Source organism: Spinacia oleracea, chromosome 4, assembly GCF_020520425.1.
Source record: "Spinacia oleracea cultivar Varoflay chromosome 4, BTI_SOV_V1, whole genome shotgun sequence".
Lineage (NCBI taxonomy): Eukaryota > Viridiplantae > Streptophyta > Magnoliopsida > Caryophyllales > Amaranthaceae > Spinacia > Spinacia oleracea.
The window spans coordinates 176,009,107-176,152,395 of NC_079490.1; the positions used below are offsets into that span (position 1 = coordinate 176,009,107).

The 143,289-nt window shown below is 38.3% G+C and overlaps 10 protein-coding genes and 1 pseudogene across 17 annotated transcripts; 5 read left to right on the top strand and 6 right to left on the bottom strand.

The window, feature by feature from the left end:
• Positions 1–15,602: 15,602 nt before the first annotated feature.
• Positions 15,603–17,048, top strand: LOC110800173 (aquaporin PIP-type). The gene is made up of 3 exons (XM_022005461.2): positions 15,603–15,975; positions 16,157–16,593; positions 16,693–17,048. The coding sequence occupies exons 1-3, from the start codon at positions 15,687–15,689 to the stop codon at positions 16,810–16,812; spliced, it is 846 nt and encodes a 281-aa protein (XP_021861153.1). The 5' UTR covers positions 15,603–15,686; the 3' UTR covers positions 16,813–17,048.
• Positions 17,049–25,425: 8,377 nt separating this feature from the next.
• Positions 25,426–35,768, bottom strand: LOC110800174 (uncharacterized). Of its 3 annotated transcripts, none has more exons than XM_022005463.2 (7): positions 35,460–35,768; positions 35,099–35,242; positions 28,397–28,596; positions 28,052–28,292; positions 27,292–27,428; positions 26,967–27,195; positions 25,426–25,788 (listed from the first exon to the last, which is right to left on the bottom strand). In XM_022005463.2, the coding sequence occupies exons 2-6, from the start codon at positions 35,220–35,222 to the stop codon at positions 26,968–26,970; spliced, it is 930 nt and encodes a 309-aa protein (XP_021861155.1). In that variant the 5' UTR covers positions 35,223–35,242; positions 35,460–35,768; the 3' UTR covers positions 25,426–25,788; position 26,967. The 3 variants fall into 3 exon arrangements, with proteins under 3 accessions (XP_021861155.1, XP_021861157.1, XP_021861154.1); XM_022005465.2 differs by having other exon boundaries at positions 25,426–25,785; positions 35,460–35,706; XM_022005462.2 differs by lacking the exon at positions 25,426–25,788 and adding an exon at positions 26,023–26,737 and having other exon boundaries at positions 35,460–35,706.
• Positions 35,769–38,248: 2,480 nt separating this feature from the next.
• On the top strand, positions 38,249–41,899 carry LOC110800183 (transcription factor ABORTED MICROSPORES). Of its 2 annotated transcripts, none has more exons than XM_022005475.2 (9): positions 38,249–38,957; positions 39,160–39,265; positions 39,381–39,551; positions 39,638–39,716; positions 39,840–39,908; positions 39,987–40,640; positions 40,718–41,032; positions 41,108–41,284; positions 41,358–41,899. In XM_022005475.2, the coding sequence occupies exons 2-9, from the start codon at positions 39,165–39,167 to the stop codon at positions 41,607–41,609; spliced, it is 1,818 nt and encodes a 605-aa protein (XP_021861167.2). In that variant the 5' UTR covers positions 38,249–38,957; positions 39,160–39,164; the 3' UTR covers positions 41,610–41,899. The 2 variants fall into 2 exon arrangements, with proteins under 2 accessions (XP_021861167.2, XP_021861169.2); XM_022005477.2 differs by having other exon boundaries at positions 39,173–39,265.
• Positions 41,900–50,517: 8,618 nt separating this feature from the next.
• On the top strand, positions 50,518–51,298 carry LOC110800177 (uncharacterized). Its single transcript, XM_022005467.2, has one exon. It carries the CDS (start codon positions 50,671–50,673, stop codon positions 51,091–51,093), a length of 423 nt encoding a protein of 140 aa, XP_021861159.1. The 5' UTR covers positions 50,518–50,670; the 3' UTR covers positions 51,094–51,298.
• Positions 51,299–53,288: 1,990 nt separating this feature from the next.
• On the bottom strand, positions 53,289–60,876 carry LOC110800181 (probable ubiquitin-conjugating enzyme E2 23). Of its 2 annotated transcripts, none has more exons than XM_056843008.1 (9): positions 60,642–60,876; positions 58,098–60,089; positions 57,794–57,931; positions 55,910–56,395; positions 55,506–55,575; positions 55,284–55,423; positions 54,842–55,153; positions 53,947–54,248; positions 53,289–53,772 (listed from the first exon to the last, which is right to left on the bottom strand). In XM_056843008.1, the coding sequence occupies exons 2-8, from the start codon at positions 60,087–60,089 to the stop codon at positions 53,994–53,996; spliced, it is 3,393 nt and encodes a 1,130-aa protein (XP_056698986.1). In that variant the 5' UTR covers positions 60,642–60,876; the 3' UTR covers positions 53,289–53,772; positions 53,947–53,993. The 2 variants fall into 2 exon arrangements, with proteins under 2 accessions (XP_056698986.1, XP_056698985.1); XM_056843007.1 differs by having other exon boundaries at positions 53,289–53,832.
• A 1,529-nt stretch (positions 60,877–62,405) lies between these two features.
• LOC110800178 (splicing factor U2af large subunit B-like) lies at positions 62,406–71,792 on the bottom strand. Of its 2 annotated transcripts, XM_022005468.2 has the most exons (14): positions 71,633–71,792; positions 71,182–71,294; positions 70,293–70,567; positions 67,262–67,363; positions 65,511–65,572; positions 64,725–64,804; positions 64,572–64,619; positions 64,421–64,480; positions 63,943–64,003; positions 63,742–63,854; positions 63,179–63,625; positions 62,952–63,087; positions 62,792–62,859; positions 62,406–62,700 (listed from the first exon to the last, which is right to left on the bottom strand). In XM_022005468.2, exons 2-14 carry the CDS (start codon positions 71,278–71,280, stop codon positions 62,563–62,565), a joined length of 1,689 nt encoding a protein of 562 aa, XP_021861160.1. In that variant the 5' UTR covers positions 71,281–71,294; positions 71,633–71,792; the 3' UTR covers positions 62,406–62,562. The 2 variants fall into 2 exon arrangements, with proteins under 2 accessions (XP_021861160.1, XP_021861161.1); XM_022005469.2 differs by lacking the exons at positions 65,511–65,572; positions 67,262–67,363; positions 70,293–70,567; positions 71,182–71,294; positions 71,633–71,792 and adding an exon at positions 65,049–65,169.
• Positions 71,793–72,112: 320 nt separating this feature from the next.
• LOC110800179 (uncharacterized) lies at positions 72,113–101,613 on the top strand. Of its 2 annotated transcripts, none has more exons than XM_022005471.2 (6): positions 72,113–73,014; positions 92,789–92,876; positions 93,016–93,112; positions 100,265–100,343; positions 100,459–100,540; positions 101,170–101,613. In XM_022005471.2, exons 1-6 carry the CDS (start codon positions 72,815–72,817, stop codon positions 101,311–101,313), a joined length of 690 nt encoding a protein of 229 aa, XP_021861163.2. In that variant the 5' UTR covers positions 72,113–72,814; the 3' UTR covers positions 101,314–101,613. The 2 variants fall into 2 exon arrangements, with proteins under 2 accessions (XP_021861163.2, XP_021861164.2); XM_022005472.2 differs by having other exon boundaries at positions 72,123–73,014; positions 101,173–101,613.
• Positions 101,614–101,639: 26 nt separating this feature from the next.
• On the bottom strand, positions 101,640–117,002 carry LOC110800175 (monooxygenase 2-like; annotated as a pseudogene).
• Positions 117,003–129,873: 12,871 nt separating this feature from the next.
• On the bottom strand, positions 129,874–132,090 carry LOC110780143 (monooxygenase 2). Its single transcript, XM_021984566.2, has 6 exons — positions 131,670–132,090; positions 131,438–131,584; positions 131,272–131,340; positions 131,019–131,184; positions 130,696–130,924; positions 129,874–130,600 (listed from the first exon to the last, which is right to left on the bottom strand). Exons 1-6 carry the CDS (start codon positions 131,741–131,743, stop codon positions 130,065–130,067), a joined length of 1,221 nt encoding a protein of 406 aa, XP_021840258.1. The 5' UTR covers positions 131,744–132,090; the 3' UTR covers positions 129,874–130,064.
• A 626-nt stretch (positions 132,091–132,716) lies between these two features.
• Positions 132,717–133,577, top strand: LOC130472197 (uncharacterized). The gene has a single exon (XM_056842696.1). It carries the CDS (start codon positions 132,717–132,719, stop codon positions 133,575–133,577), a length of 861 nt encoding a protein of 286 aa, XP_056698674.1.
• A 3,906-nt stretch (positions 133,578–137,483) lies between these two features.
• Positions 137,484–140,579, bottom strand: LOC110777390 (monooxygenase 2-like). 2 transcript variants are annotated; one of them, XM_021981992.2, is made up of 6 exons: positions 140,162–140,576; positions 139,926–140,072; positions 139,576–139,626; positions 138,488–138,653; positions 138,173–138,401; positions 137,484–138,084 (listed from the first exon to the last, which is right to left on the bottom strand). In XM_021981992.2, the coding sequence occupies exons 1-6, from the start codon at positions 140,224–140,226 to the stop codon at positions 137,546–137,548; spliced, it is 1,197 nt and encodes a 398-aa protein (XP_021837684.2). In that variant the 5' UTR covers positions 140,227–140,576; the 3' UTR covers positions 137,484–137,545. The 2 variants fall into 2 exon arrangements, with proteins under 2 accessions (XP_021837684.2, XP_021837685.2); XM_021981993.2 differs by lacking the exon at positions 139,576–139,626 and having other exon boundaries at positions 140,162–140,579.
• Between the last annotated feature and the right edge of the window lie 2,710 nt (positions 140,580–143,289).

Consider the following 143,289-nt stretch of genomic DNA (forward strand, 5'->3'; position numbering starts at 1 on the left):
ATGATTTTTTATTTTGTACCCGACCTCTCGAGACGCGGATTGGGAGGGGTGGGTAGGCGTTAAGTGATCAAATAATGAGGTAAATAAGTACTAAGTGGTATGACTACCGGAGGAATGGTGAATGAGATAACTTAATGCTTGACAGGGGTGAAAATAATTTGTCCATGTACCATTATTTGTTTTAATATTTTTTAATAAATAAGACACTAATAGGGGCAATAATAATTTATCCGTCATTATTTTAATTAGGAGAATATCTATAAGCACTATTTTAATGATAATTATCTACCAGATTTTCATATAAATTTATATTTATATTATAAGCCGTGAATTGCACGGATACTATACTACACAGTACAAAGCACGAATAATAATTATCGTTAAACGTAGTGTTAGGATCTTCAACCGTTAAGGCATAGGAGCTTGGGAGAGAGTAGAGATACAATTTATTATTGTGCTTGATAATGATTATAAACGATTAACAATATTTTTATTTTTGTATGGAAATTTACATAGATTTCATGGTAGTGAGTAGTGGGAGTTTGCAGAATTGCAATAACTCAATAAGGGATGAGGGAGAAGAGAAAAGAGACGGTAAAGATTTACCCAGTTAAACAAAAAAGTGAATAAATAAATTGAGTAATTTTATGATGTGGACTAATGGTATTAAGTTGTACACAGTGGGATAAAAGAGTGGGATAGAGAATCGAACACGTAAAGTATTTGATGTTTTTTATTTTTTTAAGTTAAATTATTTATATTAAAGGAGATGACAATCAATGAATGACATTTGTCATCACCACATTGATTTTCTTATCTTTTTGTATAATATATAGATTATAAGATAATCAAATAAAATAACGACACTTGTCATCACTATGTAATCAGATTTGTACATAGTTTGAGGAAAAAATAACATATAAGAATGTTTAAAAATGTAAATCTTGATAAGTTATATTTTTACGGTATATTTTTAGGATGTTTATTTTATCAACAGAATCTAAAGATTTATAATGGCAATCAATAATATTTTCTTTGGGCATATTTTTCCTTAAATAAAACAAATAAATTTTGACTAATATTTTTAATTATTTTTTTAATATATTAAAAGAGAGGCTAATCAATGAGTGACATTTGTCATCACCACATTGATTTCCTCTCTTTTAGTATAATATATAGATTTTATGGTGAAAGGATAATTTTTTTTAAGAACATCGTAAGTTTAAAAAGTGGGTAAACCTTTTATTTAGAAATTCGTATAAAATCAGATTTGAAATTTCAGTAAATGCCAAATAATTATATTCTCCAAAATGATATTGTTGAATGCATGAATACAATATAAGCAAATCTAATCACATGCACAAATATATGTTTATATTAAAGACGAAATTAAAAATACAACCCCAATAAAATAGAAATCATGTGTATAAAGATATCAAAAGATTTGGCGGCATATTCAAACAAATTATTCTCTAGCCCAAACCCATAAAGTTAAATGAAAATTATGGTGGGCCAAAATTGTGGGTAAAGTAGGGCAGGTAAGCCCTACTGGTTAGCCATTAACATTTTCAACTTTGATTAGGCTTCTAGCTCGCTCTATGCCCACCTTTTCTTCAGATCCTCACAAATATATGACCGTTACCGGCCAAGAAAGGCCATATCATGTTCTCTACAACGGTTGGAAAAGCTGTCGATATAACTTTAAAAGGTCTTGCGCGTATGAGGTGTAAATTTATTGTACACCAAGATAACTTTTACCCAATTTTTTGTAACTTTAACTTAGTTTTGATTAACTTTTATATTAATAAAAAAAAGTTGATAGATAAACATTTTAAAGAGTTTAATGATAAATTTTATACGTTATTAGTGATTTTGAAAAATTAAGTTTTATTAAAATGAAAAAGTTTATCACTAATAAATAGATAACTTTTACATATATAAGCTTAACTTTTAAGCATTTTGAGTTAACTTTTACTCCGGTGTACAATATTTATTGTACAACCTTTGTAATTAAGAATTTGTGTAACTCTGACTGTTTCATAGTACTTTAATCAATGGATAAAGTTACGGAGTAATACGGACACGATACAAATAAGGAACTATGGTAACTTAAAGAATTGACTTATGTCATTTTACTCGTAACAATTAACTCAAAGAAATTATATTTAAGAGCCGAGAAGGGTAATCTCGAGTCTTAAATACAACTAATTGAGCTAACTGATTTCTATGTAAATGAATTTTTTTTTGGTTCTACTACGAGGAGTTCCCACCGCCTTAGGCGAGGTAATCTCCCGTGGGAGTTTGCATGGGTACCTCGATGGACAGCATCCCTTCCAGTTGAGTTTGTAAATGAATATGCTTATATAAATAAGCTATGTATTTCTAGAGTTTTAGTTGTCATATTACTCTTGTGCACATACTCCGTATTATTAATTGCTGGGTCGGAACTCCACACGGGTTAACCCGTTTGAGTTAGCAGGCTAGACTTTTTGAGAGTGGGGGGATGGTAAATGTAACCCTCCATCAAAGTGCCACGAGTGGGGATTGAACCCCTGACCTTCTTCGTTGAAAGGTCAATTTTTTTTTATTAGGTCAAGGCATTGTTGGATAAGTATTTGAAATCATATTACAAAATGATACGTCGTAAATCTTACTCCATACTACGTATGCAGTATGTACTCCGTAGTAAACAAAACTGAATTCAGTTATATTTTGGTTAGTCACCCATGCATATGAGTACCAACCGCACGCTATGGAGTAATTGATATTCTAACTAGGGGTGTAAGTGGATTGAGAAAAGTCTAAAGTCCAATCCAGTCCAGTCCAAATTTATCGGACTGGATCGAACTTGAAAATTTTTGGATCGGACTCGGACTCAAATTATCAAGTCCAATTATTTTTGGACTGGATTTGGACTCAGCTTTTTGGAGTCCAAAAATCCAATTAAGTCCAATGTTTTAAAATCTTATTTATAGATAAACATGTAATTTAAAAACTATTGTGAAATATGTGATTTTTGGGCCTTTATTTACTACTCCCTCCGTCCAATATTTATAGTTCCATTTGACCAAAAATACGATTTTAAGAAAAATGGAATATAGTACATGGAAAAGAGGAATATAGTACATGGGTAGGGTTTTCAATGCATTTTTAATTAATATAGTACATGAGAAAGTGGAGACCTTAATAGCCAAAATTAGAAAAAGGACTATTATTTTGGGACGCCCGATTTGAAAAACATGACTATAATTTTGGGACGGAGGGAGTATGTGCAACAAAAAACAACCAAAAATTACACTCCATATAAACCCCATAACCCAATAATATTCTATTATCCTCTCTCTCTTTCGCTTTCTCTTGTCGGCCGTGAACTGTAATGGTCGATTATTAAGCTTTAATACATTTTACAATTTTGTTTTTTTAAATAACTAGGACCTTTTTGGCTAATTATTTAGATGTGTAAGACATATGTGATTTGCAATTATATTTATTGCTTAATGGCTATTTATTTTCCCTTTATGGAAGACTGACTTGTAGTTATAGGTGTTAAAACATTTCATACCCAATATTTAATACTCGTATACTTTATTTTATGTGTCAAAAAAGTTACCCGCTAACATTATTATTTGTCTTAAGCTCGAACCATTTGAGTTAACTTCTTTTCAAATTTAATTTTAAATAAATAAAAAATATCGGATCAGATTGGATTGGATTCGGACTCAAGAATTTTTTTATGGATCGGATTGGATCGGACTCAAAAAAAGCTTGGATCGGACTCGGACTCAAATATCCAAGTCCAAAAAAATTTGGATTGGATTTGGACTTGGCAAAGTCCAATCCAGTCCATCCAATTTACACCCCCAATTCTAAGTGTATAACGCAAAAACAAAGCAAGATGATTTGTCTTTGTTGTTGAGTTTATAATACGTAGTATATACTCCCTCCGTCCCGGAATACTCGATCCGGTTTGACCGGCACAGAGTTTAAGGAACTTGAATTGACTTATTTAATTTAATAGGTAGTAGTTGATAATGGGGTATTATTTTAATATAGTTAGTGGGAGATGGGTTAAGAGGTGTGGAGTGAGAAATAATATAATATTGTTAGAATATTTCCATTTTTAGAAACAGGTCAAGTATTAAGGGACGGCCCGATAAGGAAAACAGGTCAAGTATTCCGGGACGGAGGGAGTACTATGTAATACTTGTACAGTTGTATTAACCAACATAAGTTGGTGGAGTTGGTGGGGAACTCACCTTGTGACTTGTAGGTCTCAAGTTTGAGCCCCATCAACTGCGAAATCCTTGGGAGACTATGTAATACTTGTACAGTTGTATTAACCAACATAAGTTGGTGGAGTTGGTGGGGAACTCACCTTGTGACTTGTAGGTCTCAAGTTCGAGCTCCATCAACTGCGAAATCCTTGGGAGTGGCTCAAGCGATGACCTGCGGAACTGAGCTGGTTAACCTGTGCTAGGTGCTGGTTCAGTTAGGGTCCCTTCTTCTTACCTATTAAAAAAAAAAAAAAACTTGTACAGTTGTATTCCCTCTGTTTCATAGATATTTCAGTTTATAATTTTGACACTATTCACAATCTACTACCTATTAAACGAGACAAAATTTGAGTGATTTCAATATAAATTTAGTTAATAATGATAGACTATATATGTATATTTAGTTATTGTGTAATTAATTTGTTAATTACTAGTTTAGCCTTGCTAACCCTAGCGTAGCCTTGATTGTAAATATTTTCACAAGCAATGAAATACACACGGATGAGTTCCTACACGGTTTGTTGCAATGCTTTCACTGAGTACAAGGACCTTATGGACGAAGAGGTGGGTTCACCCCTCATTTCTTTGCATCTGAAGAAGAGAACTTTTTGCTGCATTCGACCTTTCATACAAGGACCTTAATGAAGCTTTCAACTGATCTTTCATACAAGTACATTTTTTTGCATCTGACCTTTCGTACAAGGACCTTATGCAAAAAACAAAGATTAAATTTAAAATTAGAAAATACTCCCTCCGTCCCAGATTAGTTGTTACACTTTCCTTTTTCGTCTGTCCCAGATTAGTTGTTACACTTCTAAATTAGGAATGACCCCACAATTATTATATTGTCTCTCTCTTCCCACTAATTTTTTTTGTCCCACACACTCTCTCATTCAATTAGAAAAAATACCCCATTAACTCCTATCACATCTACTTTTTCAATAAAATAACAATTGATAACCAAACAACCACTTATCATCTAAAACTTTGTGCAAAGGTAAGTGTAACAACTAATATGGGACGGAGGGAGTACAAACCTCATCCAATTTTGCGACGTCGTATGAACCCGCCGGTCCGATTACATCAACTGGTTAAGTCCAGTTTATACCACCAAAATCTCCCATGTTTTTATTTTTCTTTCTGAATTTCCCCCTGAAATCAAATCAACACAACAAATTCTCTCTCCTAATTTTTTTTTAAATACCACCAAAATTTGCTAATGATGATGATGAATCCGACTGTTTATCTCTCCAACGGACAATGGCAACAAAGAAGAGCATCTTTTTTTACTGAAATGGGCCGCCCAAAAATGGCGGCACTAAGCCATGGTGGGCCGCCCGGTAATGGCGGCAGCCACCATGGGTCAGCCGCCCAAGATCTGTGGCTGAGCCATGTGGCTGCCGCCATTACCGGGCGGCCCACCATGCTCGGTGCCTCCATTTTTGGATGGCGACCTCTTTAAAAAAATGTTTATAATTTCAATTATTATTATTATTATTATTATTATTATTATTATTATGGCATAAAGTTTTATAAGGATAAAACCGTCTTTTCATGTAAAAAACCCGGGCGATTTTAGCATACGCGGACGTCGAATAACGATATGGAGTATTTGAGATAAATTTCTTTGTTGCATTTGAATAAACTGCAAAGGCAGCCCCAATTATAAATAAGAGACGAGAGATTCGAACTTGTGACTTGATATAGATGGTTATGGATTAACACTAGATCAATACTACTCCGTATCATTGCTTAGTAACTACTCTGTACTGTTTAATAATTTTCACGATATCTTATGTCATTAGACTGACAGTTTTAGCAAGTTTATTGCTGGTGCATGCTATATTTTTGTCGTATGTTCCAAATTGCGGGTTGTATTTGAGCTACTTCGCCTTGGGAAGAGCTTTTCCTAACGATTCTTTTCTGGAGATCGCATGTTTTTCTTTGTAAAGCTTGTTCATATTTTTAGAAAATTAATTGTAAAAATAGACATGCAACAAAGTTACAAAAGCCAAAAGGGAGATAAAAGAAGAATTATAAAAGTGGGTAAATGACAAAATAGCCCATAATTAACACTCCTATTAGCAAACTTTATTAAAAAACAAATCACTAGAAGCTACATAAGCATCGATCATACTGTTTAGGCTGCAATTATTGTTCCCTAAGCAAAAAAAAAAATCAACATAAAATAAAGTTATAAGATTCTTTATTTGTCTGGCCTTGTTGATTTGGTTATCTAGACACATTTTCTTAATTATTCCAAGATCGATGAAATTCTCTGCAATTTTCTGCATTCACAATTATCTAAATAAGAAGCCACTATTCTCAATAGTGAGTGAGAAAAATAATTAATTGTTCCATACAACTTCAACGGTTTGTTACGTGTAACTAGCGTGGTGCTCGAGCGATGTCTTAGGTTGCTATCTTGCATAATAAATGTTTATTACCAATTGACTGTTGGTTCAGTGGTGATTGAGGCTGAACTTGGTAGGGAGGACCTGTGTTCGATCCCCCGCAACAACAATTGGGAGGGGAATGGAACCTATCCACTCAGAACTCGCCCCGAATCCGGATTAGCCCTAAGGGTGAACCGGATGGTACACCAAAAAAAAAAAAAAAAATGTTTATTCGATTTTTTTTAAAAAAAAAAATAACTTACGTAAGAAAATTATTTTTATGTATTGCAATTCGCAAATGTGAAAAATATATTCAAAAATCACAAAATTAAAGTTGCTAGTTATTTCTTTAACAAAATTTAAAGTGTTTTATATAAATATTGCATCTTGATAAGAGTAATAAAATTAATCACTCATCTTTTAAGTTAAGTATATTTATAAGTAATAAAATACAACAAATACTTGACTAAGTTGGTAAGACTTACTCCCTCCATTCATTTTTTATTTTCCTGTTTCTATTAATGTCGTTCCTAAATGATCTTCATGTTTCTATTTTTACATAAATTTCTCCATCATTCCTTATTTAATTAATTCACATTTCCCCATTCACCCACCCAATCCCACTTTTATGATTTTTTATTACTTTAAACAAAATATCTTCTCTCTCCTTCATTTCTTTATTACTTTCATTTATTTATTTATTACTTTCTCTTACACCCAATCATTACAAGATTTCATTTTCTTATTTTCCACCCCAAACTCCAAATAGGAAGATCATTTAGGAATGGAGGGAGTAGTATTTATATACTTGTTGGTCACATGTTCGAATCTTTGTATTAACCTATTTTTGTTGTTAGTGCGATTTTTTCCCGCCAAAAACCAGTTTCCCAAAAAAAATTATCTGTTTTTTTTTTTAATAAACTATTTTGTATGGAAACAAAATTTAGTTTATAAACTATGGCAATAATAGATACGACGTAATAGTAATTATTCTAAATTGGTAATATTTTAGTCAAATCGCTATATTAATAATGGAAAATATATCACTCAATATTTTGGTCAAATTACTATATTAGCATTTTAAATATGCACATTAGATGAATAAATTTAAACGAGTATGTTAAAAATGTTATAACTATGGAGTAGTTTGGGAGATAATCCGTTAAATAATTTGTGAAAAAAATTATCAAAATCCGTGCATGCACGGGATCTAATCTAGTATATATATGTATAGCGTTTATAACAAAGTATATGTGCCACTTGTCATCCTTTTTTAGCACTAGAACCATGTCACGTCACATATTTAGCAAGTATCATTATATTAACTTTTAATATATATTACTAGTCTTATATGCACGCGATGCGTGCGAACAAAAAAAGGAAATTTGATCCCCTAAAGCAAACATAATGTAATGTTACCTGGAAGTTTATCAAAAACCAATTCAAACAACTTATAAAAAATGTTACAAAAGAAGTACATCAAAGTTGGTCTTTTTTTTTTACAGTAAAACTCTATTATATGATAAATAGTACATCAAGGTTACATTTTAAAGCTAATATCATCGAATGCATACTGCATGCCAAATTTCAGAGTTTGTGCTTCTGCCATATCAGCCAGCCTATTAGCGAGCTTGCGGAGCGCAGGAGATATTTGTACGTCACCCACACCATCCCTAACCACCATACTCAGTCCACACGCTCCCTCCTTGATAGCAGGGTATGTGTTGAGCTTAAACCCAAACTCAAGAGCCACCAGCAATGGACCTGACGATAGACTCGTATCAAATACCTGATCTGAAACCCAAACTCTTTCCCTTGATCCGAATTGACCCAAACTGACCACAATCAACGTGTCTAATAACAATTATTTTATCATAAAAAAACTCATTGACAACAGATTCGCATGTGAAATGATCCAAATCAGGCCAATGTGACTCCAAAATATACTCAAACAATTTTTCAGAAGTTGACCTGACACAAACCCGGTCCAAACGACCCCGCTAAATTCCCTACTCCTTTTAGTCCAAGCGGCAATCACTCACAAAACAGGAGAATGTTCGATCTTTGAAAGAGAAGAAAAATAAAAACAAAGACAAATTAATACATGAGATAAGCATACCTGACATTAGCTCACTTGTTGGAAACATGGTCTCCACTCTCCAGCATTGCCTCCCTTTCTGTGATTTCGAGAGTCACTTATTCCAGTCTCTTCAACAAAGATCCTAGCAGCTTCATTCCCATCATTCTTGTTTTGAGAGACCAGCCAAAGGTTTTATTGTATCTAGCCCGTATATCTTCCCGAACTTCTCCATAGAACTTCTCAGTATCTGCAATAACATGACATAAAAAGCAATTTAGTTTTTCTTCCTAGATCTATATCAGAATTCTCTAGCGCAGCAACATCCATTGACCATGTTACATTAACAGCTTATACCCGGTCCAAACGACCCGCTAAATTCCATACTCCTTTTAGTCCAAGCGGCAATCACTCACAAAACCTTTACAACCCATGATGTACCTATGAATCCAAGTATCTAAACCCGTAAAAACAAAAAGAAACATCTAAAATCTAAATTTTCATACAGTCATACCATAAGAAATAAAGTTAACCAACACAAACCAGCTTACTCACTCAACCACCTTTGATTAATTTAATTAATTCTTGGCAAAATTAAAATCAAACTAATTTAATTAATTAAAAAAACTCCAAATTCAGCAGCTGTGCTAATAGTTAGTAGTAGGAGAACTGTGTTAAATCCCTTAGCTTTGTCCTTCTAGCATACTGCAAGTTTCACATTCCTTTTTCTGGTCACCATATACATGCACAATTGAGGTGAAGAGTGAACGCGTGTTTGTAACTCCATATTATGCCTATCATTATCTTAGCTCACCGTCCGAATATTACTGGAGAATTGAGACAACTACTTTAAGATGGCCTCTATAGTAAGATATGAGGGGTAGACTTCCTCGCGATCAGACTTCTCAAATAGCATCTGTACTCGTACTTATTATTTGTAAAGCTATTCAGTTTCAAAACTGCAATTTGAGATAAATAAAAACTGCAATTTGAAATAGAACTAAAATTAAAATTAAAATTAAAATCAAAACTGCATAATTACTCCATGTTTGGCGAAAATAAGAGCTCATAGTTATTCATTAAATTCCAAAATTTGCATTGAGTCACCCAATGGTGCAAAACCTTCGCTTAACTAAAACGAACTAATTCTAATTGAATTCGAGGACACATAATTACAATTACCCATGAATTTCCTAAATTTGAACAAAAAATTGAGTCACCCGTTTGTACGAAACCTTCACTTGACTAAAATCCAGTAAAATTCCACACGAATTTAAACAAATAAATTCACGATAACTTCAATTATCCCACATTAGGCAAATTCCCATCACTCAATAATCAAATTATTGCAGAACCCAGATCAGATTAACTCCATTTTTAACGAAAATAAGAACAATCAATAAAAAACGACGACATTGAAAGATGAAGCGGGTAACTTACGGACGGATTTGCAGGATCAGAAGGGCGGAGTTGGCTGAAGTTGTGAGGGTCGTGTGAAGGCCAGTCGCCGAACATGGAGTCTATTAACTAATGAATCAACACTAATCCGACGAACTCAGCAACAAAGGAATCGTAATAGTTATTCACTGAATCACTGTTGACATAAATTTGCTGAGCACTTGGATTGATTATCTCATTTTCACTTTTTTGCATTTGCTGAGCACTTGGATCTGATCTGATTGTATCTTAATGCTCCATTTGCTGAGCTCTTTTCCAATGCTCTCTTGAGTTTAACCTGGTGTGAGCTGAGAACCAGAGAGAAGTTATCAGAAAGCTGCTATATCAATTAACCTAGCTCTAAACATTCGAAATAATCTAATTACCAACATAAAACAATTAAACAGTAACTACAACAAACAGTAACTAAAACAAACAGACGTGGTTCACCATTTCGACCTTCAAATATTTCTACAAAATTCAGACGAACGCATTTGTCATAAACTTACACCAGATTATGATTACTGATCAAAAACACCAAAACAAACATGCCCAGATTCAATTTCAACGTAAAATGCTAAAAAGATCAACGAAAAATGCAGACAGAACATAGAATCTGACTCACAGGAAAATAAACAAAGAATCATATAAAGCATCAAAACAACAAATATTCCCAGAAATCAATCGATCTAGATAATAACTATTGCAAACAACATTGTGTAATTTTTACAGCTCGATCGATAATTTTTACAGCCATGTATTGGAGTGCTATTTAAACCAAAATCAATACCAATATCTAGCCTTATATTGGAGTACTATTCAATTTTTTGTTTTTGATCAAAGAAAGTACTATTTCAACCAAAATACCAACCAACTGTCAAATCCCATAACAAAAAAATTCCCAAATTGGTAAAATTAAATTAGTAAAAACAAATTGGTAAAATTAAATCAAATGTAACTCACCGCGATTGTTGCTGCTGTTATTGTTGCTGTTTTTGTCGGAAACTCGCCTTCCCCGTCATCCCTCCGCCGGTCCCTGCACCACCTCCGCCGTATAACACATCTCCGGAAAACTCGATCAAAGACCTACAATCTTCGATGTAGAAAAGCTCTTTATCTGATAGGTCGAATGAAACACCTGAAACATCAAGAATGAGAAAATTTAGTGACGGGAAACGTCAAATTAGGGTTTTGAAATCGGGATTTTTGGAGAGAGAAATTACCCTTAGTAATCAAGTGCATTTAATCAAGAATTCCATTTCCTTGAATTATTGATAGGACCAAAATTGTGTGACAAAGACATACTCATGCTCACCATAAAAAACACCAAAAAAAAAACTATGTATATCTTCAAAACTACACTTGATAATTTGAAAACTCCAAATAAAATTTAAAATTTCTAAAATTAATAATAATTGAAACTCGCTTACAAAAGTAAAGTGAATAAAGAAACGAAGGTCACATTGCAAAGTTGCCAACCCATTCTTCAACATTTTGAAATTAAAAGTTTATATCTTTACTTGTTCTTAGCTTATCTTGACCATCATATGTTGCAGTGCATATCAGAGGAAAATTTAACCAAAATGCGTCAAATGCAAAGGACCTAAAACCCTAAAAATAAGTTTAACCAAAGAGGGGGGGAAATACCTGAAGATTGTGAATCTTGATGTAGTTCCAAGTCGCTGAGGGTGGGAGAGACCAAAATACCTCTATTATTGTTACCAGAAGCAGCGGAAAAAGGAGGCTTCGTTCTTTTTGCAGCACCAGTAGCGGTCGTTGACGCGGTGGTGAAGGAATTGCTGCCGCCAATAGAGCTCTGCATTTCCCTCCGATTGACCTCAGAGTCGCCATTGATGAGGGACGACGGCGAGGAAGTGTAGCCCTAGAAAAACGAAGGTGAGAGGAGAGAGAAAAGTGAGAGGGGGGGAAAGAGGCTCAACTCTCCTCAGCAAAAGCACCGAGAAACGAAAGTGAGAGGAGAGAGAAAAGTGAGAGGAGAGAGAGGCGGATGAGAGGAGAGAGATGTCCAATAAACGAAATCTAACCCTAAAAACAAAGGCTCGGCGAGGCCCGATAAACAACAAATCAGGGTATTTTCGTCATTTAGTTTGGGGACACGAAAAGTTAATTTACCTATTTAACCTCAGCTCTTGGCTTATATAATAGAGATGCATTCAAAAGTATATAAATAAGACACCACTATGTCAAGTACTTTTAAAAAAAAGAAAATTAATTTATACAACGTGTATTAGAATAATATATTGAAACAAATCTAAATAATTCACTTTCCTTAATACTAAGTACTTAGTATAAATTAAAAAAAAAAATTAAAGGTAAATATACATGTGAATAGTGTAAAATTGTAGAGGAAGTCATTTTCCTTTTTCCTAACTTGTACTCCGTACTAAGTATTACGGAGTAGAAAATATGAACTTCTTTGGAATTTTTTACTCCAAACCCAAAAAAGTACCGTTTACACAATTACACGAATTGAAAGTAACTAACCCTACATGACCAACCATACATGCCCATAAAGTGTGTGATTTTGATTAAGACTAGTTAAGATCACTAATTTAGATTATGTTAAACTATTCAAATTCCAAACTCTTTGGTACGTTATACGGAGTATAAAAATTGGATTTCCCCTTATCATAGAGTAATTTACTTTAATTGTAAATCAAACTAGGATAACCTTTATTTTTTTAGTAGAATAACTAAGAGAAAAACGGATCACATCCCATACGGCCACACACTTATTTTGAACTGAAATAAACAAATTTGTATGTTAAATATCTGAAACTGGTATTATCTAAACTTATTTGAGTTTAACTAAACTTATTTATTTAGTCTGAAATAAATCAAAATAATTCAAACGAAACAAAATCTGTCTTTATGTGGTTAAACCCCGCGGACGGTGGGAGTAATTTAGCCACCGTTGAAGGCTTTTCCTTTTCATAACACACGTACATTCAAACAATGTCGAATGTCAATGGATTGATTAGTAACATTGTCTTGTACGTGCTCTTGTGAGTCTTGTCTACAAGACTACAACGTCTACATTTATAATTACGTACAAGGAGTGGTTAGGAAACCCAGTAAGAGTTTTTATTTTTCACGTACTTGTAGTTTAATGCTTCTTCTGTTTCAAAATACTTGTAATAATTCGAGTGATATATTTTTTGACCGTAAATACATGTAATTATACATTACAAAAAAATATTTCGTATTAAAAAATTACATTTGTAAAATATACAGGAAACTAATCTAACAACATATTAAATATATTAATATGCTCAAAGTTAATGTATGAATAATTCGAAAGTGAAACTGTTACAAGTTTTCAATAACGGAAAAAACATAGTACTACCTCCATTCAAAATGATTTTTACACTTTTCGTTTTAGTCTGTTTCATAATGTTTTTTACACTTTATTTTATTTTATTTTTGGACATAAAAATTTACTATCTTTCTCTTCTTATCCTATAACATTTACAATTTCTTACTCACTTTCTCTTACCAAATAAGTGTCATATTTGGATGAATGCGCGAGGATTAAGAAAAATTAGAAGTGTGTAAGAAAAACAATGATCAAGAGTTTTGTTTTTGTTTTTGAAAGGATAAATTAGATGATTGTTTATTGATAAAGTACAACTAAAAGTGGATGTGAAAATGAAAAAGTGGAAAACGTGTGAATATGTAAGAAAAATCAATCATGGTTTATGGAAAATTAAAAGAAGTGTATGTCCAAAAACAGAAATATGACACTTATTAGGGAACGCTATTTATGAAAATAACCCTTATTTAGAAACGAAGTGACTATTTTATTCATTTTTTCTTACACCACCCATATTTTTACATACTTTTCTTACTTTATCCATATTTTATTATATTTAATCAATTTTTTTACTTTTATTTAAATATTTATGTAAATAGTAGGCGTAACATTTACAAGAAGGGCTCCATTTACCAGAAGTATCTCAGAGTTATCAGCCGAACACAAGAAGGCAAGGTCCATATCCTAACAAATAACAACAGTACATGTGTAATGTAACAACAAAAACCTACAGCATTACCATTAATAATTGAATTAGTATAAATAAATGAAGCTTAAGCTTAAGCTTAAGTAGAAAACAGGAAAACAAGGAAAGTGACAATATAGAGGGAAATGACATTGCCGATTAGCCGTTGGAAGGCGAGGACGGTGTGGGAGTCGTATTTGCTGGATGCCAGGCTAAGCTTAAACCCCACCACTTACCGAACTTGTGATCAGAATTGAGAATTGAGAATTGAGAATTGAGAATTGAGAATTGAGAATTGATGATTAGCCCGCACATGGTCGCGTTGTCTTCTTGGTCCCACCTCATCTCTCTTTTTATTTTATTCTATTCTTACATTTTTATTTATTTTGTGGGGATTGCTCTCTAACTTTACACTACTCCGTATGTATGTGTAGTCGTTACCTACTTAGCTGTTTTTTTTGGATATCACTGATTAAGTGATTAGTATTTTCAAATGCTAATTTTGTACCACAGAGTTTTAATCAATTACTTCATGATTGAATCAATTACTCTAAACGCAAAGACTAAAATATAGCACTCCATTTAATTATGTTGTATCAATCAATTACTTGATGGATGAATTAATTACTTTATATATGAAGACAAAAATATAACGTCCCATTTAATTAGTTGTATAGTATTTGACATACCTAACATCAAGTATTTAACATTGTATTGTTAATTGATAGTCTAAGCTACCCCTCACAAGAGGTTTATTCTGTATCTTATACTCCCTCCGTCTCTTAATACTCGACTCGGTTTGACCGGCACAGAGTTTAAAGGACTTGAATTGACTTATTAGTTTAATAGATAGTAGAGTATTATTTTAATGTAGTTAGTGGGAAATGTAAACGGGTAGAGTAAGGGTTGAATTTTTTATTATTTTTTGTATGTAGTAGGGGGTATGTGGGTTAATAAGGGGAAGTGAGAAATAATATAATATTGTTAAGTATTTTCATTTTTAGAAACAGGTCAAGTATTAAGGGACGACCCGATAAAAAAAAACAGGTCAAGTATTAAGGGACGGAGGGAGTATAATTGCGGAGTATAAATAAGATTTTATTATACAGGAGTATATTCTGTGCCTCAACTGTTTTTTTTTTTTCACGTTATAATGAGTATTAAAAAACCAGCATCACTTACCATTTTCATAAAACATAAAGTGAAGAGTAATCTCATAACCTTAATCATCCTACAATGTAACAATACCCACATACAAAAGAAATAAAAAAAAATACAAATACTTACATTCCTTGCATTAATTAAATAATACGGAGTAATACCAAGGCTTATCCATAATTATTCTAGTACCATCTTTATTTTTCTATCCCCATCCTCTTTATAAACCCTCCCCACCACTCACTTCTCCACTACTACTATCACCACCATCTCAAAAACTAGAGAGAGAAACAAAACAGAGGAGAGAGAAAAAACCAGAGGAAAAATGTCTAAGGAAGTAAGTGAAGAAGCACAAGCTCACCAACATGGAAAGGACTACGTAGATCCACCACCAGCACCATTCTTTGACTTAGGGGAGCTCAAATTGTGGTCTTTCTGGAGAGCTGCTATTGCTGAGTTTATTGCGACGCTTTTGTTTCTATACATAACCGTCGCCACTGTCATTGGTCACTCCAAGGAAACTGTTGTTTGTGGTTCTGTTGGCCTTCTTGGTATTGCTTGGGCTTTTGGTGGCATGATCTTTGTCCTTGTTTACTGCACCGCCGGTATCTCTGGTCAGTCTTTTTTCCATCTTACCCCCCTTCTTATGTGCTTCTTTTAGATTATGAACTTAATTTATGTGTTGTCTACTATAAAATCCAAAAGGGTTTTGTTGTGGGTAAGAGTTCATTTCACCATAAACATCTGATCTTAAAAAAGAAATTGTACTGAATATTGAATATGTTGCAAAAACAGGAGGGCACATCAACCCAGCAGTGACTTTCGGACTATTCCTAGCAAGGAAGGTGTCCTTACTAAGGGCACTAGTCTACATGATAGCCCAATGTTTAGGAGCCATATGTGGTGTAGGACTAGTGAAGGCCTTCATGAAGGGTCCTTACAACCAATTTGGTGGTGGGGCTAACTCTGTTGCTCTTGGATACAACAAAGGTACTGCCTTAGGAGCTGAGATTATCGGCACCTTTGTTCTTGTGTACACCGTCTTCTCTGCTACTGACCCTAAGAGGAGCGCACGTGACTCTCACGTGCCTATCTTGGCCCCACTTCCCATTGGTTTTGCTGTGTTCATGGTTCACTTGGCCACTATTCCCATCACTGGCACTGGTATCAACCCTGCTAGAAGCTTTGGCGCTGCTGTTATCTTCAACAGCAACAAGGTTTGGGATGACCAAGTAAGTTTTCTTTTCTTATATTTGATTAATTTAGGAACCGATGGACTATCTATAATACGAGTTACTAAATCAGGATGTTTAAATTTGTGGAATGTGCAGTGGATATTCTGGGTCGGACCATTCATTGGAGCAGCAGTAGCAGCAGCATACCACCAATATGTATTGAGGGCAGCAGCAATTAAGGCGTTGGGATCCTTCAGAAGCAACCCTACCAATTAATTAAGGAAGACTCTACTGTTTAATCAGAAATTAATGGAAGAAGGGAAAAAAATTGATTTGTTTTTTTGTGTGCAGTATTACCAACTATGAAGAGATTATTCAGTGTTTCTCATCTCTTGTTCTTTTGTAATTCTTGGGTATGTGAAGTAAATTATTGAGTTAAGTTAGCATCAATGGACAATGGTGTATTATTGTTGGTTCATCGAGTATTATGATTAGTGACCATTTCATTTGAATGCAGAATGCTGGTGGGCCCGATATTTATTTCCATCAAGCTAAAATCACGGGATACCCTCATTATTGAAAGGGCCGTCTAATAATAACAGTAATGATAACAATAATGCATCTGTTGAGGAATAATTGTCGTTATATGGTTGATTAATTTAAGATTAATGTTAATGATGTCAAGTTATTAAAGTTGTCACGAGTTACTCCGGTGGATATTTTTTTTTTTTTTGTTATAGGGAGGGAGAGTCATATGTTAATGTTGATACTGATAGAAGATGAAAGTCGATCTCAGATTTCGGGTATTATCAACTATACATTTACTATTTGGGAATTGGGATATTGCAAGGGTCTTGTGTTGTACTCCGTACTAGTAACACTAGGTTTGGCTAATGGTTCTCAATCTTCATGAGCCACACCAAGGCTTAGTTGGTTCTTGCATGGGTAACTTAGTATTACTAAGTACAAATTGTGCTAAGATAATGTGTATAGAGTAGTTTTTATTTCAATTCTCGCCTAAATTAGTTCAGGCAACATAAAAAGCAATTAGAATCTTAATAGTGGGTTTTGATTTGGTTTTAATATAAGTCGCAACTTCAAAACACATCAAAAAATAGTTTCTGACACAATACATGACTTAAACCAATGAGGCCTTGACCTAGTGTCGCAATGATTATGATCGATGTGCACGCTATGTCTTTAGTTCGACCTCTCACCACCATTTATACTCCGTAATTTGTATTGTCCTTGTAGCACTTTTGCACCCAAAAAATAAAATAATATACTTCCTCCATTTTTTTTAATTGCACCATCTTTGATTTCACGCTTGCCAATGCACTATTTTAACCACTAATATCTCTCATTATACATTTTAAAAAATTATAAAAATTTGATGATTTGAAAGTATATTTCGAGACGAATCTAACAAGATCCCACATGAATATATTTTTCTTTCAATATAAATCACAAAAAATAACTACTTCCTCCATTTTTTAATAATTGCACCATCTTGGTTTTAGCACTATTCCCATATTCTTATATAGTTATTTTTTGTGATTTATATGTAAGGAAATATATATTTATGTGGGATCTTGTTAGATTCGTCTCGAAATATACTTTCAAATTATCAATTTTTTATAATTTTTTAAAATGTATAATGAGAGATATTAGTGGTTAAAATAGTGCATTGGCAAGCGTGAAATACCAGATGGTGCAATTAAAAAAAATGGAGGAAGTATATAAGAATATGTGAATAGTGCTAAAACCAAGATGGTGCAATTATTAAAAAATGGAGGAAGTATCACGCAATAACAGCACCTACCACGGGTTTATTTCCATGCCATATCATCCTATTACAAACCTTGATTGTAATGATTTTTTTTCCAATAATCGGTAAAATCTCTGCAAAGGTTTTACTCCGTACATGTAAGGCCCATTATCATTCAACTTATTTTAAAACAAAACAAAAAAATATGAAAATTGATATGTTTTGCACACATGACACAGACAAACTACTTACTTTTAGTAATATTTAGTTACATATATTTTCGTAATGTTAATTCTTATTTACAAATGGTGTCCAATAAATATTGTAGCATAGAGTAAAAGTTAATTTAAAAAGCTTAAAAATTAACCCGATAGATGTAAAAGTTTTTTTTTTTTTTAATAAATGTTTTCATTTTAATAAAAAGAAATTCATTATAAAAGTGTGCCAAATTCATTACGAGTACTCCAATTCAAACATTTATTTCGACAAAACACAAGGAGCACCAAATGAAGCAAAATAGTGATAGGTCCAAAATGGGGTGTGTTGTCAAATCACATGGAAAACCACACCCAGCTAACCCATTTCCTTCTGTACGTAGAATTTACTCATTGAGTAAGTGGCCACGCAACTTAAGGCCACCTGTCAGATAATCATTGGGTAATGCCAGAATTTACCCGTTATCTCAAATAGCGGACACGTGTCGGTCTAGTACAGGGCTTATCAACAACTGTTTAAACCAGACAATCAGTGGTGGTTTGAAGAGGGAAAAAGCTGATGAAATTTGGCCACTTTTGACTAAAAGCCAAACAAAACCAAGGGAGTCACTTAAAAAACGGATATGAAATGCAATGCTAAAATGTTAACCTAAAATTCAATTATTGTTGTTTTATTTTTGGGGGTTAAAAAGTCCAAAGGAAATACTTCCTACGTTTTTTTTTAAATGACACAATTATTTATGCACGTTTGTCAATGTACGATTTTAAACATTAATATCTCTAATTGTGGATCGGAAAAAATTATAAAAAGTTGATATTTAAATAATATTTACTGATACAAATCTAATAATACCCCACACGACTATGTTTTTTCTTAGGTATAAACCACAAAAGGAAGTCAAAGGTGTTTGTGTGAATAGTGTCTAAAATCCCATTATGTCATACGGAGTATAAATGAGAACAGAGGAAGTACGAAATACTCCGCATAAATTACTCCATACAAATACTATAACCTGTCATGAGATTACCCACGAAAATTGAATTTGGATTTAATTTAGTATACTGTATACAGGATCTCAATTTTAATGAAAGTATTGGGTAAAACATTTAGAGGAGAGTTCACATGGGATGTGCCAAGTTGGGACCAAATTCAATGATTCGTTTACTACTGTATATCAAATGTTCGTATCATCATCATTTGAGCAAGGTAGGGTTTTCTAAGTACACAATTTCTGCTCTTCTCTTCTGCAGTTCTATGGAAAATCGGTGCAAATTTGTATTTATAGATTAAAAGCTTGTTTGCTTGCTGGGCATAAATTGTGTCAATGAGATTGAATTTGTATGTAAACTTTTAAGGAAAATAAATATTTATTTTCATGGTAATTATAGTTCACTTAAAATTCTCTTTTTTCATAAATTTTAATTACCATCCTTACCATTGGGGAGTGGTATTGGGTGGGAGTGCAAATTTATTAAGAAAAATAGAATTTTGAGTGAACTATATTTGAGATAAGTTTCATTACCATGGACATTATGATTTTATTTTACTTGTCAAATACGAAGTACTTCGTAACAATTAAATTTATTCTCATTCCCACCATTAATTATCGGCTACCAAATGCGCACTAAGAGAACTATCCGGCATACAAAACACTTACTCCGTCCTTTCTTTAATTTTAATTTACTTTGGCTATTGACATTATTATTTAATTACTTTGACTTTTGACACTATTAACTTTGATTTACTTTTTATATTTTTTTGATGTACAAATCACACAGTTAAAGATGAATGTAGCGTTAGATACTTTATGGTTGAATGTAAACGTGGGCCTTGAGCATTGAAATAATAATACAACCAAAGCTTATAAAAAAAAAAACAAGATACTTTATGGTTAGATGAAACATCAAAGTTGCTAGAACTAGAATATCTCAAACCTAGTGGTCTTGTACTTCCATATTAAGTAAAATTTGAGTAAAGATAATTTCAAGTGGAATTCATTGTTGTTACTCCACTCAATATGAACCACATCAAGTAAATTTACTGTTAAAAATAGGAAAAATTACATTTAATAATCCAACCTTTTGACGATTTTCCGTTAATAATCCAACCTTTCGATTAATATCTAATAATCCAACATTTGCACCCCATTAACTTTTATTGCTCCTAACCGGTCATCAACCCACTATAGCAGGTAATATGAACACGTGTCATGCATACATTCGCTATAATTTATTAAAAAATTAATTACTTTTTTTCCTTCATTTTTTCTGACTTTTCTTTCTTTCTTCTTCCTTCCTCCTTCACTCATGCCTGTAATTTTTGTTATAGTGAGAGTCAGAGTTAGCCCTCCTCCCCACTCACTCTCTCTCTCTCTACACCACCACCATATAAAACCACCGCCTTCCTCTGCTCTTCCACAGTTCCACCACCTCCCTCCACTACCGCCACGCTCATCTCCTTTCTCCTTTCCTCCACCCCGTAACTCACCGTTCACTTTCTCCTCTCACTATCACTTACGCACCCCGCAATTCCTCGCCATTTGCCCTACATCATTGGCTGCTTCGTCCATAAACTAAATTCAGTGAAGCATCCATAAAAAGGAGATCGAGAGGAGGGAGAGAAAGAGGAGATTGAGGGGAGCACCCATCCTTACCACCGCGACTCCACTGTCGCCTAACCTATTGTTTCCCTCAAAACCTTTCGAATTCCACCATCTGAATCCATACGACCTTTACCCATAAACACAAAGCTAATTAAAACACTCAGTAGCCAATAACCGTAACACAAACTCACGCACATTACCTATTTTCACTCTCCTATGATCCACCGCAACACCAGTACACCACCTTGACTCCACCACCTTTGCACCACCCTATCAGCGTGCCTCCAACCACCCAATTAAACCCCGCCCCTTTTGGTCCAACCCATCTCATCTCGCGCAAGCCCATGCCATTTAATTTTCTACTCCTCCTTTGTTTCGTGCCTCACCAAGTACGGGTTTTGAAAGTTGAAACTCATTACCGATTTACTGTAGACATAAATTAAAATATCAACATTTACTTCCTTTTCATGGATTTTAAAAAAAATAAAAATAAAAATAAAATAAAAACGTGACCTTTTTAGCCGGTCTCCCGTCAGTTAGGATCAATAAAAGTTAATGGGGTGTAAAGGTTGGATTATTAGACATTAATCAAAAGGTTGGATTATTAACGGAAAATCGTCAAAAGGTTGGATTATTAAAAGTAATTTTTCCTTAAAAATAATGTTACCATCATTCAAGGGCATCAACCCTAAAAGTGTACAACTCATGTTAAAAGTGACCTACAACTACAAACAAATTCTAGTGACTTCCATTAGAAATGACTAAATGAGCCCTTAACCCTTGTCCTTGTCCTTGTCCATATCATAAGGGTATATCAATATCGTGCTTTAAGAAAAACAAAGGTGGAAAACTGCAAATTCCAACTTGCAAAACACCATCTTTGTTCATAGCAAGAAATGGGCAGAGATAGTAAAAAGGACCAATGTGAAGATTGAAACTTGAAAGAAGTGGGACCCACCCGTCTTTCTTTAGGTCCACAAAAAACTTGGGCCCCACCCATATTCTTTTAGAGTGGTCCAAAATGAAATTAGGTCCTTATCTCTAACCCTCCAGTATAGAGAAAGTTATTGCAATCTTTAGTAAAGTGTCCTTTACCTTTTTTTACCCAACCAGATTTATTTTTTACAGTTACAGAGTGACATATATCACGTGCTGTACATGAGTCATCAAGGTGGGACCCACGTGCATAGGGTGCTCTTTTCAGCTTTCAAAGAGTTAGGTCAACAGTGAAGAGCATAGGCCAATGGTAAACTTTAATGAGGCCTCGAGAAGAGAAGAAGCAAAACTGAGGTAGAGGTAGTCAACAAAGTTAGTTTGTGACTTTCTCTGTGCTCTCTCTAACGGCCAAATATTCTAACCAAAAGGGTTGTGGTGAAAAGATGGACTGGAACAAGATCAAGTCATAAAAGAAATATATTAAGATTTGGTAGTTATGAGTTGGATTTACCTATTTGTTCTTTGTAATTGAACGTATGATGGTGAGGGATATTGATTTTCATATTTCAAAAGTTGATTTTGGAACTTTTATCATGAAAGCACAAATTTACGTGTTCTACTCATAACGATTAAGGAGTACTAAAATCAATTCCTATTTCCTTAAAGTGTATACCACCCCGTATACAAAAGCTTATACTACTCTGTGTCACAATACATGCAACATTTCTCATTTGAGCACTATCTATCATCAATTTTGACAATATTTATTTTTCCATTTTGTAAGGAAAAAACATAGTCAAGCTAGATATTGTTAAGTTCGTATCAATTTGAAGATTTCAAATATCAAATTTTTATAGTTTTTATTTACACACAATTAGAGATATTAATGTAAAAAGAAACGTGTTGGAATACGTGAACAAAGAAATGTTGCATGCATTGTGAAACGGGGTAGTATAAAACGGTTTTATATACTTCGTACTCCGTATAAGATTAACTTTTTACCTATCATTACTTTTTAATCGAATAATTAAACATTGTGATCAATTAGTTATCTTCTTTAATGCTGACATAAACAGTCTTACGCGTATAGAGGTCTCATAGGAGACCTACTTATACCTGTATTAAACATGTAATTGAGAGACAACTTATGTCCAACGGAGCATTCTAAACTTTTCAAAATAAGGACTAGATATTGATCATACTCTTTGTGTATCGCTATATGACGGCGGCGACATTAAAATCGCCTGCGCTTCTCCGGCAGCCCCCTATTTTTCCGGCAAGCCTCCAGCAGGAGGCATCTTCTTCCATCACCATATTTTTCCTGCGAGCCTCTTGCCATCTTCCCTTCTCCTTCACCACTATCTTCCTGTCATCACCATCACCGTTACCATCTCCCTTCAACCTTCACCTTCACCTTCCCCTCAACCTTAAGCGTCCTACCATCTTCGACGACTTAATGAGAAAAAAATAATCAAACACACAGTCCCACATAGATTTTGCGCCACGACCACAAAACTGCGGCACAAATTTCGCTCCTCAGCCACGGAACTGCCTCACAGATTTTTTGCTGCGGCCACAGAATTGCCGCACAAATTTTTCGCTGCGGCCACAGAACTGCCGCAGATCTTGTGCTACTTTGACGTGGCCACACGCAAAAACCGTGCGATACAGTTTCAATTATTTTTTTTGAAAAACTTAAGCTCTGCCGCTGCTTTGCTTCGTCGCTCTGTGTGTGCTGTTCAGATATTGGCTGCCATGTGCTGATGTGTTATGCTTCGCGTATTCTTCTCCTTTTGTGTCGTTGCTTCAATGTCGCTGCTCCTATGCTATGTGCCTTCTCCCTTGCTTACAAAAGAGACCAGACCAGAGACGCCGGAAATACAGAGCACAACACACCCTCGCCGGAACTACCTAATGAAGACCTAACAGACCTCGCCGGTTTTTTTTGGGAGGGGTGCGTTTTTTAGGAGGGTTTTTTTTGGCCGGTGGGTCGAGGGTGATGGTTGGAGATTGGCCGAAAAATCAGAGAGGCAGGTGAAGTGGGACGAGTTGATTTTTTATAAAGGGCAAAAACATCATTTCATACTAAATACGCAGGTGTTTTTAGCTAATGTAGATATCGATTAAAAATCCCCTATTTTTTTATCCAAAAAAAGATAATTGACCTTAACCTTATTTCAGGCCGTCCCAAATTAACATACACTAGTACGAAGTAATTTTTAAATTTTGCCTTTACAAGAAATCAATCCCTCCCACTTCGTACTTTCATTTCTTAAAAAGATGAATAGAGGATAAGTTTGACTAGTACAAATGTTACCACGGACGACAGAGTCATTTATTCCTTGGTCCTAGAATTATATTCGAGACCTCTACTCTTGATTTTTTTTTTTTTTTTGTTTAATAAGGAGAGAAAAACCAAGTTAAATCCTTTGAAAGGGCCAACCTAAAGCATCCTTACGGATGATGAGGGCTCTACTCTTGATGAATGGTTAATACTTCTTCTTGTTTCATTTTGTAATACCGCGTAGAATATTTTTGAATTGAAAATAGATGAGATTAATCTCTATTTCTTTTAATTAATTTCATATCTTAAGATATCACACATGAATTAGTAAATTATTTCCAAATAAACCACCCCATTTCCCCGCTTCATACATTAATAAACAATTGATCTAAGAAATGGGATCATCCATTCCTTTTCCAGAAAATAGAGAGGATCCTGACCCCATTCCTTCATACTCAATTCACCTTGACAGATCATTTGGATATTGGAATTATGACCTTTAATTTAATGATAGTCAATTATACCAAGACTGAGTGCGAGGGACTAATGGGCATAATCATTCTCTCCATTATTCATAGAAATTCATTTTAAGTATGTGTAACTCAACTCGTCACAAATGTAGAGTAGACAACACTTCTTAATTAGGGAGTAATATTAAAAGAAAAACCTCTTTAACTCAGAAAATAATCCCTATATAATCCCTACATCGATAGGTGACATCAAAGACGTACTTAGAATAGAGAAAATCATATACTCCATACGTAGCTAAAGGGTAAAGAGAGTTGAACAAAAAGGTTAATAAAAGGGTGAAAATGATGGTTATCTTGAGAGATTAATTACTAATCACTCCACAAAGGCTCTCAAGAGTAAATAAGGAGAATAGTTCAAGGCAGTCAAACCCGGCTTTGGTCTCAGTTATCTTTGCCTTGAAGCACCACATCACAGTCCACAGATCCTACCACATTATTTAAGGCCTGTCCGTCTACCACCCCCTAAAGCAATTTTGTGCCTATGAAATGATATGCCCAAGGTTTTGCCTAAAAGTGTAAAACATCCAACTACAATCTAACAAAGTTTGAAGGATACTAATGGCACAGATAATCGTAATCCATACTCATAATCTTTCATAAAACAAGTGAGATATGATCGGCTCCTTAGGACTGGAAGGATTCTTTTTTCTTTGTATAATAGTACTTCCATCGTAACAACGATATACCTAAAGTGGATGACAACCTCAAGGGGAAAATGGGGATCTTGATTCTGATATACATGCAAACAGATTAGAAATATTCTTTCATATAGGCTAGTACCAGCAGAAAAGCCAAAGTCACAGAATGCTGGTCCCCTTGTGAAGATTCTTCCTACTGAGGCTCTTCCAAAGAGAAGTCCATCGCCTTGTCCACAATCAAATTTGTCCAATATGCTGGCCACCAAAAGAAAAACCTGCTGAAAAGCCATAGCCATAGCCATAGCCATAGCCATATAACCCATAAGCATCAGACCAAAAGAGATAACTATCTCCATTGTTGAGGCCACAACTTTTCATTAACTCACACTATGACCTAATTTTTTTTGTTGGATGGGTACTGGGATTTTGGGTCTCTCCCACCAACATTGAATTTGACCCAAGTTTTAACTCCAAGCTATTTGCAAGATATTAAAGAAATAAGAAACAGGCACTATAACAAAAAATGAAATTTGCTTTTCCGCCTAATGTTCATCAGATATTTTGCATACAGGGTGGATCATACTTGACTGGTGATAGATCATCTACTTCACAGTTTTGCATTAAGGATGCTAATTTCAGATTAGGATTGAACCATATCGTCCATATGCTGATTAACTAAGACCTTCAGTCTTAATAGCAAAAAATATCATTTGCCATTAACTTACCTCTTCCAAACCAATGACATGTTTGTACTCAGGCTTATACCAGAAAGGCAGAAAGAATTTCACTTTACATAGAAAAAAAGAGGCAAGCAGCAAAAAAACATGGAGATAATTGTAACAACGTCAACCTTACACCTGCTCAACTTACCGAACCAATCTTACACCCCTCTCCTCAACCCATCAGTTTCATCCTCTCTAGTCTCTTCCCCCAGCCATAAGTTCAGGGAATCAGGGTACTCCTGAATATTCAATCTCTAATGAAAATTGACTCGTAAAGAAAATTTATTTTTTGGGCAAAATCTGTGTCATGATATTTGAGCAATGACAATGTACAGTCTTGAACTCTTGACAGTTAAGCTCAACCAGTTGATAAATCCTATCAAGGATAATAACTGAAAACTGGTTTTCTTAACTTTTCTCTCCCGTTCTTCTTTTCCCCTTCTTATTTTGATGTTGGTGTTCTGTGTGCGTGCATGTGGACTCATAGGATAATCTTTATATTCATCTGGACAATTTCAGGACAAGGAATATTATCCAACATTTACACAATAACGAAAATTTCAATAGAATAAAAGATAGTCCGTCAATCAAGATACACAGAACATAAATTATAGAGATAACACAACTCAATTTCGAAGAGCAAGATAACCACAAGTGGATCAGCAGTTCAAACATTGATATGAAAAGAGTAAACAGCAGCTGAAAGATGGTTTGAGCATCAATTGCTAGTTTACCTTAGTCAGGTAATGCAGTTCCCCTTTCCAGATTGTTTTTGATCTCCAATGTATATTTCCCAAATGCCCGTTCAATTTTCTTGTTGAAGTGCTCATTACGGTCATTGATGGAGTCAACATCCTTCTCTTCGCGGAATTTCCTCCTCCTACTAAATGAGCTACGCTTCTCATCTCTATCCTTTAGCTCCTTGACCATTCTATCAATCTTGTCTTGAGACGTCTTTGGATCCTGTATAACCAAGCAAAGAAGCAAATGTCATAAAAGAGAATAAAAACTTTCTTTAATCATTGAGGACCACCATAATTGTAACACGGCTATACATACCTTCCCATATTGGAGGCTTGAAGCCTCTCGATAAAACTCAGGGTCCTCTGCCTTCAACTTGTTGTATTCTTCAAGGTTAACTTCTATATTTTTCGTGCGCTTCTTGTATCCATTGTACAATGATTTTTGATTAAAAACTGCACCAGTAGCCATGTATCAGATGAAAATGTCAAATAGGCTCCTATCACTAGCATTTATTCAACAATCCAAGCACTCTACCAAGAAGTCAATGCATCTGGACTATCCCCAAGCTCCGTTTTTTAAAATATAACAACAGCAGAGGAATAGCCAATTCACTATTGCACCTTATATTAACAAGCAAAGGTAACTTCAGAAAACCCTTAGAAAGATGCAAACAAATATTCAGATCCAAAGTTCACAATATAACCTACTATTTGAGAAAGCATCCAACTCTCAAAAGCATGCTCAAATATCAATTTTGTTGAAATAACACCATGAAAGGCAGTCATTTTTCTATCTACTACTACATACTATCCCCTCAAAAAAAAGAAAAAAAAATATATACTACGTACTATTAATGTATCTTCATTCTCTGAATTACAATCACTTGGAAACCAAGTACTTTGAATTCCTATGAGATTTAGCTGGATATTCAAAGAAAAATAAAGATGAGAAATATAAGGTGAAACATACAAAAGATGATGCATGGAAACTACTTTTTTCCCTGGATGCCATCAGTTCTAAGGAACTTAATCCCTACACATTGGACATAAGCTAAAAATACTGGAATAGGACTTACCATCCCACCCAAATGGAGCTGGATCTTTCTCCCATTTCTTATATTTAAGCTCAGCTGCATCCTGTGTATCCAGCATGTATGCTTTTGTCATATCCAAACCATTAGCTTCCAGAAGTCTGCCAACTTTTTTCTTCCTTTCTTCAAGCCATTTTTCTTTGGACACTCCCCTAGACTCAGTAGGAGCTTCCATCCTTTTCTTCTCTGCCACCATAGCTGTTTGATTGGCTTTTCTGGCTTCATTCTGAAAGAAAGAGATAATAATCAACACTCATGGAAGATAAGTATGATCAACGTATGTAAAGACTTTGAACAGGCACTCAAACTTCAGGCCTTCAACACACTCACCATCTTAAGTCTTAATTCAAACAACTTCTTCTGTCTCCCTGTAAGATTAGACAAATCGACTTCCGTAGTAGCTTCTTCAGGATGGTCATCAGCACTTTCTTCATCTTTGTGTAATCCTACTTCTTCCTTGTATGATTCTTTGATTTCATCAGGAGCAGCTGTATCAACCTTGGGTTGGCTCTTACCAACTCCTGTAACTTCTGAGAACATTCAGTAGCACACCAGAAACATCAGTCATCACCACAAGATGCAATCCTCACCACCCACTTTCTTTAAAAAGGATCGACAGGAACAGTAAATGTATAATTTCAAAAGTACCTATATTTAAATTAGCAACAACACATGCATTTAATGGAGAGGGGAGTAACGGAGAGAAAATGGGCAGGAATGGCGTGTTACAAATGCTATTGATTTTACTTAGTAGGTAATACTTAATACAGAGCATGATAATTTAGGCAGCGATGTGTGATATACCTACGTCAGTACGCCTCAAGCCGTCAAGATACCTAAATAATTCAGAAGTGAAAATATACAATTCAAATGTTTGTTAATTCACTTTCAGCAACTACATCAAGATTCCAGATTCACCACATTAATATGCTAGAACATAAGGCTCAAACTGGCATCTCAGTGGTTGATAGAGTAACATGGAAACCATCGTCCTTAACCATTCTCTACAATTTATTTTACAAGTATTTCCAAGTGCTTGGACTTGTTGTGAAACTTCTTGCAATGTCTTATTTATAGTCAACCAACAAATGGAATGCAACGTAAAGCACCAGCACGTGATCATTTTAGTTTTTAGTAAATAAGAGCTCAAATAAGTGCTACAGTTTCAATGCTAAAGTTGGCATGCTCATTGCAGTCCTAATAGAGAGCTGTTGATCTTGGATTATGCATCAGTTAGGGGGCGTTTGGTTCGAACGGGGTAAAGGGAATGAAATCAACAAAGGGAAAGAGGGGGAAAGGAAAGATAATCCCTTTGACTTGGTAGGTTGTTTTGGTGGGATTTTTATTCCCTTGAATCCCTTCACGTCTCTCTCCTTCTCCCTCATTCCTCCCCTTCTCTCTCTTTCGCCGCCGCCGCCCAATTGCTACCGCTGCCCAACGCCCAATTGCTACCCCACCCAATTTCGCATCTCTCACCGCCGCCCAGTATTTACTATCCCGCCCATTTCGCCGCTGCCAACAACTCACCATTTCGTCGCCATTGTTTCTTATTCTCTTTCTTCTAGATGTTCACCACCACTATGAAAGTCAAATTTGAGGTTTTAAAGGTCAAATTCGACTATCTAGAGTTTCCATGGTCGAATTTGACCATATAAAATCATGATTAAGGGATGGTGGTATTTTTTTGGGGGTGAGGGGTGGTGGGTCAGGTGGTTGGGAGGGAGGGGGCGACGACGGGTTGTTGGAGTTGGTTTTCGGAGGTGGTGGTGGTGATCTCAAAGGTGGTGGTGGTGGTCTCGGAGGTGGTGGTGGTGGTCTCGGAGGTGGTGGTGGTCGAGTGGTTGGGAGGGCAGCGACCACGGGTTGGTTGGGTTGGACAACAGGTGATGTATTTGGTAACCCGGGGAAAGGGTATACAAAACCCTTTTGGGGGGATCAATGTAGAGGAGTTTGGGGGAATGGGGAGGGTAAAGGGAATGATTGAAATGGTGTTACAAACAACAACAAAGGGAAGAATCCTGCTCACTCCCTTTCCCTTTCCTAAAGACCCCCAACCAACGGCCCCTTAAGAGTGGGGGATAAGACTACTTTTCATTCAATTTTAGTCTCCTAAAGTTGAGACTTCGCACCAACATATCTACAACAGTTACATTCATAAAATTTAAAATGCATGACACCATTTCCACAACTTCTAGAGCACTTCTGCAACCTCTCCATTAAATTGCAAAATACTACTCAAGAAAAGAAAAAACAACGGCTCAATTTTTGACCTGGCTTTATGTAGCACTGCAGAAATATTTGATATCACATGTCACGTGTTAGAATCCAACATTCCTTTACTTGTATTTCTCCTTTCTATTGCTTTCTAGGATTTTTCTAATAGTTTTCTAGGCTTTAGGGAGAATTATTATATTACTGTAATTCCAGTGTTCACTGGCAAGTTTTAGCTAATTCAAAATAAACCTCTATGAGGGGTATGAACCAATACCTCTCATCAGAAGTTGTCTTTGCTTAATTCATGTGTTGTTGCTAGCCTTTATAGATATTGTGCTGTCGCATGCTTTTAAGCTTTCTAAGACCCAACAAAGTCTCCCTCCAAAACAGATACACTCTCGTCGACGGTCCCGCTTGTGCCTGCTGTGCGCACACAAGCGCCCCGTTCGACCCTCGACCCTTGCTCTTGTCGCCAATAGGCAAGAGTGCCCATTCTAAAGCAGACACCCGCTCGTGCCCTGAGCCTTGAGATTCACTTTCCGCACAAGGCTTGCGCCCTTGCCGCCCTATAGGCAAGAGCGCGCCGCACGGTTCCGGTGTCAAAACATTCGGACCGTGACATCACGGCTCAAACTTCAATTCCATAGTACATCCACAAGGTATCTATTATACAGGAATTATTGTTGGAGAGAAACTGAAAACTACACTGAAGGAAGTCTCTAGAGATTTTGTAGTAACAATTCATAACCTACCGCAACTAAAAAGGGCTCCATTTGAGTGAAACTTAACATTTAGAAAGACAACGAGCTAAGAAGCACGGGGACGGCTGTACACTGCCGTTTCCCGTACCGGGGACGGGTACGGGTCGGGTACGGGACGGGTACGCCATGGATACGTCCCCAAAACGAATCCTGGATCTGGGTACGTGGGCTGAATATGGGTACGGGTGGGTACGGGGTGGGTACGCGGGTGGGTACGTATTTGGACAAAACCTACGTACCCAGCAGCCCTTAATACCCAAATTCGAAATTTAGGGTTTATTTCAACTTTCTCTCACCTGTTACTCTGTTAGAGTCGAGTCTTCGACTCTTCTTCTTCACTTCTTGCGACTCGCCGCCGTTGTTCTTCCTCTCCACCAGTCCAGGCGGTGCGCCGGCCACTGCTGGTGCGAAGCCGGAAGCTCGAAGCCTCGAACTCCAAGTCTTCTACTCTTCTTCTTGCGATTTCGGCTAGCCTTGTGAACACGACGACGACGAGGGAGGAAGCGCGATCCATCGCCGCCGCCGTGACCGCCGTCTCTCTCGACTCTCGCCGCCGCCAGGTGACTAGGTGTCTAGGTGAGTCCCTTCTCTTTTTCTTTTTTTTTTCTTTTTTTTATTTCTCTGTTTATTTTGCGTGACTTTTTGAGTTTGTGTTTGAAACTTGGAATGGGAATTGAGATTTGAGAATACTGATTTATCATTTATGTTTTTGTTCTTTTTTTAGTTTGTTTATTTAGTTTGTTTATTTTTATTCTTCAATTCATTTTTTTATGGACTTTTTTTTTGTAATTATTATTTTCGTTTTTAAAATAATTAAATGTCATTTGATTTTGTGATAAATTGATGTTAATTAGTTGAATGAATTAATTAGGTAACTTAATGTTTAAAATCTTAATTAATTAGTTGAGTGTTGAATTGTTGAATGGTGGAATAGTTGTGTTGAATGAATTTGTTTATTTTTCATTTGATTAGGACCAATATGGATTCATCTCAATCTCAACAACAAAGTACTAATATTGGTAGTAGCACGGGTAGTGGGTCAATTGGTGGGGAATCATTGTCTAGTGAGGGTTCTCCTCCATTGTGGAGGTTTGTAACAAGAATTGAAAAACAAGGGGCGGTTGGTGGAACATGGAAATATCGATGTAATTTTTGTAATGAAAACCGAACATCTAGTTATTCAAGAGTTAGGGCCCATTTGCTTCAAATTAAGGGTCAAGGCATTACATGTTGTAAGAAAGTGTCTCGTGCTGATAAACTTGAAATGCAAAAACTTGATGATGAATTTGAGAATAAGAAACTTGATTCGGGCCCTAGAGAAGTTCCTTTGCCTAGTGAATCTCTTTCTCATTTGGACTCCGATGCTATGTTCAAGAAAAGGAAGTCTGAAAAATCACCAATTACTAGATGTTTTGGTATTGAAACTAGGGATCAATTGGATCAAGAGATTGCAAGGATGTTTTACACAGGAGGGTTGCCATTTAATCTTGCTAGGAATCCACACTATATGAGGTCCTATACTTTTGCTGCCACTCATAATATAGCAGGTTACAAACCTCCTGGTTACAATAAGCTTAGAACTACATTACTTGTGCAAGAAAAAGCTAATGTAGAGAACCTAATGATTCCACTAAAGTCAACTTGGAGAGAAAAAGGGGTGACAATTGTGACTGATGGATGGAGTGATCCAACAAGAAAACCTCTCATTAATTTCATGGCTACTTCTGGTAATGGTCCAATATTTCTTAAAGCTGTGAATTGTTTTGGTGAAATAAAAGATAAATATTTCATTGCTAATCTCATGAAAGAAGTTATTCAAGAAGTGGGTCATCAAAATGTAGTGCAAGTCATAACTGATAATGCAGCAAATTGCAAAGGGGCTGGGGAGCTAATTGAGAGTGAGTTTCCTCACATTTATTGGACACCATGTGTTGTTCATACCCTTAATCTTGCTTTGAAGAATATTTGTGCGGCAAGGAATGTGAGTAACAATTCTGAAACTTATGAAGAATGTAGTTGGATCACTGATATCCATGGGGATGCAATGGTAATTAAAAATTTCATCATGAACCACAATATGAGATTGGCTATCTTCCAAAAGTTTTCTCCTCTTAAGTTGCTTTCCGTGGCCGATACTCGCTTTGCCTCCATTATTGTGATGCTTAAGAGATTTAAGCTTATTAAACGAGGTCTTCAAGCCATGGTTATAAGTGATGAGTGGACTTCTTATAGAGAAGAAGACATGGGGAAGGCAAACTTTGTGAAAGACAAGATTGTGAATGATGATTGGTGGGACAAACTAGCTTACATTGTTGATTTCACAAAGCCTATCTATGACATGATTAGGCTTTGTGACACCGATAAACCATGCCTTCACTTAGTGTATGAGATGTGGGATTCTATGATTGAACAAGTGAAGCTTGAGATTTACAAGAAAGAAGGTCGTCCCACTTCGGAGTTTAGTCCCTTTTATCATGTGGTTTATGAAATCTTGGTAGCTCGTTGGGCAAAAAGCAACACTCCTCTCCATTGTCTAGCTCACTCCTTGAACCCGAGGTATATATTCTATTATTATTTGACATTTTCTTTATCTTATTATACTTATACACAAATCTATAACTCTTTTTTTTAAAAAAAATATTGAAGGTTCTATAGTGATGAATGGCTACTTGGTGATCAATCTAGAATTGCTCCTCATAGAGATGGTGAAGTATCTCGAGAGAGAATGAAGTGCTTTCGTAGATTATTTGCACTTAATGATGATGTTGGTAAAGTGATGGAAGAATATGCTCAATTCTCTATGAAGAGTGGACCTTTTGAGGATTTAACTTGTATCTCAAGGATGCATTCTATGGATCCTAAGAGTTGGTGGGCAAACTTTGGAGCTCAAACTCCTCTCCTCCAATCTTTGGCATTTAAAGTGCTTGGGCAACCTACTTCATCATCTTGTAGTGAACGAAATTGGAGTACATATGCCTTCATTCACTCACTTAGGAGGAACAAGCTAAATCCAAGTCGTGCCCAAGATTTGGTTTTCATTCACAACAATCTTCGCCTTTTATCAAGGAATTCCGAAGAATATGCGGAGCTTTATACAAAGATGTGGGATGTTGGTGGAGATGCATTTGATTCCTTGGAGGATGTTGGGTTTCTAGAGTTTGCGGAACTCTCACTAGATGAGCCGGATTTAGAAAATGTGTTGCTCGTTGAAGATTGATGTGCTTTGTCTAAGTTTTATCTACTATAAGACATTAAATTTAGTTATTGTGTTTTTGTTATTTTGAACTTTGAACTATTTATTGTGTTTTTGGAATTTTGAACTATTTATGTATGGATGTTTAATTTAGCTAAATTCTTGATTTTTTTTTTTTTTTGCCGAATCCATGCCGTACCCGTTTTTTGTATTTTTGATTTTGCCGTTTTCCGTCCCCGTACCCGTCCCCGTATCCGTCCCCGTACCCGTCCCCGTATCCGTCCCCGTACCCGTATCGGTGCAACCTAGTAGCTAACTACTCGAGAACACTTTTCATGCTCTGCATAATTCCACCATTAACACTTTTCGTTTACGTGAGTGTTTTTTCACAAGATTGTAGCTTTATTTTCAACCTAAACAGAACATGATCTCACAGTTGTTGCTATCCTCCTCCATACGAGGCAGTAGATTAACAGTAACAAAATCATATAAGTCAAATGTTATATTATAGAAACTCAAATGTTCAAGGCAATGCATCCAGGCTTTTCTTCTCAAAGAGTACCAATCTATGGATTATTCAGAAGATAAAAGCTTTATGTACTAATTAACCAAACTAAAATTTGGCCAGTAATCTTATGGGTTGCTTGGAATTGCAACATATACAATATGACAGCAGGAATCACATATGTGGAATTCGTTTAGCAACTATGTTCTCTTTTACTCTCATCCTTTCTCCATATGATCCTTCTATATAAAATTTGGCAATGTATTCTATCCAAGAACCATAGATTAATGGAAAGCTATAACCTAAAACATTGATTTGAGGGAAAATGCAAATTGATAAGCAACGAAAAGAAATAACACCTTTGTTGGTTTCGGCAAACCGAGCTTTGGCTTCAGCAATCTTCCTGAAGCAGTACTCAACGCATTCATGGTAGGGATTTGATGCATTTATGCAATCTGGGTGAACTCCTCTATCCGCATCCATAACTTTATCTCCCTTTCTAACTAAAAATCACAAATCCCAAATAATTTAGGGTTTATACAGTCTATGAATAAAAAGAATAACTACTACCCCGTAATTAGCACCTAATTTCAATTTTGAGGTCGTAAAAAACACAAATTGAGAAAAAAATGCTAGATTTTATCAAACTAATTGATCATACAAAAAGATAATTGAAGTAGAAATCTACAAATCACTGGACAAAGGAAGCGAGAATAGTACCAGATTATTGATGATTGAAGTTTCTGTGATCCGTAAATCAAGAGAATCAAAGGAGCTCTCGTTCACCCTTTCGGAATTTGGAGCTGAGCTAACAGGGAAAACGGGGGGAAATTAGCCCTAGAATTGTAATGAATGCTGGCGAGTGGTGGATGTTCTTCTGGCTAACGGGGGAGTGGTAGAGTATGAATTGGTTTCGGATCAAACCCTTTTTTGATTCCTATCCGACACGGCTGAACCTGTCCCGTTAGGCTAAAGCTTTCAGTTTGCCAAATCCGTGTTTGGGTCAAATATAGTAGACAGGGTTATCTCTATTTGGCAAAGGAAAAAGGGAGGACATAGTGTCCATGTACGGAGTAAAAAGCGCAGAAGTATCCTACTTAAATTACTAATTAAATTGCATTTATTAAATGTTCTCGTTTCTTTATTCTTTAAATGATTTAAATAATGACACAAATTTAAATTAGTATCTGGGTCTGGGTGATGTCTCCGTTTATCATATAAATAACAGTTAATTTTCAGATTTGTTTAAATTCTTAAAGTGTTGATTTTTAATGGTTTTAAGCTAGGATTTTAAACGATTAATTGGAATTATTATTTTAATGATTACCGATTAATTTTTAATTAATTCAAACGTTTTAAAACTAAATAAAGTTGCTGGAAATTTAATGAACATATATAATAATTAAGTTTCATTATTTTAATGATAGGATGAGATTTCTGACTTAGAGGATTGAATCACAAAGTGACCCCTTTACTTAGATTCAAGGTATGTACAAGTCTAGGGTGACCAACTTAAATCCATGTGAATACATGTTATGATTATATGTTGTGATTCATGTTTACTTGGATTATTGGATTCATGTTTGAGTATGTGAGAAAGCATGTTATATTGGTTATGTTTGTTGAATTGAAGTGAACAAGCATGTTAGATTGGTTATGTTGTTGGATTTAAATAACAAGCATGTTGTCCAAGTATGTTTATGCATGTATGGTTTTATTTGCATGCTAGAAATGATTTATGCTATTGTTAAGGTCTAGCATTTTATGAGCCAAGTCTATTCGTGCCTCGTTGAACTATTTAGTAACCGCACGTACCTCGTACGTGGAGGGTATACAATTTCAGTAACCACATATGGAGGGTATGCTCATGTTAGTAACCACATATGTAGGGTATACATTTTTGAGTCAAGGTGAATTGAATTAGGAATTTTCGTGCCTTGCGCACAACCCGCATGTTAACTGGCATGTCGGGGACTCAACACTTTGTTGAGTGGGAACCCTGGAGTAATTTCATTTGAGTGTTGTATTGATCACAAGTCCTTATGATTTTGAAAGAAGCATTGTTGATTGTACATTCGTTAAATGCCTTACTTGGTTGTGTCTTAACTCCTTTGTGAATAAAATATTAATAAACGTAAAGTGCAATATGAATAAGCTTTAAAACTCTTGGAACGTATATACCTTAAGTATTAACTATGGGAGGAGTGGAGGAGTACTTTACCAAGGGGCTTGCACTCCTATGAATGATGCAAGACATTGTTTCATTTCTTTTATACGCTAGAATTCCGGTATGGCCCAACATGGTTACTTTATTCCGTAATGGATATTTATTTTGGTGGTTGGTGGACTCCCAACACCTGTCCAATGGACATTTCTTTTCAAGGCTCGTTCGATGCTTATTCTAATTAATCTATGAGTCAAGAGTCGTGTATTGAGTCGAGTCTTGTCTTTATGATTAAATGTATATCAGTTGGCTTTTGCATATGGTTTAATTTATTATTATTGTTGGAATGAAACATGTTAGTTTTAGGATTTCATTCTAGCTTGTTGTACTCAGCTTTCGCTGATTACATGCTTTGTGTTTTGGTTATGGACTTTGCCTTAATGACCCTATGATGATCTATCATTTGCACTTGCATTGTTGGGGAGTAGAATATTAATAAACAGGTTTTAGAGGTGAGTTGCAGGATAAGTAATCTTTCAAGGGTTGGTTGAGAGAGTTTATTTTACTTGCAATGTTTATACTCTATTTATTTTATTCAGCCTAGACTATAATGTTTTCAAATTAGTTAATGGATTTTGATTTAAAGTATTTTGGTTTGGGCCGTTGTGGTTCCAACTTGTATGGAGGTCATTAACTATTATTTAATGTTTTAAAGTTAGTTATTTCCACTGCGTAATTCTGGTACTAGCCTTAGTCGTTATCATGGTGGCGGTAATACTTTGATAATTCCTTATTTTAAGTAGGAAAATATTTTTATAAAAGCAAGGAATTATTAGGGTGTTACGAAATGGTATTTGCAGAGCTCTAGCTGCTTTGCATTAAATAATAGTGCAAAGTGGTAATTCCTTAAGCTACAATTCAAAAAGCTACTTAATAGAATTAATACTATTTGAGTGATTTTGCGGAACTTTATGATATTTAAAAAATTTATTCGATTTTTCAAAATAATGATTTGATTAAAACATAACTGGTTATATATTTATTCAAAACACTTATTCTAAGACACTAATTAACAAATGCTTGCATTGAAGATACATTTTTTTTTCTTGGTGTAGAGGGAAGCTCAAAGTGCAAGGCGATAATTAAAGGTGTAGATGAGATTCGATATTAGGTCTTGGGTACCAATCTAATTGACATCCACACAATTTTAGTTTCTTAAGATCATTGTTTGAGTACATCATCTTCAATGTCGTATTCATTAATTAACTCTTAGGCTCCATTCTATTCAACTTATTTTGTCTGAACCAAAGTTATCTGAACTTATCTCAACAAAAAAAAACTTAACCACTCATGTCAACCTCAATGGATTATTTTTTACTTATTTTGTCAAGTATTAAAATAATTTAGTGTGAGACAGTTTCCAAAAAGATAGTCTCTATTATATACATGTCATATAATAACGCGCTCTTTTCTCTTTAATTCATTTGATGCTAAGTAGTTGAGGTAATTTGGAAGGGATAAAAACAAACATTTAATTAAATGAATGAAAAAACTTAGGCAGTTACGCCATCTTAGGTCATGCAAATCGTACTCCCATCATTACAGCATTACTTATCTTTCTTTAAATTATTAATTATTAATTAAATAATATAATAGTTACATTTCATCCCAATTTAATTACAACAAAATTAAGTCCTACAATTCCCTCTAATTAACCTCCTTTAATTTCAACTTATAAATATATGCTGCTTCCTAGTTTCACGCCTGTACTACACTTCACCTACCAAGTTAACAGAAAACACCCTAACTAGCTTCATTGCTAATCCTTACCTGTATAAATACTCTCTTCTAAAAATGATGAATTTCTTTCATTTCTTTTAATTCTTGGGAGATGAAGGATGAAGGATGATGTGGGAAAATGTCAGAAAACTCGAGTCAAGCTTAGTAAGCTTATTGCATGGATCTTTGCATCCATATAATTTGTTGGTTTAATTTGTTGAACAAGATAAGTCATCACCTAAGGAGAAAAGGAGTGTACTAGTTTCTTTTTTCAGGTAATTTTCTAAAACTATTTCCTCTGTTTTATTTTTCCTTACACATCAATTATAAGGTGACATAAGCTAGGAAGCTATATGAAGTCACTTTCCTAGGAGAATTTTGTTAGGGTGTAAAACTTACATTTTAACGCGATTTCTGATGATAGATTGTATCTGTTTCGAAAGCTAATATTGACATATTGTATGTAACATGATGAAGAGAACATGTGCAGTATGTCAAGCAGCCCTATGGAGAGTCTAAGGCAACTGGTGAACTCCAAAACTTGGGACTACTGTGTCCTCTGGAAATTGAGTGAAGATCAAAGGTACTTAATTGATTAATCTTTTGAAAACATACTACTGTATTTCTTTTATATTTATAGAATAGTTAATTTCTCCAACTTTATGATCAAATGTGTGTATATGTTTGAATGTTTACAGGTTCCTAGAGTGTATGGACTGTTGTTGTGGTGGAAGTGAGAGCAGCATGGAAAATGGTAATACTGTCGGTGAGGAGTTTCTGTTTCCTTGCAGAGATATGATGTTTCAGCACCCAAGAACTACGAGTTGTCAATTACTTGCTCAATTGCCTTCATCTCATCCCTTGGATGGGTACATAATGCACCTTTCTTTTTCATTTGTGTTTTCGCCGTATTACTGTACTTATTCATCATCTGATAACTTGGTTTGCTACACAGGATTAATATGGAGATTCTTATATCGAATCAGCCCAAATGGCTAAACTTCTCTAATGTCTCTGATTTAAACATAAACCAAGTATGTCGTGCTCTAGCTACTTAATTACTTCATATATACACCCTAGAATGCTGCTTAATGTCAATCATTACTACATCAATTAACAAAACTGAACATCTACTGTACTTTATCTGGTACCAACAGGTAACTATTGGTACAAAACTTCTAATCCCAATTCCTGGAGGACTGGCTGAACTATTTGCTGCTAAACAAGTAGTTACTGATTACCTTCTTTTATTATCTTCTTTAAACAACAATATGTCTGTAACTCGATTATTGTGAATTTTGAAGATAAATGAAGATCAGAATGTGATAGACTATGTTATGACTCAATGCACTACCTTGATGGACCAAAACAGCACAAGCAACGCGGGATCCAGCTTCGCAATGAACATTAACATGATCAACGAGCTCCAATCGAATCCCACATTAAGTGATCAAAACAATGCTAATCAGATTAGAGATGAGTGTATCAACATCAACAATGAATCATCTCAGTCTTCAATGAATTTCTTACAACAATTTAACTACGTTTCTGAGACGAACAAGATGTCTAGGAATAATGATTATATCGAGGGAGGAAATGACTCATTTCAAGCTGAGAATGGGTTTGAAGATATAATAAACAATGCTGCTAACAGTATGCATAATTTACATGTTTTGGACCATTCAGCAAATGATGATCATCATCATCAACAACAACAACAACAACAACAGCAGCAGCAGGTAGATGACAAGGGACCAATGCCGCCAAAGCATGAGATGAGCCGAGCTGACTCTATCTCAGATAGTGATCCTCTTGATGATGATGATGATCCAAAGTATCATCGAAGAAAGCCTACAAAAGGCCCCCAATCTAAGAACCTCATGGCTGAAAGGAAGCGAAGGAAGAAGCTTAATGAGAGGCTTTACCATCTTCGCTCTTTAGTCCCTAACATTTCTAAGGTATAACTCCATGCATCTTTATGCATGTTTCAAGATATATATCATTTCTTTGAACTGAATCCATGTAAAACTTACAGTTGGACAGAGCTTCTATACTTGGGGATGCAATCAAGTATGTGCAAGAGTTGCAGAAGGAAGAAAAAGACCTCCAATACGAGCTTGCTAGGAATTCTGACGATGAAGAGCACAACAACGACTTGAATATTGATTATCACCAACATCACCAAATGAATATCTCACCAGAAATTCAGAATGCACAGGGGACAAGGTTCGGGCCAGAGTTTGATCACGAAAAGACTAGAAACGGGTTTCAGTTGGGAGGAGGAACACCTGAGAGCCTTAAAAGAAGCCATGATATCGAAAGTGCTAATGACAAAGCACAACAAATGGAGGTAACTTTTTACATAAAGTACGTTTGTAATAGTTATGAATCTTGTTAGAATATAATTTATTGTTGAAAAATGCAGGTTCAAGTTGAGGTTGCTCAGCTAGAGGGAAATGATTTCTTTGTGAAGGTGTTTGGGGAGCAGAAGAGAGGTGGGTTTGTGAGACTAATGGAGGCTTTAAACTGTCTTGGGTTGGAGATAATCAATGTGAATATGACCAGTTGCATCAGCCTTGTTTCCTATGTTTTCATCGTAAAGGTAATTAACATCTTCCCACTTTCTTAATTATAAGGATAATTTCCTGACTAGTATATAATTTTGTCCCTGATAGATGAGGGACAGTGAAAATGTACAAGCAGAATACTTAAGGGACTCGTTGCTAGAGGCAACACGTAATCAAGCAGGATTTTGGTCTGAGATGGCAAAAGCATCATCAGAAAATGGAAGTGGAGTCGATCATCGACAGCAGAATCAGAATCAGAATCAGAATCAGAATCAGAACCACCATTACGGGCTGCAGCAACACATTCACAACCATCATATAGGTCCTTTCCACAACCACTTTCACCACATCAGCAACTAAAATAAAAGAGTGCTTTTCTCATAAGCAAAATTAATAAATACTCAAGCAGCTTATTTCCCTTCCTTTAATGAACTTCTCCTGGTATACTATCAACTATCAAGTCCTGATTTTAGTTTTTCCCTTTTTTTTTTTTTTTTTTTTTTACTGTTGAATAAATTAAAGATGTAAAACAACAGCTAGGGCTTACAATGATCAGCCATAGCCTGCCTTTAATTTTTTTTTTGTTCCCTCTGTTTTTAGGAAGTACTCCGTATATTACAAAAAAATTCGTCCTATTTGGGCAACGATCATACCACTTTTACCTGATTCGCTAGTATGAGACTGAATACGGGTACACAATTCGCTACCTAATTTGCTAAATTAGACCAAAATTGTACCATTTTCATGTTATAATTCGTTTATTTGGTTCGCGATTCGTGGGGTGATTAAAGAATTAAGTAACACTGGATCATACAAAGGCTAACGTTCGTAGTTGCCAAGACAATCACAATCTTAATTAGTTGGTAGGATAATTAATTTGGCTACTCAATACTTGCCTTTGCGATGAATATGGAAAAATCACCTATACACAGTAAATATAGTTGAAATTCACTTATAACCCTGTCGAGAATAATTTAAGCATAAAATAATTCATATGTTTTGACTAGTGAGTTCGAGAAGACTAAGTCATATTCCGTACTACGCAGTAATTTTCAGGGTCAAGGAACAGCTGAATAAAGTAAATCAAGTGGAAAGAACAGTTCAACATTAGCCAAAAAAACTAAGTCAATCATTAATTTTGAGCAAAAAGTCAAACACTGTTGACCCTAAAGTTTTGATGATGACAAAACAAACTCCTAACAATTGGTTAAGTTATGTTGCATAATAGGTTCCGAGATCCTTAGAGGGATAATGCTAAGTTAAGGAGATCCTGAGTTGGATAAACTAAGCAACGTGGAATATAAACAAGTAATTGATCCATGTCAGACACTACATTGAAGAAATAATCATTAAGCAAGGCGAGATCCTTAGGCGAGTTCCTAAGGCGAGATCCTCATATATTATGTGGATCCTCGGCGTTCCAGAGAAGGAACAAATTGGGAAGTCTTCGAGTGAAGCTTCTAAAGGTGTAACATGAAGACTACAACATATGAGTTTATGTTTTAGGATTTATGTAAGTATTTAATAAAGTTTATAAGTAATTTGGTATGAAAGGGACATAGTATTTTGGTACGTTTTAAATGAAATATGTTAACTGTAATTATAAAAGAGTTTTAACTTGGAAAATCTTTTTAATAAATAAAATGTATTTAATTAATAAATGAAACATAGGATTCTGATTTACTCTCCTTGTTTCTCAAGTAAAAGTTTTTCCACGTTCCTTGAAACTCTCCCCACGTATTTCTGTTCAACGTACATTTAGTGTTTTGATTTGGTCTCCCTTGTTTCTCTCCAACTATGCCCATGTTACTGAGCAGTAACTGTTAGTGGGTGGTTGAGGGAAACATGGGTACCAAACCCTAAGTAAAATTCTCCTATAAAAGGAGAAGAGTTTTAGCTTTTCAAAACACACAACTGATCTTTGCAAAATATATTTTAAGAGCTTAAACGTTTTAAAAGAGAATCAGTTTTCAAAAGAGTGTCCCTTGAGTTCCTTATTACTTTGAGCTTTATTACGTACTAGAATCTATCTATCAAATTGTATTTTGGGTTTAAGGGTTGAGTGATCCTTAATTGACTTAGAGTTAAGTCAAAGAGAAACAGAGCGACTTAGAGTTAAGTCAAATAGAAAAGGAGCGACTTAGAGTTAAGTCAGAGAGAGAAAGAGGAGCACAGTAATCAAAGGGGATTGCTGTGGGGAACTCGAGTTAAAGAGTGTATTTGTAATAGAGTTATTGCATTAATACAAAAGAGTAGTGAGGTTCTTCTTGATTAGGGTCAAGAAGGTTCCTCCATTTTATATCTTTCTTCACTCATTATTCTCAGTCTCTTTATTGTTTAAATTCCGCAAGAAACTTACCCAAGTTCCCAAGAAACAATTCACCCCCCTCTTGTCAAGTGTTCCTACTTAACTATCAAACACCATTACAAGAGTTTCCCCAACCAAAAAATTAAAATAAATCCAAGTCAAATCAATCTACAAATTATTGTATTTCACCCTTAAAATTTTCTGGAACAATAAAATTATAAAAATGAATCAAAGAAACATGGAAAAAATCCAAACAGCAAGAAGGTAAAACCCTGAATTGATGTGCTTGTTACCACTGGAAGGATCATTTAGAGTCGAATTGGATGTTCGGTTAAGAGAAGTTGTTGTAACATTAATGCCAAATTTCATCCCCAATCGACAATGTTCGCGCACGGTGCATATAAACCAATATTGCTTGGCCTCATTGAGTTGTACATGATCATCACCACTACTATACATTGCATTCACTCCAGTACTATTATCACATGATCGAAATGTTGCACTTGTTACGTCTAATACATTATGTGATCCTCTTGTGTAACTAAACTCTGCAAAACCAACCACACCTTTTACTTACTCCCGCGTCTATCTAGAATTAATAGTCACATACAAGTATATACATATACAGATACTAGTTGTATTTCATCATTGGAATAGTCACACTAGCATCTTTAGTGGTTGACTTTTTGTGATGAATGAGATTAGCAAAAGCAATAAATTTTCTAATAAAAATGATTAGCATGGAAAATTAAGATGAAAAGTGTCAAATATTGTGTAATCTCGTATCATTCTCATTAATAACACACGTATATATAGTACAACCCAGTTACCTAAACCCTAGGTACACATTAAGTAACTTACCATAGTTAGGACTCTACAGAATATTCACAGAATAATATCTAATATCTTAACATATCTTAACATCCCCCCTCAAGGTGGAGCATGTAGATCTCGAATGCCCATCTTGTTCAAAAAAAACTCGAATTGCGCCTTCCCCAACGCTTTGGTGAAGATATCTGCTAACTGAACCTTCGTCGACACGTACGACGGACTAATGATCCCTTCCTTGATTGCATCTCGAATGAAATGACAATCTGACTCGATGTGTTTTGTCCTTTCATGGAACACCGGATTCTGTGCAATATGCAACGCAGACTGACTGTCGCAATACATCCTCATGCCTTGGTCGTGTGTCACCCCCAAGTCGCGTAGTAGTTGTTTCAACCACTTCAACTCACACGTCAGAGCTGCCATCGATCGATATTCTGCCTCAGCAGACGACCGAGAAACAGTATGCTGTTTCTTGGTCTTCCAAGAAACTGGCGACATACCAAGTGACACAAACCATCCAGTCACCGACCGACGCGTCATTGGACACCCTGCCCAATCCGAGTCGCACCACCCCTCCAACTGCAACGACTGTCCGACCGAAGTAGTATACCTTGACCCGGACACTTCTTCAAATATCTCACTACTCGCAAAGCTGCTTCCCAATGTGCCTCCTTTGGTGCTTGCATAAATTGAGATAGGACATGTACAGAGTAGGCAACGTCTGGTCGCGTGACAGCCAAATAAACCAGACGTCCGATCAGACGCCTATACTGCTCACCGTCCAACAGGTCTGGCCCGTCTGCCAATGCCAACCTATGATTCTGTTCCATGGGAAAGTCCACAGGCTTTGCTCCCAACAATCCGGCCTCTGAGATGATGTCGAGGGCATATTTTCTCTGACATACATAGAACCCTTGACTACTTCGTGCCACCTCTAACCCAAGGAAGTACTTCAGAGCCCCGAGGTCTTTCATTTTAAAACACTCCTTCAAGTATGCCTTAAAACTCTCAAGCGCACACTTGTTATTTCCTGCGATAATCATGTCGTCCACATAAATGAGCACACTCAGCTGCAACGTACCTTTAGACAGAGTAAAGAGCGAATAATCGGACAGCGACTGTCGAAATCCATAGTGCGTCAATGCCGTCGACAACTTCTGGAACCAACATCTAGGTGCTTGTTTCAACCCATACAACGACTTTCTCATTCGACACACTTTGTCAAAGTGATTCTTCTGGAATCCAGGAGGAATCTTCATATAGATCTCTTCCTCCAAGTCACCGTGCAAGAACGCATTGTGGACGTCCATCTGATGCACGTCCCACTGTTTGACAGCTGCGACAGCTAGGAAAGTTCGAACTGTCGCCATCTTCGCGACGGGAGCAAATGTCTCATTATAATCCAACCCTTCCTCCTGATGATTCCCTAAACATACCAATCGAGCCTTCAGTCTCAACAAATTCCCATCCTCATCACGCTTCTCAGTATACACCCATTTACTCCCCAGTGCTTTCTTCCCTTCCGGTAAATCTTCCAACGTCCATGTCCCCTGTTCCTCCAACGCGTCGATTTCAGCAGCCATTGCCTGACGCCACCCCTCATGCTGCATCGCTTGTTTAAAACTCTTAGGAACTTGCCCTTCTTGCAATGCTGCTATATAATGCCTGTGCTTTGACGAAAAACGCTCATAATTAACAAAATATGTGATAGGATAAGGAGTACCTGAGAGTGATGACGCCGTAGGTGTTTTGTCGGAAGTACTATATTTTTCCCGTATTGTATGTATCACACAGTCTTTCAGCTTTGACGACGGAAACTTCGCACACTTCCCCCTTCCTAACTCCGTATCCTCCACACACTGCCTTGTCTCACTCTCGTCACTACCCGTCGTCTCCTCTACACCTGTCTGTGAGGAGACGACGTCTGAATCCACTCGACTAGGTGTTTCATGTTGTTGTTCCTCCCTCACAGGCGACGACACTCCCCTGTCGTCGCCACTGGTCAATGACACCCCCTCATCAGCTCCCGGATGCGACAACACTCCCTCAGTATCACCTGTAGGCGACGACACCCCAGCAGTATCACCTGCAGGCGACGACACGGTCTCAGGACCCGTAGTCCCACTCTCATCCAAACTCCAATGGTCAAGCCCCCCATGACCATCATGCACCAGTGGCAACACATCCGATTCATCTACAAAAGGAAACGTCCCTTCATGAAACTTGACATCCCGTGAGACGAAGAACTCATGTGTCTCTAGATCATAAAGTTGCCATCCCTTCCTGCCAAACGGATAACCCAAAAACACACATCGGCGACTCCGAGACTCAAACTTATCCCCTTTACACCGGAGATTATATGCATAACACAGACACCCAAACACACGGATAGGCACATACGATGGTGGTTTACCAAACAACATCTCATAAGGTGTTTTATTGTCAAGGATCAGGGTAGGTGTACGGTTTATCAAGTAACAGGCGGCCAAAATACATTCCCCCCAAAATTTTATTGGAAGATTTCCTTGAAAACGTAACGCCCTCCCAACATTCAAAATATGTTGGTGTTTTCTCTCGACTCTCCCATTTTGTTGAGGCGTCCCAACACACGACGACTCAAACAGAATCCCATGTTGACGAAAATAATTTTGTAAGCAATTGAATTCAGTACCATTATCACTGCGTACTACTCGAAGGGATCTATTAAACTGACACTTAATCATGGCAACAAAATTAAGAAATGTCGATGCAACTTCCATTTTATTACTCAGTAAATAAATCCACACACCTCTAGAATAATCGTCAACAATGGTAAAAAAATACTTTGCCCCACAAGACGAGGGAGTCTTGTAGGGTCCCCATAAATCAAGATGAACCAATTCAAATGTGCGACTAGCACGACTAACACTAACTGGAAAACTCTCCCTACATTGTCTCGCCCGCGGACATACATCACAAATTGTTTTATTCTTCCTAATCTTATGACTCACATGAGGAAGTAACTGCAACACTTTTTCCGACGGATGCCCCATCCGTTGATGCCACAAGTCGACCACACACTCCACTGCTAGCACACGAACCTTTGGAGCCCCACGGAAAAAATATAGTCCTTCCTGTCGATCACCTACGCCAATCACCATCCTCGTCGAGCGGTCCTGAAGAACACACATTTTGTTAGTAAATTGAGCAGCACAATGTAATTCGTCACTTAATTGAGTTACAGAAATTAAATTGCAGTTCAATTTAGGCACAAATAGAACATTATCGAGGACGAAACCATCCTCCAAGACCACCGAACCATATTGGTTTGAATTTGCAGGTTGACCGTCCGGCAACACAACCTGTTGATTTCTTGATGTCTTGATATTTCTCAGGATTGAAATATCACCCGTCACATGACGTGATGCCCCACTGTCAACAATCCATCGTAAATCAAGATTACCTTGCAACTTGTTTGAAGGTCGTGACAAGATGTCAACTATTTGCTGGACTTGCTCCTTCGTCACCCCAACAAGCTCATGATTGGTTGTCGTCACTGCACCCTGCGATCCTTCTCCACTCGTCACAGTGGTTGTCGCCCCTCCTGTGGCATTGCTCACGGCATTGGCACGAGCGACACCACTGGTCGACGACGCTGCCCCACGAGCTACTCTGCCTCCTCTAATCGACGTCCTGCCTCCTCGACCAGGCCCTCGTCCACCTCGTTTCTTCTCATCCCACCATTCAGGAAATCCAATCAGCTGATAACAAGTTTCTTCCTCATGACCCTCACGGTTGCAATGACCACAAAATCTGCCACTGACATCACCCGACCTCGACCGAGCCTTAGTCTCGACCTTGAACGCCATGACACTCTCCGGACCTCTCGCAGCCTTGGCGCGCATGGTCTCGGTATTCATAACCGTCTGGTACGCCTCGTCGAGTCCTGGCAACGGCGATCGTGCTAACAGTTGTGCACGAATGGCTTCATAGTGATCATCCAGGCCAATTAGGAAATAGTGCAGACGATCTTCATCGTGAATGTCCCCCACCTGCTTCGCTATATTACACGTACAACCCGCACATACACACCTGGGAACTCGTGCATACTGTACGTACTCCTTCCATACCTTCGACAAGCGGCCATAGTACTCCATGACGCCCTCAGACGTGCCCTGCTTGCAACCACTCAGAGCCATCTTAATATGGCAGACCCTGGTGCCCGACACGACGCAGTACCGCGTCCTCAAATGACTCCACAACTCGTGAGCAATATCAAAGTCCTCCAGATTCGAACGCAAACTCTCGTCAATGGTGTTTGTGATCCAAGACACCACCATCGAATTGACCGCAATCCAATGTTTCATCTTCGTCTCGTCCGTAATGGGCTCCTTCACAGACCCATCAAGAAAACCAAATTTGAATTTTGAAATCATCGAGCGACGAACCGCTTTGGCCCACTCATCGTAGTTCGACGCTCCTCGAAGTTTTACAGGGGTGATGACAATACCGGGGCCGTCACCTGACCCAAGATAGTAGTCCAGATCGACGGCGGCGGCGATTGTCTTTTGTGGTGGCTCCTCGTCATTACCCATTGTTATGCCCTAGGGATTTGTAACTCCTCAGAACGCAGTACTCAACAAGCGAAGGAATTCGCTGTTCTCAAACTCTCTCAAACTCGTGCGGAAAAAAAAATATCTAGGGTTTTTAACCTAGGCTCTTGATACCATGTCAAATATTGTGTAATCTCGTATCATTCTCATTAATAACACACGTATATATAGTACAACCCAGTTACCTAAACCCTAGGTACACATTAAGTAACTTACCATAGTTAGGACTCTACAGAATATTCACAGAATAATATCTAATATCTTAACATATCTTAACAAAAAGTAAAAAAAGGAGATCCTACCAAGAACGTCACCAACAGTGAAATTGAGAGTTTGTGCCCAGGAAACATAGTTAAAGCCATCGGACCACCGGTTTTCGCCGCCTACCGCGATAACGTCGGATTTGGCAATGGTGAAAACCAGAGAAATACTAATGAGTAATATGAGTTTCATGAGATTCAAGATGTTGTACAAAGATTTGGATGTCTGAGTTATACCCATATCTTGTTTTGTTTGCCTTTCTTTTGATCGATTGGATGCTTTAAATGGAAAATAATGAATGAATGAATGGGTAGTTGGAAGAGGAAATGGTTTTTAAAGCCTCGTCAGTCGTCACGTATTCAAAGTTTACAACTAGTGTATTTAATACTAAGTATTTTCCTTCCTTCTCTTTTAGTTGCAACGTTTTGATTTTTATACTCTTGATCGGCTTTGATGATTTATACATAAACTAAAACATAATTATATATGTGAGATCTTGTTAGATTCATTTTTTTCACAATATGAACTTTTTTTAATTTCGCTTATATGTAATCTGAGATGTTAATGGTCAAAGATGTGCATTGACAAACATCAAAATATGTAGAAACTTGTAAGGATTATTAAACCATAATAAAGCTTTAGTATACATTAAATATATATATCGTGCTACAATAGTTTTTTTTTTTACATAAGGTTGTAGAAACAAAACATAAGAAAGTTAGTGAAACAAACAAGTAAAGTTGAAGTCGCTCTTGCTAGGTTATGCGGTGGTGAACTCTGTCTCGATCGATGTTGTTGGTGCGTGCTAAATTCGTCAAAATAATATATATCGTCCTACATGATGTAAAGAAATGAATTATATTTGTAAATTATATCAACACAAATATGTACCAATGTGTACAACCGGTTATACTTTGTGTATAACACGACCGATGTTATTTTTTACTCATAAAACAATCTTACAAGGTACAACCGATTGTACGATAAAATATCCATGTCACTCTTTGCTAATGATCCCAAATGTATATTATCATATTATTTTCTCGTCAAAAATATTTTTATTCAAGCATTAATTTTGGAAGTATTCTACATTTTTTTTAATTAAAAAAGGAAATATTCTACTTAGTTAATTAATTTATAACTTTTCTACTTCTAAAGCTCAATGACACGACACGACACGACACGACACATGCCAAACGGAACCCGTTACTCACTCGGTCACTCCACCATGGCACCATCCTTCCACCTTCACTTTGTCTTGTACAACAAATCATCGTGAGTCCGTAACACGGAGTAACGACTAACAGACGCTTTTTCAATTCTCCCCCAAATCAAAAACCCTAGAAAAACCTTCCACATTCAGACATTCTCTCTCCTTCTCCTTCTCCTTCTCCTTCAACCTTCAACCTTCAACCTTCAACCTTCAACAATGTTTTCCACCGGCGGCAGATTCCGTCAACTCTTAAAGAAATACGGAAAAGTCGGTTTAGGAGTCCACTTCTCTGTCTCAGCTGCCTCCATTTCCGGCCTCTACGTCGCCATCAAAAACAATGTCGACGTCGAATCTCTCCTCCACAAAGTTGGCATGGGCGACGTCAAAACAAGTGAACCATCGGAGTCCCCGCAAAATGACCCCGAGTTGATCACCGACCTTCCATCACCATCTCCATCTCCACCGCCAGAGAAGACGAGGAATCGTACGGCTGAGCTCGCGGCTTCTAGTGGCGGCGCTTTTGCTCTTGCTCTTCTCTGTAACAAAGCGTTGTTTCCAATTAGGGTTCCAATCACCATTGCTCTTACTCCTCCAATTGCTAGGTTTTTGGCTCGTCGGAATCTCATTAGAAGTGTGTGATCTTTTCTCATCAGCTCGTACTATTTTGCTTAATCTTTTTTGGAAATTTTGGTTTAGGTCTGATAAATTGGATTTTATATATCGGAAGGAATCTGATTTTGATCTCTTTTGTTTCCGGATTGCTGTGGATTGTGGTTGTTTAATGTCACTTCTGCTACATACGCTCAAACGTAGTTTGATCAATAATAGAACAATTTTGTTGTCACTGGTGTAGTTTTATGGTAGCTTAACTCGATTGATTTCTGGATTGTTATATTGTGGAACTTGATATTGTCTGGAATTTTTGTTAATGGTGTAGTAGTATACTGTCATTGTTATGAAATCAAGGTTTGATTGGTCAGTGCGAGGTAGGCTGTGTACACTAAACCCTCTTATCCATTTAGGATTCCAGGCGGTAATGTAGATGTTACATACCGTGGAACATGGATTCACCATTAAGAAAAGATTGAAAGTGGCTTAATTTTGTCGGCGTATTGGGGGAGGGTAGAGTAGGGGCAATGGTTTAGGAGATGAGTTTCGTTGTAGACCGGATCAATTATGTGGGTGTTGATATTTTGTTGTTGGGGTAGACCATTGTGAAAAGAGAGGGTAATTGTTCATGATTTTGGCTAAATTTGGGTTGACGGGCAGTCATTTCATCTGTATATTTGTTCTTCTAGTGTTTCCTGGTTGAGTAATTTTTGTATCGGAGAAAAGGGTACATGGCATTGAACATGAGATATGTTGTTTTGATAATGCTTTGGTACCTTGGTGTTTGGCCAATTGCCTGATATACCCTGCTTAAAATTGGCTAATGATATACACATCGAAAATATGGTTGGTTGGGGTGCTTTAGACTATGATTGAGTTTTCAACTCTCTTTTGTTTCCTTGCAAATGCATGGATCTGGAAGTCCTGGTGAGTAGTGGTGACTGGTAGCTGTTATCTTCCCCTGTTTCCCCCCTTTTTCCTCTGCTTGGGTAAATGAGTTTCTACCGGCTGTTATCAGTGTGTGTAATTATGTCAGTCAAACTGAGTTATTTACATTGATGAACATGCCATATTGATGAAACACCCAGGGGATAGAAGAGCTTCTTGCTTATTGACTATTTTGTTACAAGTTTCACGTTTTTGTCATCTGCCAAAATAACTTGATAATCTGCTCTTTAGATTGTGTTGTAAGTTGGCAGCTTGCTTCTGTGCATGTACTTGGAAATTAATACTCTAAACGCCCTTGTATTGCTCCCTGTGTAGAGGGATACAAGGAAATATGTATAGAAGAGCTTCTTGCTTATTTGCCTTTTTTTTTTAGCTTATCAATTACAAGTATATTTTTTTCCCACTATGCAATGCAATGCACTGCAAGATGCTTCATGCTTATAGTAACACTGTACTTGGAAGATACTGCATTCCAATGATAATTGTGTGGTAATTTATACTACAAAGGCCACTTTCTTGTAGTGATTGAACTTGCACTGCAGCAGATTAGCATCTGCTGGTTACCTCATTGGTAATCATACAAGTATCTTTTTTTTTTTTTTTTGATGCGAATGAGCCACAAGGGCAATATAAATTACAAATGGGGGCGGGGGGATTCGAACCTGAGACCTATCGTACACATGGTGTATATGGAAAAGTTGGGCTTCAATTGTTTAAGAAGCATATAGTGTGCGAAGAATGGTATAGTGGTTAACTTGCTGCCACCCTGAACATGCATCTAATAAGTAAATAATCAGAGCTAATGTGGTAAAATGCAATAGTTTTTACAATTCAATATTAAAAGATGTCTTATTGTTAGCCTTCGCTAGAGATGGGTTTATCACCCTTCAGCTTTGGAACTACGATTAATTTCCAATGATAAATATAGTCTCATTAGTATGTTACCCAATCGACGTATAACATAAAATACAATTGAAAATAAAAGATTTACATGCCTAAATCTTATGCCCTTTGGTTATGTTTGGTCATCAAGGTTCTTCACATTCTTATGGTATAAATCGCTTGATTGTCATATTTGGTCTCTAAACCGTGTAAATTGAAATTTATAAGAACAAGATAATCTGATTAACAATGACGTTTAGGAATGGATATTATTTTTACCCAACATTTTTTACGAACAGAATCATATTCAACACTTAAATAGCCAAGTAATTACAGCTGAAACTATTTTTACAAGTCATCCTCCTACAAACAGGGAAGCAAAGAGAACCAATGCAAAAGGAAAAATTTGAAGTAGCTAAGTTTTTCAATTAAGATAAAATGAGCTGGTTTTACAACATTGAGCGTCCGAATACATGATAAAATTTGTAAGATCCCGCATAAAGTCTGCACCGGCAAGCTTTCAGTGGTATACACAAATTTTAGCTCTTCTGCTTCTTGTCACTGTTTTTGGTTTTCCAGTACAACATCGAGCAAGTTCAACACACAGAAACAGAACACTTCTTTGGCAAACTGCTTTCCAAGTTTATTAACAGTATTAAAATTAAAATAAAATAAAAGGTATGATCCACCCCTTAACAAAACAAAAAGAAATAGGGTTTTAGGATGCTTTTTTAATTCAACGAAGCGCTGGGCATTTGTGAATTCTAACCAATAAGCAAAAGAGACAAGTGATTCTACCCATCTCCCTGTTTTTCCAAAACAAAAGAATCAAGGTATGTCGTTAGGCAAAAGTTAGCACGAGACCTTCAGAATTTAATCCTGCACATTTTGAAGAACTCACACGAATTGACTCGTAGATTTGCTCCAAAAAAACTCGAGCTGATACCCAAAAGAAGCAGCATGTAAGATAATGTGGTCAGAATACGTCAAAAAGTGGCTTGCAAGACATCTACAAGCAGCACCAAATACAATCTTTGGGAAAAGAACCCTAACCTGTTAGCAGGATTTAACATTTGACAGTATGGAATCTTTAAATGCAACTATGACGACTGTAGTAGGTGTTTGAACTCATCACAATCAGCTCCTATTTCATTCAAACTTGAGATAAGCTTGGGCACAATCTTAGCCAGCATCAGCTTGAAACCAACAGATGTGGCATTAGCTTCAGTCTTTTCCGTCATTGAACCATCTTTTGCTAGAGAACCAATCAAATAACCTTTCATGTATGTGTCACAGGCTTTCAGGATATAATACCCACGCTGCCCGAAATGTTCTTCTACGAGTTCTTCAAAATCCTAAATGTTCCAAAAAGGTAACAGTAAATGTCAAGTCATTAACAAACGTTGTTTCCACAGAAAACAAACACAAAAATCCACACTCAGCAGAATTACTTCTTCAAGCAAAGAACTTTAGAATACTAATACAGTCCTTCCTAAATGCCCAACATTCAAACCTATATGGCTATAACAACCGTAGTATTTTCCCTTTAACTTTACAGTTATGCTAGGTCACACAGAACCCGATCTCTCCCTTTGAGCCACCGGACTTAATCCTTTGAGCCTTACTTGAAAGCAAGTAACTGCAGTTGTACTTCCTACACCAACTACTCAAGTGTAACTACTTTCATTTCCCCTTCCACCTTTGTAACTATCTTCAGAATCTCCCTCATCCTTCCAACCTTCCTTTTCCCCCAACAACCACGTAGACCTTTTTTGTAATATTAATATACCAAAACTCATAATCCCCGCAAGGCTGCAGCAGACTAACCTTCCTAGTTCCTAAATACCTATCCCACTCTCGGCAGCCACAACCTTGATGAATATCCAAGTATGAAAGAATGTTAAATGACAAGACAATGAATAATTTTTAAAAAGGATTTACTTGTTACCTTCGGAGGCTTCCGTATAAGATACATTATTGTTTTGCAATTAAGCAAAAAGGTATTCTCATTGTAGGATAATGAGTTCTTCTCCCCTTCAGCTGTCCCAATTTGCTTATCATATCCAGCTTCATTAAAATATGGCTTCGAGTTCAAAACTAATCCTTGGAGTGAAACCAAAACTTGAAGGATGCTTGAGGATTGGGGATCCCAGACTTCGTTTCCTCTTCCTGTCCAGGTATTCAGCAGACTAAGGCACACCTTGCCTTCTTCGTATAGATTGGGGTTTAAGCGCCAGCCACCAGAATGATAATGAGCAGACTGCAAAAGAAAAGATTTTACACCACCGAGTTTGTACATTTCTCACTATAGTAAGAAAACAATTTAAAATATGTCATAAGAAATTCATTTTCACAATTTAAATTGTGCAATAGAAAAGCAATATACCCACCGGTGGAACATCCGGATACTCTGGAGGAAGGTGAAAATCAAAGAAGAAGAGACCATCTTGGTAGGGTGTTCCATATGCCCCAACAATCACTGCTCTTAGCAGATCCATTCGGTCCTCGTATACTCGTACATAAATACCCTCTGCGAAGAGAAACAAGGCAATCCATTAAAAGATCAGTTAATGTATATGAGTGAGAGAGCTTATAGATGGGAGGCCAAAAACCTGGAAGGTTGTTCTGAAGAATATTCCAATCTCGCTGCACCTTCTTGAGCCACTTTCTTTCACTGTTGCTCTGGAACCATTATCAACAAAATACCTTAGTGGCGTAATGAATAAATGCTTATTTCTTATACAACCATAGATGATATGTCAACAAGCTAAACATTAGTATAATCATTTTTAAGTTAAATGTATCATTCCGATGGCTCAATCATTTCCCAACCCAAGCCTCCAGTGCAACCCCCCACCCATCCCCCGAGGCAATCATAATATGAGAAGTTAGTTCTCTCACCTAAGCCAATAATATATTCAGACCAAATAAGTTCTTTGGGAGCTAAAAGGTAAATCTGAATTCTGAAAGATACTCGACTCTATTACTCCGTAAGAAAAGTGAAGCATTAGTTTACCTGTACGTTGGCACCAAGGAAAAAATGATCCAACGGATCTTTGGCAGTATCAAAGCGCTTAAAACCGCAGGCATTTCCATCCGTGCCAAGTGCAGCATATTGTTCATCGTGCGTTAGATTTCCCGAGGCTTCAGCCATATCTGACAATTCTGCAGACTCAACTTCAGCAGATTCCTCGCCTTTATTCGGACTAGTTTGTCCACTGCCAACGTCAATAACACAAGGATCTTGAGAGTCAGAAACATTGCTAGATGCTCTTTCATCAGATACATGTATTTTGTCCTCTGGTTGCACGCTGGTATCCACAGAGCCGTCTGAGCTAAATGAATCCACATCACTGCGTCCCCTAGAGAATATACCAGATGCAAATCTGGTAACAAACCCAATAGCGGCAAGAGGAAAAGCCAATGGTCCATTAATTCCCGAACCTTGTTCTGCAACTACAATATCGTGTCCTGCATCAGGATTGCCTTCGGGAGATGGTTCCTAAAACCATATATGCTGACATTAATTAGCTAAGCAACACAATTAGCAAACCAATACATATGCTATTTCAAAAGGGAGCCAGAAAAGTGATACAGCTCGAATTGGGGATTTAGCCATATCCCAACAAATAACAAAATCAAGAATGCGCAATAGCAGCAGTTCTTGTGACCTCCATTTGCCAAATCAGAACATGCCTAGTGTAAAAATACTCAGACCAAGCCTTAAACATCACCTTGTCGAGCAGAGTTTTTTAGAAAAAAATAAATAGTTTGTGCAAAATATAATGAAGTTTCATCAAGGTGCATGAGGTGATGGATTTGACTACATGGTGGATGGGGCAATGAATTCACAGAACAATGCAATATCAATAAATTCAAAATGATTAAGTTCAATTTTCAACAAACTCGTAATAGTAAGTTCCATCTTCCATCAAATATAGCCATTACACTGCTAATGCATCTACTCTGAAAACCATGCCACGGCCTTTTCAAATTAGCAAGACGAGTTTAAATGTTTTACCTAAATTGTTACTCCTTTCATCCGAAATCAATGTCACCCGCTGTCCTGACATATTCTAGTCTATAGTTAACATGATGTAACCAAAGTACCCTACTAAGTTTGTAAAAGTAGCATTCCAATGTTATCTCCAATACCCAGTTTAGGTGAGGGTATGTCGGGAAATTCTACCACAATACACCATTTTTTGTAGAAAAGGTGAAAACTTTTCCAAATAGACGCACAACTATATTTTCTCACAGAGGAATGCATGAGTGCTCTAATCCAATCACTATTCATGCGACTTACAGCAATGGGCATAGTCCTTTAATTTTCTGCCTTCCTACTTTCTTTCTAAAAGCAATGTATTACAGTACATTTTACCACTAACCTACCTTGTCTCTTGTCTATCTTCCTACTTCTCCTTTCCCCTTCCCACTTCCCATCTCCATCTTTCACTCCCAATCTTTTGAAATACTTAGAAACAGTTCCTTTTACTTCTTAACTTTCTGAGAATCAGGAGAACTGTTGCAGATAGCATGGTAAAAGTGAAAATATAATAAATTCCAAAATATAGATCATAGTGATATATGAATTTATCTTTTAGTTTATGAAATTACTCAAAATTTTAGCATACAACTATTACTTGCATAATGAAATGCATATAATTAATGCTTTTCTTCCTTAAAATTCTATTGAAAGATATTGTCCTTTCTTGTGAGATCCATGCATAGAAATGGACATCATGATACTGCATGGTCTGCATCACAGACTCACAGTACGCAATTAGAATATACTAGCTTCTTATTTTCATATTCGAAACAAGGGGGATTCAATCGAAGTCTCACTAATTTTGCAGATAGGGAATGAACTAAATACTGCAATGCAAAAGGGAAGCAGAACCTTCTGTGAATCATCAAGGGCATCCCTATCATCATCCTCCACTGTTTCCCAGCTAGCAGCATCATCCCCAATTTCACTCCCAGCACCAATAGATTCATCGTCGTCTCGACCAACAACATACACCGCTTGAGGGCCAACCTGATACCAAGCTAAAAGACAATGTTAATCAAGGATCATTGATCCAATTTGATAAGTCAAATCATTCACTATTATAAGACAGACCAATAGACAGAATAGTTGCACATCAAAAAACTTCCAAACATTGAAAATAAATATATGATCAATGTTCAGTGTAGTAAAGTACCGTAGAAATCATTCCATCAGCCCACGTTACTTCAATATCACCATTTTTTAGGCCAGTGATATTTCCAACCCAGGATAGATTTGTGAGTTCATTACTAGCTGTCTCATCAGGTGCATTGCCTTCTTTATCGTTAGCAAGTGTTTCGGACTCTCTAGGGTCAGAAGACACCGCCTCCACTCCCATGAAAACTGGGGATAAGCGAACAACTACATCCCCATAACAATAATCAAAATCAGGATGGCCTTCAAGTTCATAAACACTGACAACTTCTTCGTTCTCAAATTCCCGAGGTTCTTCTGGTCGAGCAACCTGTTTTAACCATTTCACACAAGCTGTTTTCTCCTTAGCATCAACACTTTTGACAACCCCCATGCGTCTTACTTCAGAGGTCTCTTCACCATCATCAGCAGCTTTCTCTACCACATATTGTTCAGCAACAAAGTCGTGATCACCTGGGCTTTCAATTGGAATCAACAATGCGGAGTCTATTCCCTGTTGTACAGATCCATCTTGCCACGCAACATCTGCTCTTGTCCTAGTATTAACAATCAAAAGAGCTCTTTCAAAGTTCTCTTCCTTTTTCCGTGCTTTCTTATCCCTCTTAACCACAACTTTACGAAGTTTCTTTCGTTGAATTTGCCAACTTTCATGGGCAGTGTCCTTTGATGTGGACAACGAACTACCACACGAACTTGATTTTGGAGAAACGTTGTTTTGAGCATTTCCATCAACACTCTCTGACGTGCCTGCCCCATCAAGATCCATCAATTCAACATGCACATTTGATTCCTCTGGTATAACGTCATCTACATCACACTCTATGTGACCAGATTCAGATTCATGAAGTCGCAACTTGGATAAACCTTTATCCAAAGGAATAGAGGAAGACAATGTAAAGGTTGGATGAAAACACCAGTCACCCAGCTGCCAATTAGCATGAGTAAAACAAGATAGCAATTTTAAGTTCTTCGGATACTGCTCTTCTGCTGGAGAAGTGGAAGAATCAGGTCCATAACCAGCAGAAGCTATCCAATGAACATATACTGATCCAACTGTGATCTTTATGACAGTTCCCTCAAGCCGGCTTGCTTTCCATGCTCCAGATAACCACCGAGCATTCTTGAAAACTGAGGAGGAGCTTGCCCTAACTCGCTGGCCAGGATGATATGGACAGTGCCCATCCTCAAGCAAGTTCTTTGCAATTGGTCTAAGCTGCAATGGCTCAGCCCCTGATATTTTACAGATAGCACCATCGTTAAATAAAACAGTCACATTATCAAGAACATCGTCAACTCTACCAAGCCATGGACCAGAAACTACGTAGTCACCAACAACAATATCCCTCACACGCTTCAAATCCCTGGCAGACACATCTTTCACAACAGTTCCATCAGCAGATAGTAAATCAACAATTATATTTACATCCACCACTAGGCCTACTTGCCCAGTGGGGTCTAAGGCAGAGGCTACATAATCCCCATGTAAGAAACCCCTATCTACAACTGTCAGTTCATTCCGATGATGCATATTCTCTGAGTCATCCATCCACAGCACACGGACCTGGTCTGCAGTAAGTGGGTCTCTTTTATTATTACCAGCACTTCTATCATCATCACTGCTCTCATTACCATCCTCACTATCTCCACCATTCTCAACATTACCATCCTCCTCCTTTCCCTCCCCTTCTTGCCCCTCCTCCTCGCCTCCCTCTTCATCCGAGTCATCCTCATCATCACTGATATCACTTTCTGAGTCTGAATCACCCGCTACTTCAGTCACAACCCCAATCATACTCCCATCAATACGCCTCACAATATCTTGTCTATAAATATGTTTCTCACTCGGTAGTTTATCTATAAGCAGATTACCATCACTCTTTGCTTCAAGATTAGAACTACCTTCCATATTATCACCCCCAGTTGAAAAAGAATCTCCACCTACACTTGTGCTGCCTTCAATAGAAATTGAAGCATCATGTTGATCGGTTGCCATCTAAGAAACAACCAAATAACATAATAAGACTACTATGATAAAACTAAAAATAACACAACAATCATGACTCTATAAGTTAGCAATGTCCGATTCCGAACATTAGTTCGTACTTAGCAAACCCGACACAGAAACTTCATTGAGTTGATGGCGAAGTAATCCTCATATTATTAGAACAAATAGTTGAGTCAATGGCTCCAAAATTAAAAACTCAAACATTTGAAATGACAAACTAACCCACGGTATAAGCTTCTCTAAGACATACCAATACCCAACATCAAAAAATAAAAATCCAACGATTTATCGTAAAAAATTATATACAAATTATCATCAATAAAACCCTAAACCAGCTAAAAAGAATCAATAATCAGCTCAAACATCGAACATCGAACATAATCAAGCCGCCATTAGAGATATAATGCTAAAGATCGGAAAAACAATCAAATTCATAGCAGAAATGCAATAAAGATTAAAGAACGTAAAAGAGCTTATCACATAAACAAGGCAATCAATCTGAAATGAACAGAAGAATGAATTAAACAAGAAAAAGTTTACCTTATAATCGGAAGATTATTACGATAATCAAAAGAGAAGGTAAAAAGGGTTGCAATAAAAATAAAATAAAAAACGTTGAAATGAACGGCTGTTCAAAAGGTTCAAAAATTTGATCGCTGGTACATATTGAGAGAAGAGGAGAGAGAGAGACATGGTAGGATGAGAGGGGGAGCTTTTTATATGGAAGTCGGGAAATTGGAATGACTTGAGGAGGAGCTCGACATTGTTCTCCTTAGGGTTCTAATTGTACTTTCACCGCCATTTACCTAAGATGTATATTTGAGAATATTTTTATTTGTTATTAGGCAAATTTGTTAAAAATGAACTTTTATAATCCAAATTTTGCGAGAAAGGACTTTATATCATTTTTTTTGTGAAATCACACCTTAATGTAAATTTTTTTGGCGAGAAATGATCTTATATATATTTTTTGTGAAATCACACCTTAATGTAAATTTTTTTTGCGAGAAATGATCTTATATAATTTTTTTTTGAAATCACACCTTAATGTAATTATTTTTTTGCAAGAGACAACCAAAAGTAAGTTTCCGTCTTTTCCCGCCATTGACCTGCACGTAAGAAACACGTGTGACTTTATTTTGCTAACCACACCCAATTTTCCTCCAAAATTCTAAGCTTTAAAATATAAAGTTGAAAACAAAAATCGAAATAAAATCAAATTTGAAGTGTCTTTAGCCAAGTTCAGCCACACGTGTTGCTCACGCGCAAGTCAATGGCCGGAAAAGCTCAGTCAATGCATGAAACTTCTCTTGGGTTCTTTCTCGCAAATTTTTTTTTACATTAAGGTGTGATTCCACAAAAAAAACTATATAAGGTTCTTTTTCGTAAAATTTGAGTTATAAAAGGTCTTTTTTGGCAAATTTGTCTTGTTATTAAGTAAGAAATGTTAAAGGGACCTACATGGCCGAAACCTCTCTTTTGGTCACCCAACTTGGATTAATGGCTAGACATTTGAGATGATAGGAGGCGGAAATGTAACTACCCTAAAGAGATTTATTTTGTTTATATTAGGAATTGAACCCCAACTTTAAGGTTATAACTTATAACTTGTATTCTCATTTCAATTTAATTCCCGAATAAAAAAATGATCCTCTCTTAGAGTGTTTTTGTCATAGCTCAACTAAAATTTCTACAAAACTCCATTGAATCCAATTTTCAAACAAATTTATCAAGTTAGTTTTCAAATACGGATAATTGGTATATATAGTCAACTAGTAAACTTTTGTCAAAGTTATACTCTTTGGTTAAGTTGTATGTTAGTATCTACATTTCTACAAAGGGCATACATCCTACATGGTTGACTTGCAAACAAATCGCAACCGTTCATTCGTTGGTTAGAATGATTAGATCATAACAAATATACAATAGGAATGTTCTTTGTAATCTATAATTGGGAACATACCAACATATGGCCATATGGGTAAGATGTCATGTGTTAAAAGAATTCTTATAAAAATTGGTGACTTGTTTGAATCGGTATTTAATATTGTGTAACAAATGTTTTGATATGGCTTGATGTGCAAGTATATAATTGACATATTCTGTTGTTGAAGCAAAGAAATGGGATGTGCCTACTTCAGAATATGAGGGGGAGATGGAATATTTTTAGGATGACGAAAGGAACTCTTGTTTGCTAGGACAAGTAATGCAATTCTCTCACCACAAAATTAATTGTGCAAAACTGCAACGGCTGCCGATTAAAATTCTAGGAAACAAGATTTAATTACTGGAACTCAAACAAGATTTCAAACAATCAAGCACTAATATAAATCTAATACAGTCAGTTAAATTGTATTATTTGTAACAAACATTTCGCATTTGGATATCGACATTCCGATACTACTACAAAGGTCAAATGTAAATAAATCCACCTACGTTACGTTGCCTACAATAAACCCCTCTATCCATCATAGACACCCTCCTCAAATTTATGTTCGGGATAAAACACCGCAACCACTTGGCTTCCGCCAAATTTCCTTCCATTCATTCCCGCCCTTGCTCTGGAGGAACTCTCCGTGTCAGCATATTCTAGAAACACCTGATATATACATTGAAAAGGATAAAATTAGAATTATAAATCCAATTAAGTTTTTATTTTTCAAATGATGGTAGTTTGTTAAGAAAAAAACCTTTCCAACTCCAGGTAAAAGTTCTCCATTTGGTCCTGGTCGTGGGATGACAACCTTCACCAGAGAGCCTAACAAGAAGAGATTACTTTTGTTAATAAGTAAAATAATAGAGAAAGCAAACGTAAAATGTAGTGAAAACAATAGAGAAAACGCAACTCACCAAACTTTTCACCCTCCTCTTTCATGTCTACCATTATATCTTGATACTCGTCATCGTCTTTAAGATCGTCCGCAGTAACCACTTCGGTTAAACAAACAACCTTGGTAGGGAGTGCTCCAGGTTGAAACATGAGCTTCTGCCATTCAAGAAAAATTGCAAATAATGTCAGTAATCTATGATACACTGGTTGATGCAAGTGAAAGAAATGAACAAAAATAAATGCATACCTGCAACAGAATCTGCTGTTGTGCATGCTGCAATACAATCTCTTGCTCGGGCTTAGGTTGGACTGCTCCCTGATTAGCACGTCTTACTGTGAGTGTTTTATCACCCATTTTAATTCCATTCAAAGCTGCACAAGCTACATCAGTGACCGAAGGATCATTGTAAACACAAAAGGCATAGCCCTTTGAGTTCCCAGTTTCTCTGTCCTTCACGAGATCAAAACCACGAAGGGGCCCAAAAGATTCTAATAATTCCCGAATCTGTGGTTCAGTTAAGTAGTAAGGTAGCCCACCAACAAAAATACGATCTGGGCCCTCGAGCCCACCAGCTGACCCAGGTGTTAGTCCAACAGCAGCCAAGTTCAGATTTGGATTGGGCTGACTGGGACCAAGGGTTGCAGCAAGGCTTGGATTGTAGTCACTAGGTCTTCTCACCTTAACAGGTGTACCCTACACAAGTGCACATTAGTAAAACCATATTAAGTCAACTCAACCCAAAAGGAAAACAACAAAAAAAGACAGTAATTTAAATGTCATGTCATCTACACAAGAAAAATGTAACATACCTCAAATATGATACCATCTAAGGCCATAGCATTGCTTGCTTCCTCCACAGACCTCATCTCAACAAAAGCAAACTTCTTTTCGTGATTTATATAAACATTCACAACAGCGTCACCTAAGCATGGGAAAAGAAATATTTGCACTTAGATAACATGGGATGTGGTAAAATTATTTTTTCATGGAAGTGCAATTTCTTGACATACCTGGTCCAGCAGTATTTCCCCCAATTGCGGCCATAACATGGCTAAAAAAGGTCGCCACAGACTGCGAAAAAGACAAAAGAAGATTTTAAATTCACTGCAGCATAGCAACAGCAACAACAAAAAAAAAAGAACTGTCATTGTGAAAAAAGAAAATTATTATGCTAATAGAGAAAGGAGGAAGACATTGTGTAAAACCCAAATTAAGAAAGTAGATGCACAGATCTCTCAATCTTAAGGACAGGTAAGCTCAAACAAAGTCCAGATTAACTTCACAGTAATAGAACCAATAAAGTCAACTATTCTGCGATAAATCCTTATCCCAAAAAGTTAACTACTCAGCAGGCAGTTAACTTCCTCATTTATTTTAACATGTGAAGTGAACATGTCACAATTACGATCGAGGATTAGGGTAAACATTACCCAAGAAGACTACTAAAAACAAACCCACAGAAATCATCAATGAGGTCACTAGAAAAACCTGTTCATTAGCTGAAGGAGGAAGTCCACCAACGTATACTCGTCGAGCATGTCGAGTAGCCTGCAGTAACAAACAAAAATAAATCTACTTCATAAAAAATCAAGAGGTAAGGAAAGGAGAATGTAGATAAAAGAAAGATCAACTCAGCAACCTGCTGAGTCATGGCTTGCATAGGCATAATAGGAAGAGGTCCTAGTGGCTGAATGCAATAAGAATAATAAGTTAGTAACATCAAATACTGCATAATTAAATTTGATTTATCTGGCCCCATAACACAATTGAGGATGCAGGGGCAAAGAAATACCTGTCCAGGAGTCAGCTGTAACATATTTGGGAACATTCCAGGGATTGTTGGAGCTGCTCCAGGAATCTGACTTGTAAAGGCTAATCACATAAATGACCAATTAGCAAGTGCACAACCTAGTTCAATGATAAGAAAACAAATACAGAAAAAGAATTTTTTTTTAATACTCTCAGTGTATAGTTTATTGGGTACACTTGTAAATGGAAACTGAAATGTATCTCTCACTAATTACTGGTGTTTCCTTCGTAATTGCCATCACATTAACTATAAGAGATGAGAGTAAAATAAAACAGATGCAAGCGCTGGAGGAAATTGCAAGACTACCAAAACAGGCAATAGTTGCCGATTGAAGACGAACTGGTGCATTGATTCCTCCTTGTATATATAAGCTACAGTAGTCGGCTCACGCCCAATCAGCAGAGTGGGGCAAAAGACCCAACATTGCCTTCTTATGCAAAAAAAATAAGACACAGAAAAAACAAACACCAAACACAAGAACAAACCAAAAACATCTCTCAGTTTCAGAATTATTTCACCATGTAAATAACCAAAAAAAATAATTAAGAAATTCAACCTGGAGAAAACTATAGTATAAGTAACACATGCTTTGCTGAATTGAGACCGGGTGCTTGATTAACAAAATATAATGCGGTACAGGAAGACCAACCTTTGGGGACAAGAAAAGAGCAGGGGGGGCGTGGGGGAGAAGGGAAAATAAATAGACACGGAGGAACAACGTTAAAAGAGATAGCTAAAAGATATCATCAGCCGGGGCAGAAAATGTACCTGCAGCTGAAGTTAACATTGCAGAAGCAGGAGGTGCCATGTCAAACCCGCTTATCCTTTTGCTGTACCAATATTAGTTAGAGTACATAGAATCAAAGGAACTGTCATGAACACTTGTCAAAACATAAAACAAACGACCATGAAGATTGACAACATAAGAAATACTAGTTTGAAATACTGAAAGAGGGGACTTTTGGTTATACATTTAGTCTGATCGTTTGATATGCAGAAACCATCTATCATAGTGGTAGAGCAATATCTTCAGAAAGGTAAAAGGAACCTAATTCACAAAATTCCACCTAATGTAAGAGTGTGGGAAAGGGGTGCACAATGTAATCAGCCTCAGCAGGGGAGAATCTGAACATCTAAAAAAAAATGGTAAAAAGTAAATTTGCAAACTAATGAAATATATAAACACATTGTGACAAGTGGTAGGCAGGAAGAATTTTTGTTCGACTAAGTTACATCTGACAATGATATGGAGAGCAGATAATTCAAATATCAACATGATCTGAACGGCTCAAACAGACAAGCGCAACTGCTCCTACCTTCACAAATTACAAAACTTAAGGCACCTCAAGGTAAAAAGAGACATACAAAAAAAAGCCTCAAAGGTATTAATATTATAAGTAGGACAGCCTCATACCCCATCCTAATTATTGTTGACCAGAACCACCACATTAAGAAAACCATAAAACAGCAATGAACAAGAGTGATGTATTGCAAAAGTTTTTCCGACTCACACTAGATTTGCATGCAACAAGTCATCGGTTGCACAGACCCTCCATGTAAGTGGCATATTATGTCCCATACCAGACAAATATAAAACACAACAAAATGTTTAGTACTCATTGAAATGTCTCAAGCACATCACGACATCGTTTTTCCCTCAATAGCTTAGGAGGATAAAGGAGATTCAAGGGAAAAGGGGAAATCATCAAACACAATATAAAAAAGTGATCGTCGTGGTTAAATCCTCATCGGAAATCTGGTCTCATATTTTGACATTACAAAACGCATAGTATATTTATTCGTGCTTGAGTTCACTTTTGAGACCCCACATTTTGTATTCATATTTGTATCCGTTTCAGTAAAACATAAATTTCCAAACTCCAATTGATCCTTAATTTGAAGATTGGAGTATTTACTACTTCACACTAACAAGAGGCCCATTCTAGTCCCTTATAGACCAAGGTCAAAGAATAGTGAATCTTTCATCTCCATAGAAAATTAATTTCTCACACAAGACTGAACTAGGTATGCTGACTTCTAGTTCCGGCTCTTGATGAGCATATGGTCTACGAGACAAGGGACACCAAACACATGCTCTTTTGGGCATCAGTATAGACATAACACAATTGTTTCTATTCGTAACATATTCCTCTAAAATTTCCAATCCATGAATGAAACGAGTTGGCTACTAAAATCAAGATATTTTAATGGCATATTAATTTTACATCAGTTATTCAGTTGCCAATGCCTAAGAGTCCTAACTTCCAATGGTTTGACTGGATTTTTATCCTTACTTATTAGCCAATGCATCTATTGACAATCTGAGTACATAAAAATGTCATGCATGTTAACAATAGGCATCAGGCATTTGCAAAAAAATATGCCATCCAATCACTAACTTTTTTTTAACATCCAAAATTGATAATGACACCTTTGCATCAGAACAAACATGTTCAGACATATTAGCATGCACAGAAAAATTGAGAAATGAAACTCAGGGAAATTATAGCTTAACCAACCTTTTGGAGCGAGAACGAGATCGAGACCTTGATCTGTGCTCAGATCTTGCCCTTGAACGAGATCTGTGTTTTTCATCCCTATCACGATCAGAATCTCTCCGCCTAAACATGCAATGATCAATCATTGAGGTATCAAACAAGCAAGAGAAGATAGTTTGACAGGAAAAAAGAAGAAGCTAGGTATAGCATCTTAAACAAGGAGATGTCCTGATAAAAGCAGGAAAACAATTTTAAAAAAAATTATCATTTATATGCTGCGCAAAGGAAGGATGACGTAAATTCATACTATATTTCCTTTTTCCAAGAAATTTAGCCTTCAGAGACTATCACAGTACGACCATAATTCAATACATCTAGCCAAAAATAATCATACATAATTTATTTATTTTTTAAAGCAGCGGAACTCATGTAGGTGTGATTTCCTAGGCATATGTGGTTCTGATGATAACCAAAAACAACTTAGAATTGCTTTCAATCAACAGAAGTAAAAAAATAATATGCCAAATAACAGGAATCAACATCATTTTGCACCAACAACAAGGAGCATAAGCTCAGGAGGATTTTTTTCTGTTACATCAGATTAATGGGCCTTTGGTGAAACATGTCCCTCAATATCAATAATCCACAATGTAACACTGCCATATAACACATAGCAAAGTGTTTGAAATGATAAGCATGTGGCCAACCTTCTGTATCACAATTTAGTAGCCACCATGTACCGACAAAGCAGCCATACCACGATAGGGCCCTTAAAAAACCCTCAACTACAAGTTCAGGATTCCCATTAATCAACAAAAGTCAACAACACAAAACAAACCAAATCCCAGTGATATCCTTCGACCAACTCATCAAAAATGATGCTCCCTCGGTTTCTTTTTGTTCTTTACGTTTGGCTTTTTACACTTTTATTGACAACTAATTAATATACATTGAGATTCCTCTATTTTTTTATTTAAACAAAGAAAATTACATTTATTTATAACGTTTTTACTTTCATCAAAATTCTGATATTGGGAAAATGAGAAAAATTTAATGTCCCAATGGAAAAGTGGGAAAAATTAAAGGAAAGTTTGATAAAAATAATCCAACTTTTGTCCGCTCTTCTATTAACAGTACGACAAATTGATTAATCCTAAATAATTCAACGTTTAAGACGAGTCTTCTAATAACAGGTCAAGTGAAATTTTTACCTGCTAAATCAGGTTAACTTGGTGACGTGGCGGATTTTTACCTGCAATTAAAACCCCCTTCCCTGCCTTTGACTCCCCTTCCCTGCGGTTTATTTCTCCCTCTCCCCTGCAATTTATTTCTCTCTCCCCTGCAATTAAAACCCCAATGTCTCGTTCTTTCTCCCCCTTCCTCCCTGTGCTAATTGCTTTAGGTACTTTTTCTTGGTGTTGATTTGTGATTCGAATTGGACATCAAATTGTTAGAATTTTCAAATGCTTAATTTATTTAAGCATAAATTTTGATTTTAATTTGATCGAACATTGTTCTAATTGGAATGGGATTTGATATCATTGTTGGTGGGGATTTCTAATTGTGTAGTTCATGACAAATTTGCACTATAATTTTGCTGCCGATTTTGATTAAATTGTCAGATTTTGGAGCTCTAGAATTTTTGGGTAAAGTCAATGAATGAAGACATGGGGTGATTTCAGGTCCTGGAGTGATGGTTTGGGCAAATGGAAATTGCTTTGAAGGATATTGGTTTGATTCTTTACCTAAAGGAGAGGGTATTTGTAAGTGAGATAACGGATGCTACTATGAGGGAAATTGGAGTAGAGATCCAAACAACATGAGTGGTTTATATCATTGTCCTGAATCTGAATCATTAGATCAGGAAGCTCTTGAAAATTGGGATCCTCATGAGTTGTATATTGATGTTTTGAGTGGATGTAAGGTATCTGCAAGTGCGCAACTGGAAAGATTACTGTTTTTCCATCCCAGAAGAAGCTTGCGACATGGAAGTCACAGAAAGGAACATACTCAAGGACTAGGCCTGCTCGAATGTTAGTTGACTTGAGGATATACTACTGGTGGGCACATGTTGGATTCAGAAGGAAGTTTTTCAAGCAAATTATGATGTTCGATTCTTCAGGGTCGATGAATACCCACGAGTTTCTTATGCTCAGCAGTGTGATGTTCGTAGCAGTCATGTACTCTGGTGGGGGACAGTTATCAGTTATGTAGAGGCGGAGAAGAGAAGAGGGAAAACTCTGGTGGAGTGGTTGGTGGTGGAGATCGAGGAGAGAGAAAACTCTGGTGGAGGGGTGGAGAAAACTCTGGTGGCGGGGTGTAGAAAACTCCGGTGGAGGGGTGGAGATTTTTTTTATATAATTAAAATAATTAAATAAGATAGACCAATTAGAAAACGACACATGTCATGCTTAACCTGTAATTGAAATAGTTTAGGAGGAAAAAAGTCAACATGGACTAGTTGACCAGTCGCAGCAGGTTACCAGTCACTTGACCTGTTATTAGAAGACTTGTCTTAAACGTTGGATTATTTAGGATTAATCGATTTGTCGTACTGTTAATAGAAGAGCGGCCAAAGGTTGGATTATTTTTATCAAATTTAATTGGTTAAAATAATCAATTGACACAAATTTTCATAGAATATTAAAGGATTTATGTGATAATATAAAAGGAAAAGTAAAGAACATTTTGAAACACCCAAAAAGGAAAACGAAAAAGAACAAAAAGAAACGGAGGGAGTATTAAGTAAGTATCATGAGCTATTTAAGGAACGAAATCAAGTCAGCAAATCACAGCCAACAACCCAACAATGGAGAAGGATATCTACCCAAACACAAATTTAAATTAAACATAAATTTGCACATTTAACAAATCCATATTCATTCTCATGTAAGATAAGAAAAGATAGGTGCCTTATCCAGTTATCCATAGCCATTAGAAAAACAATTAAATTGCTGCATAATGTCATTCAATAAGTACCCAAGATTGCTGAAAGATATTACACGAAAGGGGGGAAGATGAGCAGCAGAAAATAAAGGAAGATTTTAGTTACCTGTCACGATCTCGACTTTTATGATAATCATCATCAGCCTCTCTATCTTTGTGGCGATCACCTCTATCACTCCTATCCCTATGCCGATCTCTATGACGATCTCTATCACGATCACGATCGCGATCACGAGTCCTGTCTTTGTCTCTTTCCCGTTCCCTGTCCCTATCCCTTTCCTTGTCCCTATCCTTGTCTCTATCCCTGTCTCGATCTCGTACCTTCTCACGGTCCCTTTCTCTACTTTTTGAAGAGCCCCTCTCATAATCACGAGAACCATGCTGTCCAAGAACATCACTATTAGCACATAAATAAACAGTACCCCTGCGACACAAGTGACGCAACATATACTACCACCATCAGAATTTAATTATCACGGTCACACTTAGAGGGAATATTGCTAAAAGGTGCAACATTCAAAGGACACGGTCTAAGAAAGCATTGTGACCTAATATTCTGATTAATTTCAGACTAGTGTGACCAAGCTTTCAATAATTAACCAGTGTTTGTAAGGGGGCGTTTGGTTCGCACACCGGTATGGGTTGAAATAAGGAATGATATCTAGGTGGTATGGGTTTAGAACTTGATTCTTAATACCATGTGTTTGGTTCAGTTTGGGGATGGATTTTTTCCTTTTATTTGACACCTGGAGTAAGGTATGAGCCAAACCCACCTCCCCCTAGGTTTCCAAACCCTATACCTTGGGGGGTTTGAGGTATGGGTTTGAAACACATGGTATGGGTTTAGAGTTTAGACCATTCTAACCCATACCTAAAACCCGCGAACCAAACCCCCTAACAGATACTTACCAGCTTCATCTAACACTTTACTCATTAAATGGACAAGAAACAGAAATCCGGTAGAGATAATTCATAATGTGTTCAAACTTATATACCCGAGATTTGGAGTTGTTTTCATCTAGGCCACCATGATCATTTTCTTGAGGCTGAGGCGACGAACCATTTGTCTCAGGATCGTCCTGGTATTCCGACATTTTCCTGATACACCCTGCAGTCGAACAAAAAACATCAATTGATAGCATATGAGAATTCATAATCCATAAAATAATTTTATAAACACCAAAAAGAAGGACACGGTAATAAAAATTAAACCTCTTTCAAAATATTGAAAACAATGCTGAGCTCAATTCCAAAACAAAAAGATAATGCCACACCTCAATCAAATTGATTAATGAAAATTAATCACATTAAAATATTAAACTATTTCAAACCATAACACCTTTTAATAAACTGATAGAACAAAGAACCCGAAAGTCCAAAAAAAGGGAGTATAAAATTAGGAGCAAATTGAAGGTCGGATTGAAAGGAGAGAGAAAGAGATATTACCTAGTTAAGTACGAAGAAGATTGCAGTGAAGGATGTAGCGAACACAATATGCTGAGGATTGCGGGAACAAGAAAGGGGGAAAATAAACGAACTAGGGTTCTTGTTGTTCCGCAAGTACGGAGTTAACCCTCTTCCCAGTCTTTGTGTTTTAGGAGTAACTTTTTTCAGTTTCTCACCCTTTTTGTTTTGGAATTTACCGACCAACCCAAAACCAACGTACTGCCGTGAATCACTACATCAGGGACAAAGTTGTCCTTTCGGGTAAATTATATCCAATCAGATATCTATGTTAATCTATGTTAATCTATTCCTATACCCTTTAAAATGCAAGGACTAGCTCTATGGAGCACTATTGATACAACAGTGAAAATACCATTTAGCTCCCATTTTCCTTCTTAGTTTTCTTTTGTCTTCTTCCTTACGTACAGTGTAAATACCAATTTACCCATCCCTTATGAAGCTAACGCGTGTCTAAACAAAATGCCAGCCGCATTCCTCCTTTCTTCGATCCTCCTCCTTTTGCCTGCTTTCCTATTCTCTTTCCTAAACTACTTCTTTTTTTCTTGAACTCTCACCGGTCATCCCCCTACCTTCCAAAAGTCCACTGCAATTATTGTAGAGCTGGAGCAGCAACTCGGCGATGAAGAAATCACCAAACAAAAATGAGAAGTCCTCATTGATCCATTTATATCTAGGGTTTTAGGGTTTCTAATTCGTCGTCGTCCCCGCAACAAAAATGGGTAATCCGTCATCTTTCTTTCTCTAATTATAATCCTTTTAGCACATAATAGTTTAATTATTGTATATTCTCTTTAATTTCATGGTTTTTGTTTGTAGATCTCTGTAAATTGTGGAACTTATTCAGCCCAAAAATTTAGGTTTCTTTCCCATATTTCTAGAAATGATGGGTTTACTTTCTAATGGAAGCGCTTTTTTCTGTTTTCGTGCTCTATCCCGCTTTTTGGTGGTCGTATGTTATTTTGGATTTTTACTTTGGAGGTAGTATGTTGTTCTTCCATTATTTTTGATTTTGATCTTTTGTTCTTCTTTGGTTTGATTGTATTTTTTAAAGGTTTGTTGGTTAATTCATATTTTTCTTTTCTGTTCTTATTTTGTTGCTTGTGATGGTTTCCTGATTTTATTCATTTAAACATGATTTTATTGTTTTAATGTTTCTGGATTATGTTTATATTGTTCGATTCGTATTTCTGGATCCATGAATCGCAATGGGGGAAGGAAGGCGAAGGTGGTGGCAACACGTTTGATGTTGTCCTCTGCTTTGTCGGCGCCATAGGTGGCAAAGCCATTCAACAGCTCCTCGTGATGTTCCCCCAAGACTCTCTGTTAATTTTTGTGGCTTCATCACCGTCTTTATGTTCAGGGTATATTTCCATTTCTCATCTAAATTTCTTTATTACTTTCTTATACAATTTTGAATTTTTTTTTTATCAATTGTGATTTTTAAGTTTAACTTTTATAATCACATCAAAATCGATTACCAGTTTAATCATTTTGAATTATATGATCAATTTGAGTTTTATTTATAAAATTGATTAGTTCATTAATCTGAGTTGTGTTTCATGTTTTTAGTATTGAAATATGAATTAATACTTTCTTTTACTATTTTCCTTCCTTTTTTGGTAAGTTTTTTGTCTTCTTTCTTTCTCTTACATTTTGTTCCCCTCAAAATGTAAACTAAATAAAATAGGAATAATAAATAAAAGAGATTACTAAGAAAGTTGTCATTGTAAAGATTGTCTCCTTCTACGGTTTTACCTCCTCCTAAATAGCATCGTGTTATCCTGAACGATATTGGGATCGAATCAGCTTCTTCGTCGGTGTTGAAATCTTCAGAGAAGTTGTTGGTATTGGGGGGAAATCATAAAACTGTTAAAATCAAGCGATTTGGATGCCAATCAATCAAAGTATCAAACACAAAATTGGGGAAAAGTACAACAAATCAACTCATGCATGTACGATTTTTTCATGAGAAAAAAATATTTGGCGGGTAATCTTCGCAATGCAGAATACTAATCTATTTGGTTTTACTTCAAACCCAAACTCATAACTCTCCTCCTACAATAATTTCGAAAACGCGATCATCATTTCCCAACAACCCAATTTTGTTCTCCAATCATCAATCATGCATCAACACCAACCCTAATTTAGAAAACACATAACCAGCTGGAGTTCATGACCGCATTGAAGCTTAGCCCAAGATCTACGCCATTGTCGGTGAAAGGTTCCAGACAAATGGAGCAGGAAAGACTAAAAATGATCGAGGCCATGGGGTTTTACTTGGAGAAAATTTAGAGCGATTGTTTGAGCAAATGAAGAAAACTAAGCGTCTTCTAAGAAACCCAACAGCCAAGACACGTGTGACAAAAGTAACATTTGGCTTCAAACTAATAAAGCTTTTATTTTTTTTATTTATTTTTTCTAGAACAAGGGAAGGACAAAATTGTCCAAAAAAATTTACGCGAAAGCTTCATTCTTTCGGCCTTTTAATAGAAGAAGACTTAGGCCCTGTTCTGTTCATCTTATTTCCACTTATTTCTGGAAAAATAAGTTCAGATAAGTTCAATTCAGGAAAAATAAGGGTTGACCAAGTAAAACTTATAACTAAAATAATTTTGATAAGTTTTAATAAGTTCAGATTAGTTCAGTTAAGTTCAGATAAGTTCAGATAAGATAAGTTCAGAAAAAATAAGTGAAAATCAGGTGAATAGAACGCACCCTTAAAATATAAAATTGTGTTTTTCTCTAGCGATTTCCGTAGATATTACTTAAAGATAACAAAATTCCTAATATACACCAAATTTTAAAGTAATTCCCACCATACCGTACAAATCAGCAACATAGTTCTGTCTAATTTTTTTTAACGAGCCAACAATCACCAACTCACTATTATGGAGTAAATTATTGAATCCCAATTCCCCACAAATCAGTAACCCAAAAATCAAAACTGAAGATTATCAAAGAAGAAGTTGTTTCCTCATCTTCCTCGTATCATCTTCCCATATCATCACAATCATCATCATCATTAGATCAACAACAACAAACACTAGTAAGTGCCCGAAAACCTGTACGGGAAGCCCTACCGGCATGCCGGTAGGACATCCTATAACAGTTCTTAAGGATGCATAATAAGCATGCAAAGAGAGACCAAGACTGCAGTCGGTATCTGAGGTATACCACACGCAGTCAGCCTTTCATTGTCAACACATAGCTCTCGGATATTAAAGGGAGGATCTGGGACCAAAGGGTAATAACCCGGGTCCTCCGTACAAGCAACCCGTCTATAAATATGGACCCCCATCAATTCCAAAGGTACGCAATTCCACCCAATCATTCTTATAAGCATTTATTACAGAGCTATCAGCATAATCTGGCTTAAGCATCGAAGGGGTAATTCTCGGATCACCCCCGAAGCTAGTTAACCGTTACTTTGTTCAGGGGGTACAGTCAGCTTCAAGTATCAGAATCAAGTCAACCCTTTCCTGTTCCAAGTCCGATACCGGAATAATTGGCGCTAGAAAGAGGGGAACCCCTACCTACAAATCAAACCTACAGCTACAAAAAAAAAAACCCCAATCCAGTAAACATCAGCAAGAGAAATGGAAAGTACACAGCCGGATTCGTATAAGAAAAGTAAAAAACACACCTCGAAAGCAACCCCACAAAGCATACAAGCGGCAAAAATAACAACACCACCCATAAAGCCCATACAGTTAGCAGGAGAACCGGTTATAACACCCGTCGAAAACCAACCCAACCCCCACCCAGGAAGCCAGTCGGTTGTCAGCAAAACCCAGACGGCAGTAAGCAACAAAGATAACGAAACACCCCTTCAATTCCTGGGATACACGATGGAGGATGACGACTTCGAGGCGCGCAGAACCTGAAAGCCCAACAAGGAACCTTACCCAAATGTCGTCGGAGCTCACTAGTCAGTTCTCAGAAGAACAGTTGGCCACAGCGCAAGCGGTGATGACCGCACTATCGAGCTTGAAATTAGGAAGAAAAACAAATACAAAACCTACGACCACTATGATGCCAGTATACTACTAATGGTGGCTTGAAGTTATTGAGACACATGACAAATTCAGCATATACATGTGCAGCATTCTGCAGCTGGAAATAAGGTCAATCCGAGCTCAAAGAAGCTAGCTGTAAAGCAAGTGAAACTGGAAACTGGGTTTGGCTCAAAAATAGATGCTCGATCATCAGCATCACAAGTTTCAAACGGTGGACCAGGTAACAAGTTAGAGGAAGATGGGAACGTTCCGTTGTCTGAAGAAGAAAGAACAAGCTGCTCTTGCAGTTGCAGATGCTGCTCGTGCTGCTGCTGTTGCGGCTGCTGAGGTTTGTTACCTTCCCATCATTTATGCTTTGAATCAGCTTATAAATGCAAACTTAATCAGCTTATTAATGAAACTTACATAAGGAGATGGAAATGACAATGACAAGAACTTTGAGTAGGATATTAGAAAGGAATACTTTAACTGTATATTTATTTTATAAAGATATAACCTTGTTTAGCAACTAATATTTTATTTTTTTAGTTGACGCACTTTATTTTGGCACACATATTAAGAAAAGGTGAAAAAGGAAGGTAATAGAAAAAAACACCCCTATATTAAACATGTAAAGGGTTTAAAATAATTATTTAGGTTCACTAGTTAAAAGTTGTGACATAAAAAAAGCAATTTAGTCAAAATGTGACCTATAATCATCAAACGAGTCTTAAATGTGCATAACTCTACCAAAATAGGTGATAAAGAGTCTTTAAAACATAAACTTAAGTGTATTAAACTTGTAAAGGGTTTAAAATATTTATTGAAGTTCATTAGTTGAAAGTTGGGACCGAAATAAGCCATTTTAGTCAAAATGTGACCGATAATGTACTAACGAGGCTTAAATGTGCGTAACTTTACCAAAATGGGTGAGAATGAGTCTTTGAAACATAACACTAAGTGTATTAAACATGGAAATACTTTAAAATACTCATTTAAGTTCATTAGTTGAAAGTTAGGACCGAAATCAGCCATTTTAGTCAAAACGTGACCGATAATGAACTAACGAAGCTTAAATGTGCATAACTTCACCAAAATGGTGAGAATGAGTCTTTGAAACATAAAAATAAGTGTATTAAACATTTAAAGACTTTAAAATACTCATTTAAGTTCATTAGTTGAAAGTTAGAACCGAAATTAGTCATTTTAGTCAAAACGTGACCGATAATGAACTAACGAAGCTTAAATGTGCATAACTTAACCAAAATGGTGAGAATGATTCTTTTAAACATAAAACTAAGTGTATTAAACATGGAAAGACTTTAAAATACTCATTTAAGTTCATTAGTTGAAAGTTGGGACCGAAATTAGCCATTTTAGTCAAAATGTGACCGATAATGAACTAACGAGGCTTAAATGTGCATAACATCACCAAAATGGGTGAGAATGAGTCTTTGAAACATAAAACTAAGTGTATTAAACATGGAAAGACTTTATAATTCTCAATTAAGTTCATTAGTTGAAAGTTGAGACCGAAATTAGCCATTTTAGTCAAAATGTTATTGATAATGAACTAACGAGGCTTAAATGTGCATAACTTCACCAAAATGGGTGAGAATGCGTCTTTGAAACATAAAACTAAGTGTATTAAACATGGAAAGACTTTAAAATACTCATTTAATTTCATTAGTTGAAAGTTGGGACCGAAATTAGCCATTTTTATTATTATATGGTTCATTATTTCTTTGTTATGAACAAATTAAGTCTTAATTTTTTGTGCGATTCAATATTTATAATACAACTAAAGTGTATATATATTTTTTGATTGTTGATATTTTAAAGGTATTCAATAATACGAGGGAGCGGCTTTTCACATTTGAGGAGATAGATGAAGTTCGAGAAATGTTGGCAAACTTCATTAGTAGTGATTGTCTTTGATATTTTCTTGTACTGAATCTTAAATTATGGATGCTAGTTTTTCATATAATTGTAATGTGAACGACTTTTATATTTACAATTATATACTATTTATTTTAATTATCTATATAATTGGATAGTTGTTATATGACGTATGGAGGTTAATCAGTAGCGTGGTCCAATTGTAATATGTAGCAGGGAAATCGGTTATACAACAAATCTAGATCACGTGCGGCTTATTTATAGGCCAAGTACGGCTCATTTTTATGCATGTGCTGCCCCTTTTTATGTCAAGTGCGGGCTCATTTTCAAATTTGGCAGCACCAAATATGTCAAGTGCGGGCTCATTTTCAATATTGGCAGCACCAAATATGTCAAGTGCGGGCTCATTTTCAAAATTGGCAGCACCAAATATGTCAAGTGCGGGCTCATTTTCTAAATTGGCAGCACAAAATATGTCAAGTGCGGGCTCATTTTCTAAATTGGCAGCACTTGAAACATCAAGTGCTGCCAATATTTTGGCAGCACTTGAAAAACATCAAGTGCGGGCAGGCCATGTGCTGCACATGTAAAAGCCCGCACTAAACCCCTTAAAGTGAGCCCGCACTTGAGGTTTTTTCCTCTAGTGGTAGTTAGTCAGGCAACGGAAATCCCAGTCGGCGAAAAGAGGAAGATATTGCCCGTAAGAAACCTATTCGGAGGACATGAAACAGAACAACCCGAGCCCCACCCCAGTAGGCACCAGATGGTCGCCCTGCGCAGCCAGCCTGAAAGCATGGTCATGGAGGAAGCAAGAGAGGCACCCCAGAGGTACGCGCCACGCCGATATACCATTCAACCAACAAACTCACCCCTGTGCTTGGAAATCCTGGAAGAACCGATGGAAAAAGTAAAATTCCCGCTCTGCAAGAACGACGGATCAACCGACCCAGAGGTTCACTGCACAATGTTCGGGCAGCATATGATGCTGTATACAGACTCCGACGCCATATGGTGCAAAGTGTTCGCATCTACGCTCCTGGGAGTAGCGTCCGGCTGGTACAAAGGCTTACCAAAGGGATCAATATACAATTACCGGCAGTTGGAGGCAGAGTTCATGCTCCGGTCCATCAGTCGACAACAAAGAAAGAAAACATCAGGGGAACTAATGGCGATCACGCAAAAGAATGGAGAAACCCTGAGGGACTACCTGTAACGCCCCGACCTCTAATTCAATTACTAAAGCATAATTAGCAGCGGAATTAACCTAATTCGGTCGGGACATTACCCGCCGTAACTCCCTCTTGGGAATTACAAGGCAACCATCAATCACATTCCATTAGAACTCCCAAAATAATATAATAGTCCTTTTTATACACCAAAATAAAAGTACATAACTTACTAAAAGTCTTTAATTAAACTATTAAAACATCAAGCATAAACTAAGTGAACATTATTATTGTGAATTTCCTCGCCACTAATCGTTTCCATCGTTCCCCGCGGTACCTAAAACAGAAAACAAAACGGTGAGCCGAAGACTCAGTAACGACTATCCTAGCAACGTAAATTCATTTCAATTCATTTTATTTAATAACACAGGGAGAATAGAATAATGTAAAACATTTTATAAAGTCCTTTATTTAATTCATTCATAACTTTAGGGTGCACATGCTAGCCGTGGCAAGTATGACATGGTGGAACGTCTTCCACGATGGACCCCTGTCCATAAACATGGGGCCTTGGCCCGAAAACATGAGAGCCTTGGCTCAATGGGCGGATGCCCCATGGGTACATGCATGACCGAGAATCGTAACCTGTGAACATACACTGCCAAACGGACTAGGTCTTTCACTTTCATTTATCATGTTTCGTTTAATTTTACATTTTAACCTTTTTACTTCAGTTGAAGTAACATGTTTCCTTTGGATCATACGATCAAACATCTTTTCTTTCATGGTTTCTTATAAACAACATTTTATAAGAAATTCAATCAATCATAATATCATTTTATAAGAAATTCAATCAATCATAAAATAAGGAATAATTTCATCAAATTATAATAAATTATTCAATCAAAACATAATTCATTTCCCGCAATTCAATAAAACATGTCAAAGCATTCAGATCATAAATTCAATCATATTGTCATGATTTCATAAACACATTTAGAAGGGAATTGCGGGTACTAGCAATAGCCGTTACCTCGGATCCGCGATTTGCTAAGGATTTTCTTGGTTCGTTCGTCCTGAGCTCCGAGTCCAATTTCTTTCAAAATAGTAAATCATTAAATTAGTACTAAATCGGTAAATAATTTTAAAATCAACATCTTATAAATAATAATTTTTATAAATAATGGTTTTATTAATAAATATAATTTCATAATTTAATGAAAATAGAATTAAACGAAATTTTAATCAAATTATACTTATATAAATCGATTTACATGAAAATAGTATATAAATTCTGTTTTGTTTAAAAATAAATCTAGTAATTTATTTTATTAAAATCGATAATCCTGAAAAATATTAAATAATTTTATTAGTAAATATTTATATCATAGAAATAAATTAAAACATGAAAACTAATAAATTAGGAAAATCTGGAATCATAAGTTGGTTTCTTACCCAAAGGCCCAAATTAATTTGACCCAATTTGATTTTGTGGGTTTTAAGGGGGAATAAAATCAAAACCAAAAATTAGTTTTGGTTTTCTGGGAACAGGCACGAGACGAAATAGGGGAAGGGAAGAGGAGATGGACGAGGAGGAGAGAAGAGGAGGGAGGAAAGGAGGTTGGCTGGGGTGGCTCGACGATGAAGGGCGACGATGATGGTGGTGGTCGGCGGAACGGCGAGGGAGCGAGAAAATGAAGCACGAAGTGCGCGAAACAGGGGAAATTCGGGGGTGTTTCTGGGTGGTTTTGGGCGGCGGCTCGCCGGAAATAGGGAGTCGGAGAATGGTTGGCAAGGTGGTGGTGACAGTTGGGAGTGGTGGTGCGTGGTGTGAGTGGTGCAGCGAGGCGGGGAAAAGGGAGAGACAGGGGAGTGTGTCGAGAGGAGGGGAGGGAAGGAGGTGGTGCGTGCGGTGGTACTGTGGGGCGATGATGGTTGGGGTGGCTGTGTGGTGTTGGACGGAGGTGGCAGTGGTGGTAGCCGGTGGTTGCGGTGGTGGTTCGAAATCACAGAAACAAGAGGAAGTGAGATTTTGTTTGATTTTCGATTCTGATTTTTGGCTTGCGAAATTGGGTTTCTGGTGGTTGGGTTTGTAAAGGAAGAAAAGGAAGAGTTCAATTTGAACTTTCCAATTGAATGTAGACCAGATTGAGGGAAAAGAAGAAGGAAGGAAGAGAATGGTTTCTTCCTCTGGTTCACGTGAAAAGCAGGAGAAAGAAGTGAAAAATGAAATTTTGTTCTTGAGGGTATTTTGGTCATTTCACAAGATTATGCCAAATTCTGAAATTTGTTGCTATTTTTGGAAACTACTAAAAATAGAAATGTATAGTTAAAATAATTCTTAAAAATATCGTTAACGAGACATAATTAAATAAATTTTCGTTTATAAATTTATCGTTTGAAATAAATCGTAAAAACGTTTGAATTAACGAAATTCGGTTTTTCGTAATTATTTAAAACGAAATCAAGTTAATAAATATTTTTAGTTTTAATAAATCAAGTTTAAAATTTCGGGGTATTACACTACCTCATCAGGTTCAACAACGAATCTACAAGCATACCCAATTTGCAGCAAGAAATAGCCGTGGTGGCGATGAGAGGAATGAACAACTGCGAATTCAAGAAGTACCTAGGAAGGAAATCATTCACGGATTTAGGGAGTGCGCTGGTAAAGGCCCATGAATACATCAAAAGCGATGAGCTGATGACAATCCCAAACCATTTTCAGTCAGCAGGGACAAAAAATAACACACCCAGGCCCATCCAGCAAGCCCAACAACCCCAACACAGGGGATACAGGAGAGACAGTCAGAGAAGAGAATACCAGGGGAAAGAGTACCAATAACAAACAAGCCATGCCTACCCGGCATTTTCCGAATACACCCCACTGAACTCCCCAAGAGCTGCCATATACAACATCAACAAAAATGAAAGCTGGAGGAGACCACCCCCAATGAGTAACAAACCCAGACCACAGTCGAAATACTGGCTTTCCACGAGGACTGTAGGCACTACACAGAAGAGTGTAGAGACTTGAAGGATAACATTGAGGATATGATCAGAAGAGGCTACCTGACACAGTATAAAGCCCGACAAGACAGCAATAGTTATCACAACCACAACCAGCAGAACAATAACCCAAATAATAGATTGCTGGCAACCCAGGCACCACTCAGAATTGAACAAAAAGCACCAGAAACCATTCGTAATGCAAAGGCAAGAAACACCGGACAAAAGAGGTCAACAGTGTGGGTAATATCCGGCGGCCCATGCCATGGAGGAACTATAAGTGGGGCCGACAAAAGCCTAGAAGAGCATCGCCATCTCGTAAACTACCACAACACCAGAAAATGGCCATTACCCCCTACGATGCCAGAAATTTCATTTTCCTCGAAAGACTGCCGCAGAATCATATATCCTCAGGACGACCCACGGCTTTAGGTCTGAAAGTGGCAAACTTCCCGGTGAAACGAATACTAGTAGACGGGGGAAGCTCAGCCAACATAATATTCTGGGAAGCTTTCACCCAGCTTCAGATAGATGAGAAGGAACTCACGAGAGTCAATTACCCGGTAATAGGATTTTCCGGAGCCACCGTCTTTCCGGAGGGAAGCATTAGACTACCGGTACAGATCGAAGAGGGCAATTCGGTAAGAGACTTAATGGTGGATTTCCTAGTAATAAAAGTGTCGGCTGCATACAACATCATCGTAGGCCGACCATTCATCCACGACGCACAAGCAGTAGTGTCAACATACCACCTGACGATGATATATATGTCTAACTTCGAAAGGGCCGAAAGAATCCGAGGCAGTCAGGAGTCGGCAAGATCATGCTACCTGACGGCGTTAAAAACACCGGGCCGCTTGACCCCATCCATGAACATAACAAGAGAGGCGGCAGTGAAGAGACCCGCAAGAAATCAAAGCTCGAAATCAGAGGGTGAACAATCTTTGCTACCAAAGAAAGAAAAAAGACAGAAACAGGAAACACCGAAAATTGAAAACCTTGAAGAAAGGGTTGTCGGGCCTAGTTTAGAAGCGGGAGGAGAGATTGAATAAATAGAGCTGGTAGAAGGAGAACCAGATAGAACAGTTAAGATAGGAACCAATATTGACCCGTACTGCGGGTGAACATGATCGGCCTGCTGCGAGAAAACGCCGACGTGTTCGCATTCTCCGCCGAAGAAATGCATGGTATCAGCCCAGATGTCATCGAACACCGGCTGAACGTCGACAGATCAGTGAGGCCGGTAAAACAAAAGAAAGGAAATTTCTCGACTGAAAAAAATTCAAGCAATACAGGAAGAGGTAGAAAAGTTACTGGGGGCAGGATTCATCGAACCATGTGATTATCCGGAATGGTTAGCCAACGTTGTAATGGTAAAAAAGTCTAATGGCTCCTGGAGAATGTGTGTAGATTTCACAAACCTAAATCGAGCATGCCCAAAAGATTGCTACCCACTACCAAGAATATATCGACAGGTTAGTCGATTCAACAAGCGGGCACGCGCTGCTAAGCTTCCTGGATGCATTTTCCGGATACCATCAAATCAGCCTAGTTAAGGCCGACAGGTAAAAAGCGGCATTCATTACTGAGGGGGGAGTATTAAGTTACAAAGCCATGCCGTTTGGGCTGAAAAATGCTGGAGCGACTTACCAAAAGTTAGTAGACAGAGTGTTCGCAGAACAGAAAGGCCGTAATATCGAGGTGTACGTCGATGACTCTATAGTGAAGAGTAAGGTCAAGAGAGACCATGTGGATGACCTCAGGGAAACATTTGAAACTCTGCGCCGGTACCAAATGAAGCTGAACCCCAAGAAGTGTGTGTTCGGAGTTAAATCGGGGAAATTCTTAGGCTTCCTAGTCAGCGAGAGGGGCATCGACGCGAATCCGGACAAGGTAGAGGCAATACTCAACCTTCCTCAACCAAAAAGCATCAAAGACGTACAAAGGCTGACAGGAAGAATGACAGCGTTAACAACGTTTGTTAGTAAGTCGGCAGACAGGTCGATCCCATTCTTCAATACTTTGACGCATAACGGAAATTTTCAATGGGGAGAGATCAAAGAAAAAGATTTTGAGAAAAATTAAAGACCACCTTCCGACACTACCGACCATAGCCATGCCGGAAGAAGGCGACAAGCTGCAATTATATGTATCTGCCTCACCTCACACCGTCGCAGCCGTCCTAATCATCGAAAAGGACAGACTCTAGCAACCAGTATACTTTGTTAGCCACGTCCTAAACCCGGCGGAAGCAAGATACTCATTGATAGAAAAGTTAGCCTACGCAGTCTTGATAGCAACCAGAAAACTCAGACCATACTTTGATGCACACACCATAGAGGTCCTGACGAATTTCCCATTAGAAAAGGCTCTACAGAAAATGGATACAGCCGGCAGGCGGCAGGCTATTGCGATGGGAAATAGAGTTGTTAGAATACGATATAGAGTTCCACCCCCGCAATGCAATAAAAGCCCAAGCCTTGGCCGACTTTGTGGTCGAAGCATCCTACCAGGAGGATGAGACCACAACGGAATATTGCGAAATCGCGGTGGATGGATCGGCCGCGCAGTCAGGCGTTGGAGCCGGCATAGTCATGACATCGTTGGCAGGCGACAAGTTTGAGTATGAAATCTGGTTCACCTTTGCAGCCTCGAACAATGAGGCAGAGTATGAGGCAGCCATCGCAGGAGTGAAACTGTGTCTGTTGGCAGACGCCAAGAAAGTAACAATGACAACCGATTCTCAACTGGTGGCAAACCAATTCTCGGGAGAGTATGAAACCAAGGAGCCGTCAATGAGACGGTATCAAGAAAAATTGAAAACACTTACAGTAAGACTGGAAGCTTTCGAAATCGTTTTGGACCCTAGAGCATTGAACACTGCTGCAGACAACCTCGCCAAACTGGCCAGCTCGAAAGCAATCGAACTCGACAGGTCAGTAATGATAGAAATCATGCACAGAAGGAGTACGGAGGAGAAGGGGAAAGAGGTGATGGTCATTACGACAGATAAAGAATGGTACAACAACATCTAGGCATACAAAACAACAGGGTTGTTACCAACTGACGCCAACGAAGCGAAAAAAGTGAAAAAAGACGACTGCTGGTACGTCATATATCAGGGATAACTTTACAAAAGAGCATTCAGCCTCCCCCAATTGCGATGCCTGACGGCATACGAGTCAGCAAGGCTGATCGAAGAAATGCATGAGGGAATATGTGGGAACCATATAGGGGAAAGACACTCTCCCTAATCTGTCGGAGACAAGGGTACTATTGGCCAACCATGATATAAAATGCACAAAATTACGTCAAAAGATGTGAAAAGTGTCAGTTATTTGCTCTAGTGATCCGTATGCCCGCAAACGATCTAATGCCCATTTTAAATCCAATTCCATTTTCCTGGGGGATGGACATCGTGGGACCCTTCACAACAGCCTCCGGAGGCAGGAAGTTCCTAATCGTCGTCGTAGATTACTTCACGAAAAGGATAGAGGCTGAACCAGTAGCAAAGATAACATCCAACCAGGTGAGAAAATTCATCTGGAAAAAATATAATAACAAGATTCGGAATAACGACAACAATAGTACTCGACCACGGAGGCCAGTTTGACTGCACACCTATCCGAGCTTTCCTGGCAGATTACCGGGTCCAATTCGCCTACGCTTCAGTCTGCCATCCCCAAAGCAACGGCCAGGCAGAGGTCGCAAACAAACAGATACACACGGCCCTAAAGAAAAAACTGGACGAGTTCAAAGGGAAATGGGCAGACACAGTCCCATAAGTATTGTGGGGAAACAGAACGACGGTTAAGGAAGCAACGGGAGAAAGTCCCTTCAAGTTATGCTTCGGATCAGAAGCAGTCATACCGGCAGAAGTGGCACTGCCTACCTTCCGCATCCAGCACTACGAAGAACATGAAAACGACAACTTACTCCGACACCAGCTAGACTTCCTGCCAGAAGTTAGACTACAAGCTGAAATCAAGTCAGCAGCTTACTTAAATAAAATGAGCAAAGCTTACAAAAACGGGTAAAGCACAGGAAACTGGAAGTAGGGGATCTGGTACTTCGCCGCACAGCTGCAACCGGAAAAGCACAGAAACAGGGTAAGCTGACAGCAAACTGGGAAGGACTGTACCATACCAAATATGGGAAGAGGTAGTAGCCGGATCGTACAGGCTAATGCAAATGGATGGAACACCGCTGAAAAATTCATGGAATGCAGACACGCTGAGGAAATTTTATGTATGAAAAACTTGTATGAATGACCAATGTAACAAGGCCGACAGAACCATATTTCTATTTTAATATATAACGTAACTACCAGGTATGTTCGGAACGCAAGAATGCAAGAAACGACATAATAAAAACAAAAGGTTGAGCACATTGGCCCAGTCGGCAATGATGCAAGAAACGACATAATAAAAACAAAAGGTTGAGCACATTGGCCCAGTCGGCAATGATGCAAGAAACGACATACTAAAAACAAAAGGTTGAGCACATTGGCCCAGTCGGCAATGATGCAAGAAACGACATACTAAAAACAAAAGGTTGAGCAATTGGCCCAGTCGGCAATGATGCAAGAAACGACATAATAAAAACAAAAGGTTGAGCACATTGGCCCAGTCGGCAATGATGCAAGAAACGACATAATAAAAACAAAAGGTTGAGCACATTGGCCCAGTCGGCAATGATGCAAGAAACGACATAACAAAGATAAAAGGTTGAGCACATTGGCCCAGTCGGCAATGATGCAAGAAACGACATACTAAAAACAAAAGGTTGAGCACATTTTCCCAGTCGGCAGTGATGCAAGAAACGGCATAATACAAGCACAAGGTTGAGCACACCAGCCCAATCGGCGATGATGCAAGAAACGATATAATATAAGCAAAAGGTTGAGCACATCAGCCCAGTCAGCGATAACGCAACAAACGATAATCTTAAAGTTGAAAGATATTATCCCATTCAGCGATGACGCAGCAAACGACACAATACACAACAATAATCCCAAGGTAAACAACGGTACAATAATCAAACATATCAAATCAAGAGAAACGCAAGTAAACCAAGAAATGACAAATTCATTAACACATCCTAAAAAATATTAAGAAACACGGAGACGACAGCCACCACCCAAAAATAGCAAACGCGGAGTGAGTAGCTGCTAAAAGGCACGGACAAACGCTACAAACAGTGCTATCAAGACGAATATAATGTTCTTAAAACACGAATACACGGAAAAAACTGTTGGAAGAACCACAGGAAGAGCCTGGTGATGATTGACAAGCTGAACCGTCTGCATCACTCCAGTAAGCAGACTCAGGAATCTCCCTATCCGGTTGAAGGTGAGGATCATCATTTTGAATAACCATGTCAGGGAAAGTCTGAGTCTCCAAGCCAGTCGGCTTTACATGGTCTCCCTTCTCATAAGATACCTCAACCTTGTTCCACTCAACGTCCTTCAGCTTCAAAGACTTCACGGCGCAGCGGTGGGCAGCAGTCCACCCACCATTATAGCGTGCCTGCATGTCCTGATAGTAAAAGTCAAACTTCAAAAACTTTTGCACAGCCTTTAGCGCCACCGCTTTACGACCATCTTTCGCAATCTTCTCAATCTCTTGCACAGAATTCAGGGCCGCATCCAGCTTAACCTGCAGCTTAGCTGATTTCTTCTCCTCTTCTTCCAACTTGGCTGGAAGAAGCTCCAATTCGGTCTTCCTATTGCCTGCAGCAATAACATCCAGCTCAAGTTGCGCAATATTCTTCCGGCACTCGGCTTCAGTCTTAACAGATTCAACAAGATCATTCTGAAGCTTCTCTTTCTCAGCTTGTGATCGTTTTAAACGACGTTGATAACTCCGATAGCACTCCACAAGCTCGGTCGCAGATTGCGTCACCTAAAGAAAAAAGTTTTTAGACCTAGAACAAGGAAGAAAAAATAGTAACAAGTGGTATAACCTAATCAAAGATAGAAAAAAAAGTACCGAATGCAAATCATGCATCAACTGTGCAGCCGGTGTCTCAATCTCCTGCGGCACACCGTCAACGGGCGTGGCAACATGACGCAAAGATCGATAGCCCAATGTACCTCCATCCTTTGGACGGTCAAACAGAATAGACTCGCCCCTCAACACATCGGTGGACGACTGCCAATGCTCGTTACTGTGGCCGGGAGGGAAAGAAAGACCAACAAGTGTATCCGGAGACAGTTTCACCAACTTATCCTCAATATAGTCTCCAGAATGAACTATAACCCCATACTTAGACGCCGAGTTGGAAGACCTGTTGATACTCGGACTGTGCCTCGAAATGGGCACAGTGGGACACGGCTGATCAGGAATTAGATCACTCATCACCTGCTTCCGGTTCAACTTAGACATCAGATCATCGTCCAAAATCTCAACCAACTTAGCGGGTTGTTCACCAGACTTCGCACCAAAACCCGCGGTTTGCAAAGGTTTGTCAACACTAGCATAGACATCCTTGACCTTCTCCTGAATCGGTTCCCCGAGTCATTCTTAGACCGTTTGGGGGAGCTGGCACTTGTCTGAAGGGAAGACCTCTTCCCGGTGGCATGCCCCCCGCGGCCGATAGGAAGAGCAACGAACCTGTGACCTGTTGAGATCTCAGGTTGAGCAGAGGAAACGGCTTCAGCTGCAGCAGGAACTTTTGTTCGGGTAACCCGAGGAACTTCACCTCTTTCCACCACAACGGAAGGAGTAACAAAAGAAGGAGGCCGACCACGACAAGCCTTCGCGCAGAAAGTGGCAACTGTGTAATATTTTTCCGAAGGAGCGTCACGGCACCTCTCGACCACTTTCCAGTTCTTGTCAAGGCCGAGTGAAGTCTTGTTCAACCGATGATGCCCTAAGAGGCATAAAACACGAAGTCAAGAAAGAGAAAGGAAGAAGCTTTAGACCACAAAGCTACATAAATAGGCATAAAAGTGATAAACATGCAACAATATAAGAACAACACCAACAAATGACTAGATTTACCGATTGGATGCGTGGGTGCAAGACCAACAGCACCCAGCAAAGCAGGGCTAAGAATATAACCGGCAGGGGGAAGCCAAAACGCCGGTAGAGTTTTTGGCTTAGAAAGACCCACATCTACATACTCAACCAACAACCTATCGTAAGCACGCTGCTCACGAACACCAAGGTCGACTTGGTCAAACTGCTCCATTCTGGTTTTAGGTTGGAAGAAAGTTTGCCGAAGAGGGTAATCATCAGGAATAGCCATGAAATAGAAATGATCTTTCCAATCCTTACAACTAGAAAGTCGAGGATTCACAGTCTGCCTTTGCGACTTGGTAAAAATAGTCCACCAGCCAGTCCTCCTACCATCGTGTTTCAGCCAATGCAGCTTCTTGAACAAATTCAAAGTCAAAGGCCATTGCTTGAAAGAAAATAGCCAAGTGTAAGCTATCAAATTGCGGATGAATATAGGAGATAACTGTACAAGGCCAACATTCCAAGCCCGAAGAACCTTCTCGACAAAGGGATGAAGAGGAAAACGCAAACCATAATCAAACATCTTTGTATAGACGACGACATGCCCTTCATGCACATCCACCACCGTCTGCTTCTTCCTCGGTACAACCAGCCGTTACCCGTCAGGTAAACCCAAGAATCAACCGCCAACTTCGTTATGCCGATTGGCATTAGCCTCATCAACGAAGTCGCCGTCAATTTCAGTTGTCAAAGAAAGAGAATCGTTCGGAGGAGGAGCCGGAACCAAAAAAGGGGCAACTTCACCCTCGAAATCAACGTCGGCATCTAAAGCCTCCTCTTCGAACACTTGCAGTAAATTGTAGCATCATCCTCCTCTTCATCGGAGTCGGCAATAGGTGGTGCCCTAAGCCTAGGAGATCCAGACTCAGAAGACTCTAATATGGAATCACCTGGGGTGGAAGGCCGACAATCGTCACCCCCAGAACCAGCCTCACCCACATAGGCCCTGTTCTGTTCACCTTATTTCCACTTATTTCAGGAAAAATAAGTTCAGATAAGTTCAGTTAAGTTCAGATAAGTTCAAATAAGATAAGTTCAGGAAAAATAAGGGTTGACCAAGTACAACTTATAACTAAAATAATTTTTGATAAGTTTTAATAAGTTCCGATAAGTTTAGATAAGTTCAGTTAAGTTCAGTTAAGTTCAGATAAGTTCAGATAAGATAAGTTCAGAAAAAATAAGTGAAAATCAGGTGAATAGAACGCACCCTGTACATCATGAAACACGGGCTCCTTGCCGGCCCGACGATTACTTGTTGACGACCCTTCGTCAGCCGGCATTTCCCTAGAAACATATATATTGCCGAAGTTAGTACCATACTCCCCAACACCCGAGCCGTCAGGCTGAGTAAATTCCCGATAAGATCGCAAATGATACCTAATTGAAATCGGATCTACGTCTAAAATAGGTTCCCCAGTCGGCACATTATGCTCATTCGGCCTAAGCTCCCTCTCCATTCGGGCTCGAAGGCATGTAGTTGTTGTGATTGGGAAAACTCAGCTGAAGTCATAGGAACGTGTGGACCGCTAACAGGATTCCCACCCATGAACTGAGAAAAAGGAAGAGGCTTGTCGGACTTAACCCCCCACCCGGTACTCCTAGCGTTGCTCGCAGCCGTATCCCCATCCATGTTCAATTCAATTCCAGGTTCACGAGACGGACTACTGGTATCAGAAAGATCTATAGCATCATCATACCCAGCCCCACTATTCATGTTTTGACTATCCCCACTCACAGGCATGCAAACAAAAGAAGAAATACCCGACAAAAGAGAAATAAAGCCAGAGACCGTACCTAATTCTGAAAATCCTCGAAGAACTCTACCCTCAACGACCGCGAAGCTTAACAAAACTCAACTGAAAAAGGAAAATGGGAAAGTCAGGCAACCAACCCTTAAGAAACGCAAGACAACCCAGCAACCAAGAGAAAATTGAGGCTTACCAGAAAGGAAGAATGGCGAATGAGAGGAATAAACTTGTTGAGGAGGAGGCACAAAAGAAATAGCACAGGTAACAGGGAGAAACGAGTGCAAAATAATCCGGAAGGAAAACAGGAGAGAGAAGGAATAAAGTGAGAAGAGGGAAGAGAAAAGGGGGTACTTAAAGGGAAGAGAAGCAAAAACGACGGTTAGTTGAAAAGACAGGAGGAAGATCTCGACGGTTGAAACTGGCGTAACTTCCAACGAACCGCGGATGGCCAACACGTGTCAGAACCATAAATTTGAATTTCCCGCCACGCGTCGCAAGTAATACGAACCGTCGCCACGTTTCCTCAAGGGGGCTAGTCAGCCTAAAATCTCAAGGGGGCTAGTCGGCCTACAATCTCAAGGGGGCTAGTCGGCCTAAAATCTCAAGGGGGCTAGTCAGCCTAATATCTCAAGGGGACTAGTCGGCCTAATATCTCAAGGGGACTAGTCGGCCTAAAATCTCAAGGGGGCTAGTCAGCCTAAAATCTCAAGGGGGCTAGTCAGCCTAAAATCTCAAGGGGGCTAGTCAGCCTAAAATCTCAAGGGGGGCGGATAGTCGGCCTAAAATCTCAAGGGGGCTAGTCAGCCTAAAATCTCAAGGGGGCTAGTCAGCCTAAAATCTCAAGGTGGCTAGTCAGCCTAAAATCTCAAGGGGACTAGTCATCCTAAAATCTTAGGGAGGCTAATCAAACTAAGTCTCGCGAAGGTCAACCAGCCTGCAAAGCCACAATCGAAAGGCACGAGCAATCCTTGTCCTAATGGGGGCCAGTCGTGACATCAACACAAGAATTGTCAAAAAAAAAAAAAAACGGTTGCAAACATCATTATCATGACAACCACACCTCCGGGGTTTGGTCGTCACTGAGGGGGCTAGTTGTACGGGGCACCCTTTTTTTCAGAGCAATTACAACCGCCAAAACAGCTGTAATCACTCTGAGGGGGCTAGTTGTACGGGAAGCCCTACCGACATGCCGGTAGGACATCCCATAACAGTTCTTAAGGATGCATAATAAGCATGCAAAGAGAGACCAAGACTGCAGTCGGTATCTGAGGTATACCACACGCAGTTAGCCTTTCATTGTCAGCACCTAGCTCTCGGATATTAAAGGGAGGATCTGGGACCAAAGGGTAATAACCCGGGTCCTCCGTACAAGCGACCCGTCTATAAATATGGACCCCCATCAATGCCAAAGGTACGCAATTCCACCCAATCATTCTTATAAGCATTTATTACAGAGCTATCAGCATAATCTGACTTAAGCATCGGAGGGGTAATTATCGGATCACCCCCGAGGCTAGTTAACGGTTACTTTGTGCAGGGTACATTCAGCTTCAAGTATCAGAATCAAGTCAACCCTTTCCTGTTCCAAGTCCAATACCGGAACAAAACCCAATTTATTTTTGAAAAGATAAACAAAATCTCCCGATCTACTTTCGTCGTCGCTGCAACCAACCACCGAAGTCCGCCATCTTCGTCTTCGTTTCTTACTCCAGCGTTGCCACAAATCCACTACCAACAATTTCGGTGGCTACAACAACCCAACAAAGTAATTAATTTGCTTAAAAGTATGGTATAATTGTCGTGTGAAATTGCTAAATAAATAAAAATTCATACTAGTTTAAGTTTGTTTGATGGTTGTATAAATCCATATTACTAGAAGTATGAATTATTCTTGTTGTTGTTAATTCCTCAACCATTTTTGTTGTTGGTAATGAGAAATTGCGATGTTGCAGGGAAGACATCTTATTTGCTTATTAATTATTTTTTTTTTGCTTTTTTGTTGTTGGTAATGAAACCGCTGATTCAATCGACGGTTTCGTAATAAATGAAACCACCGATTGAATTGGCGGTTTATAAGTAAACCGGAAAAAAATATTAAAATTATAAAACCTTGATAGCTTAGACGATGTGGTGGAAATTACTTTAAAAATTGGTGTATTTTGAGAATTTTGTTATCTTTAAGCAATATCTATGAAAATTGCTCCTTTTTGTCAGCCCTTTTCCTTATTTCTTGTCTAACTTAACCCCTACTGTAAAAAATACGGAGTATAATTAATGGTGTTTTGTTCTAATTTAGAACAAGAACGGCTGAACTAGATCACCGTCTTCCAAAGGTCTCAGCCTCCGAGGAGATGATCGTCTGTGTTGCAGTTGTCGGTCACCAGGTCCCGTCCTCTCTCTCATCATCATCAATTTAATCACCTAAATAATTAACTTGCATCAATCTTTGTGTAATATTTTTCTCCATCAATAAAATTCTGGGCAATAATGGAAAACAAAACTGAAAATGTATGATTTTGGCAGAACAATCCATTATACATTCAAAGCTTCACAGAGGCAGATGATGCCCTCAAGCTTCATCACATCGTTCACTGCTCCCTCGATGTTATTGACGAACGAGGTCTTTTTTCTCTTTCTACGATCTTTATAAATTTGTTTTGCGAATTTTCATCGATTTCAGCTCATTTACTGCTTCATTGTTTACCTAGATTGATTTGAAAGCAACTTTTTCATTTTGGGTGCTGGGTTTGATTCCCGGATAAATTTACCCAAAATAGTGGGAAGTTTGATCCGAGATATTGTTTGGTGGTAAATTATTCAATGTAATCGGCAAATCCCTAACCCTATTTGATAGAGAGCATTTCGAAATGAAGCCTGTTTCTGCAATTTTATTGTGTGCAAAATTTGATTATGAGTGACTGAGTGATTGTGAGACAATCAATATTTCTTTGGCATATTCCAATTTACCTCTCTTTCACTATCCTCAAGCTTCCGTTTATTGCTCTGATCTAGCAGGATTTGAGTATTTTCAAGATTTATTGCTTTGAAGTTGTTGAAAATGTGTGTTGCTGGCTTGCTGCAGCTTTTTGAGAATGTTTTGCAATTTGCCAAAAGTGATGTTTTTGTTGGTGGTTGATCCGTTTATTTGCCTGATTTTTGGTCTACGCTTCTGAAATGATATGACAGACACCCAAACTGATATAACATTCACACTTTTCTAATCTTCAAAGGAACGTCTTGAAGTATGAAGTGTCACCCTACTCAATTTTAAAGACTAGCAAAACATCAGCCCGTAAGTTAAAACATAAACTGAAATGTCATGCCTCTTAGTAGTAGTGAATCAATAATCGGAAAGGCAAACTCATCCTTTTAAGTTTGAAAAGTTGCCCTTTGTACCAAAGGGTTAGTTGGAATTCGTAGAAATATAAAAGAGAAACTTAACATATTCAATGGTATGTATTATATAGGGTTTGAACACATGATAAGAGAATAAGAGCATAGACACTATCTGTTAGAGCAATTGGTGATCATTGGAGTAATGAGGGAAGAACAAATTGGAAAAATTGAGAAAATTGAATGCAAGATGACACAAAATTTGGGAGGTGGGAAATCCTTCAAGCAATGTGCTTGAAGCCTATAAAATCCACCCTAAACTAGAAGACTATATTGTATTGGTTTAGAATTAGAGTTTACAAGAGTATTGAGCAAACCATCTCTCCAACTCTCACTCACAAGCACATGGGTGAACAATGAAGAACTTCTTCATAAACCCTGGCTTTCTCTCTCTAATTTATGGATACATCAATAAATGCTACCAATAGAGTATATATAGTCCACACTTAGTTTTAAAAAGCGCGAAGCGCACTGAAGCGCAAAAGGGCCCTGGAGCTTAAGCGCAAACTTTTCGTAGGCGAAGCGCACCCGGAAAGGAATAATAAAATTTCAAAAGTTCAGAAAATATGGAGAAAATATGGAAAGAAAAGATGAAAAAAAGAGAAATCAAAACGATGAAAGAAAAATTCAGAATCCGACGGGAGAAATCCGACGAGAAGGCTAGAGAAATCGGGCTACGGGAGAAAATTGCACTAGGATTTTCAAAAACTTCCCAAATATTCGCTTTTCAATAAAAAAGAAATCACGTGATACTTAAAAAAAGAAGATTAGAGTCACGTGGCTTTATTTTTTATAAAAAAGAAGGGTGAGATGTGCCCAGACTACAAGAAGCGCGAAAGCGCTAGGAAGAGCAGAAGCACCGAAGCGCTAGGGAGCGCGCGCTTCTTGTATGTCGCTAGGTTTCGGCTGGCAGAAGCGTTTTGCTGTGAGCTTCTGAGCTTCCGAGCTTTAAGCGCAAAAAAGCGCGCTTTTTAAAACTAAGAGTCCACAGCATAAATACAATCCAATGGCCAAGGATTGAACACGTCGTTGAAGCTCACGGAAAAATTAGTAGCAACTCGCCCTACATTTCGGGCAAACATAAACCAGGTTCGGTCGAACCACTTCCTTCCGCTACTGACTCTTTTTCCTTTCTTCGAGTTCGGTCGAATCACCAATAGGTTCGAACAAACTTATAACAGGTTTGGTTCTCTGCTCGTGGACAACTCGTCGTAAAATTGACCTAACTCTCTCGTTTCTCATCCAAAACGAGCTCATGTCTGGGTGTCACGGTCCAAATGTTTCGAAATCGGATTCGTGCGACGCACTCTTGCCTTTTTGGCGGCAAGGATGCAAGCCTTGTACGGAATGAGTGTCTCGTAGGGGCATAAGCAAGCGTTTGATTCTGGATGGGCACTCTTGCCTATTGACTACAAGAACGAGAGGCGAGGGTCGATCGGGGCGCTTGTGTGCGCACATCAGGCACAAGCCGGACCATCGCGAACAATTTATCTAACTGCGAGATTTTGTGGGTTTTGGGGTGCTTTACAGCGAGTGGCGGCACAATATTTATACAATCCTACAACAAAACACAAGCAATAAAGCCATGACAACAATCGGTGAGAAGTAGAAATTCATTCATTCATACCCCTCATAGAGGTTTATTTTGAATTAGCTACAAACTCCCGGCGAACACTGGATTGACAGTAATATAATAATTCTATTTAAAGCGTAGAAGACATTAGAAAGGTCCTAGAAAGCAATAGCTAAGAAAAATACAAGTTACGTAAGGTTCGTTTCTAACATCCTCCCCCACTTAAGTTGTCGACTTACAAGAATTACAATAAATAAAAGAAAATCTGATATCCTAAATTTTGCACACTCTTAGTAGTCGGGTTTGCTTCTGTTGGAATCTTGAGAAATGTTTCTTTTTGCTATTGATGCTTCTCGTGAATCCACATCTTCCTTAGGTTCTGGTTTTTGCTTGGTGCAGTTCGGCTCGAGCTTGCATCTTGATTCTTGTATCCGTAGGTATTTGAGATGTTGGCTTTGTGTGTGGCTCCATCACTTGCGTGGGTGGGTATCTGATGCGAGTTGCTTCTGGGATGTTGCCTTCTCCTGGGGCTCCATCACTCGCATTATGGTGTCTCTATTACGAAGGTGTTTCTTCAATGTTGTCTGCTTATGGGGGTTCATTACTCGCATTGCCGATAGGTGTTGGTTTTCTTTTGCTTCTGGGGCTACCATCCTCTTGGCGCCCATCTTGTAGATGACACCTATTCTCTGAGGCTGCATATCTTCTTCTTCTTCTTCTTCTTCTTCGGACTCACCTGTTTTATTTTGGGTTTCTTCGACGGTCATGGCCGAGAACTTCTCCCCTTTGTGTTTGCACTCCCACCATTTGTGTGGGCCTCGGCATAGCAAGCAATTAAGCCTACTGATGTTTCCCGAGGGCATGTTGACTTTTGATTCTCTTGTTGATTGGGATGGCGACGACCAGGACTTCTGAGAGCCCCCCCCCCCCCACTTCCTGGCTTGAATCCCCCGACAGAGGTGGATGACACCTTCAAGCCACTTGTTGCGCTCTTAGGTGAGCTTGGTGATCCCATTTCCGTAGCAACCAAGTGGGGGCGGGCTCTCCAAACTTGTAGGCGTTCCCCTAGTTCCTTCTTTTGAGCGATGTCCCTTCCCAGCGGAGTAGTCCATTAGTCGTTCTGCAGCAGTCATAGGGGTCGAAAGGGTGTCAACCTTCGCCCTCAACACTTTACGGGCGCCCATTCTTGTAGCCCATGAACAAAGTTGAACAATCGATCATTTTCATTAATGTCTCGGTATCCAACATGCAAGCCGAGTATTCTTTCACATATTCGCGTATGGAGCACTTGTTATGGATCTCATGTAGCTTCATTCTTAGCAACACACTCGATGTTCTCGGGATAGAACTGATCTTTGAATTCCTTTTTGAACTCTCCCCAAGTGTCTATCTTGACCTTCCCATCTTAGATGTCGGCGTGTTTTGTGCTCTACCATAGCTTTGCATCATCCGACAAGTGCATTGTCGCAGTATCCACCTTTAGATCGTCACTGTTGATAAATTTTGAAATAGTGTCCCATGTCGAAGAGGAAGTTGTCGACTTCCTTTGAGTCTCTCGCGGTGTTGTAGTCTCGAGGCTTTGGGGGTTTGATCTTCATCGCACCTCCTCCACCGCAATCTCTTCCTACCGCGCGCATCATCGTCGCACACTTATCTAGTGCTTTATCGGTTTGCCCCTAAACAAAGCTAAGTTGCTCACGGAGCGCATCTCTTTCTTGCATGAGCTCATCGACCGCGGTCTAGAGTCTTTCTATTTCTTTGGCTTTGCCAACCACAATTTCCTCGAGCTGGGTCCAGGTTTCTGACTTGCCCTCTAGCTAGGCTAGTCTTTCTTTGATCTCCTCCATCTTGATCTGTTTACTAGGATCTCTCGAGGCCTAGGTTTGAACCTTGGCTCGAATACCAACTGTCAAGGTCCAAATGTTTTGACACCGCATCCGTGCGGCGCACTCTTGCCTTTGGGCGGCAAGGATGTAAGCCTTGTGCGGAATGAGTATCTTTTAGCTCGTACGAGCAAGCGTGCGTTTGGTTCTGGTTGGGTGCTCTTGCCTATTGGCGGCAAGAACGAGAGGAGAATGTCGATCGGGGCGCTTGTGTGCGCACAACAAGCACAAGTGGGACCGTCTTGGAGAATTTATCTGATTGCGGGATTTGGGGTGCTTTAGAGCGAGTGGCGGCACAATTTCTATAACGGCCTACAACAAAACACATGCAATAAAGCGATGGCAACAATTGTTGAGAAGAAGGAATTCATTCAACCACTCATAGAGGTTTATTTTGAATTAGCTACAAACTACCAACGACACACTGGATTGACAGTAACATAATAATTCTATGTAAACCCTAGAAAACTGTTAGAGAGGTCCTAGAAAAAAGAGATAAACAACATACAAGTAAAGGAATGTTGAATTCTAACACTAGGCGTGCTATTGAGACAAGTTTTCACCTTCAACTAGAATCACCTCAAGGTCCTCAACAGCCCGGTCCTGACATTTTGAGGGCCCTAGGCGAAATAGGATCTGGGCCCCTTCCGAAGTGATACGTCTTTGACTGAAATAATATCATAATTTTTTTTGTTAAATCCATTATATTGTTGAATTCAATCCAATAAAAAATTATTATATCTCCTTTGCAGGATTCTAAAATTTCAAAATCCTACACTCTAGTCGATCTCTTGAAATATTTCAATAAAATAAATACTTACTTAATTACAAGATAATTAATATACATAAAGAGATATATATTTTTTTAAAATAAAGGTTCATTTTGAGCATATAAAAGTATCAATTAATTTTGTCTTCATTAAAATTTGATATCTAGTTTAAAATTTATAGACCCATAGTCCATCAAATAAGCATTTTTTTTGCCCACATATAGTTACATAAAATAGAACTAAGTGCTGAAAGTCAAATACTACGTACATAAATTTAACGTAAAACTTAATTATCTTGTAAAGGATTAAAGGACAGGGCTAATACAAATAAAGGGTTTACATAATTGAGACAGTATATGTACAAAGTATTATAAATGAGAAAATTAGTTGCTAAAAAATAAATTTAAATAAAAAAATTACAGTACAACCTAACAAACACAAAAATAAAAATATTGACAAAGTTAAAAAAGAAAAAGAAAAGAGTTGAACGAATAAAGGAAGATGGAAGTCAACAAGAAAAACAATGAGGGAACGATTAAACAAAATAATAAAGACAGTGAGGGGAGTCGAACACTAGACCTGTGGTAGGTATCAAACCTTTAACACCTACTTTCTACCAATGAGCCAAGGAAATAACATGTGTATTTAATGTGTTGTTTATTACTAGCAAGGATGCTTGGACTCGGGTACGGGTGTCGGACCCGGGTAAGGGGTCCGAGTGTCGGACATGAGAAACTCAAAAATCAAGGACTCGGGGACACGTTTAGGAAGGGTCCGAAACTTGTATTTGGACTCGGGGACACGGCAATGCAAAAACAAAATAAAGATTTTTTTTTATTTGCAAATTTTTTTTTTTTAAAAAATTACTGGTTATTAGCTTTTTTAAATATACATAATTTAAGTATTAGGTGAAAAGTCAAACTCCTTAGATAAAGATACCATATTTTTTATTGCTCATAATAAAGTAAAAAACAGAAGGCAGAATAAAAGGACTCAAAAGTCAAGAGACTCAATACTACCCCACCAATAAAGTAAAAATACAGAAAAAGAGGTAAAATAACCACTAAGAATAAAAAGAAAGATGGGATCACGTGACTTTCTTCCACCTACCCAACCCCACATAAAAAAATAAAAAAAATAAAAACAGAAAACCAGAAACCCCCACAATGTCGAAGATAGTTCTGTTTTTAAAAAGGTCGAAGATAAGAAGAAAGACTGCCACCCTTCGCCGGAGAAGAAAACCAACAACTCGGTGGTTCCGATCTACTCGGATTTTCTGGCCGAACAAAAGCCCTAAGGTTTCGGCTCTTGATTTGTTGTTTTCTCCCCTCAATTTTAGATCTAGGGTTAGTGAGTGCCGAGTCCAGTTTCTCTCCGGCGGGTCCGATCCGGATTCCGTGTCCGCACCCGGGTCGCGTCGTGTCGACACCGGTACGGAGGGGTGGTGAGCCGAGTCCGAGCATCCTAGATTACTAGTACTAATTTACTAGACATACTATTATTTTGGGCCCCTTTTTGCCTTGGGCCCTAGGCGGTCGCACCCTCGCCTACCCCCTAGGGCCGGGCCTGCACCTCAAACTAATGAGTAGATCATGTTAACCCTTTGCTTTGAACTTTTCCTCGATTAATCGAGTCCCCAGTTCTAACACTATCAATGAAGCTATATGAGAGTTTATGCTTCTATGCAGCATGTTAGGCATTTAATCCAGATAGGCTGTGCAACATCAGTCTCGTGGTCGCATAGTATGAGCTTGTCTTATCCAAGAACGGCCTATTGCTTTTCTTTTGCTCATCTAATTTTTTCATGGAGAAAGTTTTAGCATAGGTTTCAAATTTTCTTGTGTCTCTTTTTGTATTTAAATTAAACCTTGACCTTGTTTATTCCTTGATGAAGATGATTGAATTTTTAGATAGAGAAGATAAATTAGCATTGGGCACACAATTAATTATCCAGATGTTCTAATGTCTTAGTGTGTGAATACTGAATAGTAGGGTGGGGTTCTTCAGTTTGTTTTTTACATTTTTTACGATGGGTAACATTCCCATATGTCTGCAGTGTATGGAGGTAAGTTTAATAATGTCTCTACGGGTAATGGTGCAATGTATGCTTGACAGATTGTTTGGAAACTCATGTTATCTGTCTTACATCTCAGTGAACAATCCCAAGAAATCTGGGCCGATGCTGAATGAAACTTTTTTAGGTCTTCTTTACCCAACGGAGAACTACAAAGTGTAGGTATCTTCCTCCCTAAATTATGTCGAGGTGGAATCTGTAGTTTTGCTTGAATGTGATATCGTCAGTCTAAAAATAATGATACTGATGAAATTAGCTTTCTATTGCTTGTAGGTATGGCTATTTGACCAATACTAAGGTGAAATTCATCTTGGTGACCACCGATTTAGATGTAAGAGATGCTGACGTGAGAAATGTAAGTATAGCTAAGATATCTTTGGAAACTTATATACCTGTATACAAAAAAGTTGTCCCTTTTGTGCATGATGTGGTATTGTTTCTGTTTTAAACTCTTTTCGCAAATTTTGGAGTTGGTACAGGAATTATGGGTATAACATAAACAATATGTAGCTGTGATATTGCTGGTCTTATAGACTACCTTAAGGATGTGAAAACTGAAAAATATGGTGCTTAATCACCATAGTCCATAGGGGAAAAAATGATTTTATCTTTCTAGTATGCTTTGCTGAGGTAATGGTGGATGACTTGTGGTGCACTCGTTCTCTCATCTGTCTATTCAAAGAAGCTGTACTCTTGATCTGCTTTTATATGTCAAGCTCTAGGTATGAGGTGAATTATGGAACGATGCCAAATGATTGGTTTAGGAATCGTTCAAGGTGGTGCCTGCATTTTCAGCTTGTTTATTCTCTATTTCGTTGTTATCATCTCAGTAGCTGTCCAATAAGATACGTAATGACATTGTTTCAGGAGCTTTAAAATATATTTTGGTGCTTTGTTAGAATTTGTTGTTGTTTTGGGTGTATGTGTATTTTAACTGAATGCTGGTTAGGTTTTAAAGCTGATCATATGTATTTTGACTGAAAGCAGTTCTTCAGAAAGTTCCATGCAGCTTATGTGGATGCGGTTTCAAATCCTTTCCATGTACCTGGTAAAAAGATAACCTCTCGGACATTTGCTGAAAGGGTTAGCAATATTGTCAAGTCGTTTGGATTGGGTTCATCTGGGTGAACATCTGCTCTTTACATGGAATTGTGAAGCATTTCTGCCAGAATTGGAAAGACCTGGTTTTTCTTGCTGAATGAAATTGACAGCAGCCAAAATGTGAGGTGATTTAATTTTTTTCGTTATGGGGACTGTAGCAATTAGGTACAAAATGCTTTGGCATGATGAACACTTGTGCTGATGGTTTGAATTAGTGAGCTTGTATCTCGTACAGTGGGTATACGTTTGGAGCTTGTATTATGTTGTCACCAGATCTTTTACAGTTACTATTCAATAGTGGAGAGGCATATATGGCTTTTTGCATCATCTTCATTCTTAATTTATAATTTGTTACTCCACTAGTTTTGTTTTCTATGTTGCCTCCTTGGCAGATGAATTGAGACTTGTCCTGCTTGTGATTTGTAGCTTCACATTATATGTGTCATGCAACTCTTAGGCTCTACTCTTCACCATATTCTTATTGCTTATCAGATCAGACAAAAAAAAAGCAAAAATGACTCACAGAAAACATTCAGATCAGATCAGACCAAATCAGAAACCAGAAAAATCAGACTAGACCTGTATATAGAACAAAGCTTTAGTTGGACCAGTTCATTTCACCATTTCCTGATGACAAAGTTTAAATAGATGCAATTTCTTAAGAAACGATCACGAAATTACAGATATTTTAATGAGTTTCCTATCAGCAATTATGCCAAGTATTAGTCCGTATAAACTTGCAATTGCTAAATTGTACAAACTTCGGTCAACAAAAAGTCAGCATAACATGTAAGAAGCCACAGTTTGAAGTTTCAACTGTACAAGTCTCACTGAACAATATACGCCGTGGCTAACAGGTCACTGAAGATGGTCATGATGAACTGTTATGGCGACGATGTGTGGCTGGTCTCGTCACTCACATGTAAGTTTATTGACATTATTTGGCAAATTGAGGACTTGAGGTCAACAGAATCAGTCTTCAACAAATTGAACCAGGCAGTATGATAATACAGCATAGAACATGCATGTTGATTATTACAGAGGAAAGAAGATGAAGAAAGCAAATCACGCGTTTTTGCAGAAATACTCTTCAAGAAGTTGAATGTTGAAGAACAAGATGTTTAGGGTCTACATCAGCCTTCTTAACATACAACCCAGAAAGATATGCAGAAAGCAGTTTTTCTTTTAATAACCTCATCCCAAACCCATCAAACTCCTGTATCCAACCCAGAAGATAACCTGTACTAATCAGATCAAACGCTCTCCACCTCGTCTTCTTTGCATAGCTGTTCAATCCCCTCTTTATCCTCTCAAACTCGTCCTTAATTGAACTGTCTAGCAGGAAATCAGCAAGGCGTCTTGCTAGAATGACCCCGTCTTCTAGGGCCAAGCACCCTCCTTGTGCAAGGTCTGGTGTCATTGGATGACATGCGTCACCTATTACGCATACATTGTCTTTGCTTATGTTACCAAATAACATCTGCCATGGAGTTCTATATCCTAGTGGAGAACGTACTATTTCTTTTAATTCCGTGTCTTCTATCACAGCCCTTATTTTGTCAGGTACCTTCCCAAGTTTACCCAGCATAAATTGCTTCAGCTTTGGTTGATCAGCTTCTTGCAGTGTTCTGTTTTCTGTTATAACCAAATGATCTCTCAGTCAGACTTGGAACTTAGATATATAAATGTATATCACAAAATGATTATTCAAATGAAATCATGCTATTCTTCTGTGCTATGATCACTTAGGGTGCGTTCTATTCAACTTATCTGAACTGAACTTATTGGAACTGATCAAACCTGATTGGAACTGATACGAACTTATTTTTTAAAGGTGAACGGAACTTCCCCTCGTGCATAAAGACACAAAACAATACCACAATAACTGCCTGCCAGTAACCATACCTTGAGCAGATGGCGTCCAGGTGAAAAACCAATAAACAGTAGTGTTATCACAGGGAACGATACCATATCTAGCATTGTTTCCGACTAAGACCTGAAATTCGGGCCCAAATCCATGACCATCCTTGTAATATGCACAACCCCTTATAGCTGATCTTCCTGTTAATGAGGGTTTCTTGAATCCTAGCCATTTTGCCACCACTGAATTCACCCCATCACTCCCAATCAGTACCTGTTTGTGAAAAATGCATGATATCACAAGTCTGTTAGCCTCATAATTAAGAAGCTTCCCTATAAATATATATGTAATCGAAGAAATTAAGACATACGACAAGATCAGTGAGCCTGTAAAAGCTGGATCAGTTTTATACCTTGGTCTTAAGGATGGAACCATCGGTGAGGTGCACAAGCTTTGAGAAACCCGATTCTTCAATAGACACCACCTTGGAAGAGTACCTTATTGTACCAATCGGTAAATCCTTTGCAAGCGCTTCTAGAAGGACCTTCCGTCTCACACAACGAACTTCAAGATCTCCACTGAATTTTCTCAAATTTTTCAGTAAGCCCATACATACATACTGTTCCGAGTGTGGAACTGGGAGGACGTTCCGGAGTGCCTTGGCCCTGTCAAGCAGAGCAAACGTGAGCTAACCTCGGGGGTTTAACCGAGGAAACCCCCTCCGATGCCTAAGTCAGCAAATAGATAAGAAGTCTTTAGAGAGGGAATATAGAGAGAAGGTGGAGCAAGTACCGTGTGTAAGAATATGTCCCATCATGAATGATGTGGGTGCTATTTATAGGCGTACTATTCTGTACTTTGGCCTACTCAGATGCCGCCACGTGTATGACGGCGATGTACTTTATTCCTTGTCGTTGTCGTTTAGCCTGCAGGTCCCTTCTTGGACTGATGCAACTTTGCCTAGCTCTGCTCTGTGTCTTTACACGTGATCTGGGGAGGTTTGATCTGCCTGGGCTGCATATACTTGGCTTGGGGTTTAGAGTCTTTCTTTGACTTGGGTGTGCCCTGGGTGTCAGGGTTTGCTCTGTCATTGATGTTCTGCCCTCTCTGGATATGATCCCGTACAACTAGTCCCTCAAGAGTAGAGCTGACCTTTTAAGTCAGGTCTGCTCTTCTGTCCTTGATCTGGATATGACCCCGTACCACTAGTCCCTCAAGAGTAGAGCTGACCTTTTAAGTCAGGTCTGCTCTTCTGTCCTTGATCTGGACTCTTTGGGGCTGCAATGCTTGTTTTGTTGGTTTTTTGCTTTTGTCCTGGCTGTGTATTTTCTTCCTACCAGTCCCTCCAGAGTAGATCTATTTTTTTTTTTTTTTTTTTTTTTTTTTTTTTATTTTTTTTTTATTTTTTTATTTATTTATTTATTTATTTATTTTTTTTTTATTTTTTTTTTGGGCGGGCTTTCTTTGAGGTGAATGGTAAGAAATCTTTGGGGATTTTAACCGGCTTTTCCTCGTGCCACGCGTTGCCCATCCGAAGAGTCAATTGGAATCGTCGCTCAATCTGGACCGTCCTTCATCATGATTAAGTTTGGTTGTATTGAGGTCTACACGTGTCCTTCATCCTGCTTGTGCAACTGTATCGTTGCTCGCATCCTAGCCGTTCTTCTTTGGCTTTTAAAGAGAAAAGGTAACTTCCTTCCTTCTTCATCTTCATTTCTTACCTTCTCTCTCCTTGGTGTTTCTGAGAAAAACACTCGAGTGCTCTCATTTTCCGTTGCTTGTTATTTGCAAAAGTCTTCTCAAAATTCGATCTTTTGCACATTTTTGTGTTTGCCGTCACTTTTCCGGTCGATTGCTAGTGTTCTTGTTGCTTGTGGTGGTCATTTGCCCCTCGTGTTTTCGTTTGCCATTTCGCGAAGGGAGGTTTTCGTTGCTGTGTTTCTTTTGATTCTAACTCTATCTTCTTTTTCCGGTAAGTTTCTATTTTTTGCTGTTTTTTCGATTCTTTTGCACGACCTTTGTTTGTTGTTCGCTTGATTTTAGTGTCTTTGGGGTTTCAATTTCTGGTATTTTTCGCCATTGTTAAGTCGTTTTTGAACTTCCGCCATTGTTGAGTAGCTTTTCCCCTTTTTTTTTTTTTTTTTTTTTTTGTTATTTACTTTTGTGCCCTTTTCCCTTGTCCTGTGACTTTCAGTTCATAATGTCTGATGCATCTGATAGCCAAAACCTTAGTAGCTCGGGCGCTAAAAGCGTTTCCTCTGCTTCCTATGTTACCTCTTCTCCCTCCTCTGTCTCTTTATCTTCTGATGAGGAGACTCGGGCTTCTGCTGAGCACAGAACCAAATCAATGCATGATGTTTTGTCTCGCTCTGTGCCTGTTGTGATTCCTTTGTCCTCTGACGATGAATCCTCTGGGGAGGAGCCGCCCCCCCCAGATGCGGGTGATTCTGGGTGTCCTGACTCTACGGCCGACCTGTCCCCATCTTTACGTCAAACTCTTAGGGAGATGCGCCATGATTATCTGTCGCGGATAGTTAGGATAAATCCGCCGTCCAATGTCCCCCCAGGGCTTGATGTTCAGCCTCTGTCTGAACAGGCCTGGTTAGATGATTTTGAGCAGCTTGCTGGAGCTAATGAGTCTGAACTGTCTTTGCGTGTTTACAGACGCCGGGAATCTATTTTTCGTTCTATGATGGCCAACCATGTCACTATTTCCGTGGGTGGGCAAGCTGGTGGGGAGGATATTTTGGCCCAGGTGAATGAGATGAGGCCTTTTCCGAACTACGTGGAAGAGAATGTCGTTCCTGGGGATTCGACGCCCTTCCTTTCTGAGGCCTCTGCTTTTGGTCCCTTACACGCGAAGCTGAACACTAAGTGGACTGATGATGCGCGAAAAGAGAATCACGCTGTTGTTGGTAAGGAGTTTTATGGTCTGCCTGATGGTTATCGACTCATCGTGCCAGACGATGATGCTCGGATTACTCATCCACCAGAGGGGTGCATAGGCGTTTATGCCTATAGTCTGGATTTTGGTCTGCGCTTTCCTCTGGATCCTACCCTGGTGAAGATTCTTCGTGCCTTCAACGTTTGCTTAGCTCAGCTCCATCCCTTCGCTGTTCGTACTTTGATCAGCTATATTTGGGTCTGTCGGTTTTTGGAGTTTCCTGAGACCCTTTCTCTCTGTAAGCGAGTCCATCATCTGCGCAACAGCGGTACTGGGAACAAGATTGGCTGGTTTTCCATCTATTGCAATCGTGGAAGATTGACCTGCCATGGGATGCCTACCGGCCAAAAGGAGTGGAAGGATAGGTTTTACTGGCTCGCCGTCCCTGCTGACTTTCCTGTTGCTCGGGGCTTTGTTAGACCTCGGACTCGGCTAGAGGGAGTCGAGATTTTGGATGGTGCTGTCTTGGAGGAGAGGGCTTTTGAGCATTTTTCATCTGAGCCCAAGTTTAATGCTGCTGGTAAAGAGGTTGGGCGGTTGCCTCGTGTTTGGCTTCCGCATTCAAGTTATGTTCTGCGGAATGACGTGCTGTCCGCTATGTTTCTTTGTTCTACTCACCCTCAAGGTTAGTTCTGTGTTACTTTTTCACTTCACGTTTTCTTTTCTCTTTGTGCGAGTTTTTTTTTTTTTTTTTTTTTTTTTTTTTTTTTTTTTTTTTTTTACTTACTTTTTTTTTTTTTGTTTCAGGTCGTCAATTCTTGAATCTTGAGGAATTGGGTGTTCGGGCTGATGGTTCTTTCATCTGCGCTGCTCCCCCCGATCCTGCTGCGAATGGGTATCAAATTTTGGCTGACCAAATAGAGGGCAGCAGGAGAAGTTCTACACGCCGTTCTGGTCGGGGTGGCGGTTCTGGGATCGTTCCCAGAGTGTCTCGAGTGGTTTCCTCTACAAACACTGGTTCTGCGAGCACTCCTATTCGTCGAGGGCAGACCTCTCGCGGAGCTTCCCATCGTGGTGCTCTGTCAGGCTCTCGTCGTGACCGAGCCGATTTCGAGGCTGGGCTCGAAGCTCCGACAGAGGATGCAGGCCATGATTTTGGGGAAGTGGCTGGTGAGGTATGTGACCAGCCAGGTTGTTCGGGCTCTGCGTCGGAGCCTGTGGATATCGAAGCTGAGGAGCCGCCTTTTGTTCAGCGTCCTGGGAAACAACCTAGGTTTGATAGCGGAGCTGAGCAACTTCGAGCCTCCCCTTCTGCGGCTGATCCCCATCGTAGCAACACTTCTGGTAGCTCTCTTCGACAGTTTTTGGAGCACGAGCTTCAAGGAAGTGATCTGGCTGCTGATGATCTTGACCTGCATATCACGGGTCGGCATAAGGAGTTTGTTGAGAAAGAATTTCTCGACATTCGTCCCCAGGCCGACCCCGAGCTGGCTGCTATCTTCTCTGGTCCTGCTGCTTTGGATCGTACTTTTGTCCCGCGCTGGGATGTGTCCGAGTCAGAAAGCTTATATGGGAACTACCCTGAGAAAGGCGGGACGCTTGCCCTGAGGATGTTAAGAGGTCTGCAGTTGCCCAGCGACCTGCCCAAAGAGCGTTTGTATACTCCTGGGGCGAATGCCTGCCAGAAGGTCATGGAGGTATACTTGGTTTACTTCTCTTCTCCTTTGGTACATTGGTTCGTTTCTTTTGTTATGCACCAACTTATAATGCTTGTCTCTTTTTCTGTGTTCTTAGTGTGGCAACGCTGTTCGTGAGTTGACAGAAGTCTTCATAGTTTACCAGAAACGACTTGCTGCCAACGTTGCTCACATAGAGGCCCAAAAGAAGAGAATTGAGGAGCTCACTGCTGATCTGGAGTTATCTTCGACCTGTCTTACTTCGGCTAATGATCAATTGAAGCTTGTTACTGAAGAGCGTGATCAGCTGCAGGCTAGCTTTTCTCAGGCCCAAATTGATCTGGTCACCGGACAGCAGAAAATTGAGGCTCTCCAGCAAGACTTTCTCTCTGTTGAGCAGTCTCATGACAATGAGATGGCCCAACTGCAGAACTCCATCGAAGATCAGCTTGCGGCTGCCGTTCGCGACTTCCGTCGGTCAGATGAGCAGTATGCTCTGCGCACTCAGAGCTATGATGGCGGGTGGAAGGCTGCTTCGCTAATAGTGCAAGAGAAGCATCCTGATCTTGACTGGTCTCCAATCGAAGCTGCTTGGTTGGCTGGGCTCCATGTTGAGCTTTTGAGAAAGAAGAGGGAGGCCGAGCAAGCGTCTCTAGCTGCGGGCGGTGCGGTGCCAGAAGATGATGGGGTGCCTGATCATTGTGTTGAAAATGTTCACCCTGGGGAATTGCCTCTGTCTGATGCTGAAGATGATGTTGGGCAATAATGGCACAGGCGGCTGTCCCCATGTTCATCTTGCACTACCTCAGCCAATGCGTAGTTTATTTTTTCTGGTTGTTTTTGTCCTCCCTGCGTGGAGAGTAAGAATTTGTTTCTGGGGATAATATTTATCGTTTTTAGTTTTGATCAACAGTGGCCATTTTTGTAGGGCTGTACATTGCATAAGTTTTTGAGGTATAGCCGCCGGTCCCGTTGTTTGTTAACTCGTCGTGCTTATGCTGCCTTTTACCTTGTTGCTTTTTGCTTGCTATTTTTTTTTATTGTTTTGTTTCCCCCATATTTCCATTTGACCCACTTTGCATGCTTGATTGTCCTGGCTTTGGCCAGGGCAAAATTCAAAAAGTATTTCTATATTCGCCTCGACCTGTTTTGGACTGTGTATTGTTGAGTTGTCCTGGCTTTGGCCGGGACAAAAACCGAGAAGTGTTTTCGCATTTGCTTCAGCCTATTTTGGCTGTGCCTTATTGAATTGTCCTGGCTTTGGCCAGGACAAAACTCGAGAAGTGTTTTTGTATTTACTTCAGCCTACTTTGGGCTGAGTATGATTGAATTGTCCTGGCTTTGGCCAGGACAAAGCTCAAAAGGTATCTTCATATTTATTCCAGCCTACTTTGGCTGCGTATTATTGAATTGTCCTGGCTTTGGCCAGGACAAAGCTCAAAAAGTATCTTCATATTTATTCCAGCCTACTTTGGCTGCGTATTATTGAATTGTCCTGGCTTTGGCCAGGACAAAGCTCGAGAAACGTTTTTGCTTAAATCTCGTTGAGAAAAAACTTACCCAATAACTTGGTTGATCATACCAAGTTATTCGTGGGTAGCGTTTCCCCCCTTTTTTTTTACGAGTTTTAGCCGTTCACCTTTTACTTTTCCAAGAGACCTGACGCACTTTCTTCTTATCGAAGGTAGCTGGGCCAATTTTTATTATGCTTGTAAGCGTGGAAAATTACAAAAGTGAAGAACTACTCTGGCTTCTATTGCCTTGTTATAGTATTAACTTCTTGTGTCTATACATAGTATTTCTTTAGCATGTTGGCATTCCAGCTATTCTTCAATTCTCTTCCTTCCATCGTCATTAGATGGTATGAGCCTGGGGCTACCTCTTTTGTGATCTGGTAAGGTCCTTCCCAATTGGCAGAGAATTTTCCTTCTGCCTTTCCCTTTCCAGTGGCAGCTGTTCTTCTGAGGACCAGATCCCCCACTTGCATAGGTCTGTGCTTTACCCTCTTGTTGTATGCCCTGCTCATTTTTTCTTTGTTTGCTGCCAACTTGAGTTCTGCTTGCAGCCTGACTTCTGGTAAGAGATCTAATGCTTCCCTCATACGCTGCTCATTAGTGCCTTCCTCATAGTACTGCACTCTAAAGCTAGGTAGACCCACTTCGACAGGCAGGACCGCCTCAGCCCCAAAAGCTAGTTTGTAAGGACTTTCTCCTGTTGCTTCTTTTTCAGTGGTCCTGTTGGACCATAAGATCTCTGGAATAAGGTCGGCCCATGCACCCTTAAAATCTTCTACCTTCTTTCGCAGTGCTCCCAGGATTTGTTTATTTGCTGCCTCTGCCTGACCATTGCTCTGGGGATGGCACACAGATGCGTATGCGAATTTTATTCTTAGTTCAGCGCAATAATCCTTTATAGGAGTGCAGTCGAACTGTGTTCCATGATCGAAGACCAAACTTTCTGGGATGCCGAACCTTGTCACAATGTTCTTCCAGATGAAATCCTTCATCCGCTTGGCTGTTATGCTTTTAGTGGGCTCTGCCTCGATCCACTTAGTAAAATAGTCAACTGCCACGATCAGAAATTTTCTTCCCCCGCTTGCTGCTGTGAATGGTCCCAGAATGTCCATTCCCCACTGGGCGAATGGTATGGGGTTGATGATTGGCTGTAAGTCATTAGAGGGTTGGTTGATCACTGGGGCGAATTTCTGGCACTTGTCGCACTTTTTAACATATGCTTGAGAATCACTTACCATGGTTGGCCAATAATATCCTGCTCTGAGAGCTTTCAAGGCTAATGTCCTGCCGCCTATGTGGTTTCCACATATTCCCTCGTGTATTTCTTCAATGACTCGTTGTGACTCCTCTGCTGATATGCATCTCAGCAGAGGCAACGAAAATGATTTCTTGTACAGTTTACCCTGGTAAATGACGAACCAATGCTCGTTTCGTTTTACTTTTTTCTGCTCTTGCTCTGCTGTGGGAAGGCCCCTTCCCAGCTTGTATGAGACTATACTGTCATACCACTGTGGCTCAGTGTCAATGAAGTTGACTAAAGGCTTTTTGTCAATGCTCTTTTCTTCCTGGACCTCTACCATCACTGTTCTTTCCAAGTCCTGTAGCGTCGAACTTGCTAACTTGGATAGGGCGTCTGCTTGACTGTTCTCTGCCCTGGGAACCAGTTGAATCTCAAAGCTTTCTAGCTGGGCTACTGCTTCTTTCATCAAGGCCAAGTACCTCTGCATAGACGGTTCTCTGGCTTCATATTCGCCTCTATATTGGCTGGCCACCAGCTGTGAATCGGTTTTGAGCACTATTTTCTTAGCATCTGCTGCTTTGCACATCTGGATTCCTGCGATTGCCGCCTCATACTCTGCTTCGTTATTTGAAGCTTTGAATTTAAATTTTATAGCATATTCGAAAATGTTGCCTTCTGGTGACACCATTATGATACCTGCGCCCGACCCTGTGACTGCGGCGGAGCCGTCTACTGAGATCTGCCAAGTCCCCAATGGTTCTTCCTCCTCCTCGTATGATGCCTCTGCAATGAAATCTGCCAGTGCCTGTGCTTTTATGGCGGTTCTGGGTTTGTACTCGATGTCATATTCTGAGAGTTCCACTGCCCATTTCAGGAGTCTACCAGAGGTATCTAGCCTCTGCAATGACTTCTCTAAAGGCTGATTAGTCAACACTTGCACTTTATGCGCGTCAAAGTATGGTTTCAATTTCCTGGCAGCTATCATGATGGCGAAGGCCATTTTTTCAATCAGGGGGTACCTCTGTTCTGCTGGGTTGAGGATGTGGCTGACAAAGTAGACTGGCTGCTGGATTTTATCCTTCTCGACTACCAGAGCTGCTGCTACAGTTTTCTTGGAGGCAGAGATGTATAGCTGTAATATGTCCCCCACTTCTGGTCTGGCTATGGTTGGGAGGCTTTTCAAATGGTTCTTCACCTCCTTGAATGCTTTCTCTTGCTCCTCTCCCCACTTAAATGTTTTGTTTCCCTTTAGCACCTGGAAAAAGGGGAGAGACTTGTCTGCGGACTTGCTGATGAACCTGGTGAGTGCTGCCATTTTCCCAGTCAACCTCTGGATGTCTCGTATGTTTCTTGGTTCTGGTAGGTTGAGTATGGCCTCTACTTTTTCTGGGTTGGCATCAATTCCTCTTTGACTGACCAGGAATCCCAAAAACTTTCCAGACTTAACACCGAACACGCATTTTTTTGGGTTTAATTTCATACCAAATTGCCTCAATGTTGCAAAAGTTTCCTTCAGATCCTTAATGTGATCACCCTCCTTTTTGCTCTTGACTATGGAATCATCTACATACACCTCCACGTTTCGGCCTTTTTGTCCTGCAAATATTTTGTCTACCAGTTTCTGGTATGTGGCCCCTGCGTTCTTTAGACCAAATGGCATAGCCCTGTAGTTGTAAACTCCAGCGTCTGTGATGAAGGCGGCTTTTTTCCGGTCTGATTCTAACAAACTGATCTGGTGATAGCCCGAAAAGGCATCCATGAAACTCAGCAGGGCATGCCCGCTGGTGGAATCCACCAGTTGATCTATTCTGGGTAGCGGGTAGCAATCCTTCGGACAAGCCCTGTTTAGGTCTGTAAAGTCTACGCACATCCTCCATTGACCATTTGCTTTCTTTACCATCACAACATTAGCCAACCATTCCGGGTAGTCACACTCTTCTATGAATTTGGCTGCTAATAGTTTGCTGATCTCTTCCTGGATGGCTACATTCTTCTCTGTCGAAAAAGCTCTCTTCTTCTGTTTCACCGGTCTGACTTCTCTATTAACATTCAACCTGTGGACCATGACGTTGGGATCAATCCCTGGCATTTCGTCGGCAGAGAAGGCAAATATGTCCGCGTGCTCTCGCAACAGATCGATGATATTTACCCTCAGGGAAAGGTCTATATCTGTGCCAATTCGGACTGTTCTGTCCTCTACTCCTTCCTCCAGCTCTATCTCTTCTGTTTCTTCTGCTGGGGCTGGTTTTAACAGTCCTTCTTCACGATGCTCAAAATTCTCCATGTCCAGTAGTGCGTCTTTTTTACGCTCTGCTCTCTTTCTCTTTCTGGACAAGGGAATGTCTGCCTCTGCCAGGGGCGGGGGTCTGGGTGGCTGTTTCAGGGCTGTGTGGTAGCATCTCTTAGCCTGCTCTTGGTTTCCCCTGACCTTAGCTGATCTGTTATCATTCGTTGTGTACATCATGGTGAGGTGATAAGTAGACACCACTGCTCCTGCATCATGAATAAATGGTCTGCCCAGAATGGCATTGTATGCTGCGGGTACCTTGACTATCATGAAATCAACCATGACATCCTTGATATCTTTCCCCTGCCCAATTTGGACAGGTAAGCTAACTATTCCTTCTGGTATCACCGTTGCTCCTGTGAAACCAATTACTGGGTAGCTAACTGGCTTTACGTGCTTCTCTTCAATCTGCAGCTCTTGGAAAGCTGGCCAGAATAGAATGTTTGCAGAGCTTCCTCCGTCTATCAGGATTCGATGGATTTTTCTGTTAGCCACATCCAGAGCTAACACCATTGGGTCATCATGGGGATAAATTATGCCCTTGCAATCATCTTCTGTAAAAGTGCACTGTGGGATTTTTGGAGGGGCAGGCCATTTTCCTGAGTTGTGGTAATTAACCTGGTGTTTAAATTCGTTCACACTGGCCTTAGCACCGCTGGCTGTAGTACCAGCGTAGACTGGTCCTCCTGTTATGACCAGTATATCATTCGACCTCTTCTGCTCTGCTGGGTGGTTCTGTTTTTGCTCTGTCTTCCTGTTATCAAATCGACCCTCATCATCCCTGTTTTCGTAGGTCCTGCTGTATGAGCTCTTTGCCTTAAATTGTGTTAGGTACCCCCTTCGGATCAGGTCCTCAATGTTATCTTTCAGGTGAGTGCATTCCTCTGTGAGATGACCATGATCCTTGTGAAAATCACAGTACTTCTTCGTGTCCCTGTATTTGTTGTACATTTTCGGTGGTCTCTGCCATTTCTCATCCTCCTTGCTGATAGCAAAAATCTGGGTTCTGGATGCAACCAGAGGAGTGTATTCGTTGAATTTGCCTCGCTTTTCAGTTTTGAACTCACTACCCCTTCCTCTGACCTGCCCGTGCCAATCTTTTCTGGGCTGCTGATTTTCCCTTTTGTCTGGGTATTCTTTTTTGTACGGCTCTTTTCTGCTCTGACTACCGTAATTGTTCTCACTTGCTACATATCGTCGTGAGGTTGCTCTGCCAATCTCTTCACTTTTTATGAATTCATTTGCCTTCCCCAGTACCTCTGCCAGGGTTGTGAATGACTTTCTGCCCAGATAACTCTTGAATTCTCCATCCCGCATACCAGTCATCATAGCCAGGACTGCTACCTCTTGCTGTAACTTGGGTATATTCGATGCCTCCATATTGAATCTGGATATGTACTCCCTCAGAGATTCCTGAGGTCCTTGGATGACTGACATCAGCTCCCCTGTCATCCTTTCTCTGGCAATGTTTGCCACATATTGGGTGCGAAACAAGATGGCTAACTGCCGGAAAGAGGTTATGGTGCCCTTGGGTATTTTACCGAACCAGCTCTGTGCCATCCCCTCCAGAGTGGAAGGGAAAACCTTACACCACATAGAGTCTGTGTTGGTATATAGCATCATGTGTCCTCCAAAGGCAGAGAGGTGATTCGTTGGGTCTGACTTTCCGGAATATTTGCAGGTGGGCATTTTTATCTTTTCCATTTTTTCCGAGAGTATCTCATCACAGAAAGGGGAATTATCAGGTTTAACTATTGCTCGGGTGGGATTTGGCATACCTGACCCGGAGTGGTGCCTCTGGCTGGGTGCTTGTTCGGTTCTCGCTCTGGGTTGAGCTCTGCTAGGCGTGATACTTTCTGCCTCATATTCTTGGCTGTCAGCCCCTTCCATCTCCTGCTGCAGATTCCTCCTCCAGACGTTCGGACTGTTTTGGGGTCTGGGACGTTTCCTCCTCTGCTCAACCTCAACCTCTGGGGCTGTCCTCATGACCTGGGCTTGCGGTGTTGTCTGGGTAAGGAAGGTCAGGACTTCTATGGCTGTGCGCATCTGGTCGGGTGAGAACTGTGCCCCCAACCGTGCTAGTGAGGCACTGGTTGGAACTGGGATGCCCTGGCCCTGGCTGGGGGTTGCCATAGCTCTGGGTTGTGGTGTCTCTCTTGGCGGACCAAGACTCTGAGGCATGCCGAACAAAGGTACGTTTGTGATTCTCTGGTTGTTTCTAGAGGTGGGTGGTTCTATTTGCTGGATTATCGGTTCGCTTGACTCAGTCATTTTGTGGGAGGGTAGGTCTTTTAGAGGCAAGGTCTGGGAAGTCCCCTCCTTCTAGCGCCACTTGTTCCGAGTGTGGAACTGGGAGGACGTTCCGGAGTGCCTTGGCCCTGTCAAGCAGAGCAAACGTGAGCTAACCTCGGGGGTTTAACCGAGGAAACCCCCTCCGATGCCTAAGTCAGCAAATAGATAAGAAGTCTTTAGAGAGGGAATATAGAGAGAAGGTGGAGCAAGTACCGTGTGTAAGAATATGTCCCATCATGAATGATGTGGGTGCTATTTATAGGCGTACTATTCTGTACTTTGGCCTACTCAGATGCCGCCACGTGTATGACGGCGATGTACTTTATTCCTTGTCGTTGTCGTTTAGCCTGCAGGTCCCTTCTTGGACTGATGCAGCTTTGCCTAGCTCTGCTCTGTGTCTTTACACGTGATCTGGGGAGGTTTGATCTGCCTGGGCTGCATATACTTGGCTTGGGGTTTAGAGTCTTTCTTTGACTTGGGTGTGCCCTGGGTTTCAGGGTTTGCTCTGTCATTGATGTTCTGCCCTCTCTGGATATGATCCCGTACACATACATACACACATACAACAAAGATGAAACAAAACTAGAAAGTAATCAATCAACTCACTGTTTTCCTTTGGTTGTTAATGAAACATATGAAGTCAAATCACCTGTAACTGTGGAAAAAGAAGATATCCTGCACCCATTTTATTCAAGAGTTGGTTTAGAACTTGATCAAAAACATCATCTTTGATGACTTTTAAGGTTGAATTGTTGAAGTTCAAGGAAACCTAGCTATGTTACTCGGACACCTTTTTGTTGTTGTCAGACTTAGGTACGTGTCCAAGAGTCAGTCTCGATTATTAAATGAAAGTATCCCATGATCTTGGTCCAAAGTGAAGTGTGAAGGTTGATCGGGTTCATAACTCCATTCCCATAATGGGGAAATGAAGAGTCCGAGTAACATAGAATGAAATAATAATGCTTAAACAGTCTTATCCCTTTCAAACAATATATATGGAGTTATAAAAGCTTAATTACTGCACCCAGTTATCTGTTCATGCTGCTGCCTCAGTGTCGCCGATCCCAAGAGCATCCAAAGCCCTCCAAGCATTGGTCCAAGTCGTTAATGCGACACTGGCAGCTCTTAATGTATCTGATGATTCCAACACCAGACTTCTTATTCCTAACCTGCAAAAGCAACAACAGAACACATGAACAATCTTCATGTTTTTTTTCCAAACAACTCATCAATCTTTCAATACTTGAATATTCAACTATTAACAACATATTTACGTATCATGTCTATTATGCATGTGACGTTGATATTATAATTGGTACTAGTATCGTGACAACTAAATGCGGACAGAGGTTGAACATGCGAAATAATATATAGTCCATATACCTGTGAAGAGCCAAAGCAGTAGCAAGACCAGATATTCCAGCTCCAACAATGATAATGTCTGTGTTTGCCTCCATCTTCCTAGCAATTCAAAGACGATATATTTTTACTGGAAAAACATAAAAACATAACATGATGAAAGATTAATCCATAATGTAGACTATACATACAAGTATAAAGGTATGTATAAACAGTCAATCAGGGTGACTGAACTTCATACTGGATTAATTAGTCATTACTGGCTTCTGTTGTTGGAAGAATTTTCTGTACGTCATGTGGAAGATAATTATATCATTTGTTGATTGCTGTAATTAACTTCCTTGATTGACAGCTTGAGAAAATCAATATTTGTAGAAAAACAAAGACTCTGGTTTTGGTTTTCTTGGTTCAATCAGAACCAGTTTCCTTTCTTTCTGTAATTCTGTGTATTGTGTGTTGCAAAAACTGCGCCCCTTCTCCTCCTTCCCTTATATACATGAGCTCACTATTCTAACCTAGGAATAGCTGTACAAAGCAACAAAATAACGGCTAGGATATCTTCCTAGGATCAATACAAAATCAGAAAAAAACAAAGCTAATAAAGGCTATACTACAATGCACAAAAATGCATGTGACTGTTGCTGATGTGGATGATATTCACATGATATTCTCAATACCCCTCCCTCAAGTTGGAGCTGAGGAGACAATGCCCAACTTGAAAGATAGATGATTGTGTTGTTGTTCACTGAGAGACTTGGTCATCAAGTCTGCCAGTTGTAAGAAGGATTTGATATGAAGAACATTAAGAGTTCCATCCTGTAAATGGTCTCTCACATAATGACAGTCCACATGCAAGTGTTTGGTTCTCTCGTGGAAAACTGGATTATGAGCCAAGTGAATGGCTGACTTATTATCACAGAAAAGATCAATGGGTTTAGGAACATTGAACCCAAGATCCTCCAACACTCCACTTAACCAGACAATTTCACTGGTGGTATGAGACATACACCTGTACTCTGCTTCTGTAGAGGATTTTGAAGTAGTTTTTTGCTTCTTTGTTTTCCAAGACACCAAGGAGTCTCCCAAGAATACACAATATCCAGTTAGTGACTTGGCACTAAATGCACAACTCCCCCAGTCTGAGTCACAGTAAGCTGTTAGTTTGATCTCAGAGTTTGCAGGATAATATAATCCCCAATCCATGGTACCTGCCAAGTACTTGATCACATGAATTGCAGCTTGTAAATGTGGTTTTCTTGGCTCATGCATGAACTGACTAAGCTGTTGGACACTATAAGAGATGTCTGGCCTAGTCAGGTTCAGATATAACAATTTTCCAATTATCCTTCTATATACTTCAGCATCCTCCAGTAACTCACCATGTTCAGTGGACAATTTGATTCCTTTAGGGAATGGGAACTTTGTGGGCTTACAATCTTCTGTCCCAGTTGATCTCAGGATATCAAGGATGAACTTTCTTTGATTCAGCATTGTACCCTTTGAATTTCTTGCAACTTCAATTCCAAGAAAGTATCTTATTTCTCCAAGATCTTTCACAGTGAAAGCTTTGTCCAACCATTCTTTCAAACTTCTAACTTCAACCTTATCATTTCCAGTGATCAAAAGATCATCTACATATATAAGAACAATAGTTTCTTTATCATTCACAACCTTAGAAAACATGGAATAATCTCTTTTGGACTGTGTGTACCCATGCTCAAGAAAGAACTTAGTCAGCTCTAAGTTCCATTGTCTTGAGGCTTGTTTCAAACCATATAGACTCATTTTCAGTCTACACACCTGTCCCTCCTTTCCTTCTTTGTACCCCTTGGGTGGCTTCATATACACTTCTTCATCCAGGTAACCATGCAGAAAAGCATTGTTGATATCCAGTTGGTGAATCTTCCAGTTCAGAGCAGTGGCAAGGGCAATCAAAGTTCTTACAGTGGTGAACTTTGCCACTGGTGAAAAAGTGTGTTTGTAATCCTTCCCTTCAATCTGTTTGTCTCCTCTTGCTACTAATCTGGCTTTCAGTCTATCAATGTCTCCTTCTTGGAGAAATTTGATCTTGTACACCCATTTTGAATCAATGGCCTTCTTTCCCTCTAGTAAGTCAGTCATCTCCCATGTATCATTCTCCTCAAGAGCTTTCAATTCCTCTTGCATTGCATCAACCCATCCTTCATCTTTACAGGCTTCTCCATAGTGAGCTGGCTCTTTTATGCTCAATACATTGTTCAAAGAAGCCAAGTACTCTTCAGAATAGTATTCTGAATCCACCAGTCTTGCAACAATCATGTTGGCTGAATGCAACTCCCTTCTCCTACCAGGTAAGTCAAGTATGAAATCCTTGAACTTACCTGGTAATGTTCCTTCTCTTGAGGATTTTCTCAAGTTTCCCTCTGTGTTTTGCTCATTGTTTATCAGAATAGGCTGGCCATTTTCTTCTTCATTTGTCTCTGCATCTGTATCTCTATTTTCTTCTTCTTGAGTGTGGATCTGTTCTGTTTCTTGCTCAATCACTTCTAACAACACATCACCAAACTCATCATTCTCATTTTCAGTTTCTGCAATATTCTCCCTAAGAGAAGTTATGAAATTGTGCTCCCCCTTCTTTAAAAGAAAGGGAAATATGTTTTGTTTAAAAACAACATCTCTGCTGACAAATATTTTCCTATTCTCCAGGTCCAACACTTTATATCCCTTTTGACAATATGGATATCCAATCATCACACACCTTATCCCTCTTGCAGCAAACTTGTCTCCTGGTTTCTTGTGTGGGCTTGCATAACACAGACTTCCTATCACCCTCAAATGATCATAGCTGGCCTCCTTCTTCATCATTCTCTTATATGGAGTATCCCAGTTAATCACTGCACTGGGTAGTAGGTTTATCAAGTGTGTAGCAACAAGGATACATTCTCCCCACAAGTAACTTGGGAGACCTGCATGTAATTTCAAAGCTCTTGTTGTTTCAAGCAAGAACCTGTGCTTCCTTTCCACTCTAGCATTCTGTTGAGGAACACCTTGCACACTCCTCTGGTGTATGATGCCTCTATCTGCAAGAATCTTTCCACATTCACTTTGAAAGATTTCAGTTCCATTATCACTCCTTAACATTTTAACTTTAGTGCTAAACTGATTTTCCACATGAGCTAGAAAATTGCTCAGAATTCCCTTCACTTGTTCTTTATTAGACAAGAGATGAGTCCAAGTAACTCTACCATAGTCATCTACTATAGTTAGAAAATAAGTTGCCCCTGTAATATTCTTTGTCCTGTATGGACCCCAAAGATCAACATGAACCAGATCAAAAATATCACTAGCAATAGATTTACTTGGCACAAAAGGTAGCCTGTGGTGTTTAGCAAGAGAACAAGTGTCACAGAAATAACTCTTAAGTTCATCACATTTGCAAAAGGATAAGTGTTTCATCTTGGAAATGGATACATGACCAAGTCTAGCATGAATTAAGTCAAGATTTTCTACTTTATTACAACTTTTTGTGTCTCTATGTTCCCTTCCTTCTGCTGTCATGCATCCCTTTTTCTTCCCAACTTCTTCTCCTTTACATTTCCTCTCTTCTAGGATGAGCTTGTACAAGTCATGCTCATTCTTCCCAAGTATCATCCTCTCATTAGTGGAAAGGCCCTGAAGAGAGCATCCATATTTATCAAACAACAGAGATAAGTTACTTTTCTTTAGAAGCTTGCTGACAGAAAGCAAGTTGTGTTCGAAATCATTCACATACAGAACATCATCAAGTGTCACCTTCTCATTCAGCACCACACTACCCATTTCTTTCACAGTTTTTACACTCCCATCAGGTAACCCCACTCTTATATGTTTATCTAAACTCTTTAAATTTTTCAAAATTTTTAGATTTCCAGTCATGTGATCACTAGCACCAGAATCTATGAGCCATGTATTTGAGCAATAATTGTTATGAGCACTTGCATCACTGGACAAAACCAAAACTTCTTTACCTGCAAAGTTGCTCTGGCTGGTACTTCCTGTGTTATGTTTCTCCCCCAGAGCTCTCATAACTTTCTGTACAACAGAAGAAATGAAATTGTTATCATGCTTAGTACCAGTACCTTCTGCTTGGTGAGATAGCACATCCAAGGGATTGTCTCCAGTCAGCATTTCTTCTTCCCTTGAAACATTTGCAGCTTGTCTCCCAGTTCCTTTTCCCTTAGGGTTGTTCTTGAACCAGTCTGGATATCCCACCAACTTTAAACATTCTTCCTTCAAGTGGTCTTTCATCCCACAATGGTCACATGTCTTTGTTTCCTTCTCCCATTTCTCCCTCTGCTTCCTCTTGTATTCCCTTTTGTCAAAACTCAGCAATGGTCCTAAGCTTTGGCCCTGTCTGTTCACAGCCAATGCACTCATCTCAGGGCCAAGGCTAAGCTCACCAGAGATTTGCTTCTGTTTTTCAACCTGCATCACCAAGTTGTAAACCTTGTTCACAGGTAGGAGAGGATCCATACCCATAAAATTGGTTTTCATTTGGTCATAACCAGGGTTTAGTCCCATGAGAAATTTCATCAACTTGTCTGTGGATTCCATTTCCAGTAGTTTCTTCACAATGCTGCAACTGCATCTAGCTAATGCTCCACATGAACATTCAGGTATGTCCTCAAGTTCTGCAATTTGATCCCACAGATCTTTCAACTTGCAGTAATACTCACTTACACTCAGATTGTTCTGCAATAGGAACCACAAATCCTTCTTCAGCTGATACAGTTGAGGGGCATTTGTCTGTCCATATCTCTCAACTATTTCCTCCCATAGCCTTTTGGTTGATGGCATACCCACTAGGCTCCCTGCAATACCAGGTTTCATGGTAGCCAACAGCCATGACCTCACCATATAGTCACACCTAGTCCACTTCTGCACTTCATCTGGTCCTTCAGAAGGCTTAGGGTGCTTTCCTTCCAGAAAGGCAAGCTTGTTCTTTGCACCAAGAGCAATCTTAATGCTCCTGTTCCAGTTAACAAAATTGTTTCCATCAAGGAGAATGCTTCCCAGAGGTGTTGCTGCACTTTCATTTACAACAATAAAAAGGGGATCTTTGTAAGGGTTAAGGTTTGTGTTTGTGTTTGAGTTTGTTTCAGACATGTTTTCAGTTTTGAATTCGAAAAAACTTGAAGCTTTGTTAGGTTTTTTGTTGTGTGAGCCTTTGTATTTCTTCCTTTACGCAAGATCTTTCAACCTTGCTCTGATACCATGTAGAAAAACAAAGACTCTGGTTTTGGTTTTCTTGGTTCAATCAGAACCAGTTTCCTTTCTTTCTGTAATTCTGTGTATTGTGTGTTGCAAAAACTGCGCCCCTTCTCCTCCTTCCCTTATATACATGAGCTCACTATTCTAACCTAGGAATAGCTGTACAAAGCAACAAAATAACGGCTAGGATATCTTCCTAGGATCAATACAAAATCAGAAAAAAAAAACAAAGCTAATAAAGGCTATACTACAATGCACAAAAATGCATGTGACTGTTGCTGATGTGGATGATATTCACATGATATTCTCAATAATATTTGACTAATTGTAGTAGTATGTTAATATCTTTCATACGGGAAGTGATTTTGGCACATAAGACATTGATTTCGGCACATCAGTGTGAGAGCACAAGTTCCAGTACTCTACTCACATATAGGTGTATCAAAAGCAACATAGTGGTATGACAAATTCAATTTTTTTTGTTCCTATGTACAAAATATCCCTTATTAAGATTGTTATAAATGAAGTACATATTGGAGTTTGAACTTTGATTTTGATTTGCATGAACAATTGAAGCGGTAATAAGACTCCTTTTGGTTTGGTAAAACGTTTTTCCATGGAAAAAAATTTCCAAGAAAAACACAATTCCAAACTAGTTTTCTTTTGTAAGATTCCTTAAAAGAAAATGGGAGAAGATGGTAAAGTTTGAGGGGAAGAAGGGAGAGGGAGGTAAGGAGGAATGGTAAAAAAGTGGTTGTCCTCCCTTTCAAATGGAAAAACATATTTTTACATTTGTGGGAGTCATGGAAGATTGTTTTTCATTCTTTGTCAGACCAAATAACGTTAGACCAAATAACGTAAAATGATTAAAAAGAGAAAAGTCGTGGTTTCTAAGAAAATGTTTTATACCTTATCAAACAACAGAGCCTAAATGACGAATACGGAGTATTAAAATGAGTATGTAAGGTGGCTCGCTCTAAAATGGATTTTATTGGTGTACTTAGTCTTAGGCATAGGGTTAAGGGGGCTCACACAGTCACACATGTTACAAAGTGATTATTTACAGTGCTAGTCTGCTAGATCCCAATAAAAACCAATATATGGTGAGATCAATCCACAATAAAATAGAAAAAACTCACGAAATGAGAGCTGACATACTACTTTTGCCTTCAAATTTCAACTTGCCTGGCCCGTCAAAAAAACAAAAACTTGCTTGGCCCGTCAAAAAAACAAAAACTTGCTTGGCCAAGTACAAATTCGCTATATGACTACAAATCCGAACATCCCTAGACGAGGATTCAAGACACTCGTAAAACAAAGATTTTACCTTACAAAAGGTCTTGCGCGCACAAGGTGTACAATAAATTTATTGTACACCCAGATAACTTTTATGCAGTTTTTCATAACTTTAACCTATTTTTCTGTAACTTTTATATTATAAAATAAAAAAGTTGATAGATAAACATTTTAAAGGGTTAAATGATTAATTTATACATTATTGGTGATTTTGAAGAAATAATATTTATTCAAATGAAAAAATTTATCACTAAAAAATAGATAACTTTTACCTATATAAATGTAACTTTTAAGCATTTTGAGTCAACTTTTACTCCGGTGTACAATATTTATTGTACACCCATTATAAACAAGAATTTGTGTTTACCTTATTTTTCTATTCCCTTCTCTCCTGAAAGCTTAAATTTTAAAAACTTTCGCATTTAATTTTCATTATACTATTAGGTCTTGTTAGATTCTTTTCAATATATAGTTTTAGAATATTATTTTTTATAACTTTTACGCGTGTAGAATTTGATATATTTACGTTAGTTTTCAAAAGAACGTGAAAAATCATTTAAGGCAATCTTTTAGAGAGAAGGAGGGAGTACACCGTATCTAATAAAGGTGACCTCTTAAAGTGGTGTACAATAAATATTATATACCGGAGAAAAAATTAACTCAAAATGTTTAAAAGTTAAACTTATATATGTAATACAAATTTTTCAATAAGACCGTCTGACGCGTCAGACGTGCCTACGTGTCAGGGCGCGGGTCATAACGCGGGTCATGACGCGGGTCAAAAGAACTCGTGGGTTTTAACTTACGGGTCATATAAATATTTATTTTTTGCCCTATTTCAAAGCCCTAATTCATTTCCCTCTCCCTCAAACTCTCGGCCTCCCTCTCTCTCCTAAATTCCCTGCTTCTTTCTCTCTCATCAAACCCTAATATCGCGGTGGTGGTGTTGCGCTGCTCGAGGTGGAGGCAAGAGAGGCAGATATCAAGGTTTTGGTTGTCGGCGGCGAGTGTCGTCCTCCTCCGTCATTGCTTCTCATGTTATTGTTTCGTATCATCACGTCAATGGCGGTGGTGGAGATCTCGGGGGGAGGGGAGAGAGGAGATTGAAAGGCGTCATTGAAGGATCCGTCGAGCGGCGAAGAAGACCGACAACAACATCATCAGATCCGTCGATTTTTAGGTTATTGATTTTTCAGATTATTTGTTTTTTTGTTTTTATTTTTTATTTTACAATTTAGATCTTTGATTAATTTTGTTTATTTTCGATTTCCTGACAGGAGGTGGCGGTAGTGGAGGTGCGGCTAGGGAAGGCGATGAGTTTCTGTGAAATGATAGGGTGGTTGTGGCGAAGTTTCAACGGAATGATAGGGCGACTGTGGTGGTGCGACTGGGTCAAATAACAAAAGTCGATTGCGGTGGTAGTAGAGGCGAGCCACGAGTTTGATGCTAGTCCCTGCTGGTGGCTGCTACGCGAACGAACGGAAGCTGCATAAGCCTCGCACCACCACAGTCGTTGTTGTTATTTTAATTAGTTTTAGGTGGCGCCGAGTATGGTGGTGCTGAGTATGGTGGTTGTGTGGTGCTGTTGGTGCAGAAACATTGCATCACCTCTGGTTCAAGGAGATTATTGATTTAGTTACATATTTGTTGTAATTAGTTAAGAAAAAAATTGTTTTAGTTATTCATTGTTTTAGGTTAGTAGTATTTCATTTTAGTTATTCATTGTTTTAGTTAAGATTTTTATTGTTTTAGTTATATTTTAGTTATATTTAGTTAATAAATTAAATGGTTTAGTTATATTTTTTCTGGATTATTGTTTTAGTTATATATTTATTGTCTTTAGTTAAGAAATAAATCATTTTAGTTATTCGTCATTTTAGTTATAAATCATTTTAGTTATTCGTCATTTTAGTTTATATGGTTGTTTTAGTTTTGATAATTTCATTTTAGTTAAAAATTACTTTATTTTAGTTCAGAATAATCCTGTTTTAGTTACATTTTTTAGCTTTAGTTGAGAATAATGATGTTTAACTTACACATTATTATGTTTTAGTTAAGGTTAATTTGTTTTAGTTTAGAATAATGATGTTTTAGTTAAAAGTTATTTTGTTTTAGTTAAGAATATTTTTACTTAACTAATTGGTTCAAATGCTTAACTAATTAGTTCGATTGATTAACTTATTAATTTAAGTGATTAACTAATTGGTTTCATTGTTTAACTAATTGGTTCAAATGCTTAACTAATTAGTTCGATTGATTAACTAATTAATTTCAGTGCTTAACTAATTGGTTTCCTTGCTTAACTAATTGGTTCAAATGCTTAACTAATTAGTTCGATTGATTAACTAATTAATCCCAGTGTTTAACTAATTGGTTTCATTCCCTAACTAATTAGTTCAAATGCTTAACTAATTAGTTCGATTGCTTAACTAATTGGTTTAAATGCTTAACTAATTGAATTTCAACGTTTCACTAATTGATTTAATTGCTTAACTAATTGGTATCAAAACTTAACTAATTGAATTTTGGGCTTAACTAATTGAATTTTAGGCTTAACTAATTGAATATTAGGCTTAACTAATTGGTTCAAATGCTTAACTAATTAGTTTGATTGGTTAACTAATTGGTTCAAATGCTTAACTAATTGAATGTCAACGTTTCACTAATTGATTTAATTACTTAACTAATTAGTACCAAAACTTAACTAATTGAATTTTAGGCTTAACTAATTGAATATTAGGCTTAACTAATTGGTTCAAATGCTTAACTAATTAGTTCGATTGCTTAACTAATTGGTTCAAATGCTTAACTAATTGAATTTCAACGTTTCACTAATTGATTTAATTGCTTAACTAATTGGTACCAAAACTTAACTAATTGAATTTTGGGCTTATCTAATTGAATTTTAGGTTTAAGTAATTGAATATTAGGCTTAACTAATTGGTTCAAATGCTTAACTAATTAGTTCGATTGCTTAACTAATTGGTTCAAATGCTTAACTAATTGAATGTCAACGTTTCACTAATTGATTTAATTACTTAACTAATTGGTACCAAAACTTAACTAATTGAATTTTAGGCTTAACTAATTGAATATTAGGCTTAACTAATTGGTTCAAATGCTTAACTAATTAGTTCGATTGCTTAACTAATTGGTTCAAATGCTTAACTAATTGAATTTCAACGTTTCACTAATTGATTTAATTGCTTAACTAATTGGTACCAAAACTTAACTAATTGAATTTTGGGCTTATCTAATTGAATTTTAGGCTTAAGTAATTGAATATTAGGCTTAACTAATTGGTTCAAATGCTTAACTATAGTTCGATTGCTTAACTAATTGGCTCAAATGCTTAACTAATTAGTTATGATTTATTTCACTTTTAGTTATTATTATTTCAAATGCTTAACTAATTGGTTCGATTGCTTAACTAATTGGTTCAAATGCTTAACTAATTAGTTAAGTTTTGGAACCAATTAGTTAAGCAATGAAATTAATTAGTTAAGCATTGTAACTAATTAGTGATACATTGAAATTCAATTAGTTAAGTATTTGAACCAATTAGTTAAGCAATCGAACTAATTAGTTAAGCATTTGAACCAATTAGTTAAGCAATGAACCCAATAGTTAAGCACTGGAATTAATTAGTTAATCTATCAGACTAATTAGTTAAGCATTTGAACCAATTAGTTAAGCAATGAAACCAATTAGTTAAGCAATGAAACCAATTAGTTAAGCAATGAAACTAATTAGTTAAGCATTTGAACCAATTAGTTAAGCAAACGAACTAATTAGTTAAGCATTTGAACCAATTAGTTAAGCAATGAAACCAATTAGTTAAGCACTGGAATTAATTAGTTAATCAATCGAACTATTTAGTTAAGCATTTGAACCAATTAGTTAGGCACTGGAATTAATTAGTTAAGCAATCGAATGAATTAGTTAACCATTTGAACCAATTAGTTAAGCAAGGAAACCAATTAGTTAAGCATTTGAACCAATTAGTTAAGCAATGAAACCAATTAGTTAAGCACTGGAATTAATTAGTTAAGCAATCGAACTAATTAGTTAAGCAATGAAACCAATTAGTTAAGCACTTGAATTAATTAGTTAATCAATCGAACTAATTAGTTAATCATTTGAACCAATTAGTTAAGCAATGAAACCAATTAGTTAAGTACTTGAATTAATTAGTTAAGCAATCGAACTAATTAGTTAAAGCAATGGAACTAATTAGTTAAGCCTAAAATTCAATTAGTTAATCCCAAAATTCAATTAGGTAAGTTTTGGAACCAATTAGTTAAGCAATGAAATCAATTAGTTAAGCATTGTAATTAATTAGTGAAACGTTGAAATTCAATTAGTTAAACATTTGAACCAATTAGTTAAGCATTGAAACTAATTAGTTAAGATTTTCTGAGTTTTAGTTATGATTTTAGAAGTAGTTAAGCTTTTCGGAGTTTTAGTTATGATTTTAGAAGTTTTAGTTAAGATTTTCAGAGTTTTAGTTATGATTTCAGAAATTTTAGTTACGTGTTTCTAAGTTAAGTTAAGATTTTATACGTTTTAGTTAAGGTTTTCTTAGGTTTAGTTAAGAATTATTGTGTTTTATTTAAGATTAAATCGATTAATGTAAATTAGTAGTGCACCTAAAGTAATATTATATTGGTTTAGGTGTAATGTTTTTGGGCTTTGACCCATTTATTTAAAAATACGTAACTAAAGTTAAGAAAATCTTAACTAAAGGTCATAAAATCATAACAAAACCTCAAAATTTTAATCTTAAATAAAACAAATTTATATTTAACTAAAACAAAAAAAATTCGAACTAAAACAAATATATTCATAACTAAAACGAAATTATTCATAACTAAAATGAAAATTATCTTAACTGAAACAAAATTAACCAAAACTTTTACATAGAATTAAAGAGTTGAAAAATGCATCTGAAATTCATCAACTAAAACTTCAATCAATTTCACGCAAAGCTTCTTCTTCCATTTCCAAATTAAACTGTAATGTAAGACCAAGTAAATTGATGACTGCTCTTCAAATTTGGCCCCTTCGCTTCCAAACCAGCTTCACTGCGTCACTTTCTAAATCAATTACCAGAACTTCCTCGCACTCGTCGTCGCAGCCACCGGCCACCAGCCACGATCAAAAACCTAAATCAGAAACATAAATAAAAAAAACCTAAATCCAAATCCTAAAATAAAAAACCTAAACCTAAATCAAAAATAAAACACTCTACCAATTTCAACAAAATAAATCAATTTCAATTAATAACCTCTGTTCCTCGCTTTCCTATCCCGTCGGCCACCATTATTCGATCTACAAAAAAAGAAGAAACGCGAATCAGCGGCGGCGAGGAGTTGTCGGAGACGGCGGCTGAGGTGTGGCATCTCTTGTCATGGAAGGAGGAATAGAAGAGAGAGAAAATGAGATGGGAGGAGGAAGATAGAAGAAACCTAAGAGATGGAAGGAAGAAGAAAGCAGAACGCTAAATGAAAATTTGGAGGAGAGAGGTTTTTTTTTCCCTTTATAAATGCGCATGAGGCCACGCGCGCGTGGTGGTGTGGGCCGTCTGACAGGCGCGTAGCTGTCAGGCGGTCTGACAGGAAAGGTGTTGTATATGTAAAAGTTATCACTTTTTTAGTGATAGTTTTTGGATAAAAATTATTTATTCAAAATCACTAATAACGTATAAAATTAATCATTTAATCGTTTAAATGTTTATCAATTAATTTTTTTAATATAAAAGTTAATCAAGACATATTACTCCGTAAAAGTTATAAAAATTAGGTAAAAGTTATAAAAAATTTAGGTAAAAAATATCTTGGTGTTTATGAGACCAATGTGAAGTACTGCCAATTTGCCAAACAATTATTGAATTCATCTGTTTCTTGGTGATCCTATTTCCTATATGGCACACAGTTTTTTGCAACAATTACCAGCCGGTTTATCCCATCAATTCTAAAGCGGCGCATCGATTTTGACAAATAGGGTAACAGACTAACAGGTATCCCATCAAGTCATGAGGTCAAAACGTCATCCATGAACTAATTGAAACTTGGTAACAACACAAACGTCATCCATGAACTAATTCAAGGCAACAAAGTCATTTTTCTTTTCAACAGATTCAGCTACATCACTATAATAGTATACCTTAAAAATTATTGATACAAATGTGAGCCAAAATCTGTATTATGCATCCGAATGTATCTAGGTACAACTTAGAGCTGTCAAAATAGATCATCAGGTCGGGTCTGGGTCTGGGTCGGGTTATTTTGCGTCTCGGGATATGATCAGGTCGGGTTGGGTCGGGTCGCTTTATCATTCGGGTGCAGGTCGAGTTTGGTCGGGTTGGTTTTCGGTCGGATCATGTCGGGTTTTTCCCATTTCGGGTACAAATCGGGTTCGGATCGAGTGATGTTCGAGTCGGGTTCGATTTCGAGTTTGGGTCTTATATAGTCGGGTTTGAATCGGTTAATATCGGATTTGGGGTCAAGTTCGGATCATATACTTTTTGGGTCGGTTAAAATTCAGGCCGGATTCACTATCGGACACGGGTTAAGATCGAGTCAATATTTGATTTAGTCTTCTTAAAATATTCAAGCGTAAAATATTTAATACACATGTCAAGTCATAACAGGTTATGTGGTAAAAATCGGGTTAAGATCATTGTCGGGTAGTGAATCGGGTTTAGTCGGGTCAGTACGGTTATCGGTTGTCTTTCGGTCGGGTGTTGAGTTCGGGTTCGGGTCATAGAACATCGGGTTAAAATCGATTACCGGTTTTTTCGGGTCGTGTTTCGGGTTACCTGTTTTACAAAAAAGTTGGGTCATGGTCGGTTACGGGTTCGGTCGGTTCAGGTCGGATTTTCGAATCGGGTCAGTTTTTGACAGCTCTAGTACTACAGGTGCACCAATAAGCAATTGAGATTATCAAATGAGCAAAAAACAATACCCTTAAGTGCATCCAAGTATCTAACTCACTTTAGGTGCAACCAAGTGCATGTAAGAGTTTACAAAATCGAGCTACTTAAAAGTCAACAACAGGAAGCTTCAATAATACACTCAAGAAGCCACTAATCTGAGACTGTAAAGAAAAGTGATGCAGAAACTAGTATCACCACAAAATTCAAGATTCGAGCACAAGTTGTGTAAGATCAACATCGGCCTTGTTAAGAAACAATCCAGAAAGATATGCAGAAAGAAATTTCTCTCTTATAAACCTCATACCAAACCAGTCAAACTCCTGTATCCAACCCAGCAAATACCCTGTACTAATCAGATCAAATGCTCTCCATCTTCTTTCCTTTGCATACTTTTCCAACCCATTCTTTATCCTCTGATACTGATCCTCATTTTCATGGTTTAATAAGGCATTGGCAACGCATCTTGCAAGAATGACCCCATCTTCAAGAGCTGAGCATCCACCCTGTCCAAGATCTGGTGTCATTGGGTGACATGCATCACCTGCTACACATACATTTTCTTTGCTTATGCTTCCAAATACAATCTCCCATGGAGGCCTATATCCTAGTGGAGCACGTACAATTTCTTCCAATTCTGTGTCTTCTATCACAGCTTTTACTTGTTCAGGTACCTTCCCTAGTTTACTTAGCACAAACTGTTTCAGCTTCAGTTGATCAGCATCTTGCAGTGTGTTGTTTTCTGTTTAACATAAAGTTAGTTAAACATTTAAGATTCACAGTTTTCTTACTCAAATTTATCCAAAGATAATTTAGAATAAAAGGTATTTTGTGTACCTTGAACTGATGGACACCAAGTCAAAAACCAGTAAACAGCAGTGTCATCACAGGGAACAATACCATATCTAACACCATTCCCAACAAACTGCTGAAATTTTGACTCAAAACCATGGCCATCCTTGTAGTATGCACAACCCCTTATAGCTGATCTTCCTGTCAATGACGGTTTCTTGAATCCGAGCCACTTTGCCACCACTGAAGTCACTCCATCACACCCCAACAATACCTGTTTTCAGTAAAATTACATCAGAAGCCTGTAAAATGACATGACATTCAAGTGCAGCAATTGAGCCAATCTGGTACAATTATCTGCCTAATACCTTGGCCTTAAGGGTGGAACCATCAGCAAGGTGCACAAGCTTAAAGGAGCCTGATTCTTCAATAGAAACCACCTTAGCTGAATACCTTATTGTGTCATTTGGTAGATCTTTTGCAAGTGCTTCGAGTAGGGCTTTTCGTCTCACACACCTTACTTCATGATCTCCACTGCATAATCATTTTCAGTAACTCAAAAGGGAAGAAAAAACTAGAATTATAAAATAAACAAAAGTACGTAGTTCCAACTCAACTTACTGTTTTCCCTTGTTTGTAAACGGAACATAAGAAGTCACATCTCCTGTAACTGTAGATGAAGTATATATCCTGTAACCATTTTAATGCAGAAAAACCCCATGGATATTAATTTGATGAAAATAAACATAATCAAGCAGGTTGAAATTAAGATGAATTATGCAGTTACCCAAATAGCTGGCCATGTTGTTGCCTGAGTGAATCGCCGATCCCAAGTGCATCCAAAGCTCTCCAAGCATTTGTCCATGTTGTGAAAGCGATTCCAGCTGCCCTCAGGATATCAGATGATTCCAACACTAAGCTTTTAATTCCCAACCTGCATAAAATAAAATATGATCCGATAAAATAAACAAATATCTTTCTTTTTCCTATAATTAAACTGGTTATGACAATATATGTACCTGTGAAGTGCTAAAGCAGTAGCAAGACCAGAAATTCCAGCTCCAACAATGACAATATCTGAGTCTATCTCCATTTTTTCTTGCAAATTATAGTGAAATAGACAACTTTGAAAATTTTGAAGAATACCAAAAAGTAGATATGATTATATATACTGGGTTTAGCCACACTGAATGGGTCGGTGCGCGGCTGCGCACACCGCACATGACTGGAACAGTCACCTACAGGCTACAAGGATAATTTATTTTTATTCAACAGAAAAGAACATTATTTTAGTTTCAGTATTACAGTATGATTTAGCAAAATAATCTCATTCTTAATCACATTCCTTATTAAGCATAATTAATATTTAACATTTTACTCAAATTGTCTCATCTGGAAGAACATAAAGGTAAGCAGTAGGAAGGCAAAATGGGACAAGATATCATCAACTAGTGGCGTTAGTTGAAAATATAAAGATACTAGATTAGGTCCCGTGCACGCACGGTTATATTGAAAATTATTAATTGACCATTTTTTTAACTGAAATATTTATCCCTTAAATCTATTGCGTAATAATAAATCTCGAACATACTCATTTTATCATATAATTTCGCTCTATTACGTATTATATATTTTATATGTTTAATATGATAATTTGATCAAATTAAATATTTGATATGCTTAATATGAACAAAATATTAAGTAAGAATATTTTTTATTATTGATATGACTATCTGGCTAAATATTACCAAAATTGTCTAATAATGTCATATTTAATAATCCTATAATTTTTTCTATTTATAAACATTTATACAAAAGGAGAGAAAATAAAAATAGAATAAATTAAATATATTTTTTAGGAAAGGTTTTTGGCGAAAAAAAATCGCACCAGGAATTGACACGTGTCATTCCTGGTGTCTCTTTTAGTATATAGTATAGATTAATATTTCATGACTCCAATAATGCTGGAAATAATTAAAAATTAACTAATACATGGTCACAACAGGATAATGTGTGGTGTTTTCACTTCACCTTAAAACAAAATAAGATTCAGGTACAATAAGTTCATGGGTTTTTTCATTGCCAATGAGTGGAAGCATGTTGCTAAATCCAGTGTCTTCTTACATGATGAAGGCTATTTTGTGATAAAATTTAGTTCAAAAAAAGAGAGGGATGATGTTCTGAAAGCTGGACCTTATACCTTTTATGGCAGACCTATGATAACAAAACCATGGTCCTCTGGATTTAGTTTTCAAGATGAAATACTTCGTGTCATTCCTGTGTGGGTGAGGCTGCCTAACCTCCCTTTATGTTGTTGGGGGAGTGATTCTCTTAGTAGAATTGGGAGCTTGATTGGAGTTCCATTGTTTGCTGATGATTGCACTTCGAAACAATTAAGGATATCATTTGCTAGACTTTTGATTGAGGTTGATGTAACTAAGGAGCTTCCTAAGGAAGTCCTGATTCAAGATCACTTAGGTGTTACCATCAAGCAGAAGGTGGAGTATGATTGGCTCCCACCTTTTTGTAAAGATTGTAATGCTGTTGGCCATGACTGTAGAGTAAAAAAGAATGTGGGGGTTAGATTACAGACTGCTACAACTGGACCAACACAGCAGAAAACTCAGAAAGTTTGGAGACCTAAGAAAGTTGTTGAGAAAGAAATTGTAGTTCCTACATCTGAGATAATACAGGAATTGGTTATACCATCTGTAATTGACAAAGTTGTTCCTGTTGGAGATGTTTACACTCCAAAAACAGACACCACAGTTGCTCTGGATGATGGTTGGAGAGTGGTTTCAAGGAGGAGAAAGGAAGCTAAAACCCCAAACATCTTTCTTGGCCTAGCCCAAGTCCATGCAGCTGTTGCAGGAATTTCAGAAGAGGAGGGTGGAAGTGAGGGGGAGGGTGAGGAGTTTCCTCCATGAATATCTGTTCTTGGAACATTAGGGGTCTCAATGACCCCTCAAAGGTGGGGGAGGTGAAAAAGTTTGCTGCTGCCAATAATATTGTTGTTTTTGCTTTACTGGAAACAAGGGTGAAAAGTAATAACCATCTAAAAATTCAGAAGAAATTTGGGCCAACATGGAGATGGGAAATGAACTATATTGCTTCTCCAAGGGGAAGGATATGGGTGGGGTGGAAACACCAAGTGGTGACAGTTCATGTCACAAAATGCACTGAGCAATTGTTACATGGTGATGTTTTAGCTAAATCTGGAAAGTTCCAATCTGCTTTTACTGCAGTGTATGGTTTGCACTCAGTTGACACCAGAAGACCTTTGTGGGCTGATCTGAGTTAGTTGAGTAGTAGTACTGTTGTTCCTTGGCTAGTAATGAGGGATTTCAATGCAGTGCTTTATTCAGGGGATAGAATCAATGGCAATCCTGTTCATGATGCTGAAACCAGAGATTTTCAGGGGTGTATTGATGTGGCTAATTTAGCTGAAATCAAGAGTTGTGGGCACTTCTTTTCTTGGAGTAATAAGGGGCAAGGGAATGCTAGAATTTCTTCTAGAATTGACAGAGCTTTTGGTAATATTGACTGGCATACTAAATATGTTGATGCAGTGGTTGATTTTCTGAACCCTGGGTTGTCAGATCACTCTCCTTTGTTGTTGAACTGTAAAGTGGAGGGCACAACTGGAGGAAGACCTTTCAAATTTTTTAACTATATGGCCACCCATGTGGACTTTCTGAAAATTGTGCAAGATGGTTGGGAGCAGAGGTGTGTTGGATCTCCTATGTTTTCTGTGTGGCATAAATTAAAGGTGATCAAGGGTGGGCTGAAAACTCTTCACCACAAAGAGTTTGCCAGACTAGATGATAAAATTGAGCAGATAAGACAAGATCTTGATTAGGTGCAAAGCAAGTTAGCTATTGACAGTACTGACACTGAATTACAGCAAAAAGAATCATCCTGTAATAGATTACTGAAGAAATTTTTGAAAATTCAGGAGAGTGCATACTGGCAAAAATCTAGAATTCAGTGGATTAAAGAGGGTGATGCAAACACTAAATTCTTCTTTAGTGCCATGAAGGAGAGAATTTCAAGGAACAGTATTGATGTCCTTTACAATGCTGCTGGTGACAAATTAGTTACTACAGAAGACATTAAAGCAGAAATTAAAGATTTCTATGTGAATCTCATTGGTACTGCAGCCCCTAACCTCACTGGTATTGATATAGAGCTTGTTAGAAAGGGCAATCAACTCTCTTCCCTTGCTGCAGAAAGTCTGATTCAACCTGTTACCCACACAGAGATAGATGAAGCTCTTAAAAGCATTGATGTGAACAAGGCTCCTGGTATTGATGGCCTAAATTGTTTATTCTTCAGGAAAGCTTGGACTATAGTAAAGGAGGATGTATATGCTGCTGTTATTCATTTCTTTCAGACAGGTCATATGCTAAGGCAAGTGAATAATACAGTGGTTACTTTGGTCCCTAAGATTCAGAATACAACTCAAGTTAAAGATTACAGACCTATTGCCTGCTGTACTATGATCTACAAGTTGATTTCAAAAATTATGACAAATAGAATGCAACCAGTCATTGGGGAAATTGTAAGTGCAGCACAATCTGGTTTCATACCAGGGAGAGTCATTTCTGATAATATCATCATGGCTACTGAGTTGGTAAAATGCTATTCAAGGAAACATGTGTCCCTCAGATGTATGATAAAAGTTGACCTTAAAAAGGCCTATGATTCCCTAGAATGGCCTTTTTTGAGAAGCATGTTGCAAGAACTGGGATTCCCTGATAAGTTTGTCAAATGGGTTATGGCTTGCTTGTGTTCAGTGTCTTATTCTATTCTGGTGAATGGTTTTCCTTCCAAGTCAATCCCTGCTAAGAAAGGGTTGAGGCAGGGTGATCCAATGTCACCATTCCTGTTTGCAATAGGAATGGAATACCTGTCTAGATGCTTATCCTTACTTGGACAATCCAAAGAGTTCAAGTTTCATCCAAGATGTAAAAGAATTGATCTGACTCACTTGATGTTTGCAGATGATTTACTAATGTTTTCTAGGGGAGATGATGCTTCTGTTTCCCTCCTTTTTTATGCTTTTTCTAAGTTTTCTGCTGCTTCTGGGTTGGAAGCTAACATGATGAAGAGTGAACTGTATTTGGCTGGTGTACCTGATTCTGTAGCTCTCAGTATTCTAGCTAAGATTGGTATACCTAGGGGTTCTTTTCCTTTTAGATACCTTGGTGTCCCTCTCTCAACTAAGAAATTGAGCTTTACAGACTGCAAGCCTTTGATTGAGAAGACTGTAGCAAGAGTAAAAAGTTGGTCTGCTAAGTTGCTTAGCTATGCTGGAAGGCTACAACTGATTAGATCAGTTTTATTTGGCATCCAGTTGTACTGGTGCCAGATATTCATTATGCCTAAGAAGGTGTTGAAAGAAATTCAAAGAATTTGTAGATGTTTTCTATGGACTGGAGCTGAAGGGAATTCCAGGAAAGCTCTTATTGCTTGGGATCAATTGTGTTTACCCAAAATCTGTGGGGGTTGGAATCTTAAAGATTTACCTTTGTGGAACAAATCAGCTGTTGCTAAACATTGTTGGGCTTTATCTTTGAAAGCTGATAAGCTATGGGTGAAATGGATTCACACCTACTATGTGAAGCATAATGACTTTTGGACCATGCCAATCCCTAATGGGCTGTCTTGGTCTTTGAAGAAGATTTGGCAGCAAAAGGAGACTCTGAGTAACTCTGGTGATTTGCAACAGTTTGTAACTGCAGGAAGGTTTAAGATTCAGAGAATGTATAATCATTTGAGACAGCAAGGGGAGTCTGTGGGGTGGAGGAGGATTGTTTGCAACAGTCATGCTAGCCCTAAAAGTGTTTTTATTGTGTGGTTGGCTCTACAGGACAGACTTGCAACTAAGGAAAGGCTGAGAAGATGGAATGTTATAGCTGATAGTGTGTGTTGCCTTTGTCACAGCACAGATGAAAGTAGGGATCACCTTTTCTTTGCCTGCAGTTTTGCATCTGATATTTGGAATCAGGTTCTGCAGAGAAGTGGAATTCATAGAACTGTTGGAGCTTGGAATGATGAAGTGCAGTGGGTGCAGAAAGCAAGCAGGAGTACTAGAAGTAATGCTAGAATGTGTAATAGTTTGTTTTGTGAAACTGTGTATTCTATCTGGCTAGCTAGGAACTCTAAAGTGTTCTCTAACCAGTTAGATAGTAGTTTAAGTATTGTAAACAGAATTTTGTTTAGGGTAGCTTGTAATAGCTAGTTGCTTCTTGGCCTGGTGTGGTTGGGGTTTGGTTGTATTGGTGGTGGGGTTTTTTGCCCTCTTGGTAATTAATAAATTCTTATTACTTGCCAAAAAAAAAAAAAAAAGTTCATGGGTTTTTACGTGAAGAAAACGCACCCATAGTGCATATAGGAGTAAACTAAGTGTTTTTACTTTTTACAGTTTACCTGGTCCTTGGACGGTAACATTTTAAAAATGGCCTTACAGTTCATGGGAAAACCATAAAATCAACTTTCATGGTCATTTTCTGCAGTAATTTCTTCTTTTCTATGGACATCAGGTGACAATTGACAGTAATTTCTTGAAAGCAGAATTTGAGTACTCCAATGCTGGCTTATTTTTCTAGAAGTTATTCAATAGCTCAGTTTTATTCAAAATATTTTCTTCAGAACCAGACATGTATAAAGGCATACAGCTTTATTCATTCACAGGAATAAACAAATAACAGGAGCACATAAAACACGTCGTAAAACATGAGGTTTGAGCGTATGTTTCATTGTTCTCTTTATTCTCTTATCTAAGTTACTTGGAGTCATTGTAATTCATCCAAAATGATGATTTCAGGTAGTCCGCCTGAGTTTTCTTTCCTTAAAAAAAAAAAAAACAAACTTCAGCAGCATGCATGTATTCTCAGAGAGGTCCACAATCAAAATCAGCCTTCTTCATCAACAAGTTAGCCAAAAAGGGGGCTAATACTTTGTCCCTCAAAAAAGTCATCACCTTCCCATCACTCTGCTGCAAAAAACCTACTAAGTAAGCTGTAGTAACAAGATCAATGGCTCTCCATTTCCTATCCTTTGCATATTTCTTTAAGCTGTTCTGAATCATCTTGTATTCCAACTCTTCCTGTTCTTCTTCTGATCTACTCACTGAAAATGCCTCAGAAAGGTATCTGGCAAGGAAAATCGCATCTTCTAAAGAAGAACATGCACCTTGACCAATATCTGGGGTCATTGGGTGAAATGCATCTCCAGCAACACAAACATTTCCCTTGCTTATATCACCCCAAAGTATCTCCCATGGAGGTCTGAATCTTAGAGGAGAGCATATGATATCCTCCACTTCAGTCTTCTCTATGATCGCCTTTATCTTGTCTTCAACTTGTCCCAAGTTACTCACCACAAATTGCTTCATCTTCATTGGATTTTCTATTATTTCTTCTTCTTGTTCTATATATTATGGTGCACATAACAGCAGGTAAGAAACACATACATGATAATTTTACAACACAGCCTAACATGGTGGAATGAAAATTACCTTGGTTGGATGGAGATAAAGTGAAAAACCAGTAAATAGTAGTGGGATCACAAGGGATGATCCCACATCGATAACCATGCCCTGTAAAGAGCAAAAATTCCGGGTTTAGGCCATGATTTTCCTTACACTGAACATAACCCCTGATGGCGAACCTCTTGGTGAATGATGGCTGATTGAATCCTAACCATCTTGCTACAATGGAGTTTATTCCTTCACAACCAACCAAAACCTTCCAGAAACAGGTACATTTGTTCAAATTTATGACTAAATATCAATGTAATTAATAAGAAAGTTATGGTTTTAATTTAATTATACCTTGGTCTTTAAAATTGAGCCATCAGCAAGATGGATGAGCTTTAGATGGCCTGATGTTTGGATGCTAACCACCTTAGACGAGAACCTTATTGTATCCTTTGGTAACTCGTTTGCAAGAGTTTCTAATAACACTCTTCTTTTCACACATCTTACTTCACGGTTTCCGCTGGAAAAAAAAAAAACAGTTTCCTTATAAGTTATAAGCATGCAGTACAACAATCTACATGAGAATCATATTACTTCCATACGTGAGGAATCAATTGCCACATTTCAACCTCTCGTAAACAGAATATGACAAGATCTGAAACCAATATGAATATGATGATACAATAGCAATCTTTATCTAGCTATCACTTGATTTATGTAGCATATTGGGATATGATATCTCAAGTTCTGAACATATTGTGTTAAAGAAAGGCGAAATCCTTTCCGAATATCTTAAAATACGGCTTAAGCTGATAATTGAACCCCAAAATTATTAGAGGTTACTCTAGAAAAATCTAGATGGGTAAAGAAAAATCAAGTGATGATGTATCAAGAAGTATCTTATGCATGTGATATGGAATTATGTAATATTAGACATGTGTAGAAAATTCTAGAAACTAGGATATACTAACTATAAATATGTTGTATACATAAGTTGAAGGGTGAGCTAATTAAGAGAGCTCCCTCAAATATGAGGGGTAGAAACAAGGGTTCTACCAAAGAGATAAGTGAGAGACATGAGCTCTCGCAAATATTGTTGTACAGTTCTTATCAATGTAATCAATGATAAAAATACAATTTTGTTATACAATTGAGATCCATCAAAACTTCCGCGTGCGTCCTCAAATTTCTATCAATTTTAGTTTTATACTCTATCACTATATAGTATACGTGACTATCAAGTTTGGACAAAAAGCGAGGGATTGTTTCAGAGTTTATCTGTAGCACTTAAACCAATATGATGATACATAAGCAATTTTCAGGTAAATTTCAAGATGCATCAGAAATGAAATAAACTATCATTAAAATTCATAATCACCAAAATTATGATTTAACAGATAGAAAATAGTCAGACAAATACAGGAAGATTTTTTAGGACTTACTATGAAAGTTGTGCAGTTGGAACCCCTGATACTGTTGATGTAACAACGATCCTGAACCATATTATTTGGCAATTACATAAGTATCTTTTGGAGTAAGCTATAAATTGGTTAATTAATGAGGCTATAATGGGAAACCCAATCATAATCTATTTATTGTAGAAATTAGAAAATACATCCTAAAAGCGTATACATGTACAGAACGTGACTATTATTTCTGAACAAAAGGAGCATAACCTCAAAAATATTGTACGAGTCCAATTAACTTTATAAGGTTGCATCATCTGACTCTCTCGTACTTACACTAAAAACAAAAAACAAAGACGGAACAAGAATAGTGTGTATATATGTACCCGGAGAGTTGGCAGTGTTGTGGGCGGAGCAAGTGACCAACAGCAAGAGCATCAAGTGCTTTCCAAGCATTAGTCCATGTAACAAATGCAGCACCAGCTACTCTCAAACCATCTGATGATTCCAAAACCAAACTCTTCAATCCCAACCTGAACCAAAATTTTAGTACAAATTTATAAAGTTTGATTTTAAATAATTAAGAAGGTAAACTAGATTAGGTGTATTTTTTATTGTTTACCTGTGAAGAGCTAATGCCAAAGAGAGGCCTGTAATTCCACCTCCAACAATAGCAATGTTTTCCATTGTGTTCAGAAAGCTAATGTCAACACGTATCTCTGTGTCATGGATGCTTATTATATACCACTACCAAGTTTAATATAGTACAGTAACCTACTTGTATTGTATGACAAAATTTACGAGCAGACAAAAGCGGATGATATCATTGTTGAAGTCAGAGTATAACCTACTTAGAGCATCAATAAGGGGAGACTCTTATTTTGGTGACTCTTAGTCTCTCTCCTATGTCCACAAAAGCTTCAACTCCAAATAAGAGTCCCTCCCAAAAATTGTGGAAATGGGCCAACTCTTAACACTAGCTCTTATACTCTCTTGCCCTCTTTTTTTATTTTATTTTTATACAAAAACAATGATGTGGCACTAGCTATTATTTATAAGAGCTAGCTCTTATTTCAGAAATTTCTCTTACAATCTCCAAATATGAGACTTCCATTACACACCTAAGAGCTAGCTCTTATTTTTTCTCTCTCCTTAAGAGTCATCTAAGAGACTCCCCTTATTCATGCTCTTAGAGCAACAATAGTGGGAGACTCTTAGGTGTCTCTTAAGGAGAGAGAAAAATTAAGAGCTAGCTCTTAGGTAAGAAATGGGAGACTCTTAATTAGAGTGTGTAAGAGAAAATTCTGAAATAAGAGCTAGCTCCAACAAATAAAAGCTAGTGCCATGTCAATATTTTTTGCTTGAAAATAAAATAAAATAAGAGGGTGAGAGTGAATAAGAGTTAGTGGTTAAGAGTTAGTGCATTTCTACAATTTTTGGGAGGGACTCTTATTTGGAGTTAAAGCTTATGTGGATATAGGAGAGAGACTAAGAGTCACCAAAATAAGAGTCTCCCCTTATTGATGCTCTTAGGTTTGTTTAGTTGACATGAAAAAACACGGGAAGTGTAACTTTTTAGGGAGTGGAAGTTTTGGTTTGCATAAACACTATGAACTTCAATTCTACTCCGCATAAAATGGAGGAAGTTACCTATGTATAGTTTATACGAAATACAAGATTCGAACTCATGACCAATTAATTCAAATGCTAATGATTTATCCACTTGGCTATGTCATGTGCCATGTAATATTTTGTGAATGAAATATAACTAGCTTCTGAGCTCGTTCAATGAACAGGCAATTATATTTATATATGTTTTCTAAGCAGTCTTTTAAAGTGCTAATCTTGTGACTATAGTGGGAATATATGATTTATATTGTAAATTTTGAAAGTTTAAAAATATATAAATTAGATGGTGGATTAATATTGAGTGTTAAGGAGGGTGAATAGGTTATATGAATAAAATGATGAATTGATGTTGAATGAGGAAGATGGAGTGGAAAAGGTGTTGGAGCTGAAAAATTCTCCGTATAACAAACAACAAAAGTATTTTCCTGGGTTCCAACAGCTTTTGAAACGCGTTGACTTGCACCTAAACTCCTACTACCTCCCTCTGAGTGACGTATAGAACCATAAGGCGATCTGCTCGCCCCATATCTTGTCCATGGGTTTCGAACTGAAAAGGATGAATCTGAATTTCTCTTTGTGGACGAGGCCGCATGTGTAGCCGCATATTGATCGGATTGAAATCTGGACTCTCACTTGTCAAAGGAAGGTGAATCATTTCCCTGGAAGGGCCTGCTTCCCACCCCAACCTCGGTCGCGGTACCATCGGTTCCATACCCTCCCTCGTTCGCAACTGCTCTGCCAACATCTCCGCATTCTTGTACTCCACTCCCACTGGACCCATCTCTATCTGATTCTTGCATGTAGTCGTCGTCGATTGGATTGGAAATAAATTCAGCAATTGAGCTTGAGTGATTGGACACTGAGCTTGATTTCCTCTGATGGATGTTGATTCATGTTGTTGCGAAAGTGTCTCGGTCCTCTTTGTATCCAATTGCGATTGTTCCTCCTTTGATTGAATTTCTGACCCGATTTTGTCTCCATGCATGTTGTTTTGGGATTTTTCTGGTTCTCCTTGAACTGGTGAGTTTGGAAAGCTTCTATGGGAAGAATAGAATACAAATGACCAAGAAGGGGATTGGTGAGTTGTGAAGAAGACGTGTTATCTAAGGTTACCCTCTCCTTAGAAATACACTAAAGGTTTAAAAAGGTGGGAGCTGAATCATCATCACCAGCCAAATGTATGAACGAATTCGCCAAGTGTACGGCGTGCTGCTCTCCATCCTTATTTACTGCTGGTAGCACGCTTCCTTCTAATGGAGATTGGCTTGGGGAAAGTAAAATTGTCGTATTAGCTCCCTTGTGTAATTGATTATCTTCATTATCCTTGTGTAATTGATTATCTTCATTATCCTTTGCTCGCATACATCTCAATTCGAATCAAAAGAATCTGGACAACCAAAGAGCTTTCGGGAGACAATAGCATCGTCCACGCGATGGTTTAAAGAGGCGCGTAAGATTATCACAACATCTTTCGAATGGGATGACAAAGAGGATGAATCACCAGAGGATAGTTTGGTGGTAAAGTTTGATAAACTAACGTTAAACAAACTCAGATCGCCATGGAGGATGACTTTAATGGGAAAATGTATGGGGATCCAAATTAAGCCAAGTTATGTGGAAACTAGGGTCAGAGCGATGTGGAGAGTTAAAGGGTTGCTTGAGGTCATTGATATTGGAAAACAAGTGTTCTTATTCAAGTTTACACAACCAGATGATTATGAGCGGGCATCATTTGGAGGGCATTGGTTTATTATGGATCACTATTTGATGTTATCAACATGGAGACCAAATTTTAGGCCATCTATTAATAACTTCGACTTTATGTTGGTCTGGGTCCGGATTGAGGAATTTCCAGTGGAGTACTACGACAAAGATGCCCTGTTTGAGATTGCAAAAATAATTGGTAAGCCGGTTCGAGTTGATTATGCAACAGACAAGGTAACCAGAGCAAGATTTGCACGAATTTGTGTAGAGATTGATTTACGAAACCCACTAATTACGAGAGTTTGGGTGGGCGGTCATTGGCAACAGATAGAGATTAAAACATTACGACTCTTTGCTTTAAGTGTGGAAAAGTAGGACACGTAACTGAAAAGTGTGATGTATCGAACGAGATCAGGT

Bases quoted from the DNA above. Each gene is read 5' to 3' on its own strand.
- LOC110800183 (XM_022005475.2), top strand. From the start codon at position 39,165: ATGTGCAGTATGTCAAGCAGCCCTATGGAGAGTCTAAGGCAACTGGTG. The intron at 39,266-39,380 runs GTACTTAATTGA...GAATGTTTACAG, and splicing joins AAATTGAGTGAAGATCAAAG to GTTCCTAGAGTGTATGGACT. The intron at 41,285-41,357 runs GTAATTAACATC...TGTCCCTGATAG, and splicing joins CCTATGTTTTCATCGTAAAG to ATGAGGGACAGTGAAAATGT.
- LOC110800177 (XM_022005467.2), top strand. From the start codon at position 50,671: ATGTTTTCCACCGGCGGCAGATTCCGTCAACTCTTAAAGAAATACGGA.
- LOC110800173 (XM_022005461.2), top strand. From the start codon at position 15,687: ATGTCTAAGGAAGTAAGTGAAGAAGCACAAGCTCACCAACATGGAAAG. The intron at 15,976-16,156 runs GTCAGTCTTTTT...TTGCAAAAACAG, and splicing joins CTGCACCGCCGGTATCTCTG to GAGGGCACATCAACCCAGCA. The intron at 16,594-16,692 runs GTAAGTTTTCTT...TGGAATGTGCAG, and splicing joins ACAAGGTTTGGGATGACCAA to TGGATATTCTGGGTCGGACC.
- LOC110800179 (XM_022005471.2), top strand. From the start codon at position 72,815: ATGTTTATATTGTTCGATTCGTATTTCTGGATCCATGAATCGCAATGG. The intron at 93,113-100,264 runs GTCTTTTTTCTC...CTTACATCTCAG, and splicing joins CGATGTTATTGACGAACGAG to TGAACAATCCCAAGAAATCT. The intron at 100,541-101,169 runs GTAAGTATAGCT...TTTGACTGAAAG, and splicing joins GAGATGCTGACGTGAGAAAT to CAGTTCTTCAGAAAGTTCCA.
- LOC110780143 (XM_021984566.2), bottom strand. From the start codon at position 131,743: ATGGAGATAGACTCAGATATTGTCATTGTTGGAGCTGGAATTTCTGGT. The intron at 131,185-131,271 runs GTAAGTTGAGTT...ATGATTATGCAG, and splicing joins TTTACAAACAAGGGAAAACA to TGGAGATCATGAAGTAAGGT. The intron at 130,601-130,695 runs GTACACAAAATA...TATGTTAAACAG, and splicing joins TTGGTGTCCATCAGTTCAAG to AAAACAACACACTGCAAGAT.
- LOC130472197 (XM_056842696.1), top strand. From the start codon at position 132,717: ATGGGTTTTTTCATTGCCAATGAGTGGAAGCATGTTGCTAAATCCAGT.
- LOC110800178 (XM_022005468.2), bottom strand. From the start codon at position 71,280: ATGTCGGAATACCAGGACGATCCTGAGACAAATGGTTCGTCGCCTCAG. The intron at 64,004-64,420 runs GTTTTTCTAGTG...TCTTTTTCGCAG, and splicing joins CTCCTTCAGCTAATGAACAG to TCTGTGGCGACCTTTTTTAG. The intron at 63,088-63,178 runs GTATGCATTTAT...CTTGAATGGCAG, and splicing joins AACAGCAGATTCTGTTGCAG to AAGCTCATGTTTCAACCTGG.
- LOC110777390 (XM_021981992.2), bottom strand. From the start codon at position 140,226: ATGGAAAACATTGCTATTGTTGGAGGTGGAATTACAGGCCTCTCTTTG. The intron at 139,627-139,925 runs GTACATATATAC...AATATGGTTCAG, and splicing joins CAACACTGCCAACTCTCCGG to GATCGTTGTTACATCAACAG. The intron at 138,085-138,172 runs GTAATTTTCATT...CATAATATATAG, and splicing joins TTTATCTCCATCCAACCAAG to AACAAGAAGAAGAAATAATA.
- LOC110800174 (XM_022005463.2), bottom strand. From the start codon at position 35,222: ATGGATGCGGATAGAGGAGTTCACCCAGATTGCATAAATGCATCAAAT. The intron at 28,597-35,098 runs GTGTTATTTCTT...GAATGTTCTCAG, and splicing joins GTTTGCCGAAACCAACAAAG to AAGTTACAGGAGTTGGTAAG. The intron at 27,429-28,051 runs GTAAGTCCTATT...CTACTGGTGCAG, and splicing joins AGCTCCATTTGGGTGGGATG to TTTTTAATCAAAAATCATTG.
- LOC110800181 (XM_056843008.1), bottom strand. From the start codon at position 60,089: ATGGCAACCGATCAACATGATGCTTCAATTTCTATTGAAGGCAGCACA. The intron at 56,396-57,793 runs GTTCTGCTTCCC...ATATGGTTTTAG, and splicing joins CCCTTGATGATTCACAGAAG to GAACCATCTCCCGAAGGCAA. The intron at 54,249-54,841 runs GTAACAAGTAAA...TGGAACATTTAG, and splicing joins TTATACGGAAGCCTCCGAAG to GATTTTGAAGAACTCGTAGA.